This window comes from Polyodon spathula, chromosome 19 (genome assembly GCF_017654505.1).
Source record: "Polyodon spathula isolate WHYD16114869_AA chromosome 19, ASM1765450v1, whole genome shotgun sequence".
Taxonomy (NCBI): Eukaryota; Metazoa; Chordata; class Actinopteri; order Acipenseriformes; family Polyodontidae; genus Polyodon; species Polyodon spathula.
The window spans coordinates 9,980,361-10,086,726 of NC_054552.1; the positions used below are offsets into that span (position 1 = coordinate 9,980,361).

Below are 106,366 nucleotides of genomic sequence, written 5' to 3' on the forward strand. Positions count from 1 at the left end.
GCCAAACAAGCCAGTGAATTAAGCATTTTGAGAGTGTCAAAGTTCTAATCATCTGTTATAAAATGGTTTTAAAATCTCAACAGTTGCTCCAACTGAATATTATCAAGGTTTAGATGTGACTGCCGTCTTAGAAACTACCATTCTGATCATTTAATGACAGAACTTATTGGATGAGAACCAAAGCTTTTTGTGGGATTGTTTGATTGTACCACAGTGAATATTTGTCATGATTGGCAGCTAGGTGTGCATTGTTCAGGATTGGCAGCTAGGTGTGTATTAATGGATTCTAAGACTGCTGCAACAGCTAGCAAGTACTGTTTTGACTAATTAATTAAGCTTTTGGCTCTGGGATAACGTCCCTACCAACATCATTTGGCTCAACATCATTCAGCTAACTTTGCCTTCAGACCTACACTAGTCTCAGTACTTTCTTCACATCAGGATCCCTCATTTAGATAGAATACATCTATATCTGTTCTCTGCCCGCTTAGGACATATGTCCATAAGAACAATAATTCATTGCACAACCTATGACTATCCCAGACAACCACTCCTCTTGTTTCATTTATTTTGTCTCTCCTTCCTTTTCTTTCATTTCGCTTGTCCTATGTGTTATCTGAGCCAGTAAACTCTCTTGTTGATTACCTTCTGATTTTTACAATGCTTTGCAAGCTCACCACAATGTGATTTATTTGGAATCAGGAAGTCCCCCAAAAGGTGAAAAAAATAAATAAAATTCCATTTGAAATTACTTACTTACTCTTTAAAGGTTTCACGTTTAATAAATTATGTAAATGTTACAACAACAACAACAGATTCCTAACAGAAAAGGTTTAATGTCAGTTAAAAAGCATGGGAAGTGTCGAGTAGGTGTGTGGTTTCTTTCCAGTATTTATCAATGTGTCCCACAGAAAATCCCATTCACAACAAGCCATGTGTTTTGCCTGACCTGGCATCCTTGTGTTTCTATATCAACAGCATAGTCAGCTCCAGCACTGAGGCTAGGAACAAACGGTTCACATGGAGTGGAATTATTGGCTGTATCAGAAAGAAACATTGTTCATGAAAACATGTGAACAAAATCAGCGTGCCTTTTCTATTGATCTTCTGGTTTTCCCATGAACCTATTATGGCATTGACTGCAATGAACTGTGCCGCTACGCTACGTCTTGAAAGCAATTTGAAATGAGACTTGTTCGCTTCCGTATTAGTGATTTGAGATCAAATTGATTTGAACTGGGACTCTGTCAGACACAGATAGAGCTTGCAGATTATTGTTTCCTCACTGCTGCTGCAATATGATTTGATGTGCATGGTTTTGATTAAAATGTGTGAGCCAATGGAATGTGAAGGACTGGAGTAAGCGCCACCCTTCATTTTCGTACAGCATTCGTTGATCACGGGAATCATAGTGTTAAAGGGTCTGAGATATACATTAAGTAAAGCTGGGCCCATAAAATTAAAATGGCATCTGTCAAAACAACAAAAAGAGAAAGTACTCATTTAACAGTGACTGGAGTAAAAATTATGTATTTATTGTTGTGGGGGGAGATAGGGGTGGGTGTCCAGCTGAACAGTTTTCAAATGTTGGCAAGTATGTAAATGTTCTTCATATATGTAAACAGAATCACTGGAAAGTGCGAGGAATTTCAACACGAATACAATGTTTACAAGGAAATTCACCTCTCAGTGTTTTTTGAAGGTTAGGATCAAAAACTCAAATAAAAAACAGAGGCTAAAGTAAACCAAACATTAAGGCTCTGTACACACTGTGCCTTTATACCAGCTTAAAAGTGCTAAATATGGTTAGCGTCTACACTATGGTTTAATACCTCAGGGGTAGTCTCGAGTCCAGTTCTAAATTAGCTTGCATCAGGTAGTGAGGTTTGTCAGCAGTGTGGACGCTGTAATACCAAACAAAATTATGAATCCTCTAATATCCCAAAATGCTTTCTGATATGTTTTGGATTGTGGACATTACAAATTCAGTACTCAGAACTGACGGCTGAAGGAGTTGAGAACGAGTGTCAATACTGCTGTACCGTGTACAATTTCTGAGGCTTGTGGTAAAATGGTGGCTCATGGAGTGACTTGATCAGATGCTGAAATCAAGGAACATTGAGCACTGATGAAATTGGTCAAGGAGAACTTCAGAGTGCAAAACGAAGCACACATTATGATAAAATGTACCTTGTGTTTTTAAGAAACAAGCGCTCATGCTAAGAAGCGCCATGTCTTCCATGGGCACAGGCTCTGTATTTGCCTGGTTGTAAACATGAAATCCAGTGCAGGGTGGTATAAAGTCCTATTAAGTCTCACAGTCAATTGCGAACTGTAACCAGACTATTTTAATAGTGTTTCTATGCATTAAGCCAGACTAAACATTAAACGGTATTTTAGAGTGGACGCTTTGAGTTGGATTAATTAAAAAGTTCTTGAGTACGGTTCTCAAGAACAGTTATGTAGTGTGGGCAGGGCATTATTTCAGGCAGCTTTTTCAGGCGACCCAGTTGATATTTTCAAACTCTTTTAAGTTAATTGTTTTGTGTGGATTTCTTTACTTTCCTGTCCTGCAGTGTGATTCACAGCAGGCAGATACAATCAGCTTCCTTGTCCACATGGTTTAATGCTAATCCTCCACATTCATATTTATATACATGAATGTTTCCTGCTAATTCTGGTCAAAGAGACTGCATAGCTGCACTGCACTGGACTAATTGCGTGGGCTATGGGAGTGTAGTGCCAGAGTCCCACTCAGTTCATTGGCAGTTAAACACTGGCCCTTTTGAATACAACTGTGCAATAATTGGGCTTTTAAGTCACAGTCACTAAAAATACACTTTTATAAAGTGGGTTTTAATGCAACTTTAAAATTGCTGCTTTTGTATTATTATACTGTTATTTATTTAAATGGTTTGACTTCCGCAGTTATATGTGCGACATGCTATATAAATGCATTGTGGTTTGTTCTTTTTTTCTGCTATGTATTGTACAGTGCTTTCCTATACTTTTGCATAAAAAACTGTATATAAATGCAATAAATAAATAAACTAGCACACAGTTTTGGGTCATTTCAATGTCAAACAACTTTCCAAGTTAACTATCTCGAGTTTTATTATTTATTTTTTATTCTGGTGATTAAGATGTTTTCTACAGTTCAGGAAATCCATATCCCCTGTGTTGTGTTTCTTACAGATGACAATAGCAGCACTGGGATAAATATTCAAATATACAAACAAACACTGGGTGAAATGCACAGTATGTGGTGGCAAAAATTGAGAAACTGTAAATTGAACCCCAAATTACCTGGCCACTGAAATGAGAGAACATCAAAGTGCATTCACCTGGACTGAAAATAAAACCTGTTGAGCTGGTCATTACCTACTTTACAGACAGCTCTTTACTGTACCAGTACCTGATGCAGAATGTTTTTAATACAGAAATAATTCAAAACATTTTAAACAAATATGTAATACTAAACAACAAGGAGCAAACAAGAGATAAATTCAGCAAGCAATCCCAAGGGGGCTCCCTGGGGCATCCAGTAAAGGCGCTCTGCGTGAGTGAGGGATGCACCCTATAGCCTGGACGTCACCAGTTTGAGTCCGGGCTATTCCACAGCCTACCATGGAAGGGAGTTCCCAAGAGGCGGTGCTCAATTGGCTGAGCGTCACCGGGGGTGGGCAGTCTAGGTAGGCCTAAGCACTTAATTGGTTCTATTAAGAAATTTAGGGTACAGTTGGAACAAAAACCAGGAGACCACTGTTCTGGTATAATAATGCCACTGTTGCAAGACTTCATCAACCAGTGAGGTGTTTTGTGATGTCATAGAGGCCACCAAGCAACAGTGCCTGACAATAGAATGAATCTCCTGATTATACATATTCAACAAAGTTCTTGTTTCAATTAAGTTTTTTTTTTTTATTATTTAGATGTATTGATAATAGTTAATAATTCCAGTTATTTTACATTGTTACATTTATACAGTAGATTGTTAAGTTTTATTTTCTTCTAGGCCTAGAATAGTAATTGTTTACTTTTTAGATTTATTTATTTTTTTTTTTTTTTCTGTTTGTTTAGTTTACTGTAGTTATATTTAAGTATTTTAAGTAAAACAAGTTTCATGACAGGTGTCATTTGAATTTGGACACAATCACAGGTAAATATGTTCATATTCAAATTCAAATATGTTATAAAAAAATTGTATTAACTATGTAACCTTTTAAAAGCTTTTAGTGAAATGTTTTACTCTTTCACTGTTTGATCGACCTTAAGTTAAAATTATAAAACAAAACTAAAGTGTTTCATTTTTCAAAAAAAAATAATCTTATTACAGTATATTGATTTGATTTGTAAACACATAATACGTTATATAGTAAATAAACTACAAAAATAATAAAGACAAATTACTGAAAATTTTGAAGAAAAAAAATTGAATCTTAAGTAAATTACTGAACAAAAAAAAAAATGCAAACTGTTGCTTGGGACTGTGTGTGTAGCTAAACATGACTCAAACAAATACATGATCTGGATAGACTAGTCAATTCTAATTATGACAGTGGGTCTTCTGGCAAAAATTATAAATAATAAATATAATTTTCTAATATCTGTGTTGTTCCAAGTTGTTGAAAAAAACATATCAAATATGCTTTTATTTGTTAAAACAAAAACTGTTTAAATCACATTTCAGCTCAGGTTATGGATCAAGTTATGTTTAATTGTCAATAATAATACCATGACCTCTGCCAACACAAACATGTGTTACAGATGGTTTGCCGTACCTTACAGCCAATAAACCCCCAGCTTTATTGCTCATGCAGGACAGTAGTCGACAGAACCGATAATAAATAGAAAATCCGTAATGTTGCTTTATCTTGTTTTTGAAAAACACTCTTTTGTTCGGGTCACCGTGGCATTTATTCTGTGCGGCAAAGTTTAGTTTTGAATTATAAAAAAAAAACACCATTTAAAACATTTATTTAGAAAATATTTTCACTGCATATTTGATTTTATAGAGTTTAGGGCAGCAATCTCAAATGATTTTTCACTTAACAATATGACATGAAGCCTAGGGAATTCTAAATTACCCTCATCACAAAATAAATGTCATGAAAGTAATGTGTTTTTTTTCCTTCTGTTATATATTACAAAGCGTAAAATACAGGTCCATGAAAGGGACTATGACGATCATGTGAAACAATTTTTAAAGGTGTGTACTGCAGTTCAGGCGAATTGACTCAAGAGGACAAACAGCTTACAATAAAATACGGGTGCAATTTAAAAACTTTTCTCAGTTCCAAACAAGGTCTAGTACTTCAACTAATGGTTTCAGTTGTGAGTCTAACCACAGTGAAGTGTTGCTTTGATTTGCTTGTATTTGCGCAAACAATTACTCCTTGTTGTATTTCAGAGTCTGAAGGAGATAAAAAAAAAAACTGCAGAAGAAACTGAGCAACCCAGATAAAGTGGATGAAGAGGCTTTTAAACAACAGTACGAGGAAGAGTACGGGGAGCCAAAGGAGAGAGAGGAGAAAAGAAAAGGAAACAACAAAGAGGAAGCAGGACAAAAGAAGGAATGGAAGTGAAGAACCCAAGGAGAGAAGTGAAAAGGAAGCAAGCACCCAAAGGGACTGATGCAAAGGAAGATAAGTAAGTAATCTGTGTGTAACAAGGAAACACAGAAATTCAGATATGGTACTCTATGAACATTCATGGAGTACCGCAGTTATAAGGATGAACGTATTATGATTATCTTCATTTTCTTATCGTTTTTCATTTTTAAGGCTTTCGACTGGTGGCTGCTCCTACTTTTCATGGTTGTGTGGAAAGAAGAGCCAGGTCGAGAAAAGAAAGTAGAGCTCACTCAGAAGTCCTACAACTTCTTTAACAAAAGTTTAACAAGAGATGTGCATAACTTTTGGTCAGTTTATTCATATCACCCATTCTTTCTCTCAACAGGCTTGGATTTGCTGCTGAAGTATCATTACTAAACATTCCTTATTCAGAAGGCTTGCATTTTTGACAGTCACATTCACACAGGTTCCATTTATTTGCCCTCCTGCACCTTGTCTCTCAATATGTGCTAAAGTCTCCTGTGACCCCAACTGTTTTGGCTTTGCATTAATAGGGTTATTTGTCATTACTTCTGTTGTAAAGTTAATATTTTTCTAGTTTCTTGCTTGCTACTTTGCTGGTTTTGGTTTGTGTGATGGTTCTCCTTTGGAGCTTTGTTTTATTCAGTGTTGGTTTCTGCTATAAGGACTTCTAAAGCAGGTTATCTGCATGGTTTTTCCATTGTGAATTAGGTGGTTATCCAGACTAGTTGTAGTGCTGATGACTATTATTGGGTTCTCTGGCAGTTGTGGTTTTCTAATAAAAACCTAATGTACACAAATGCTTTACAAAGAATCAACCTAAATTCACATGGGGTTACCATACATAAAGCCTTTTTTTCAAAATGAAATGAAAACAGTCACATTACAAGAGACCTTACCACATATTGAGCAAAATGAATAGGTCAAATGTAAGGGGCATGCCTGAAACCATCAGTAAGAAACTTCAGTCGGTTATCTAAGAAAACATCCTAGAAGAAATGTTAAATAATCAGAGATGTGAGCATCAACATAAAAAAAAGCATAATGAATGGATGATGTATAGTGTATAATGAAAGATTTGCAATATTTCTTTTAAAAAGGAATGTTGAAACTTTAGAAATAAGTCTTAAGATATCAATAAGGTCTTAACTTAATCTTTGCATCCAGTGCTCAAATTCCAGATTATCACGTTCTGCACTTGCAATATGATTTTACCATTTACATGTATTTTTAGAACCAATTCATGTTTTAATTAATTACTAAGTTCCTTCTATTATTTACATATATAGTTTTATTGAAATAAAAATGTATGATTAAAACTTGCTTGTACATGATTCTAAATAGGGAAACAGATCTTAACATAAAACAAATGTCAGTGTAATTTCTTGTAGCAGGGTGAAAGCCCTGCTGTTGCACAGGGTGTGTTGCGTGGATAAATTAGGTTGGCAGAGGGGGCTCAGTATCTCTGTCAAAACATGTATTAGTGTGGCTGGAACTGACACATTATTATAAAATAGGTGTTCACAGGTATGAAGAGGGTTACAATTGATGTGGTGATGATAGAGCTCTGTTTCGTGTTTCACATTTCATGTCAGTTTGTTTACGTTCGTGAGTTTTTGTCAAACCTTTTGATGTGTGTTTTTGTAAAGATTGTCAGTTTTATTAATTAAAACTGTGCATTAGCGCATTTAACCTTGCAGGTTTGTCTCTCCCTGCCATAACATCTGGGCTGGGATGCTACCGCGCCACACTTCTCCATGCAATGAATGGGAATTTTTTTATTATTTGCAACACAAAAATATTTGCAAACCAAACACTTAAACATAAACCAAAGTCATAGCTTCCATGTTGCACAACTTTAATAGAATATTCTAGCTATTCGGTACAGAAAAACACCACTTTAAAAGTAACAAATTGCTAAGAACAATGAAAGGCCATAACGCACTCTATGTGCCAGGGCATGTTGCTGTGCTACGATTTAATCACAGGAAAAACCGGTTTCAAAACTAATTCAAGGTACATTTTGTTGGTACTTTTCATATGGGTCAACAATGATCTTTTTTAATTAAAAAAGCTGGGTGGAATGCACCTGTGGCAATATTTGCAGTCTCCTTTAGCCACCCATCTAGATTCCTAAAGCAACTGCTGGAGCCCTGTTCCTGTTCTACATCAACAGGCACAGCACTGCTGTTTTAGATAAGTGTCTGGGCACCAAAGGAGTTAAGAATCACAAGGGGCTTTGAGAGATCTAAAGTATTGACACAATTTGGCTTTTTAGATTTAATTTTGTACTTAATGTAACTAACTCAATGTTAAATTTCACTCAAAATTAAGATATTTTGATAGTTTGGTAATAGTGCTACATTTGATGTAAAGGAAAGTCTATAACAATCTGTGGCGCTTATAAGCGGTGCAAACCAGCAACACTTATTTTTTAAATTGTATATTTAAAAAAAAAAAAAAAAAAAAAAAAAAAAAAACACGAGAACATGTACATATATTTATCGAATCAGCATCGTATTTTTTGTTTCAATTACGAATGTTTGTCCAAACACCCCACCCCACCCCCCCTACCTTCCCTTATAAGCTTTGTTAATGCATTTGACTTTTATGCAATTGTTTCATGGCATGAAAAACCCTGAGTAACCTATGATGAAGCCAACTGGTGGGTAGGTTTAAATATGATTCCTTTATTGAATGGCTGAGTTGTGTTGATACATAAATTGTACACTACATATTTGTGGCTGTACATTTCAAAAAGTTCATAACAGAGGAACCCAGGATGTAGTTTTATGCTTTGCTTCAAATTGCATTTTACAATGTACAAAGGTAAGGTAAGGTAAGCCCTCCCCCCAAAAAAAAAGTTAGACGTTAGAGGAAAAAACAATTCATGCGCTTTAAAACATTTTTTTTATTATTATTAGAATTATTTTATGTTTTTGAATTAGTCAAGATTGCGACGCACTGAGAAGGTAAAACCACATCTGCAGGCTGGAGTATTTTGATACATCTGGTTAACATGGTGTTGTCTGCTAATCTCATGGCAGTGGGATCTGTTTACTGCTGTTTGCATTCAGTAGGCTGGGTTGCTTCTTTCTGTGGGGGAAAAAAAAAATAATTATAAAGACACACACACATATACACGCACACATACATACATACAGTACCTATAGAAAGTCTACACACTTTCAAAATTTTCACATTTTCTTGCCTTATAGCCTAGAATTAAGTTTTTTTTTCTTCATTTATCTACACATCCTATCCCACAACTTCCAAGTGAAAAAAATATTCTAGAAATTTGTAGAAAATTAAAAATAAAAACTGAAATAGCTTGGTTGGATAAGTGTCCACCCCCCTTGTAATAGCAATCCTACATTAGCTCAGGTGTAACCAATCGCCTTAAAAATCACACACCAGTCAATCACAAACTGTAGTGATTCACATGATGTCAGGATAAATTCAGACATTCCTGTAGGTTCCCTCTGCTGGGTACTGCATTTCAAAGCAAAGACTCAACTATGCGCACCAAGGCACTTTCAAAAGAACTCCGGGACAAAGTTGTTGAAAGGCACACATCAGGGGATGGGTATAAAAAAAATATCAAAGGCCTTGAATATCCCTTGGAGCACAGTCAAGACGATTATTAAGAAGTGGAAGGTGTCTGGCACCACAAAGACACTGCCTAGATCAGGCCGTCCCTCCAAACTAGATGACCGAGCAAGAGGCTAATGGCAACTTTGCAAGAGCTGCAGGCTTTTATGGCCAAGACTGGTCAAAGTGTGCATATGACAACAATATCCCAAGCACTCCACAAGTTTGGCCTGTATGGCAGGGTGGCAAGAAAACCTACCTTGAATCCTGTTTGAAGTATGCAAGAAAGCACTCAGGAGATTCTGTTGCCATGTGGCAAAAAGTTTTGTGGTCTGATAAAACTAAAATGGAACTTTTTGGCCTAAATGCAGTGTTGTTTGGCCCAAACCCAACACAGCACATTACCCAAAGAACACCATCCATACTGTGAAGCATGGTGGTGGCAGCATCATTTTATGGGGATGTTTCTCATCGGAAGAGACTGGGGCACTTGTCAGGATAGAAGGGAAAATGAATGGAGCAAAGCACAAACAAGTCCTTGAGGAAAACCTGCTGCCCTCTGCAAGAAAGCTGAAACTGGAATGGAAGTTCACCTTTCAGCATGACAACGACCCAAAGCACACAGCCAAAGCTACACTGGCGAGGCTAAGGAACAAAAAGGTAAATGTCCTTGGAGTGTCCCAGTCAGAGCCCCAACCTAAATCCAATTGAAAATTTGTGGCATGACTTGAAGATTGCTAGCCATCAATGCTCCCCAAGGAACTTGACAGAGCTTGAACAGTTTTATAAAGAATGGTCAAATCTAGGTGTGCAAAGTTGTTAGAGACCTATCCCAACAGACTCACAGCTGTAATTGCTGCCAAAGGTGCTTCTACCAAGTATTAACTCAAGGGGGTGGAGACTTATCCAATTATGATCTTTCAGTTTTGTATTTTTAATATATAATTTCTCTCAATAAAACCTTTTTCCCCCTTAACAGTGTGGAGTATGGTGTGCAGATAAGTGGAAAAAAAATCCTCCTTTAATGCATGAAACTGGCACTGAAGGCACTGACACAACAAAATGTCAAAAAAGTTCAAGGGGGTGTAGACTTTCTATAGGCACTGTGTGTGTTTTATATTTATATTTATAGTTTTGCACTGCTCCACTTTTCATAGCTTTCTCCAAAATGCTATTTTCAAAAGCCTTTATCTGAGCAATCACTCCACTGCTGCCTTTGCATCGCAGTGCACCTGTTGCAGAAGTACAATCTGAAAACTGAAAAGAAGAGCAAGAGTGTCCATGTAACCACTATTTTACACTTACTTTATGGTGGTGTAAAATGAGGAACAAGCTATAAAACAGGATTATCAAGGTAAATCAGTTTGGACTGTCCGCAATGGCTTTCTATTCAATAGATATATCACAGACTGCACTAGGTGCAATCATTTAATTTCAGTTGAATTGTTAGAGGGAAGCTCAGATATTTTGTTAAAACACAGAAACATGACTCATATGAGCTCTGCAAATTATTGAAGTTTTTTTCATTTCAATTATTGGACAAGCCTTTTTCATTTGAAATTGCAGACGCTACCATCAGCCAGAGAGCCCTCAGGTACAGATGTTCAAAATACTGAATGTTCAGTATTTCAGGATCCTAAATATTGGTATCGTATTTTGTATATTTTTGTCATCTCATGTAAGCAAATAATGTGTTTAACAGCAAAATTTTGTTTTCTCTTATTACGGGTACTTTTTAAAATAATTTAAAAAAGACTGCATTTGGCTAACCATACATGTTACCTTAACCCTTTGCGTTCCTGTGCGGGACCAGGTCCAAAATGACAATTTTCCCTGTCCAATATCAAAAAGACATAGAGCACAGGTCTCTAGCTTTTTCTCCAGAAAAAGATGAGAAAACCTTTCAATGGTTGAGTGAGACCAATAGGCGCCAAAAAAAAAAAAGCCCCTACACCAAAGAAATAACAGACACAAACAAAGAAGATAGCTGCTTCCGCATCTAGTGCTCACAGAATATCACAGACATTTGCAGAGCTTTTTGAGATGTTATAGCAATAAAATAACGCCTTGGATCGCATTATTGAGGAGTTTGGTGAACACGAATGATCATGAGGGGATTTATCAGTATGCACAACTATGAAGAGGTATGTGAAAAATACAGCAAACAAGGGGTGGGGCTTGGCTGGAGATGCTGAGTGTCCTTTTGCTATGCAGTGCCTTTTAAACCTGTTTTACTCTGAAAAAAAAAAAAATTAAAACAGTGCGTGTATAATAAACAGCACGTGTGAAAATAAATTGGAACTGACATGCCTGACAAGCGCTGAATAAATGGACCACCAAGAGTTAACATACTATGTGTGGCATAGCAAAGAGAATTTAAAGGGATGTGTCCTTCATTACTATAGGAATGAATACATGAATATTTAATTGTGTGCTCCAGAACAAGATCAGGCAGGAATAAAGTGAAAATAGTCTATTTTTACATGAGCAAGTGAGGAGCATATTGGCGTAAAAAAAAAAAAAATGGAACAGAGCAAAATCTTTGAAAATCGATCAGTAATTCCTAGTCAACCAGTATATTTGGGAAAAAAGTGGCACAGTCTAAGAGGTAATGCGAAGGAGCTTAAAGATTAAAAAAAAAGAAAACAAGTGTATTCTCCCTTACCTAGAAATGTATGAATGGACACATGAATTATGCCTAAAACAGAGGAAGAAAAAAATATATGTATATATATTTTTTTGGACATCACTGGACATTCAACCAAAAATCTCAACACAAAAGAAGCTACCAACCATAATTCCACAATACAAAAAAATCCAGGTAAACTAGTTCAAGAAAAAAAAAAAGTGTAACTGTCTTAATACATCATCTTTATCGTATACATTTGAAGTCCTCTGTTATAGGTTTGATTCTTTGTGGGAATGACTCCCTAAATATTTGGTACATACAAAGCATGCGCATATATATAGATAAGGGATGGGACGAATACAGCGGTTCTGAATAATTGTCCTTTAAGGTCTCACTGAACTGTAGGTTACATTTTTTAAATCACATAATTAGGTTGTACTGCGCGTGTATAATTTCCAAAGTGCTTTCAATTAAAAACAAAATGTCACCTTTTAATCTGTAGACAGGTTAGTTTCGTGTGGCCGATGCAGATCTACATTAGAAACACACAACCATAACAACAGTGTGTAACGTCATCAAGTAAGGTTGAAAAAAAAAAAAAAAACACAACGAACTGACACTTAATTTGAACAGGTGACACCCTTCAATTGTCATCAGGTTAGTCTGAGTGCTTTTGATTCAAACGGAACTGTCGGCTTTTAACTGGCCAATTATCATCATTTGCCTCATCTCGGTTTAAAACTTTTAAACCTCAACATCAATAGATCGAAGAATTGTAACAACAGGAACTTTTAAAACCTGAAGACGTTACACACTATTGTTATGCTTATGTGTTTATATTGTGCATCTGTAATCGGCCATGCGAAACTCACCTGTCTACAGATTAGGCATTATATATATATATATATATATATATATATATATATATATATATATATATATATATATATATATATATATATTATATATATATATATATATATATATATATATATATATAATCTACCTACCTGAGGGTTCTCCCCAGGAATTCTGTAAGCCGGGCGCACTTAATGGAAAAATAAACTTGCCTTACCTTAAATAACACGACAAAGAATTTGAATAATGTGTTGTCTTTCACTGACTATGTCTGGTTGCACTTTATGTTCTACATTTTTTTTCATGACTTTTTTATTATGGTAAATGACCGTGCTTATGGACACTACGATTTGACTGAAAAGATAACATAGGGTAACTGGAGTTCAAAAAAAATAAGGTAAACTTTGCACTTCCTTTTAGGCTTAGTTATTGAGCTTACTGCTTCATTTAAATCGTTTTCTTTATGTTACGTTTTCTTAAAAGGCATACAGCCTCTATAAATGAACCCCCAATATCTCTCACAAGCACCTGGGTACATATTGCTACAATATCACAACAAAAGGAATACACTTTTTTTTTGGTGCATGAGTATCGCTATTGTGTACTATATATCACCTTATTGTACAATAACACGACAAAATATGGACAAAGATAATACCCCAAAATAATCTTAATATTTTTAAATAAAGTAGCCAGCGCAAATATAGTGTTAGGTGGTGGATTGCGCCAATCGCTGCCTTATTTTGACCCCCTGCATTCATTCTCACTATTTGTGCTTTAAAAGTAATTGGTTATTTTTTTAGCAGTCATTTTTAATGTTTTAGCCTCTCCAAGTGCTGAACACAGAAAACCTGCCTCTTCAACTCTGATTGGTTAAATGTTGTGTCAAATCAGCTGTCATGTGTTTCCAAGATTTTTTTTTCACCCAGCAACACACAACTGACCTAGTCCGCTTATTGTTAAAGGCACAGTAGCATCTGCAAGACGGACGGATCAGGTTTTTTCAGCCAGGTGGTGACAGCCTGGCTGAAAAGGCCTGGGGAGAACCCCCTCGCCCATATATATTTGCCATCGTGTATGTGTATGTATATATATGTGTGTGTGTGTATATAATATGAGAGCCATCGTTTCGGTATGTTTAGCATACCTTTGTCAAGAGAAAGTGTGTTTGAAAGAAACATTGGAGGTATTTATGCTTTTGTCATTCACTATATAGCTAACGATGTAACGATCTACTGTTCCTTTATGTAAACCTTCAGGCATCATGGTATGCGATTTATTTATCGATGTATTTCGTCTATACTGTACATCATCTAACTTTAATTTTTCTAAAACCACAAACTTTGTCATCCATGGTGTGTCTGTTGCATGTAAAGTAAACTATTGGTTCATTTATTTTTGTATTTATTTTATTTTATTTGATAGATGGTTCTGTATTCTTTTACAGAATGATGTACCTGTCTCTCCTACATATTTTTTTATTAAATGTTATGCAAAATATACCATACAAGGTTGCTATGCTTGCATGACAGATTTTTTTAAGACTGAATATTTATTTTCTTCATTTGCAATTTCACATTTATCTCTACCAATATATTCACTTTTATCTTTACCAATATATCTTTGCTTGTGAATTACAGGTTTCAATGTCCATTAATGTATCTATGGTGCCTTTATGCTTACTGTGGACTAAAATTTGCATCCCTTCTAAAAGCTACGATTGGTGCTTTTGCAAATATTTCTCATTTTTTCTGAAGTATACATAAATGCTTCCAAACAATTTAAATGTTGGTTAATTGTGAATATGTAATTATTAACCCTCTCTTCCCTTTTCTTATAATCAAGTAGTTAATTCCTATTTTCTTGGTCAACCTTTTCCAATTCTCTCAATAATTAGTTCTTTATATCCTTTTTTTATTTTTAATTCCTTTCTGTTTTTTCATCAGAACAGATTATTTTTATCCTTATACCATCCTTTAGGAATTGCTATTTTATTAAGGATGTGCAGACGATATATGTAAGGTACAGATGCACATCAGTAGGTTAAAAGTAAAAAATCTGTTTTAAAATTAGAGAGAGCGAGACAGAGAGAGAGAGATACTAATTTATAGGGTGATTAGAAAGTACGTTTATCAGATCAATGCACCATATCACTGATGTGGTAAACTTACTTTCTAATCCTCCTGTATATAAAAACGGTGTCGGTTAACAGATCTAAATAACCAATAGATATTCTACCATAACTTGAGCCCACATATCAAAGTTAACCATGTCAATTATAAGAAATGGCATCATGGTTATCTACCTCCATGAGGTTCAGCAGTATTTATATTAAGTCATTCTTCCAAGGTATTAATTTAAATAAATAAAACATGTAATAAATACATGAGCTTCTTTAACAACCCTCAATCTACCAGACCATAAATTAACTAACTGAAAAAGTGGCAATTGCAGTATTACATTTGAGGAACAAACCTCACTATTAAATAAGACGGGGTGATAGTCCAAATGGAAGCTAACATGAAATGCATTAGGGAAAGCCTGGTGTTACATTCAACATTTAATCCAACTGAAAGCTGACCTTAGGATCATACTCTTCATCTTCATCTTCCTATTTAAGAAAAAAAAAAAAAATCAGACAAATGAGCAGGTAATAAACTGCATGTGCAAAAACAGTAAATGGTAGATACTAATTCACAAACACCTGTAGTAGAGACAAAATGCATACTTGAAGTAAATGCGTTCATAGATTATAAGCAGAACTGCATAAAAACCAACACATGCATTGTATTATTAAAATAAACAAACAGACACTCCCTAATTTCATGCACTATGTGTTTAAATTGGAGAGAATGCAATTATGCCTCCTCCCAAACCTATACTGGAACACAATGGGAGTCTTTGCATCAATATCTATTTCTCTAGATATTACACAATATATTGATTTGGGCCATATTTGAATAATTGAGCATTAACCAGCCATCAAGAGGCACGCCTTGAGCAAACCACGGTAAATATTTAGGTTATTAAAAAGCACTTGATTTGATTGTGTGGTCTTAAAGTCTTAAATATGTACTACATATTCACTTCAGTTTTTTTTCACAAAACACAGTGGTGTACAAGGCTCAATGCATAAACAGAATACTGAGACTGTGATGCTAATGCAGTACAAGTTAATCTAGCAGTCCAATGTAGTTTTGTGCATTTTTTACTGTTACATCTTTATATAGTATAATGAAAGAAATACCAACAAAGAAGCACTCTTGCAGGTTTAAATCCTTAATAACCAGATGTCCTGTTTTTACATATTTAAAATTGCAAATGCAGACCTGTAAGATGCCATATAAATTGAGGCCTGGTAAAACAACCTACCTCTTCCTCGCCTTCTTCGCCCTCCTCCTCTTCAAACTAAAAAAAAAAATGGTGAAAAAAAAGAAAAAAACACTCATACATTACAAAAGTAAAAGACCCCACACTCATTTATTAAGTAATGTGTTATTGTTAAATACAGGAAAACCTACATTATCGTCATCATCTTCTATGGCTTCTCCAGTGAAATACAGCACTGCCCGAGGAACTATCCGTTCACGGAAAAAGTGTCCAACTTCAAAATCTTCTGCTAAACTGAATTCAGAATCTTCATCCTGGAAAACACATTATGATCCTGATAGAATTTGTGTTCTCATATTATACAGCATAATAAAAACACTAGACTGGTATATCAAATGTATCCTTTTTGGAAGTATTTTAACATTTTTTGCTATTAATTTGTTAAAACTAGAATAAAAAAATCTGGTACTCACCAATGCCTCTCCATCTCCAGAAACTGAAAATAAGAAAATTTATATTAAAAGAAATTATTAATATTCTATTGCATGGTAAATATTGTGTTGGGTAAATTGCTATCAATAGGATAAGATTATTTATGCTTTCATTAAAACTCATCATACAGCAGTTCTGTAAACTTGTTTAGGTTTATTGCTCATTTGCTGAAAACAATAGTACTGATAATCAAAGTTAAAACAATTCCGTTGAGTGGCATAGCAATCATTATAGAAATGACAATCCAACACCCTCTTGGCTCCAGTGCAAAATAGTTTATATAAATGTTACTTAAACAATCCTGAGTCTAATGCACATAGAACAATTTCCCAGAGCTATTATCAGGATCTATTGCATTCCTTTTGTTTATTAAAAAAATAATACATTTGACAGCCTTAACTGCAGTTAATTACATAGAAGCATGAGTTTGAAAGACATCAAAAAGACCAACACAAACTGTTCTACATTACATACAAGTAGTAAGTGCAAGGTCTCTCGCCTCCTCCCTAATGTGCACCTAGACTGTAGGCATTCAAAATTCTGAAATGGTATACTATGTTCATTCTCAAAACAAGTCAAACATGATCTGTTTTTCTGTTATGTGAATTTGTGGCTTCAGATGTATGACAATTAGTTATTTGATTGAGAGTCTTTAAAAAGTTTGAGAGAAAATAAAAACATTGCACATTTATATTCTAACACGATCACAGCATGGTCATTTGTGTAGAAGTGTTTTTCTTGTACAGGTAAGATGATAAAATGCAAGACCAATGTGAAGCTATACATTTCATTTTCTAAACTATAGTCGATATTAAACTACTACAGCTAGATTAAACCAACTAGCTGTTATGAAAAAAAAAGCGTCAACACACTTCCAACTGCTAAAATCTACAGGACCTTTAATAATAGTCCTTCACTAAAAGAAAGCACACTTTTGTAGAAGATTCCCACAGAAGTGACTTACTATTTAAAAGTAGGAAAAAATGGAAGGGTCAAAACAAGAAAATTCTTTGTTCCCAAGACTGCATACTCAGACTCCTTGTTACATAAGGAAGTGATTATCAAGGAGGTAAAGGAATGTTGGCACCAATAATGACTCACCTGACTTCAAGTACAATAGGGAGTACCTGTTTAATTACTCAAGGAATTTAAAGCTACCTTTTTCAGTAAGCGTTCAAATCCTTAAACTTTTTCTGTACCATCATAACTGGTAAGTTGTGCGATGATAGACTGATAGTTAAGGTGTGCTTATCTCCAGGGTTGGTTAATGTTTAGGTTAATTTGAGGTTTTAATTAATTACCTAGTTAACTAAATTAATTACTAATGAGTTAATTTAACTTATTTACTTACAATTTAATGCATTAACATGATCGCCAGTATTCAGTTGTCACTGCAAAATGTATTGACTGCTCACTGAATACAGCACGTTATCACAGCAACTGCAGTCTCTCGCTCTGCTGCACACACAGCCTGCACCAGTGCCTGCACGCTCCAAAAAGGCAGTTTGCAAAGTGACGTTGTCGATTCAAATGTTGTAAAGAAAAAGACAATTGAAAGAGGTTGATACCTGCGATCATAAAGCAGTTCTACAATGTTGATTGTGCTGCGGTAGACGAATGCGAATTAAAAGGCGAATGCAAGCTTTGCAAAAATGGCAGATAAATTAATAAAAAAAAGAAATGTCTTAATTGTTATCTTAATTGTGGTAGTGTTCATTTCATTTTAATAAGAAAGAAAAATGAATTGTTAATTTAATTGATAATGATGACTATTTAAATTTAATGTATTAACTGTGCACATTAATTTGCCTAACCCTGCTTCCCTCCCTGGCAATTTATCAAATCCCTTCCATTAAATAGGACATTACATTCCTGGTGGTGTTACAAGAACCTTTTAATCTTGAGCATGGTTATTACGAGTTACCTTAGATAACAAAACAACTATGAATGTATGCTCCTGCTGCACTCTATCAAAATTCAAATATCCTGAATACCAGACCAGTCCTATCAAACTGTTATTCACGCTATTCTGGATGTCACACAATAATACAACAATAAAGATTTGGTAACAAGTTCAGGCTTTTGTTTCCATCTACCCCCAATACATTTTTTATTGTATTGTAGCGTGATGCTGTACACCACAATCAACATCCAACAAAAGAAAAGCATATCACATAGCTTTTAAATACCTATCTAAGGTCATCTGGTACATGAATGACTGTAGCATACACATATCAGTAAAACATTAACCAAGGTCAAAAACATAGTATTATATATGTTTAAATATTGACCATGCTAAAGTCAAGAAAATTCAAATGTAGAGGTTCAAATGTGACAGATGCTAATGCGAGGACTCTCATAAGACACCTGTTACCTGAAGCAAAAATGATAATACATACGGAATACAGTTAGTGTGTTTACACACTTAAAACTCAGAGCTGGCTTAGTGTTGATTAGATAAAAATATTCTTATTTGAGTCACCTGTTTACACTTGAGCAGCGCTCTAAGCTGGTTCCGAGTCTGTACACACGCATAGCCGCTGACCTAAAGTGCGTGACCTCAGACCTCACATATCTCCAGGGCGACCTCCCGATACACAGGAGGTAAAGTTAAGACATTGTGATTTCCGGAATTAGCAAACCATAAAATTTTTTAAAATTTTATTTAGATGGGCCAAATTTTTACCCTCGATTTTCTCCCGTAATTTGAATGTCCAATCCATTTTTTCCCCCCCTCACCATAGAAATTCCCCACACATCTCAGGAGAATTGAAGGTTCAATAAGCATCCTCCGATCAGCTTCCTCTTTCACCCAGAAACTCGAGAGCAGTTGTCCTTGAGCTACCATTTTCTGCAGGACAAAGGCCAGCCCCCTGCAAGTGTCTGCCAGAGATCACTAGACGTCTGACGAGCAGGGTCCGCTGTAGCGCAATGAGGAGAAACAGTCCCTGCCAGTTTTGCCTCCCTAACCCACAACAGTGCCAGAGCCAAGGCAACGCTCCTTTCGGAATCCCCAGCGAAGACCAGTCACTTCGCATAGCCAGGATGCAAACCTGCGCTCCCATGACTGCACGACTCACCCTGCACACCACACAGCTGTGCTATTCACCAGGTGAACCACTTGGGGAACCCCTACTTTTCTTTCCAATTAGCTAAAACTTGCGGGCCTAGAAAAAGCATGTACCATGCAGGAGTATGCATTTCTATCTGTATAAACCTGAACAAAAGTTACCTGTACATGTTACTGAAGTACAAATATTGATCCAACATTCCTCCACTTGTCTATTCCCATTTATATTAAACAAATATATAAAAACAAACCTTTTCTAGTTACTAGCATTTGTAATATTCACCTTAAACCTAAAATAAACATACCCATTATATGGTTATTTATTTATTGGATCTAGGTAAAACGTACTTTGTTAAAATGCATCTTGTTTTGGAATACTTTTTTTTAATACCGTTGCAAATACTGAATTAAAAAACACATCACAGTGAGTAGTTCTACAGTGAAAGTGTGTGTGTTGGATATGATAATATAATAGTATCGGATGTGAAACACCATTCAGGAAATGGCAAAAAAATTTTTAATTGCTTTATTAGGTTTCCGAGCTGGCTTTGGAAGCCTATATTGTAAATTGTTTTTATTTATTTATTATTGTTGTTGTTGTTTTTCTTCCCAAAACTTTAAACTACTCCTGTTCGCACGCAGTGTAACCAATCACCATGAAACTTGGCAGGTACAGTTCAAATGCAAACAAAATTGAGCCCCTGCGTCAATCTTCTTGGGAACCGGAGAACCGATTGAACTGAAACTTTGCATGCGTCATCAGCAACCAAACCCGCTTGAACTTTGTGAAGCAGAAGTTGCTGCAATACATTTTACTATCAAAATGGCTGCCACCAAATTCACCAAAACAAACTGCTTCTGTTTGCAAACCGTTTAACCAACTAACTCGTAGGCATCATCCTGGGAACAATGGAATTCAAATATGGCAAAATGTTGTTCTTTTATAAAACAAGACAGCCGCCAGAGCTACATTTTCTGCTTAAATTTAAAACCGCTTCAGTTGAAAAATTGTTTATCTGATTAACTTCAAAGTTGACAAGCATCATCCCTGTGCCAATACAATTGACTTTTTCAAAAATGGTGTTTGTGTGTAAACCAATATGGCCACCTGATGCATTTCTTTAAAAACCTTTCCAAGTCTTCAGTCAAATGAAAACTAGCTTAACTCCTTACAGTGCAGATAGGCTAATGGTTACTATGGAACACATATAGGAAACCTCATGTGCTCTATCCAAAAATGACCTTGCCTGCAACCTTTGACCTCTTAAGTTAAAATGTAAAACTAGTTTATAACTCCTTACAGAGTGTATATAGGTTAATGGTTACTATAGCACACAGTTAGGAACCCATATATGCTCTATCCAAAAATCACCTTACCTGTGCTATTGACTTCTCTAAGGTCAAATGTAAAACTTATAACTCACTTGTGCTGCAATGCCACAGATTGCCAAAACTACCCACTGGGTGGGGGGGAGCATTGCTCACAGCACGTGAATGACTCAACACTGGTGCTAATATCTGTACATAACCTTATATGTACAAATGTGGTTTTCCTGTATATGTCATAAACTCTGTAAGATACAGCTTCTGTAAACTTACCAGAGTCTTCAGAAAGCAACTTACAGGCAATGCTGCAGCCACATTCGGCAATAAAGGGTTACTATTTGAGCATTAGTAAAGTATACTTTTGAACCTGTACAAAACACTTTAAATGTAACTATAGGTTATTAATGTCCAGAGTATTACAAAAGAACATTCTGTGAAATTAATATACCGTATCATTTAGATCAGTCTAAACGCAAAGTACAACTGATTTCAAATGTATCCACATGTAACTTAGTATTGTAAAAAAATTCCCTACCTACCTTATGATTATTTTTTTGTTTATCTGCAACAGACTTTAAGACTGCCCTAATGTACCAACATTGGACCAAGCTGGGCTACAGACAAGCCATCAACCCACTGCCCATTTGAAAATGATTTTGCATTGGAATGGAACCCGCTGCTAGGAAAGGTAACTTGCAACAGGTTACGAACAATGCAGGTAAAGAAAAACAAAAGGCAATTAAAAAATTCAGAATTTAAACCTCATGTAGTAATTTGGAGTTGCATAAAAAGTGAATTATCAATTGAAGTGTACTGGTGCTGCCACCTACTGCTCTTGTGACTATAGTCCTAAAACAAAACGCACCCGGAGTACGCACAGTACACACTTTCATTCATGGGTCGCTCTCACTCACATGAAATAATTTGTTTTGCAAATGGCCTCACCAACATGTATTCTATAAAAAGATACATGTCCCTTTTTGCAAGAGTCAGTCTGAATGGGCAAGACAGCCGATTTGACAAACCAGGGATGGAAGCAAGACTCCTAATCTATTGCAGTTTCACCCATTCCAGGCTGTACTATGAGTTTGATTAGCCACAGTGTATAGGTAACTAGCTTAGGCGAGTCTAATTAAACTCGTAGTAAAATCAGGAAAGGATCAAACTGCTTTGCAATGGCAGTATTATAGTAAAACAATAAGAGAAATGAAATAGACTCCAAAAATTTAACTGATAATCAACTTCCTTTGATATTTACTTATTTCATTTTTTAAAAAATCAAATCACAATCTCTTCTATCACAACGGCTGTTCCTGTAAAGCACTGGGCTGAAGTACCAAATTCAGCCATATCTGAAACTGGGGTGGAGATCGGTTGCGCTGGATTTTAACACAGTTTCCCCCACCCCCCTAAAAAAAATAGGTTGATATTTTTAGGAATATAAAAAAAAAAAGTAACTATATTGCATTAATTGCAGACACCCATGTATTATTATACAGTGAGCAGTTTTGTTCAGGTTCACCGACATGACAGCCTCCCTGATCATCTGGGAGAATCTGGAGAAGTTAAACTAACATTGAGAAGAGACGCAGGGAGCGTGTTTGTAGGACTAAAAAATATCGGTGCAGAGCTTGACTATTGTACTAAAGAAACTGATTTCAAGCAAAACTGTTTGAGTAGTTTTCATATGTAAACAATAACTCACAACAGGGTGTGCAATAAGACATCTCTTATTGCACTTCTGGGTGGTTAAAATATGTCTTGCCACAAGTATTTGTTTTCAGATGAAAACTACTCAGTTTTGTGAGTAAACTGACTGTATAGCTCCACCTTGTGGTAAAATGACAGTTTGTCACATATTCGTGAAGCAGTGTTTTCTCCATTGTTAGGGTATTCTTTTTTTATTACTTGGGAGAGTAGTCATAGTTGATATGCATGTTTGTGAAAAGAGGTCTTCTTGTGGTTGATAGTTCAGCTATCAGCATCAGAGTTTACCACCATATTACAGCCTTACTTGCTCAAACATAACAAAGGACAAATTCAACTACATTTTATAGGACAAAGTGTAATGAGATCTTGGATTAAAAAGCCCAGTTAATCCACTCACTACATGAAGCTATGCAAATCACTTGATTCAACTCAGCTCTAAAGACAGCCAAGTCTGAAATGCCACATATAAAAGCAATAGTAAGAACACAAAGCACAAGTTTGGTAACAGAATAATATTATTAAAAAAATGTTTATATATATATATATATATATATATATATATATATATATATATATATATATAAACACACACACACACTACTTACCTTTGACAGGGTTGAAGAAGTTGAAGAATGAGTCACTGGGTACTTGTTTCGTGATTGTCCTCACTGTGCCACGGCCCTTGTGCTTCTGCTTCTTTTTGATTGTTTTTACAGTCACATTTTTGCCTTTCTTCCAGTCAATTAAACATCTGGTTTAAAGGATTCAGCAATTAGCTTCTTTAAAAGTATCATTAAGTCACAAACCCAGGCAGTTACAAGTGCATAGTGTTTTGGTCTCCAACATCCGGAAACCGACACATGAACACAATATGGCAGCCACCAGTGAAGGATATGCTTACATTTTCCCCCTCCCAGGTATTTGCCAATAGTAATATTTAATATCACCTGATGGATACTATGTCAGCTTCTTTCAAAACACATATTTAGTAGTCAATACTATAACAAAGCAGTATCCTATAATTATTTAATTTTGCACTACAATGGAAAGCACCGATAGGAGGGGCAACTTGCAACAGGTTACGAACAGTGCTGCCATAGAGAAAATTCATAAGGAATCCTAAAAGAAAACACACAGCCAAATGGCCACTCACCCTTCACAGTCGACAATTTCAGGTCCTTCAAAAGAGAAAGGGTCTGCCTGGTCTGGTTCTGACTTCATCTTGTAGACTTTTGTTAGGATAGCATTGTTGAAGTAGTCATTGGGCTCAAAGAGGAACTCTAACGTGAAACTCTGTTAGACAATAAGCAAGAACAATATCTTTTGTTTATCTTCATTAATATTGCAAAGCTTAACAAGAACAGTTTCAGTTCTGGTTCATTTCTAATGAATGTGTTATTGTGTTCCCAAAAATAGAACAGAAAGACTCCAGAGAAAAAGCAGTTTCCTGTTTCAGTGGGGTTAATTTAGCACTGGAATGGAACCCAATGCCAGAAAGCAGACTGATCACAGGTTACGAACAGTGCAAAGTAAACATCTTACACTAAAAATGACGGTTACAACCACTGCAAACAGCAGCAAAAGCCAACTTAAATAAAGCTCCTCAACATAATTTTAACTGGTACAGGAAATACTAACCAATGGTTGTCCAGGATCAGAAAACTTAACTTTGATGTCCTGCAAGTGATTCAGGATTGGCTCGTCATGCTCCTAGGATTAAGAAGGGAAAATGTAAAAGTAAATTAAGCCAGAGTATATCATCCTAAAACAAATATTTTACCGGCATGCAAGAACTGATTTTTGCATTATTTCCAAAATCTTCTGCATTCTGAATGGGCCAGTTTTTACAATGTTCACATTGGCATAATGTAGTAGCAACAATCTAATTCTTGCAAATTGCTTGACACATACACAAATGCTTTGCTTAAAGTATATCCTTGTAAAATAAGCTAAACAGCTTTGAACGCGCAACTGACATGGGAGCACACATGTCGGGAGCAGTTTCGTGCCAGCTTGTATGTTGCACAACACCACCGAGATAACAGCTGGAGAAGACGCCACTAAAACTTTAATACTGAAATATACAGGTTTCCTAAACATCATGTGATAGCGCTTTATAAATGGAGCAGTGTTTAATGAGACATTATGAGAATTTCTGCAACCAATACCACAGAATAAACAAATGTATTTTGTGCCATGTTTTATTTTTGCTAATAATCATAATAAATAATAATAAAATAAATAATAAATCATCTTTATTCATTTAAGACCAAAGCAATAGTTTACTCTTCACATTTACTGTCAAACTGAATGCATTTAGTTCCAACGATGATCTATACAGCACTTGAATGTAATAGTACAGCTTTAAAAAGGCTGCCAGTTTGCCAAATAGGTAAAAAGACAACATAATTTCATCACTTTTCTCTGCAAAAGGCAATACCTTTGTTATAAAATCATTTACAATCCAGACCAAATTCAAAATTAAGTCTGGGATATGCTGTGCTTAAGTAAATATTTTGACTGGATACAGATATAAGGGTTAAAAGAAGCATCATTTAATTTGTTGTAAACAGAAAAGAAAACACGTTATCAAGTGTTGGTTCTTACATGTACCAAGTCGCTTAGCATATCTACGTTCCGGAATATCGTGATCCAGAACCCTGGGATTCCTTTAAGTGCTTCCTCTGGTACTGCATCTTCTTTATTTTCATCTACTGTTGCTTTCTTTTTCATATCTTCCTGGAATAGAAAGAGCAGAATGCTGAGATAAATGTTTTTTTTTTTTAAGCACTTATTCAAAAGTTGCTCACCTCCAGTATTGGTCATAAACTGTGTGTTCAACTAATAATTGCGGGTAGGAGGCCCTAACAGTGCACACAAAAACGTATTATGTACTAAACCACTGTAACTCAACGTCCCATATATCAAACTTTTAAAATAATACAATTCAGCACAACTTTGACACATTGCAGAACTTTAGCAATCTTTAAACTTAAATTCAGTAAAACATTTCTATACTTTGATGCTTGCTGTTAAGACAACAATAACGTGCAACTGAAGTTCTTAGCTGCTCAATACCAGACATGATCTCCAGCCCTTACTGGCGAAATAGAATTAAAATCAAAAAGGAGGCCACTGTTTAAATTTGCTTAACTGCAACAATTTAAATCCCGGCATGCCAACGTGTAAATAAAATAAAAATGTTGTCGCGGACAGATGAGATCCTGGTAAAACTTCTGGTCTTCACAAAAACAGCGCTGTTTAAAACTGTTCCCTTACCTTATCAACACCTGAACTTAAGTATTTTTTTCTGTTTGTCTCTATCACACAGCAAGAGGACTTAAGTAGGCAGAGCGAAAACAGATAAACTTGGGTAGTTTTATGACGTTTAAAATCTAGAAACAGCGTTTGTTCAAATATAGACAAAAGAACAAAAAAACTGAAAACTATGCAGTGTTCATAAAACAAACACATTCCAGTTAATTGTAGAACTGAAGGTATACACTAAATGTCTCCTCTATCACAGTCAATAACAGTCGTTCTTTTCATTTCTCTCTACTATGTTAAGCGGAGTAGCTGCAGACAGTGGTTTCTGTTACTAAAGAGAATTTCAAATCTGCAGCAGAGTAGAACACATAACGAAACAAAGGAAAATCATAAACAAAAACAGAATCACAGTTTCCTTAATACAATCACAAAATCGGGATTTACCATATGGGATTCCCGGGATACAACCACTAAATACACCACACGTAATTCATCACGCGAGTACAGGTTGATTAGACCGTACGGTTGATCAAAGATCAGATAACTGACTCTCTACTACACACACATACATAAGCATTAGGACCCTGGGGTTGGTGAATGACACTCCATCTCGGTGACGAGGGCTGTGAGAGGAGGCCATCTTGGTGAAGAACTTGAGTGTATAACTAACTGTTTGATTGAGAATTGCTGTGACTAACTATGGGCCTTTTAAAAGCAGTACATGGCTTTACATAGAGGGTATGTAGGAGTGTGGAGAGAGAGAACAAAAGAAAAAGAGCACAAGTTGAAATGCAGAAACTAAAACTTGGGTTATACTCACAGCTAATTCATCCTCCTCTTCTCCTTCACTGTGCCACTCACACTCCTCATCTGTAGGCTCAATACTACCAGTAACTATTTCTCGTCTCTGTGAAACAAATAGAATGGTCATCAAATAAACAAACAATTGTGCTGATTTTGTTGACATTTTATACCTGCATGCTTTGTGGCAGTGAAACGTTTTGTCCATGGTGTTAAAATAGAAATCTTCAAACGATAAGTAACACTGTTTGGAAAAAAAAAAGTAATCTCTTTTGCATGTTCCCAACGTTGAAAGCAGCCAAACTTTATGTATTAAAAAAAGCAGATGGCCATTAGTTCTTGTGGGATTAATGCAGCATTAATTTTGTTAAAATTAGCTATATTGGATAAAACGCATTTAAAATACAAGAATAGCATTGGAACACCATTTATTTTATCCCCTTTTAGCTTGCTGATAAATCAGAGGGGTTGGACAAAACACATTTTATGTAACTTGCTCTACAAGACGTATACCCTCACCTACTCATGTCTGGATTCACAGAAAGGGGGATTTATACATATGTGGAAAATAAATTCCACCATACATTTCTACTAGGTAATATCACTGAATGAGGATACAAGCAGGGCAACAGAATGGTCGTTCACATGCACAGTTGCCCACAATGGGCACCTGAGGATTTAATTGGGACTCAAAAGATTTTCTTCTAGCTATAACTTTTTTCTTTGGAAAATGACAGTCAGGAGCACCAGCAACAGCTGCCACTACCACCACCTGTGCTTCTCTCTCCCCGCTCCAGTTATCTGTCCTTAACCCTTAGTGGTCCATTTATTCAGCGCCTGTCAGGCGCGTCGGGTACAATTTATTTTCACATTAGCTGTTTATTTTACACTCGCTGTTTAAAAATATTTTTTTAAAGTAAAACAGGTTTAAAAAGCACTGCATATCAACAGGACTCTCAGGAACTCTCTTGTTTTTTTATGTTCATGTTTGATCTGTGTGTTGCTCAGATCCGCCCCCCTCAGGCTCCTATCTGTTTCACCCGGCCATTGCAAGGTTTTCTTGGCTTTTTCCGGAGAAAAAACTACTAGAAACCTGTGCTTCACGCCTTTTTGATGGACCGTAAAGGGAAAATTGTAATGTCAGACCTAGTCCGACATAGGAACTCAAAGTGTTAAAACTTAACATGCTTCGTTATGCTGAAATATATAACTTTCATTAACAAAGTGATTGCCCACAATTTACCTTGTCTCTTGATTTAACCTATACTTAGTATTTTAGTGATGATACATTTTAAATTGTAATAACAGATGTGGTTGATCTCTGAGTGTACATCACACTGAAAAACAAACCACTGCTTATGCACCTTGAGGGACATTGCAGCAATTGATAACTGCAACCATGGCAATTGCTGCATGGCCAGCCTTAAATTTCGTACACTGTAAATACATAAGCAAACACACACTCACACAACATAAGAGAGGTCTAGGCTTTAAGTCCTACCTTGTCAAACAGTGGCTGATACATGGCTGCATATTTCCTTTCTAGTTCATGGACTTCCTCATAAAACTTGGCTTCTATGTGTGCACATTTGACCTGCAGCTGCTTTAAGGCGTTAACTCGTCTCTTGACCTGTACTGGCATACTACAAGGAACACAAAAAGACAAGGACATGTTAAATGCTGCCCTCCTATGAAAATGATACACAAGCGTGAAATGACACGCTCATGGTATAAGCAGGTAAGCAGCAAAAGAAATCTTACTTTAGATCAACAGAACTTAATACTTTTCTTCATCTTATAATAATCTATTACAGTATCTAAAGATGAAATTAATATCTTTTCATATATTGGTTATGTAAAATAACAAATGACAATTATGTACAAAATTATATATAAATAATGCCGATGGGTTATAAAGAAATGTCAGTGTTGACAGTCATACAATAAGTGAGTTAGGGTTGCAGTGATACACCCTTTGTACCATCATATTGCAATACAAAAATTGTTATTTGTCAAATCAATTACAGCTATATTACAGGATAATGGCATGGATAATGTTATTAAGTCAGAGATATGTTGCATAATAAGCAATCCACAAACCAGTGCCACTGACACAGTAAATCAGTCTGAAATCACAGCAGCTTCTGGGATGCAAAGTGTACAATATCAACAGTGCTGAGGGTACAAAGCTTTGAAAAGCCATTGGATACTGCCTTGAAGCAGCCAGTCTACGGTGTTGAACAACGATAGCTGAAGCATATTTAATCCTCACTACAAGGTAGGCCTGAGTTACATAAAAAAAATACACGCTTTAAGTTTAGTGTTTTAAAACACAAATGTAGTCTAGAATTAAGAGCATTTACCTTGCATAGCAAGAAGTTTAATTTCACCCCCCATATAACTCTAGGTTTATTCAGTGAAATAAATACACTTTCCTTAATTCTATTATATACTGTTATTGTTAACATTAAGACAACTGTTCCTTTGTTTAAAATTACCCCGAAAAAAATGATTCTAGATCCAGATTATTTATCGTGATAACACCGGGATGCCATTTTCGGTTCAGCTTGTAAGTGTTTAGGTACCAGGAAGCAGCAGCAACATTACATATATAGCATTATATTTGAAATATCTGCATATTCCAAAATGTAATAAGTACATACACAAAACCAGGAGAATTTGTTATCAATGAGCTTTTTTTAAAAGTTAGTGTTCTTTTAAATTTTTTATCATTTGCCTGCATAACATGTTCCCAACTTTATAAACAGACAATCTTCAGCAAAATCAGATGACCATTTGTTCTAGTGGGATTAATGTAGCACTGGAATGGAACCTAAAGTCAGAAACTGATCTATCAGAAGGTTACGAACAGTGCACATGTTTGTTAGAATATATCATCAAAATTAGCTAAACTAGAATATAATACAGCACTTGCTCAATTAAACTGGAATAGGGTTGGAATGACTCACTTAAGCAGAGGGGATGGACACAGCACATTAAAAAAAAAAAAAAAAAACACAACTCAGTGACCCCAACGTGTCTATCCATCCCAGAGACTGTAACATTCTTAACAATGTAGGTATCACAAAGGTACACCTGAAATATTTCTTCTAGCTGGTGATCTAGCATTAAAATGTGTATAACAATTACTAAAAATATCAAATAAATAACAAATAGGACCTAATTTTAATGAAGTCCAAGGCTCAGTAATGGTATTTGCTTAATGGGGAACCTAAACATTTCTTTTCACTAGAAGACTTGAACACTAAAAATGTCCTGAGTTTAAATCCCAACACAGTGCAAGCAAAAGCAGCAAACAAAATGCTGGATTCTAGTTCAGCAAGAATGAGTTCATAAAGTTAATTTCTTACCTATCCATGATGGTGGATGGAGTATGTGATGCACTTTCAAGTCGTTCCCGAAGAGCAGCCATGGCCTGTGGATTCTGCACGACCTGATCCGCTACAGAATGGGTGTGGGGGGGATAATCTTTGTATATTAGAAAAGTGGCAGTCAATTCTCTTAAACACATTTTATGTAGAATACAGCGCTCCAGATAAGCTGCATACTGGGTGTTTTATGTCATGAAGAAATATGAATTACGTATGATATTTAAATGTAATGCTTAAGGAATAAGAATTGCAATTTTTCTGCACAGCTTGAGTTCACATGTTATCAAGCCTCTTGCACTTCACTGGTTCCCAGCATCTCAGTGGTCAATTGTGAATATACTGCAAGCAGTAGCTAGACAATGGATCATACAAATGGCAGGACAGCTAATTGCAGCCTGCCTGGTAATTGCCAAAAACAGGTGACCAATAATTCCAGGTTTTATATTATATATATGTTAATTTATATCCATGCACTTGCAATAGTGAACAAGCGATTGGACTCTTGATCTTCAGGATTTCTCAGTGCCGTCTTAGTCTCCCTTAACCTAACATACCAATTTACCTATTCGTCAACTGAATTTTTGGAAGTTAAACCTGTATTGAGAGAATCAGGATCACTTATATTGCTATTGCAAGGTGTCAATAAGGAATACAATATTATCATTTTTTTATTTGCATTAGTGCAGTTTTAAAAAATATTTTTGGAGGGGAGCTTAGGTTGGCCCGGCCACCCCTGCAGACTGGCCGGGCGCCTGCGGGTCTGCCTGCAAGTTGGCCAGAGCTGCGTGGTCCTCCGACGCTGTAGCCCTGAGGTGACTGCATGGCTGGCCTGCAGAGTGAAAAGAAGCGGACGGCTGATGGCACATGCTTCGGAAGACACGTGTGTCCTCCTTTGTTCCTCCCAAGTCAGCGCAGGGGGGTAGTGGTGAACCGGGTTGGAATAAACAATAATTGAGCTTACCAAATTGGGGAGAAAATAAGAAAACCAACTGGCAATTCCAAATTTAAAAAATAAATAAATAAATAATCCAGCCAACAAAAAAAACCTGGCCCTGATGGCGCATATCATTGAAAAATGCATGGTCCTTAAAGGTTTAAATTGGACAGTAAATTACTCAATGACCCAAAACCTTATCTGGAGAGCTGGTAATACATGTTGTACCAATGTATAAAAGTAACACCTACTGAAAGGCTTTTCATCATGGGTGCTATGACTGATTGCAAACAATTGAAAAATGTTAATAAAACCAAAGTTAAAGAAATTAAACAGAATCCAACAATAATTAAACAGAATATAGCTAATCTAAGTGTGACATCCTATTCATCAGATACAAGCCATTTAATATACACCATTTGATACTAAGGCTTTTCAGAGGGCTTTATCACATCTATATCATGGTCAACCAGATTACACTAGTTTATACAGTAGCTCATATAAGAAACAAAATACTTAAGATCAGTTGCTTTAAATGGAACATACCTTTGCCAATCTTGTCACCGTCCATAGTAAAAGGCTTTGGCCCACTTCACTGGAATCAAACGCAGGCTTCACATTAGACACGCAGCACAACATAAACCAATTGCTTCTTTAAATCTCACACCTTGACTTGTTATGGCTTAGTTCTCTAACAATCCGCAAAAACACTATACAAACAGTATCAACCTTAAACTTTCAGACACCATACAGAACAATACAAACTGACTTCACATACAGTATTACTCCAACTAATCAGAACCAGACCTTTCCACTGATCACAGTTGGTATCAAAGCCAATTTATAATTATTTTATTTATTAAACAAGGAGAGAGACACACAACTGATAATATTTGAAAATACTCTTATCCATGTTAGCAACAGTAAAATGTAGGTGGGGAGAATTGTTTTAAAAATCTTTGAATGCTAGTTTGAGCTTCGTTCTTCATTCAAATATTTTGTAGGCTTTGACAAACGATTACTTACTTTGCTGCCCAGTAGGTGTCCTAGAAAACGATCACATGGCAACTGCATGTTGTTTCACAATTAAAACTTGGAAACAGGGTGGGTTTCAAAATAAATTTGATCCAACTTTTACAATCAAACTATTTTAAATCATGCAGATTACAACATATTATGTGAATTATTTATTTTTTCAAAGTTGATTGGTAATGTGTAGGGCAGGAGATTTTAAAAAGTAACTTTTGACTCGCTTTTATAAAAATCTCTTTAAAACAGATGACTTACAGTACTCATACTAAATAACGATGTTCTGCATAGATGTGCTTTGATAAATTTGTGAAATTATGAAACACTTGGTGAAATGATCATGTTTGGGAGGCCCGTTTGCTGGAAAGACATGTGCCAGAACTGCATTAGTCAGATCAGGCAAAAAGGCATGGGAAATGTTCATTTTTTATGCTACTATCCAATTACATTTGGTCACATTTAGTTTGAAAATCTACAAGCCTTACAACCTTTTAATTGCTGTTATTTCTGGAACGGGCAGGTTGGAACGCCAAATTCAAGGTAACTGAACAAACCATAAATGCTGTGCCAGAGTCTAGTACCCAGGAGATGCGACTCATTTTATGCAACATAATGTAGGCATGCAAGAAATACAAAAATGTATAAACGTTTCTTAAAACTACTGTAAAAATATTAAACCTTTTTTTTTTTTTTAAGTTTTCACTTACATATTTTATCATACATTAAACACAATGCTCTACTACAAACAAGTCAGATTTACATTAATATCTAAACAGCGAGGTTAAATGGGTGTCTACCAATATTGCACAACACAATCTCCACAACACTGTTACTGCTAGTTAGCACAGATGAATAGCTATAATGTTCGAGTTGTCATTTAACTGAACTCCTTAATGACTGCTGTAGGGAATAAAGAATGAAAATTCAAACATCTGGCTTTTAAAATCGATCATCTGTATAGCTCCACAGTATGCAAAAAAGTCTCAAAACCAATAAGCATTACAATTTATGTTCTCCCTTTAAATGAAAACTATTATTTAACATTCAGTTTTCACTTCGAAATAAAAAGTACGCTGTACAAGATGTTTTGATACTTGCCTGTATCGTTATGTACATTGTCCTCGATCAAAAGTATATTATAAACGACTATTTTCACACAGTCCCAACAACAACTGTTCAATGTAACAAATATTCAGTTTGTATTTTTGATATTAACGAAATATCCTGTCATTTGACCAATTGTATTTTTTGACTTTCATCTTTTAAGAAAGTGTACCAGATATGTATGTCAGTAGAAATTACTGATATAAAAAGATGCCTACTGTTCCGTTCAAAACCCGCACAGCTAACTTTTAAACGACAAATAAATTCAAATCGGACTGTTTTCAAACACGTTATTCCAATGTAAACAAATTAAGCACCTTGTATATACTACACCGTAGGTCTTTACAGCTCAAGTAAATGGCATTTAAATGCGAAGAAAATCCAATTATTTGTATCTGTTCATAAAGTTTCTCCGCCTGCGTGACACTGACAGGCGCGCCTGCTTCTTCACTACAACTGAGAACACGTGTCTGAGTCGGGTATTATCCAACACCACCACCACGGCTTTCCCCGTCGCGAAAACAGAATACACTTCTTAATCACTCTCTCAGATGGCATTTTTAAGTTATTTTTTCTCTATTTTTATTTAGTTGTTTTGTTTGTTTGTTTTTTCTTACCTCTGGGCCGCTTTCCTTCCTCTCTCAGGCTCGTAGCCGCAGTAAAAGTTCCGCACTTCGTACTAACTCCGCCTTCCATTGGCCTGAGCACAGACACGGCAGCCCTAGTGCGGCACAGGGATCCCCAGTAAGTCCGCACGCCATTGGCTCCTCAGAGGAAGGGGGCGGTCGAACGACAGCTGTGAGGGTCTGCCAGAAGAAAGCATTACGAAAATGACCTTTACAATGTTGCAATTTTTTTTTTATTTTATTATTGTTATCAACATAAACGATACACAAGTTAATCGTTTGAATTAACACCGAGTATTTAGAAAAAGCCAGAGGACAAACAAAAATACATAGGCCTATTGCACAACTGAGGTACAACATCAATAATGATGTTTCCACTAATTACAGCCAGCAAAATATTGTTGCACGACGATATTGTTCAATGTTGCTCGGCACAAGGCCATTCGAATTTATACCTCCTTCTTTAAACAGCTGCTTTCTACAGTATTTAATCCATGTGTATTTTCCACCCTCTATTTTATTTTATTTCAGTGGTGTATATATTTTTTTATTTCTTTAGTCTTTATAAAATGACCAAAAGTCGTTTTAATTATTATTATTATTATTATTATTATTATTATTATTATTATTATTATTATTACAGTATATAGCTTTTTTATATATTGCAGTACACGGGCTGACAAGTGGTGCTTTTCATATGTGATGATATATTTATTGTTTGTATTACACCACTAACTAGAAGTGTGCACTAATGCCAAAGAAAGACGTTTGCCAACGTGTCTTATACGTTATATAACTATACAGTGCTTTGAATGCTTGAAATATTGGATTTTCAATTACATGGCACGTCGGTTTTCAAAATAGAATTATGTAGATTTTATAAGGGTCTTATGGATGCGGTTTATGGTTTATGTCAAAATGTTATGCATAAACCGTATTAAATAAATATGTTTCTGTGTGGCCAGTCCTCAGAGTTGTTTAACGAAATATAGAATAGTGAAAGTGTAATGAAGGAAAGCAAACATCATACTACAGCTTCAAGAGAAGTGTGGTAAAACACCCCCAAACCATCACACAGAGCTGCATGAGAAGAAAACTATAATGAACCATAGCCATAGGGTGGGGTAGTTCTGCTCCAGCCTAGAAGAGCAGCTAAGATAAGATTCAATCTTCAATTCAATATGAGCCGGCCAGTTCTCAGAGTGTTGGCTACAAACTCGCTGTTCTCACAGCACAGACCTGTAACCTCGCTCTCTTCTGTGCATTTCTTTAGCTCTGCCGGTACAGGAATACACCAAAGCTTTATAGAAATAGTTAGGTTATTTTTATTCTTTGTTCCATTTTGGAACTGTACAGTGGTATGTAGTTCAATGTGGGCGTGTGAGTTCAGTTCAGAGGCTTCCTGTTGATCCAAAATGGAAGCCACAAAAATCCATGCTCATATTACCTCCTTCTTGGCCTTGTCTGCATCAAGTATCATTGTCCCTCAGTCCAGTCAATAAAAAAGTATAGTAAACCAAGTTTAATACAAGCATGGCAAAAAGCTAGACTTTGAACAAAACTGTTGGTCCTAGGCAGTACACTGACCCTAAAAACAGGTCACAAGTTCAAATCCTGGATAGGGAAACTCCTAAACATAATCAGTCTCCAATAACCTCAGCAAGTGAGCGTGTGCGCCTGGCAGGAAGGGATAACGTGCATAACCAGTGATGTATTTGGACAGCTGATGTCAAAGATCTTTTGTCACTGACCTGTCAGGAAAAGATACAAGGTGCTGACTTTGACCAAGCCCTTCTTCCTCCATTCTATCGTTTATCAATTCAGACATTATACAACAACAGGCTTTAGCAACAAAATACATCAGATAATACAGTGCATGATATATAAGAGCCAACTTCCCAACTTTGCAGTATGTTTAACATACCTTTGTCAAGGGAAAGAGTGTTTGAAAAACAAACACTGCAGGTATTTATAAGCTTTTGATGCCATGGTAGCCACATATTTATTTCTCTTTAAATCTCAAGTCTTTGTGATGTCATTCACTATATAGCTAGTGATGTAACGATCTACTGTTCCTTTCTATTTAAACCTTCAGGCATCATGGTATCTAGTCTATTTATCCACTTATTGTCTTTTATTCTTTTATAATGTACATTATCTAATTCATTTTTTTTTTCTAAAACTACAAACTTTAGGTCATCCATAGTGTGTCTGTTCCTTGAAAAAAGCTGAACTATTAATTAATTTACTTTTTTTATATTTGATAGGTGGTTCTGTATTTTTTACATAATGATGAACCTGTCTCTCCTACAAATTTTATTTTATTACCTTTTATGCAAAACATACCATATACAAGGTTGGTATCCTTGCATGACAGATTTTTTAAGACTGAATAATAATTTTCTTTATTTGCAATTTCAGTTTTATCTTTACAAATATATTTGCACACTTTACATGTGCTTTTACAAATTTCAATGTCCCTTAATGTATCTATGATCCCTTTGTTTAATGTGGACTAAAATGTCAGCCAAATTTGCATCCCTTCTAAAAGCTACGATTGATGTTTTTTTTTTTTTGGAATTCTGACGAATACGTAAATGCTTCCAAACTATTTTTGAAATGTTGGGTAGTAATTGAGAATATGTAATTATTAAAGATACTTTCTTAACCCTCTCTTCTCTTTTCAATAGTTTATTCCTATTGAGTTTGTCAACTGTTCTCAATTCTCTCTCAATAATTTTTTCCTTACATCTTTTCTTAATTTATTTTAATAACTATTTTCTAAAACTATCTTGATCATATATAATATTTAACATATATCCTGATACAGTACTATGAATTTTCTACATGGTCCTGGTCAAATGTAGCTGTTTGTAAATTATGTTTTATCACACATTTCCTGATGGTTTGATTTATTTTGGGGTCCTCCCAGGGAAATAAAATGTGAATAAAACCAATCACCTTTGTTCAAACAGCTCACTCATCAATGCCATTTCCATGAAGCAGAACAAAAACGTGTACTATCCTCGCAGACAAAACTGGAGGTGTTGAAGGCAGTGGATATTGCACCAACCTTACAAGAAAAAGAAACATGTTGCTACAGATTTCAACATTTCCACAAACACTTTGTCAGCCACTCTGAAAAACTGGGGTACATCAATCCAGGTTTATACACAAGCTGTGGATGCAAGTCATCAGCATTTCCGATTTGATCAATACTTGAGGTTGAGGACACATTGTTTTTGTGGTCAGAATGAGATTTGCAGTTTCAAGTGCAGTTCATTTCCAATGTAGGCTATACTTTTTAAAATTTCACTTATAACTGTATTTTCAATGAAATGCACAGCACTTTTACATGTGTAATACTTTTCATTGCTCTGTAATTGACATCTAATTTCAATGTTACTGTAACTTCAGTAAAAAATTATAGTATGTATTTGGCTTAGGCTGCTGGTACTAATTTGCTGGTTCCTTGAACGTCTGTGACAGGGAGAAAATGAATCTTGGTTATAAATCCCCCTCTGATCTGTGTGGGCTCTGTGGAAAAAGGAAACATGCCCCGGAATGGAAGGTCTGACAATTAATTCCAGGGAAAGTTGGAAGTTTGCCATCTGGAAAGGGGCGGGGCCAGGGTCGTCGATGGCGGATTAGAGAAAGCAAATGCACTCATTACCCAAGGGGGCTTGATTGATGGTACTTAAGAGGACGTGGCCTAGCATTCTGTTCCTTTGTTATGGTTATGGAGGGACACAAAGGACCGTGAATTATTCCGTGAGAGTTTGTTTTTGTCGTGGCTAATTTTGCTCGTTTGTTCTTATTAGACGGCTAAACACGTACCAGGAGCTGTCGCTAAAGGCCAGCTCAAACCTGGACAACACTGCACTATTGTTCACCTAATAAATAGTATTTCACCACTCAGTAGCACTGACTCTGAACTTGTGACCGTGTTGTTTTTTGTGTATGTTTATGCTGTGTTTGTTATTTTGGAACTGAACCCCCAGGGTTATACTGTGTTGTACGAGTCTTTGTGTACTACCATTCATTATTATTTACAGTTGTCAAGTAACTTTGGATTATAAATAAACACCATTGCACCTGGATTATCGTTGTCTCTCTTTCATTGATCACTGCACCACATCACTCTCGCAACTGAGCACCTCAGAACAAAAAATACATCACTGCATCCTGCCACTGCAGGGAGACTGTTTCCACTGTCAAGCTAACTGCATAAGCAATGGATATTAGCAAACTACCGACCCCTCATATGTGGGATGCCTTACCAGTAGGGGGTGTGGGAGTGTGATGAGACTGACTTTCCTCTCTAATTAATAGGGAGAGCAAAGGTCTAGGGGAGCCACCCTGGTACGAAAATGTAGACCTTGGTTAACTGCTCTATACTCAAGGGATAACTATCAGAAATTGTAAAACACTTGAAAGGTAGGCTTCAAAATTCATTAGGTTATAAGTGCCCTCGCAGACAGGTCTGGCTTGTTGCTGGTTTGATAGCTCCCCAGTAACAAGCCACTGCAGGACAGCAGGTTTAACAGGAGCCTGGTGGCTAAGATTACTGGCCCTAATCATTTTCAGGTTAAAAAAAAAACACTCTAATATTATACCAAAAGGACATTGTGTCCCTGAAGAGAGTCCAGCAAAGAGCAACCAGACCAATGCCAGGGCTTAAAGGAAAGTGTTACAAAAATAGGTTGAAGGACCTACATTTACTAGCCTAAAACAAAAAAGAATTAGGGGAAGACTTAGCATATTTAATACTGGAGACTTACAACCTTAAAACAAGTTAACAAAATTAATCCTAGCCAATATTTTAGTGTTATCATTTTTGATATGCTGTAAACCACTGTAATTGAATACTGTGAAGTAAAAGTATTTTGTGAATAGGGCCTATTAGTCTTTTTAAATTTAATGTGACACAAAAATACCATTATCTAAAGTAGTGGAGTCCTCAAAGTGACTTGAAAAAAAACAAAACAAAACAAAAAAAAAACTGTAGTACATGTAAAATTTAAATGAAAAATAAAATTAACCAGAAGACATGCAGTATTACAAAAAGATATTTAGCGACTGTAGATGTATGCTTGTTGTAGTTCATTAGCCCACATACTACAGAGAAAGTGGTTTTGATTGATACTCCAGCTTATTTTATTTGTAGTTATTTTAGGAACTTCTCTTATTTGGGACAGTAATAAATTACCTTTTATACACTACCACCACCACAGTAGATAACAGGGTGTATTGCAAAACTCAGCTCATGTTGGCTTCCCCCTTTGACTCTGCAAACTCACCATGCTAAAAGCGTGTTTACTTCCCAGTCTTATAGTGCTGGATATAGTACCACTGCACATCTAAAAAAATAAATACACTGTTAGAAATGAGGCCAGAACAGGTGTGCTTTTGATAGTTTTATTTTTCATCACTCTATTGTATGTCCAGTCTCTGAAAGTTCATTGTTGTGACAGATTGTTTAGTTTGATGTCTCTGGGGCACTCTTTAAAGCAGGTTGCTAGAATTCAAGAGTTTATCCTGGCGTGAAATTTAAATAACTAAAGTCCCTTGCTGTATTATTTCAATGTACTAAAATTGAAATTCTTAAGTGGTTTGATCATTTGGCTTGCATAGATGTAATTTGCGATCACTTTCTGAAAATGGGAAAAAGTAACAACACTGCATAAGCATATTTTAGGATTTAGCTTGGGCATATTACAATTATACGAAAGAAATTAAAAACCGCAGTGATTTTTATACTACACTTTAATTCCATAAATTTATTTTCAAAGCTGGACACATACTGTATATGCACTGATTCATTTTACACAATGGAGACTGGCGATGCTCAGACGCTGATGCGAGTCCCTGATAGCCCAGCTGGAGCAGTCAGGGGTGACAGTGCTCCTGCCTCGGTCTCAGGGATTGTCCGTTAGCATCGCTGGTGGGGACACTTTCAGCTGCTCCCTCCGTTCTGAATCATCTCCAGGTAGTCCTTGTAAAGCTTCTCCTGAGCGTCATACAGTTTCTTCAGCTTCTTTGTCTGTCCTTTGCTGATCTCCTTGCCTTCTGCGTCATGTGTGGGAAAACCCTGCAATATAGAAACATCAGTGTTAAGACCAGCATTGCCAGTTCCATTCATCACTGTCGACTGTGCACATGGAAGGTGCATTCAAGAGCTATATTTCAATAATTAGAGGCATTTTCATTACAATTGGAAAAGCAGTTCTACAGACAGATGCAAAAATAAAATGATGTGAAACGGACAGACAAACAGCCTCCTTCTACCTCAAGATGATACCTCTATCAGACATGCCTCCATTTATGTACATCCATGTAGGATAAAAACTATGGAGGGTCAAGAAGCATTTTAAAAAAATGTTCATGTTGGCTGCGCAAGACCATACAAAACAAAACAGAAGGAGTATCAAAGCAATGTTCAAGAAAATTGAAAATTGTCTCTAATTGTCTCCACCCTTTGCCTTAATAACAGCCTCACAAACACGAGGCATTCGGTTAATAAGTTTCAGCAGGAAATCACCCGACATGTCTTCCCAGCTCTTCTGCAGCAATTCCCAGAGATGTAGGGCACTTGTGTGTAGCTTTGCTTTGACTCTTCTGTCCAGCTCGTCCCATTCAAGTTCTAAGCGATTGAGGTCTGGAGACTGGGCAGGCCAGGTCATTAGATTGAGTTGTCCTTCACTTTCCTTCTTCGCCAGATAGTTCTTGCACAAGTTTGAGGTGTGTTTCGGGTCACTATCTTGCTGAAGAATGAAGGACTGCCCAACTAGCCGTAATCCTGATGGAATGGCATGCCTCTTAAGTATGCTACGATAGCCATGCTGGTTGAGCTTGCCATGGACTTGGTAAAGATCACCAACTCTGTCACTAGCAAAGCAACCCCAGACCATGACACTGCCTCCTCCATGCTTGACAGTGGGAACCACACATGCAGAAATCATGCGCTCACCCTCTCTGCGTCTTACAGATACTCGGCGGTTGGACCCAAATATTTCAAATTTTGATTCATCGGTACACAGTACCAGTACCAGTCAAAAGTTTGAGTACACCTGCTTGAAACCAGGTTTTTCATGATTATCTATGCTTTTAACTGAATAAACTTGTCTATAAACACTTAATATTTCATTATATTATATGTGTACTTATATAAGCTGATAATCATAAGTGAATTGCATTCAAAAATTTAATTTTTAAATGAAAATGTAAATCTTGTCAATTTCAATGAAATGGTCACCCAAAGCAAGGGGATTTCAGTCTGAAGCCCAAGTCAGTTAAATGAAAACGCAGTAACGCAGTCATATTTCTGTCATGAATATAGGTTGTCAAAAGCCACTGTTTTTTGGCTTATTCAGGTGGCAATGCAAAACTGATTAAAGAAAAAACAATAAAACAAAACACTTCTGATGAAATTTTCATGTAAAACTTTTTCATGAAACTTTTGATTTTGAATAAAAGCTCAGTTTGGGATTCTTGTACGTTGGATTAAGATTTGGGGCACTTTGAAACAATTTGTGTTGATTTTGAATAAAAGTTCAGCTTCAATTGGGGACTTTTGCTTTTTGTACTGTGTTCTAACGAATTAATGAAGGCAAGGCAGAATACTGCATACATGAGACGAACAGGTACATGCAATTCTATTTGTTTCACAATCTGATCTCATTAACTTACTGAAACAGTTTATCTTCTTTTTGATTGTCCTTTCGCTATAACAAAGAAAAGACTTGGACCCAAACAGGTGATAGCGAGGTTGTGCTGTACTCATTACAATTTCCCAATGTGATCGACTGTAGTGGAACTAGCAGTAAATCTTTATTTCAAATCTGCTTTGTTCTCTAGTGCAAGTAGCCTGTAACTATATTGACTGCTCTACTATCTATGTCTGTCACCAGACTGCAATAAAAATAAAGAACAAATGAGACCTGATGGACAAGGAACCAGTACCCTTAGTCATACTTAAGGTCCACTGAGCTACTGCATACAATCTATTCTTCTGTTAATTTAATTGTGTCAATACAACCAGATTAACCCATACTACACATCTTCCAGAAATGACATGGAGGGTACACTTACACTGTCGTCGAAGTTTGAGTACTTGTCAATTTCTGACCGGAACATTTCACTTGGTGGGATCTTCATCTTTGCTAGTTTTGCTGCCTGTTAATGGAAAAAAACAACAACATTATTACAACAACACAAGTACATATGTAAAAACGCAGATGCTGAACATACATCAACATGTACTTTACAAATCCGAGCTAGATCAAAGCACTGACAAAGAGAACCAAGATTAAGGAGACTGTTTATAAAGTATTGTGCTCGTGTTGAAAGAAAACTGGATCGAAACATTCTGGGCTGGATTTTCCACTTTCCTTTATTAAGTTGCCTCCTCATTTAGGGACAATCAAAAAACAAATAAATGAAGAGTAAAAGGAAAATATGAAACGTGTGGATCTACAAAACTATAGCATCATTATTTTACTTTAGTAGATTAAACCAGATTATGATACTTTAACATGTGCTAAGGAATGTCCTTTTCAAGTTTCATCATAATTGGATACAGACAGACACACTTAGCAACATTCACTACAATTAAATATACATATAAATATTAGAAGTATGAACATTCTGTGGCTATTCCACAAATGAAAGATGTCCGTGTTCTAATGCAAAGACCTTTTTGTTTACTGAGTATTCTGTAAACCTAAATCAAACAGCTGAATTTAGAGAATTAAGTAGAATATTGTAGTCCTCGGAAGAATTTTATTGTATGACTTTTTTCCCCCCCATAAATTAATTCCTTATAGTTGGGTTGTCTTTTGCAAAGACAAATTGTTTAATTATTATTATCTGTTTTGTGTAAATATGACAACAGAAAAGCTGGAGTTAAGGTTTATTATGTAAATACAGGTCGAGTGTAATGGTGTACGATCATTTGTATTATATTGTTTGTGGGTTGTACCTTGTGAGTGCGTAACTGTCAGATAAGTAATTACTGAATTAGCTGACAGTCACGCAGACTAATTTAAACTTGTGTGGAATGTGGCCATCTCAGGATTTATTGACTGTTGTAGGTCTGGAGATGGTCGGATATAAATGGAGATCCACGGATTTTGCAAAGGGGGTGGAGAACAGAGACATGTCTGTCTGGAGAGAGATAGACTGGAAATACGACTGCTATCCTATAAACCCTAACTGCTTACTCACCTTCCTGAAAAGCACTCATTTTCATTAGTTTTGTGTTCTGTTATAGTGTTTGTTTACTTTGGCCAAGGTGCCCTTGTGTTTTGTGTTTATTAAAGTGAAATTGTTTAATAAGTAGTGAGCACCGTAGCGTCTCATATTTACCCCGCAGTTGCCGTGTGTGTACAATTACTTCTGTTCTGACAGCACTCCTATAGCCATCCTTGCCACAAGCTGGTTACTTACTTCCTGTTCTTGTTTCTTCCGGGCTGCCTCTTCTTTCTTCCTCTTCTTCTCTTCCTCCACCTGCGATAGAGAAGCAGGAGTCTCAGAAATACAGACTCACCAAGAGCTTTAGCACAGGGCTGTCTAAGGGCAATATGACAGGACTGGACACAAAAACAAAAACAAGAAGAAAAACCACAGCAACCCTGTGGAAACTGGTTCAGTGTTCTACGCTGTCAAAATAAAAGGCTTTTCCATATTGAAAGGATTGTTACATTATAAACTTCTAAAAATACCAGCTCTTTAGGTGATTCAAATAAAGACGTATCGGAATAGCAAACACACTCAAACCTGTCCACTTACCTCAATGACTTGAATTGAAGCCCAGAGCTTTTATTTTGTGTGCCTCAATTAAACATTCATTAGCCCTTTGCTCGATTTGGAATCTTACATAGCTAGACTAAAGCTCTTTTGTTTGTATCTGTTTTGACACGTAACTGTCACCATGGTCAAATCTTTAGCTTTTAAAAAGTCTGTTGAGAAAGACATTAAGGGCTATTTATAAAAAAACAAAACAATTTCCTGCTTTAAATAAATAATAACATCACACTATGATTTTATTTCTCATATCATACCGAAGTGCTACAGGTACAGTCTAAACCTGCAGCTATCTATTAAAACAATACTACAGCCCAGGCTGGCTCTAGCTAATTTTGATGTGAAACATAAAACAGCCCAGGACAATAAATGTGTGGAACAGGATGCCTTCGGTGAGTTTCTCAAACAACACAGGCGAGTGCAGATTGTTATAGCCATGAAGAGGTATGCATTAATTTTGAATGGCTTTGTCTCCAGCTCATGTTTTTTGCTGCGCTTCAAGCTCTGTTTGTTTTCAATGAGGGAGGTGCAGATCATCTTACTGCTCAGAGGGAAACAGTCCAGCTCAGTGACTATGAATACAATAGACACTGCTACACAATTGGCAGGTGCTTCATCTCTCTTGATAAACGAGTGGCTTCACCTGTTTCTTCTCCTCCCTCTCCTTCAGCAACGTTTCACGATCAACTAGCTTTACCACCGTCGGGAGGCCTGCAATACGAGAGAGAGACAGACTGCTCATGAGCTCACTGCAAATGCATTTTATAAATCCACAAAAGACAAAAAACACTATGCAAGAGCAACATTATCCCTTGGGATTTGCTCTCTTGAATTAGTGATTTAAGTGCAATATGACAGAAAAAACATACTCTACATACTGTTGCATCCAGGGAACCTAGTTACTTCATACACTTTATGACGTTTTAGACCAACAAGGCTCAAACAGACAGGCAGCACAGGAGGTGATAAGTTAGATATTTATAATGGTATAGAGTTGAAATATATGTAAAAGCAGTATCACAAATGAATCTAATCGGATTCAGTAAGAAGTGAAAAAGCAGAAGGAATGCCAGCGTGGGCCTCCTTACCTTCGTGGTCCTCCAGGCGCACCCCGAGTTCTGGGAGGGTGTCATCACGCAGAGCATCGCACAAATGCAGGACCTCCGTGACTGACAGGACACAGGGAATCACTCAGCTTGACTTATTTAATGGTGTTCACATCACAGTGCTGAACACTAACACAAAAGGGCAGGTCTGACCATACCCAGTGCGTGGCTGCAGATTGTGGTTGCTAGGGCAAGTATTCCAGTTGTACATCACATTTCATACAAATATTTGAATTCTAGATGAGCTTTATTTCCAGGCTTGAGAACATTTTAAATATAAACTTTCAAAACAAATAAAATCGGAAATGTTTTGAGTAGATTTGGCTGTAATTGTTGCCCAATTTAAAGATTTGCCACATATTGGTATACAGTAAACCTATATTTCTGATTGTAGATTTTCACCAGTTAACACAGAACCAAGCCTTATCTTACATTAAATGAACATCAGAGACTAGGACATATTTTTATTTAATTTGGGAGTTTTTTGTAGCGACAGAGGCACAACACACACTGGGATTCTCATTGTGCTGTTACTTGATTTAAGTTGTCATCTTGCCTCAGTACATCCACACTCCACAGGAGCATGTTTGGGTAACACCAGTAAGAACTGATCAATTCACTTTTCAGCTGGTATAATTCTAAAAATAAACACTGAAGAACAGAAGCCCTTAGTATACCATACCCAATAAATCCTGTAATTACTAAATACATTCTACCTTTATACATAGAGGACAAGCATTTACCTTTGTTTTCCCGCGCGATCTTTCGCACTGTTTCCCTGAAGTCTGACAGGACGCTCAGGTAGGGCATCACAGTGGCTTCTAGCTGTGTGTAAAACACAGAACTGAATGAAGAGCAAGGCCAGAGCTCTCAATGCATATCAGAAGTGGAACTCTCTATTGGGCAGGACAAACCGTGTTAACAAAAGCTGGGAACAAGATTATAAATAATGTCGCCATCGCTCGTCAAGCGAGCCATAGGAAAAGAGCATTTTTTGTCAAGGTGTCACAACACTGTACACAACTATACACCTCTGATTTTAAAGCAAATAAATAGAAAAAAATGGAGATACCTACAGCAAATTTGAACTTATTTTATCTGGCCAGCCCTGGAAGTGTCTGCTTTGGACTCACTGGGTCGCTGGCCATTAGAGGCTACTATTGCATGGTGAGGAGAAAAAATCCCTTCTGATTTTGCCTCTCTAACCAGCAGGAGTTCCCCAGTCAATGCAACACTTTCTCCCCAATGAAGACTTAGTACTTTGTGCAGCCAGGACACAAACCAGCGCTCCCCTCACTGTATGACTTTCCTGCACACCACACATGCGCCTGTGCCTTTACCCGGGGAAATCCTTAGTTTATTTAATTACAAATCAGCATTTATTGCATGCTAATCAGGGGAATAACATTGAAATCAATGGTGGGTGTGCCAATACTGACGGGATTAAAAGTTGTTTCAGTTTCTTACTTACATCCATATTGTGTCCACTTCCTCCCACAGGAAATCCAATAGGCTCCACTCCATCTATAGCTCCAAAGACCTGGTGCAAAGGAGAAATATTCTGAAGGTCAACGCATAACAATGTAATTAAAGCACAATCAGTGACACTGTGAAATACAGTAAAAGAATATACATGAGCTGAAGAGGGGCTATGAATGGAAAAGACTGTGGGGAACGAAGAAGTAAAACTATGGGAAATAGAAGACAAGATACAAGGGAAAACTACTTGGGCAATTCCATGTCAGGTAACTGAATTGCAATAAAATGTGTGGTTGAATAATTGTGGAAAGGAATAATAAAAAAAGGTAAGGAGGTACATATTAAAATGTATATTTGACCTATATGCATCAATAAATAAGAACAGTCACTCAAAAATTAAAAGGTAAAACTTACAGACATCGATTGTTATAAGTTTTACCAATAATTTACACATGGAACCAATACAAGATTTGTGACACCATTTGCAACAAACAAGCTTCAAATGCATTCCAGTAGAGCCATCCTTCAGCCGTGCGAATATCATTAAACACCCATTCAAATACAAAGCGGACAGAAACCCATTTTTGTTCAGAGTTAACAATGGACAGCAGAGTACAGACTAGGAAACGCTATGAACGTGTGCCAAGGAATGCCCTTAACAACTTTCACTATAATTGACAAGCAGTCCTGTGGATATTCAAATGTGAGGTAATAAGGCAAGTACCGTGCTGACTCCACAGGGAGCCTTATGTATCAAAGTAGAGAACAGACAGACTGCACCAGCAGCCAGCCACTTGTTCTAGATGAGTTAATGTAGCACTGGAATGGAACCCAGAATCAGAAAGGGGCTGATCACAGGTTACGAACAGTGCAAGGCATGATGTAAAAATGTAGCAGCAGTAAGTTAGGAATTCAGATAATTTTTTTTTAACCCTACAAATGAAGTACTGGGTGATAAAAGCAGGTTGGCTTTTGGGAGAAAGTGAACTTTAGAAAACACCAAAGACACCCCGGCGTTAACATTGTGTGGGCAGAGATATGAAGAACCAGTGTTGATACAATGCTAGAGAAAACAGCTGTAGAAGCATCAAGTGATACTTTGCATATCGCCAACTTCCAATTGACATGCAAACCAACCACAGAGTGGCTTATTAAGACTGATCCTTAGGGCTGTTTGTGTTTTTAATGTGCATGGTGAATGCTCGCCGGCCCCTCTCTCACCCTCAGCATCTCAGTGAGGTAGGCTGCCACGCTCTGCAGCAGCATCCTGTTAGGGGCCTGTCTGCTGCTCTTCTTGGTGCCGATGTAGGTGTTTCCCAGGCTCACCAGGGCCCTCATCTCCTCCATGGCAGTGCGAGTGTCCACGTTGTCACACAGAGCCCTGTGTACCGCTGCCTTCTTCTCATACAAGCTGCTCATTCAAAACAAAAACGGGAGATCCGTGCTTTAGGAGAACGACAGCGTTGTTGCCATGGTCTCGTCTCAAAAGTGCTTTAGAATAAATTAGATCAATACTTTACTTTTTCTGGTCAAATCGAGTTAAATTGTTAGGGAGGGCAGAAACGGAGCTAGAATGGGTAAACTCCTTTTCATTTCTAATGACTTACTACATAAGCTAACAAAATAATCCCAATGAATCACACCCAATTTGTATTTCTGTCATTAACTAGGTCTCACATGTCTACTGGATTGTATTTATTAGCTCAATGTCAAGAGTTCACAACCATGGTTATTGCAGAGCGCGATGTCCCATCTCCTGACACTGCAGAACAGTATTTATTACCTTGTTTTATTTTAAACATTGTAGAAAGATCACAACACTGTTAGCACTGAAGCAGAAAAAGATAGTGCTATTGCAGATATAAAAGCTGTACAAATGGCTTAATACTGATAGGCAAGTCATGATTCCACATGGACTCTTACTGTATGTATCAAAGTAGAGAACAGGCAGACTGCACCAGCAGCCAGCCACTTGTTCTAGATGAGTTAATGTAGCACTGGAATGGAACCCAAAATCAGAAAGGGGCTGATCACAGGTTACGAACAGTGCAAGGTATGGTTTTAATGCATCCCGACTGTAAGCACTTGTAAGTATGTTGTCATGCTGGGGTACATACATTCTGAAAGCTTTGGTTTCACACAACCCCTCTCCCTCCAGTTCTAGAGACCCATACCTCTTGTTGAGCTCAATTTCCTGAGAATCCCACTTCTCATACTGGCTGGTAATGTCAGTTGGAGATCTCAGGATATCCTTCACATTTAAAAAGAACTCCTAGATCAGAAAAGCACAGTACAGTTGTGTAAGCAAAGTCACTCATCTTTATCTTGCTTACAGTCACAGTTTAATCAATCTCTTCAAGGTTTATGCTCCATATTTTCAGCACATTTCAATCTGGAATCGTGTTGAAGGTTAAATCACATTAAAGAACACAGATCCCTCTGATCCCCATTGAGTTATGCATGCACACATCTGTTTTCAGAGTAACAATTCCTTGGGCATGTGAATGTAGTAAATTACTGTCCTCCTGGTGAAAGTAAGAGTTTTAGTATGGAACATTATTCAGAACAAAGCACTAATCAGAGCTAAACATTTAACTACAAAATAAACTAAAATCAGATATAACAGTGAGTAAATTCATTCAGTACTGCATCCATTTGCTTTGCTGTTAAAGGTTATTTTAGTCCACCTACATTGCTTCAAATATGCAAACAGTGTCTAATTGTAACTTCAACCGCTTGGTTGGAAGATGAAAAAGTAATTGTGTTTTTTTTTTTTTTTTCTTTTTGGATTTTATTTAGCTACATACTGAATCACATTTATAATGTGTCTGAAGGAAGTAACTGAAGTTGTGCTAATTGACTACAGTGATCAATCACACTTACAACAACTTAACAGAAAGAATCACCATAATTAAAATAGTAAAACAGGTCCATTCTCCAACAAAACATCAGCCATTAAAGGCATTTCAATACGCAACTCTGGGGTTGTTAGAAGACCCTGTCATTGTGTTCTGGAGAGGGGAAACTCTGACCCCTGGTGGTAAAAAAAAAAAGTGTACAACAGTCTCCTCTACAGCAGCAGTACCGTGCAACCCATGAGGTCTGAGGAAATGTCTGCTGCTTACATTGATGAACTTCTCGTACTGGATGGCAGACTCCATAGTGTTGTTGGAATAGTCTAGAGTGTCCTTCCATGAGTGCATTAGGAATGCCAGTCGGAGCTGTCGAGCTGAAATCAAAAACTGATGTCAACAATGCAGGCATGCAGTAGCACTGTTACAGACTCAAATACACAGCATCCTAAATATGTTATCATATATAGGAAAACAATTCTCAAAAGAGCCATCGTAATTAACGTACACATTTTAAAACAGTCTCAATTAAACATGGCTGGCTAAGACATATTTTTTATTTTACTTTTTAATGAGCGATATATTGATTCCCAATATATTTATGAAGAGAGGAGTGCATGCATGGGCATTATGAAAAAGGCTGAAGCATAGCAACGGACTACTGAGGTTTTCTAAAACAAATTAAAAAATGCAAATTGCTTGGAGGGGTTTCCGTGGTCTACTTTTGCATTTAAGGAGGAGGAGTAAATGCAAAGTGGAGATCAAATCTGTGCTGTACAAAACAAACTCAGAGGTGGCAGCAGTGTTTATTTTACATATAAGGTAGAATTGCAGGCTGTAATTCGAAACTTCTCATCTTCCAAAAAAAAAAAAAAAAAAAAAAAATGTAAATCAGTAAAATTGAAAGCTGGGATTTTGCAGACTACAATACCTGACATTTACTAACACGCATCACATCATGGGACAGTGACATGAAAACTGTATTCAAGACAGTAACTCCTGGATCAATTAAATACAATTAAAGACATTTTTACTGATCTCTTTTCTCTCTTTAAGGACACAAACTAAAATACAACTTAAGTGACTCCTCTGTATATAATCATATTAAATGCACTCTTTCTAAATTATATAATGGACCACCTTATTGTCCACAGAATACCAAACAGAGCAGTTTTTGTGTGAATGTAAAAACTTGCATAGTTTTGTGTCAGAATTATATTTCTATTTCATTATAGTCAAATGGCCTTTGATGGCCCTTTAAAATCATATTGGGAACATAGATTTAAAACTAAATTAGAAAACGACTGCTGGAAATTGATCAACAAAACCGTCTGTTTATCCTCACAAAATGCAAAACTGTGTTTGATCCAATATAAAATACTACATAACGTTTACTTTACCCCTTATAGACTGTATAATTGTAAATTTCATATAAATCAGATATTTAATACTCATAAATATCACTCCCAATCTGGCTATACTGGGAGATGCTTCTGGAGCTGGATGCAATAACGTGGGTCTTGAAGTCTGACTTGTGTGTCAAGTCGGGCTGGGGTGAGTCTGGCTTGAGAAACATTTGCAACATCAAAGACTTAACCTAGCCAGACTTGAAACTGGGCTGAAGCTGGACTTGAATAGGAAATCTAAAGTGATAATAAATGACTACAAACACAATTAAACATTTCTGTATTTTTTATCCCAGTAAAAATAATAAAATCATAACATGCACATTTTTTTAGTTATTTTCTTTCTGATTTCAAAATAGTTTACTATTCGATACTGTTTACTGTTCTCCCTTTCTCTGTCAAACTGCTGCTCTCTCAACTGCCAGTTCCTGCAGTCTCAGCGTAAATGCCGCCCTGCAGTAGGTGGGACTTCTTATTTATATTCATGGCTGTTTGTGGATCCATTTGGTTTATTACTGCCACCTACAGGACTGGAGTAAGAATTGCTATACCTGCGTGATTGCTTTGAATTTATATTCTATCCCTGATGTTAATTGATGAGATAAATATTTACCAATGTTTCCTCTGGTGTTATATTTTGTTCAGACGAGTAATCATAATTTTCCTTTCCAAATCATTCTTGCCTGTGAATAATAAGATGCTCTACTGCCTCACACACCACATTCGCTGCATGTGCCATCAGTATGTTTCCCAATTAACTTTAGATACTTATTTAACCCACAATGACCTATTTATAGTCTACCTATAAAATATGATAAAATGTATTTAAAAACAGAACATGCCTGCACATTTAATGAATGAAACCCCTTTCTGTTCACAAAGGCGTACTTGTAAACAGTAGGAGCTTGGATTGGGATTTGTGTCCCGTCCTTTGCTTCCTTGCTAGGGCTGATGACACTGCATGGATGGATCTTCAAGCCGTAGATTTATGTACTCCCATCAAATCCCCCGACTACTGCTTGAAAGCTGCTGCAGGGCCAGACAAACTTGTACGGCAGGTGGCAATGCTTGGTTTTGGGAGGTACTATGGAGGTCCTCTTTAATTAAATTGGTGATAAAAAAAATACCTTCTCAGGGAAAACGGAAACGGGAATATAATTCAAGATCATTATATTGTATATATTATATATGTATTGTATATATATTATATTACATTGTTCAGTTTAGAATTGAAATGACAATGACAAGTCTTACCCAGGCTTGAAAAGTAAATCTGACATATACCGAATGTCAAGTCCAGTTTGACATATTGCAACCATACCTATTTTCAAGTCCGACTTGGGAGGCAAGTCTAGCTTACTTTTTTTTTGCAACCAGTCCCTGATCTATAGCTTTCTTAGCCAGAACGTAGACTACTTCTTAATCTTTTCATTCTTGCTAAAAAAGCTATTCTTTGTGCCTGGAAGGATACTGAACCTACACCCTTACTTCTATGGAGAAATCTTGCTTTAGGAGGTATTAACACCATATAGTTACAAAATTACATAGCTCTATTTAATATGATTTGTTTATTTATTTTTATTGATGTATTATTGTGGGAGATGAACACCTTGTTAATGCTATTGAAAAGTCAACAAAATATAATTCTGAAGAAAAAAAAAAACTGTAATCAAGAACCAAAGATACATTGATCTAAAGCAGTGTCTGTTCTGTCTCTAATCCGGAGTCCTGCTCTCAAGTATTAGCTCAGGTAATCAGGGGCTTGCATGAAACCGAGCTAACAAGACTATCCTAGTATGAACTTACAGTTTATAAATAGTAAAATAAACTAAAGTCAGTGACAAATGTTTGATTAGAAGTCTTTATCAGTGTCTTCAACTGAAGACACTGAATGAAGCTTCTTTCAGTACTAAATTGACAGTGTTGTGTTTGCTAGTTATGGATGAGTTCACAGTACCTGTGTGTTTCGCTAGAGCATCCTTGATGGTAATGAAGTTTTTCAGAGACTTGGACATCTTGCAGCCAGCAATGGTCAGGTGACCTGTGTGCAGGAAATAGCGCACCCAGTGGTCGTTCTCAAAATATGCCTGCAGGGGTCAAACAGGTTTAGGTTAAAATCTATTTAAAAAATTTTTTTAAAAAGGAATTCTTAAAAACAGATTTTCCTTGAAATTAATTATTGTTGATGCAATAAAGCATAGCTTTAAAAATATGAATTTATATCAACTGTTCTTTAAGGACTGCTCCTTGTCTTATACTGTCCTGGACTCTGATCTTTTTAGAAAAGTTGAGTGAGGAGGGAGACAAATAGTACTAAAGCGAGGAAACAAACAAATGTGGTCGGATATGCATTGAAAGCCTCACCTCGGACTGCGCCAACTCATTGTCATGATGAGGGAAGCGGAGGTCGAACCCTCCTCCATGGATGTCCATGGATTCTCCCAAGATGGAGCCAGCCATCGCAGAGCATTCGATGTGCCAGCCTGGCCGTCCCTATCAAAGAAAAAGAAAAAGTCTGGTCTGAAACACTTATTAACTGAATTCAATTAGTCATGAAATGTGGGTTAGTTGCCTTCGCAGCTCCTCAAGCAAGCATACCTATCATGAACACCCCCTACCAGCCATTCAGTTCCGGGCTTCTCCCGAGCAAGACTGGCAGTTGTGTTATTAATTTATGGTGGCTTTCATTTTCCCTACAGGTTAACTAACGGCCTTTGGAGACTACACAAACTCAACTGTCACTTAGATAATGTACAGAAGATCTAACTATGGCAGAATGCAGTAAACTGAACAAGCTTGTGAGATACTAACCTTTCCCCAGGGGGAGTCCCATGATGGCTCCCCAGGTTTTGAAGCCTTCCACAGGGCAAAGTCATTCTGAGACCTCTTCTCACTGAGCCTGTCAGCTGAGATACTCAGGTCACCTGCAACAAGTTACACTGGTCTTTTAATTACCACACTGCTTTCCCCATGTTATTGAATGGTTTACTTTATGTCAAAGTTCCCTGTCAAGATGCATTATTCCCACCTAGGCTGTAAATATGAAATTAAAGCTAGCAGTCTTGTGAAAAGGGAGATTATCCTGCTCTACATCCACTGTATAATAATAATAATAATAATAATAATAATAATCATTATTTTTATATAGCACCTTACATAGTGGACCACCATCACAGAGCACTTTAGAAGGTACAAGACTATGCATGTAAAAATGAATGTGTCAGACAAACAGAAAGATTTACCCCATATTATCTAAATAACCTTACATCTGATCAATTGGATATTTCAAGATACAAGTAAAATCTAATGTATGTAAAAGATGGATGGATAGCCATCTGCTTATATGACTGTCTGCTACTCTTAATAACCTTTGCTAAAGAATTTAGCATTTTTAATCTGACTTGGAACCAAGGTTCTTTAGATCTCCTACCTTCCCCTTCCTGAAGTGCTTTCTGGTCCCCTACAGCCTCTGGAACCAGCTTGCCATAAGAGTGCTTTTCACTGCTGCCAAACAGAGCTGTGTCAAAATACACAGAACCGTTTGAGACATACCTGCAACGCAGAGAGAAAATGAGCCTTTACAATGTAACTCACATAGAGGACCGGCTGTGACATCAGAGTACAAAATACTCGGCCAGCTACTGAATCACACAAGCATCACATCCTGTTAATCCAGACTATCAGTCTAAAATCTACATTCACACTGATGTTCTGTGACTGTAGCAAAAACGATGTCTTACATGGAAGTGTTCGGTGTTACTGTACTCACCCATAACCATTCTCCACCACCTTTTTCACAAACGCCACAATCTCTGGTACATACTCACTGACTCTGGTCAGCACATCCGGAGGCAGGATCTAGAAAGAAAGGAAGCCGTTTCACAAACCGGACTGCAGAACTGTCACATTGTTTTCCTCATCCATCTCTTTGTATCCTTTGGAATTGTGCATGGTTTATGACCATCTGTTTGCTTCTAGATTGTATGATGCCTTGGCTTACTGAATATGGATCCTTGTGACAGCATAAAAAATAATAATAAATAATGTTTTTCCCCTTTTTTAATCATTGTACTGGTACTAGCTCATACAAATACATCTTATTGTGCACGTCCACAAATTTGTATGTGAAGTTTTGAAAACAACCGATATAGTTCTGTTTTAAAATACAATATATCTGGTAACATATTAGGCTAAAGAAAGCTCACTGAAGGCACATCTCACTTTCAGATAGTTACGGTTTCATTTCAGCTGTGTCTTTGGGATCAAAGCATGTCAGTGATTAGGGGAAGAAGCTGATTGGCAAATGACAGGAAAAAAAATAAAATCTACAGCTTTTAAATAGCCTGTTGTGTTGGGGTTTTCATGAAAGGCACTAAAGAAACACAGCATGTAATTTGTAAAAGAAGCTTACATTAAGTGCTTCCATATCCTGGTGGTACTCCCCTTCCCAGTACTTTGGAAGGATGGAAAAGATGGAGTTCTCGGTGACCTGACTGCCTAATTGGGAATCCAACCAATCAGAAAGCAGGTCCTTGGCTTCTTCGAGTAACAGCTTGGGAACAAAACACAGAGAACATATATTAAGAATATTTAAAAACATGTGCATTCACAAATACTAACATACAAAAAATATTAGGCTTATCTGCAAAACTTTAAAGGACGTTTCAAGCAGTTTTAAAGGATTGCTTTTGTAAGAGTGCTACAAACATTCTCTTTGGTTAACAGTGCTCTTAAAAAAAAAAAAAAGATTAAAACTTCTAATTCTTAATTAGAGCCCAGAATTACTAAAATACAGTTTCTAATTAAAACAATAAATAGCCGATAGGTTAAACAGTAATTTTTCTTAATATTTAGGTAAACAAAAGATTAATTATATCTGTAGTCCTATGTATGCGATCAGGTTTTTAATTTTTTTTTAGCTTTTACTTACAGTATTAACTATTATCAGAAGTAAAATTGACTGAACTAAAGCTAGCTTTTATACGGTTGATTGAGAGAGAGGCTGCTGTGTCAACACACAATCCTTGTGGTGGTTTCACTTGAGAATCTAAATAGTGAAGCCAATAAGCTTGTCAGCTGCTCCACCAGACCTCTTTCCACGGTATTTTAATAAGGTCAATAAATCCTGCCTGTGCATAACCCCAGCAGGATTACAGTGGCAGGTTCATCACCGACCTCTGCCCTGGGCTCTACTTCGCTGGCGGCTGCCCCCCTCTGCACTGCCTCCTGCAGGGGCCCCAGCACTGAGGTCACTGCTGTGTGAAGGCGCTCGAGCATCTGCTTCTTGTCAGGGTCTGTCGTTTCTGCCAGCTTTACCAGGAAGGGCTACAAGAAGGGAGATACAAATGAAGTGCCCTGTTACTGAGTTTGACAGCTATAACCACCATGTGTGTGTGCTTCTTGTTGTTTCTGTCTCAGGTTAACTCGCATCGTGTAAAATAAAAACATATTATTTTGGCATAGACTGCAAAAGCACAGTAAGAACTGGTTTTGGAATGCACTGTATTACAGTGCTTTGTAATCATTTTCACAGATTTGTTTTCTAGTATACTATACACACAGTACCGTGTGGGCTGATGTACCTGGCATTGTTAATTTATAATGTCCTGACCTCTCCCTCTCCCTCTCCCTCACTCATAATTCCAGGAAATTCTTATCCTGGTAAAAACAAAGCCTAGGGAATGTCCATACCAATCACAACATACAGCTAAACAAGATACAGACCATGGCCCTATTCACAAAGCTTTAATCTGCGAGCTATTAAAAGAATGCTGTATATTTTTCTGAATAAATACATTTTGAATTAAATCTTGTTGGCTTCTGTTTTTGCTGCAGTGTCTGTATTGAAAAGGAATTTGGCAGAGAGAACTTGGGATGAATAAAGTGTAACAGACTACCTTTAATGCAGTCTGGACATCTCCCAAAACCTGTGCAGGAGCTGGCTTCTTCTCTCTGTACTGCTCAAACAGGTGGTTCTGCCGGGCTCTCTTAATGATCTGATGAGTAAATAAAAATCCACATGGTTAGAAGATAAAAGTCTCACACACTGGGGTCTATTCTACAAGTCTTTGATTCTATAATAATCCAGTAAGAAATTCTGCCAAGAGTGGGCATCCTCCAAACCCACAAACAAGCCAATTGTCTGTTTACACTAAAGAGCTGTACAGTGGATGTGGGCAAGCTATCTGCCCTTGGAGGACAAATGCCAGCCCCGCTGATAGCGTGTAAATGAAAAACAGACCCTGACAATTTTGGCATCTGGCTTTTCTAAACCTGTCCTACCTTATCATCGATGTCTGTGATGTTCATGCAGTAGAATACATCATACTTGAAGTAATTCATTAAGACTCTTCTCAGGATGTCAAATGATATATAAGATCTGGAAAAAGGGAGAAAGAGAGAGTCAAATACAGCATCTTCACATGTACACCTGATATTAGCTAGAAGTGTTGCGGTTGTGATGATATTGGTATTGTGTGTGTGTGTGTGATTTAAATAATGAGTTGGCAACACTTGATTTAATTAATTTGTAAAGCAGAATGTGCTGGCTGTTCAGCATGTCAATCACTCCCCCTACGACCCCACTAGACAGGACTTTGTGTCGCTTGCCCTCAGTGCGTAACGCTTTACAGTTATTGGTTGAGTTCTTATTCTAAATGTTTTTATTTTAACTTTCCACCAACAGTAAAAGCTACAGCAGAGCACTATATTTATTGCATTCAAGCTATCGAAGACATTGGTAGTGTCATTTCAGCTGCAGACCCTACTAGCACACAGTTGAGGAGGGGCTGTGAATTGCTGTACCTTGCATGTCCCATGTGAGAGGCATCGTAGACTGTGGGTCCGCAGCAGTACCACAACACCTGCTTCCCATTCTGAGGCACAAACTCGTCCTGTACAAGGGAACGTGAAGCAACAGTTAATACTGGCTCCAAGCTGGCTTGTTTGGCCATGGGGTGTTCTTCTTGATTCCAGATACGGGGCCCTGTTCTGAAAACTTAACAAACATTTCTTATGTTAAACTGTGCTTTGAAAAATGAGACTAAACCCTATTTAAATGCAGTTGAAAGAGGGGTTAAAGGAGAGCAAACTTGATTTATTTATTTAAAATGGGCTTTTGTGAGGACGGCTAAAGAAATCATACAATACTAGAGAGAGCAAGTGTGGTAAACAACAGGTGTGCATCTGCGTATATAAATCTATAGTCTAAAAGTCAGAATCCAAGTTTTCAGTAAATCTTAAGTTTTACCGGTTACTGTCAACATTTACCAAGTAAGGAAGTAAATGTCTGGAATTATGAAGAAATATATGGCTTTTTTGGACATTTACCGAAGCTTACTGGTAAAGGCACTTGGTTATTCTTGAGATTTACTTAAATGTCCAAAGTAAGTAAGTATACATCTATCTATCTATCTATCTATATCTATATATATTTATATAGATATATATACACATACATACACACACACACACACACACACACACACAGTGCCTATCCAAATTTTAACCTTTTGTCGCCTTATAGCCTGGAATTAAAATGCACTAAAATAGTTTTTTTTTTTTTTCATTTATCTACACATCCTACCCCACAACTTCCAAGTGGAAAAAAACATTCTAGAAATTTGTATTAAATTTTAGTGATTCACATGATTTCATGATAAATTCAGCAGTTCCTGTAGGTTCCCTCTGCTGGGTAGTGCATTTCAAAAGCAAAGACTCAACCATGAGCACCAAAGCGCTTTCAAAAGAACTCCGGGACAAAGTAGTTGAAAGGCATAGATCAGGGGATGGGTATAAAACAAATATTAAAGGCCATGAATATTCCTTGGAGCACGGTCAAGACGATTATTAAGAAGTGGAAGGTGTATGGCACCAAGACCCTGCCTAGATTAAGCCGTCCCTCCAAACTGGATGACCAAGCAAGAAGGAGACTAATCAGAGAGGCTACCAAGAAGCTAATGGCAACTTTACAGGTGCTACAGGATTTTATGGCCAAGATTGGTCAAAGTGTCATGTGACAACAATATCCCAAGGATTCCGCAAATCTGGCCTGTATGGTAGGGTGGCAAGAAGGAAGCTATTACTTAAGAAATCCGACCTTGAATCCCATCTGAAGTATGCAAAAAACACTCAGGAGATTCTGTAGCCATTTGACCAAAAGTTTTATGGTCTGTAATTGCTGCCAAAGGTGCTTCCACCAAGTATTAACTGAGGGGGGTGGAGACCTATCCAATTATGATCTTTCAGTTTTGAATATATAATTTTTTTCTCAATAAAACCTTTTTCCCCCTTAACAGTGTGGAGTATGGTGTGTAGACAAGTGGAAAAAAATCATCATTTAAATGCATGAAACTCTGAGACACTGACACAACAAAATGTGAAAAAAAGTTCAAGGGGGTGTAGACTTTCTATAGGCACTAATATATATATATATATATATATATATATATATATATATATATATATATATATATATATATATATATATATATATATATTATTGTTTTAAATCAGAAACAATCAAGCTGGGAGAGCATGTTTCTAATGTGTGATTGGAAGAGAGATAAAGAGAGCCCTTAGCAAATGGACAGGCGTTTCTCATGCTAAATGTAAAACTGATGTGTGTGACATACAGAAGGACGGCCATACATACAGATACACAGGGGCCTCCACTCTACTCCCGTTGCCAGGTATATGCTGTGGAGAGAACACTACCCCCTCACCTTCCTGCGAGTCAGGCTGTTGTACAGGTGGAGTCGCGGCTGCTCTGTTCCTTCTGGAGGGGACCAAGCGGGCTGTACCCTCTTTCCCGTTGCTTAGAAACAAGATACACTCTCATTAGTTTATAATGACTGAAAAGGCACCTCAGCTACCTTTACACAATACAGAGGTAGAGACGTTTTTTTACATTTTCAACTCAGTCAGCTACTGAAGAAAGTTAATCAAAAGTAAACAGAAAAAACACAGTACAGTACACCATGAACATTCAGGGTGTATCCTTTAAATAACAGGACACAAGCTCAATACTCAGCATACAGTAACATGCAAGCTACGTATCTACCAATGCACGTCACTACTGCAGGAGCCCCAAGGTTTATTTTTACCTGATTCTAATGGAATACAATTTCCTTTGGGCAATGGAGCACCATCAATCAGGTGCAGTCCTATTGCATGTAACACAGGAAATTAACTCAGTGTTGTGATAGGGAAACTAGCTTCACCAGTCAGTTTAATTATAACCAGCAAAATAATTGGCCACTTGCGTGAATGTCACGTAAGGCAATGTTTTAACATCATTGTGATTTGACAAACTAGAACAGGAAGTCAGTAAAAAGTTGGGACAAAAAAAAACAAACACTTGCACTATGCAGCAAACACTTGTGTGTAAATGGATGGTCCTTCCCAAGATTGACACATTCACTGACATGTAACCTGATGCAGAGATCCAGGTTTAAAATAATATTATTATTCTTAGGAAAACCTGGAGATATGTTACCTTCTATTACAGATATACACAGTAGGGGCAGGGAAGACAGGGAAAATACAAGTACAATCCAACCATTTATGACTGAATGGACTTAAATCTCTGGAGTATTTTATAGGACTTAACAAAGGCTTGTCGTTTGTATAATAATGTGGAAAACCTTGCACGACATAAATACATGGCCCCATCAACAAACAGACACTATAGCTGTTGAAAATTGTACCTGAAGTATTTTATATTGATACAGAATGCCTAGTACAGTCTAACAACTTTATTTTCATGTAAATAAATTGAAAACAGACTGCCCAAATGACAAAGTGGGAATGTGCCCTAACAGTTTAACCTCTGGTTTTAGGATGGAAGAGTTTGAATTGGTGAATATATTTCTTGTCTTAAAAAAGCCAAAGTTGAAGTGTTTAATTGGAATAGCCATATTAAATATACCCTCCATTAATGGGCTGGTCCATGAAACCAGGACTGTAATATTACCAGGTAGTCACAAAGTCTTGGTCACTGTCTTAGTTACTCTGTAGGGGCTCTGCATCACTGTGGAATGTAAGCGCTGGATTCATGCACTCAAACACCATGTCCTGTTCTACTCACTGTCACATGAGCTGGCATCCATGATGGCCGCTATGTGTCTGTACCACCTCAGCACGTGGAAGTACTGCTCTCGGGGTGGCTCAGGGAAATGTGTGAATGCTTCCACGTCCGCCTGCGAGAAGGTGAACCCTCCGACGTAACTGCGAGTGCTCAGGTACTCGTTCAGGGCTGCGAGCCTGGCAGACTCCTCTCTTATACTGAGAAGCAAGTCATAGTCGAATGCTGCAAACAGGGGCAGATGATGCAGCTCACTGGGTCTGTCCACACAAATATCTGAATGGCGTGTTGTGAATGAATGGAGTGACAACAGAAGGCTTTCAATATACTGTCATATCTCTTTTTCGTGCCAACATTTTCACATTGCTCCCCTTTAAAAGCTCCTGATCAAAATCATTAGCTACCGCTTACTGGTAACAAATCACTTCCTGTGCTTGAAAGTTAAAGGGCCCTAGTCTGAAGCAAGTTCAAATGTAAGTTTACAGAGATGAATTAACTATAAATAAAACAAAAATACCATAAATTAGTAAATTCGTTTTGCTATCTTTACATAGTTAACATTAGTTTATTGACACTCCCAGTCAGTTCCTATGCAAGCAAGATGATTTAACTACCTTCCTCATTTTGATAAATGCCCATACAAGAACTATGCAGACAACACCAAATTAGGGTGAGTAGTGGACTCAGATGGATTTGGAATGTGTTGCTGGGCAGGCTTAAGGCAAATTCATTTGAATGTTAAGAAATACTGCAGTTCTAACTGCCGGCCATAGACATGAAATGTTGGCTGCATCGGCCAAAGTGTCTTGATATTAAGCACCAGCACCATCTACAGGGCTACTGACTTTCCACGATCGTGGAATCACGTAATTTGGCATTGGCAGTGGAATGAGCTATTTTGTTAACGGCATTTTTTGCAGTGATGTGTTTTTCTACCCCCAACTTAAAGTGTTTTTTCTGATTATCAACATGAGGATGGTGGGATAATACTCTGCAAATGTTCCTGTCCTTCGACTGAGGATGTTTTAATTATCAACATTATAAATTGACAAAAAGTTGGGGAAAATGGAATTTGCTCTTTCCCAGAATGGAAAATCAGTAGCTCTGCATCTAGTGCACAGCAGTGTGCTGTCAGCGGAACAAAAGAAGATGCGCTGCCAAAGTGGAAGATCACTAGCTAGCATGGCCCTTACTTCAATCAAACCACTTTGGCTGTTCCAGCCTCAGTCAGATCAGTACACGGCGGGCAACTAGAATGGAAGAGCAGCTCTTGAACTGAGGACAGTAACTGAGAATCAATCACAATGACTACTAGCATGAAAGCAAGGGGGCTGGACAAAAACACGCAACAATGAAATGTGAAGCTACTCACTGTTTAATGGTTGAACTGAGGTCTAGCCACAGAATGGTATTATTTCCAGTAGTGTTTTTCTGTAAAGTGCGTGCTAGCCCCTGCAGCAGTCCTTGTGATAACAGCACAATATACATTTTAAGTTCTTTCACTTATAATCTCCTGTCACTTTCTCTGTCTGATTATTCAACTTAACTACCTTCTTCTGTACCATAATGTTATCAGAGTAGCAAATACAACTCCAACTGCATAGCAGTTTGACCCATTCCTGGTTTTACTGTGGGTTTAATAAGACACACCTGAGCTTGTTACCTGTACACTGTAGGTAATCAAGCTGGTATTAAAGCCTGGCATGAAACTGCTATGCAATAAATGCCTTTTTCTCACTCCCGAATATACTTACACACAATTATAGCCTTCTGGTAGAAAAACAAAACAAAAACAAAAAACAAACAAAAAAAACAACCTGTGACTTGAATTGGGAAGTTTGGTCAATGCTGGTTATTACGAACTCCAAGCAGCTCACAGATGACAGATAAAGAGAAAAACGAAGATGGACACCTCTCTCCCTCTCCCTCTCCCTTTCTCTTTCTGTTTCACTTTGTTTTCTATCTAAACAGTTCTCAGGTTGACGCCAGTCATGGCAAAAGAAGCAGTATAGCGAGATGTACAGTACACCAGCAGCTCCTTAATATGAAACGCAAACAGCAGACTAATTATACAAATACAGTGACCTATTTAACAGTCAAACCTGAATGTGCATCGCATTTGAGTGGCAGTCTGCTTCAGTTGCTACGTTACCCAATCACAAAATAAGAATAAAGGGATATTAACTGCAATTCCCATTGTTTTTCAATAGAATCCCGAAGTACGCTGTTCTACGGGTAGAACGGAATTATGTTTGGGTTAATATTGTAGGACTCGTAAATCAGCTGTCTACAATCATTTAGAACGAAGAATGTTTTGCTATTGTGTTCCCATATTGCTGTTTGAATCTGAAATGATTTGAATCTGCGATACATCTTCATGCTCCTCATAACTCGATTACAATACGGAAATAAGTGTAACCACACTGTCAGATAATACCTTGCTTACTTGTAAAATATATGCCATGAATAGATTTTATTGTTAGGAAAACTCACCCTGTTCCCCAGATGCTGCCATTCCAAAATCTTAAATCTGATGCAACAATGTGTCCGGAAGCTTCTTGTTCTACTTCCGCCACTCTAGTTGTCATTGCTCTCTTTGCCATCTTGGTGAGGTCAAATTAAAATAACATTGGACATTTATTTTCAACTATACTCATGCCAAGTTTGTGGGAAATAGCTGTGTGTAGCCACCAGAGAGAGCAAGATGTAAGTCCTGTGTATACGATATATATCTCTATGCATCTCCTTTGATCCTAGTAATGACTAACTGAAAATCCATACATACCTTAGGTATGTTTGTTTCATAGTAAAGTATTTTAAAACTTAAACCTAGTTAGTGACTAATCAGTTGATTTCACAGTATACACGTGAGCTACCAGCTGTGTTGCAGTCAAATATTTTCTCTTGAATTTTGTAACCACTTTCATGTAGAAGATGGTTAGGTAACACAAAATTAAAGAAAGGGTACCCCTTTTTGACTACTTCACTCCAACACTAATGTGGTAAATAATCCTATATTAGGACAAACACACCCATTAACAGCAGACCGTGAATGTCTCATTACTGCCTCCAGATGGATGTGTTTGTCAGTGAAGAAACTTTGCTAACAAGAAAGATAATTGTGTGGCCTTTCATTTGATGTGTGTTACATGCTTGTAATCTTTACATAACAAGAGTTAGAAGGGATGACATACAAATAGGCAAAACAAGGCTCGAGTTTAAAAGGTTAAAGCGTCTTTCTAATGAGTTTATAGGGAGTACATTTCAATCAGTCCACAGTTGCATAAGAGAAGGTGGATCTTCTTGGAACCATTTCGTTGTATCAAACAACCTCTCGTTGAACACAACAGCCTAGTAGCAACAGTATTTGTGTTACTAGAAAGGATCCTAGCAGCTCTTCAAGCCTTAGACACCGCCCTCCCTTCCCCCCCCCCAGCGCTGTAGCGAGGTGAACGAGTTCATTTATGACGTATTGCAGGGGGGCAGGTCTTTGTGAAGCCGGTATTTTACATTGCATATTTATCCACTCTCATTGCACGCGAACGTTGCTTGAATAGCAAGGAAGCTCACAGGCACTGAAAACCCGTAACAAAAGAGCGCATCTGAACTGACCTATTAAGAAACACAGTATTGTATATTACCACTCAGGTAAGATGACCAGCTGTTTCTATCTAATTGATGTGTTTAAAGTGATATTTCTACAACATGAGAACGGCAGCTTGTCAGTAGATGGTTAAGTTCATGTAAAATAAGCATATATATATATATAATATATAATTATATAATTATATCTATAATATATATATATATAATATATATATACTATGAACTACTTGAGCCGTGCTTGTTTCTAAGGTGTGTAATTTGTTGCTGTCATGTAAACAGCAAAAGCTTGAGACTGAATTAAAAAAAAAAAAAAAACTTTAATTCTTGTCGTTGTTTACCGCACATTCGTAGTTTGATGGAAGTATTATTCATTGATGCTTGTGGGCGTGCTGATATAAAGTGTGGGGAGTCAAAAAAAAATCGTGGTTCTAAATTTGTGACGTAGAAAAATCATAATATAATATCGGTTTATGCAAGAAGAACAATATCTACGATTATGCTGGATGGTTGAGCTGTTCTTTGTCACAAGTCACATATGCCGGGTGACAGTACACTCAGGGTTTTTTTTTTTTTTCAGAGGTCACTTGTATTTATCGTGCGTTTCTGTTTTTAACTCACTGTCGGCGTTTAGTGTCATGTACATGTCTTACCTGCCTTATTTGTGAATTACATTTTGAATGTACTGAACAGTAATACTTACTGGTACCTTCGCAGAAAGTGGGTACACAAATTCAATCAGACGTTTGCTGAATTCTTCATGAAGAACACAACAGCTCTTTCCAAGGTCGTGAATTAGGTGAGCTTATGACAGGTGACATGTACAATGCCAATTCGTTGCTATGTAGAAACCACTGCTCTTCTCAAATGCTCGCCATTCACATAATGCAATTAATCTGTTCTGGTTTCATACTCGGTAGTTTTTAGAATAGCACATACATATATCTGCATGTTGCTGTTATCTTACCAACATTATACCGGCAGGGTGCCTAATGGGAGCACAGCTAGTGGGTAGATTATTGCAATGTATTCCAAAATATTTTTATTTAAGTAAAAAGAATTAAGGCAAAGCTTGGCGAGAAGACAGAAACCCAGTCACTCCCTGTAATAGGCTCTGGGAACCTAGGGCCCGAATCGATTGGCATGGCGTGTCCGTATATCATTGCAATAATACTGTAAGCCATAGGTTTTGTACATGCTGTAACCTTTTGACCTCGGTGCATTGTGTTTAAACCATGCAGACGAGTCTGTATTTTATTCCTCAGTTTTCATTTAATAAGGAAACAAAAGTACACGTATTTATAAAGCGTTGGCAACGGATTGAACATTAAGTTATTCATAAAAAAACACCACTTGCTAAATGAATAAAACACCCAGGAAGCAAGGTTGTTGCTTATATTTATTATTCATTGCCGGGTCTTTGTGTTTACTGTATACAGTGCTCTGTGTAGTGTAAAGTGTCCCTCAATTTTCTTTGTTATCTTTAGATAAATGCTAGTTGCACAGGCGCGTGTGTAGTATTTAACTTGGCTGATGCGTTGGTTTTCCTTTCATTGGAAGGGAAGACTGCTCTTGTCTGCTTATTTCCATTTCGCAGCGGAATGACCTTTTACCTAGATTCTAGAAGCACAGTCATGTGATTTACTCGCGAAGTGGGGGAGGGGCAAGGGTGTTCAGAGATCTACAACAGCATGGAAGACAACCGGTTGGCAGAGCATGTGTCCTTGAAGTGTCACAAATAATTTCATAAGTTAGCGGTGACTTACTGCGATATTTGGAATCATAACAGTACTACTGTGTTTTGCAAGCGGAGACACACGTTTAGCTTTCTTTTTTTTGTTTTGTTTTGTTTTGCATACGTCGAAAGAAAAATAATACTAGTTTTGAAACTTAAAAAAAAAAGAATAAATTGTTACATTTAAAACCAAACTTTTTTGTGGTTGTTAAAACAGGCCACCGACTGCTGTTTTTTTTTTTTTTTTTTTTTTTTGGTTTTTGGTCAGCTCTATACTTTACCGACCGACATCTTGCTGTTTTTAGAAACACGTGCAATTGCTGGTTACCATGGTCACGTCGATCGTTTAGAAATGCATACATCTGTAGTTTAACCCTTGTGACATTTGAAGTATATTCAAAGCAGTGAATAGCTTTGCTTTTAAATTACTTTCAAACTTTTAACCGTTCCACAAGCCTGATTATAATGTTGAATGTATAAACGTTGTTTAAAATGATTTTGTTGTTGACTTGGTTAGTACACTGACATTTTTTAATATCTACTTCAACTACTAGTAAATATAGAGTTATAATTTTGCAAGGCTTCTAAGGGTAGCAGCAAGACAAAGCCCTGCCCACACTACATAACCGATCGAGAACCGTATTCAGAAATGTTTTAGGTAATCCATCTCAAAGCGTCCACACTAAAGTACTGTTCCATGTTTAGTCAGTCTTAATACGTGCAAACACTATTAAAATAGCCCAGTGTAGTGTTGTAAAGTGATACATCGTCACAATGTGGTATGTGTACCAAAACTTGACCCGTGTAATGTTAGAAAGTAGTATGCTGTGACTAAGATTTTGGTACAGGTTCAATCAACTGTGATGTGTTTTCCTATTGTCAAACAGGGGTACATTTACCTTTAGTTATAAATTATTTTTGTGCAAACCATTAATTATACAATTTTTTTGCAAACTTAAACTGGAAACAGATAATCAATTTTTCTAAAAAGAAAAAAAAAATCAATTTACGAAGAAAAAGACAAAATGAGAAGTCCATTGGAAAGTTGCCGAAGTAAACAAATGTACAAGACTCAATGTATTGCATATGATAAATATTTGCATACTGTTTTCTTAATGGTGGAAAGATATTCTAGATTTTATTAAAAGATGAAAAAGACAGAAAACAGCATAACGTACCCGATTTGAATGGGCACTTCCGTGTTTTCTAAGTTGTTTAGGCATGCGTGAGCAAGCGCAGTATGCTGTGTAACACTTTATCTGTGCACGTGAAAATAACACTACGCCGGTTACAGTTCTTACAGTAGCAGCGCAATGGACTGTAAGACTTGATATGACTTTATCCCACCATGCACTGGATTTCATTACAACCCGGCAAATACAGAGCTTGTGCCCACGGAAGACATGGCGCTTCTTAGCATGAATGCTATGGCTTTGTTTCTTAAAAACACAAGGTACATTTTATCATAATGCATGCTTCGTTTTGAACTGAAGTGCTCCTTGACTGATTTCGTCACTCCAGATATCAGTGTGCCTTGATTTCGACATCTGATCACGTCACTCCATGATCCACCATTTTACAACAAACCTTAGAAATTGTATACGGTACAGCAATATTGATAGTTGTTCTCAATTCCTTCAGGCGCCTGTTCTGAGTACTGTATTTTTAATGTCCATGCACCAAAATGTCAGAAAGCATTCTGGGATATTGGAGGATAAACAAAAAATGTAGTTTGGTATTGCAGCGTCCACACTTCTGACAAACCGCACTGCCTGATGCAATCTAATTTAGAACCAGACTTGAGACTACCCCTGAGGTGGCCTCGAGTCCAGTTCTCGAGTACGTTATTAAACGATGCGTAGTGTGGACGCTAACTGTGTTTAGCACTTTTAAGACGGTTTAAAGGCATAGTGTGGATAGGGTCAAAGTTCCACGAGAATCTGATGTGGGCACAGCATGTGCAGTTGATCTTTTACAGTTGCATCATATGGCAAATGCATTAATATTGGATTGTAATGACTAGTTAAAACTTGTTAAATGTTTTGATTAAATTTATCTTAACATAACAGATCTCCTATCGTTAAAATTTGGATCATTTGTGCGCAAGTACACCAACGAGTGTCATTTAACCTCTTACATCAATTAACATTTGCAAAGCTCTTGAAACATGCTTACCAATTAATGCTATTTGTCTAGGTCATCTCCCACATGAAGAACAAGTAGGTAAAAGCTAATCAAAATGGGCATTGTTTTCAACTTCTAACACGGAGTTACACAGCTCTTGAAACACGGAGTTACACAGCTCTTGAAACACGGAGTTACACAGCTCTTGAAACACGGAGTTACACAGCTCTTGAAACACGGAGTAACACAGCTCTTGAAACACGAAGTTACACAGCTCTTGAAACACGAAGTTACACAGCTCTTGAAACACGAAGTTACACAGCTCTTGAAACACGAAGTTACACAGCTCTTGAAACACGAAGTTACACAGCTCTTGAAACACGAAGTTACACAGCTCTTGAAACACGAAGTTACACAGCTCTTGAAACACGAAGTTACACAGCTCTTGAAACACGAAGTTACACAGCTCTTGAAACACGAAGTTACACAGCTCTTGAAACACGAAGTTACACAGCTCTTGAAACACGAAGTTACACAGCTCTTCAAACGTGAGTTACACAGCTCTTCAAACATGAGTTACACAGCTGTTCTTTAGCAGGCACACCTTGCCTGCCCTGGTAACATTTTTTTCAATCAGGTGTATGTGGAAATTCTTGAGTTGGAATGACCCATTTGTTATGAATGACTGAAAAAAAAAAAAAAAAGTTAGGAGATGCCTTTCTGGTTATGCGGCTGACCAGCCTCTGACTTTGACAGTTCTTTTGCAAACTGGGAATAAAAGGAAAGACGTCATAGAGGAAGAGATGCATTGCTTTATACCAATTGGCAGCCTTCAGGCTCACTCAGTTGGCACTAGGTAAAATGTAAGCTGGAAGTACAAATACAGTCTGCTATGGAAAACCTTGCCTGGCTGGGAAAATACAAAGTGACCCTTTACAGTATGGGAAAGGTAATAATGTGGTTCACTCCCAGTGCCCCCATAATGTTATTTTACTGGTATTCTCATTGAAAGTGGGATGCATACAGCACAGTGTTCTATAGCGCTCTAACAAAGGAGCAGTGTGGTAAAACATTTAGCATAGTAAAATCAACTAATAAACAAGTTACAAATTCCTTCTGATTCTGATCAGATCAGATCATAGGACAAATAACCACTCAAAATGACATGTGGTAGTGCAGTCTAAGAAGAGCAGTTTAGGGAGTGCCCCTAAATAGTATTTGCATATTTCTACACTTAATTATTTATAGTAGTCTTTTTGCATAGTGCTGAATGAGTTGGGATAATACAGTATTATTTTGTACCCTGACGTGTCATTTAACCTTCAGCCTCACAAAATATGTTTGTACATGAGAATGAAATCGCATCACATTATGATTAAATGTTAAATACATAAGGGTTTTTTTTTATATTTTTTGTTCCTAAACAAAATGTATTTCTAAATTAAATGAAAAAGAATGAAATCACCCCTTATCACAAGGCAAGACACCTGCGATGTTGACACACCAACTTTCTTTGCAACAACAGCCTGAGAAACTACAGGAGACAGGTGACACTGGGAGTGTGCCTTGTTCAACCTTGACTTCTGTACATCAGAAGCAGTTTTACTGAACAAGTATGTTTTCAAAATTTAAAGCAAAATTGACTGTGTTGATGATTATAGATGATAAGTGTATTGATTTGCTTATCAAACAACCAAAAAAACCTTAAATGTTTTTTTGCCCTGCCCCAGGTGTAAAACAAAAAATTCTCCGACAGCATGGAAACTCTGTGTTTTTCAGCATTATTCCATAGCAAACAGATTCCTAGGGTCGCAGGTAATCATGTACTCGCTGCACTGTGCTGCATGACCTGTCTTGCTCTGAAAAAGCGATCTCTGTTCATCATTTAAAAATACTGGTTCCCAATTAAACAAAGTGACATCCCAATTACACGACAATAACAGCATTGCGAAGACCCATCTCCCAGAGTTGTTTCCCATTTAAAAAGCAATCCCGAATTTCAGTATCCCGATTAGGTGGCGGAGACTGTAGTGTTGCATTATTTAGAAAATGTATCTCTGCACTTGCTTCACAATGGAGCCCGATATCATTTAGTGTATGTTTTGTCATATAACTGTAACTGTCTTGTATTGCATGTCTCTTATTTTTTTAGAACTTTAGAAGTGTGCACTACAGTACTGGGTGTTCTGGAATTTGGACAGTTCCTCCCTAACTGTGAATAATTGAATGCAAACCGATGAATCATCTAATTTGTGACTGATCAGTAAAGCAGGGGTCTTATCGGTAGTGTACATGGCCCTTTTTTAATCAACTGGCTGTTTGTAATCCAATTATTATATGGATTAACAGCTACATGGGTTGACACATAAAACTGTAGTTGTTAGGGGTGTAATGATACAGTACTGTCACAGTACATATGGAAATATGCAGGTTGTATATATTGCGATACATGCAATGGTTCAGATTGGCTGGCTACTTTTATGATGCATAATAAAATCAAATGAACATTTGACGACAGACTGTTATGTTAAAGAAATTAAGTTAAATTAAATCGGGATGGTATTTATTCAAACCAACTGTAAAACACTCAAGAACCATTTGGTGACTACAGTGAGATATGTTTTGGTTTTGCCCTTGTATCGCAATACCAGCGATGCGCGCATATTGTGATACAATATGTTGTATAAAGAAAGTATCACAATTCATTGATGTGTACTGGATCGTTAAACTCCTAGTTGAGGTGCAACACAGATTGAAATTCCCCTGTTAATCGACTTATCTCATCTTTGAGCAGACGATGAAATAAGTGCTGCTGTAATTGTAACAAGTAATTAGCCTATGTGCTGAAAAGCGACAAACATTGGATTAGCCCTAAAAGATAATCCCTGGTACACTGAATGCTATTTACTGTCTCTAAATACTCTATTTGTGTACTAGAATTTCAAACTGGGCAGTAAGGGATTAAAATGCAGTTTTGGGAGAAGTGACTGCAATGAATCACTTTCCTTTGAAAGCTCAGAATGGTTGAATTGATTTTTAAGCCTGGATAATCCTGAAAGGGTCTGCTAAGGTACTGCCTGGAGCGTCTTGTCTGTTTGGCATTGAAATGTGAATGCTGAGCCTGCACTGCAGCAGTAGAAGTGTTGTTGCCAATCATGTTGTTAAACCTTGTATGGCTGTGCATGTTGGAGTCAGCTATACAATACATAGGCAATTATGCATGTCACTTTTCCACTGCTTATCCAGTTGTGGTAGCCTTAAACTTAACACCCTGGGGATACAGTTTATGGGCACGTGTTCATTTGTTCATTTACATTTTTATTACATAACATGGATATTGTAGGTCAGGGAAGAACCACTTTTTAACAGCACATTAGTCTTTTGGGCTAGACTGGCACATCATTGCCACAGGAAGGACCTATCTGTTCTTGCGCTGCCAATTCTGACACCCTGCCTCAGTCAAAGTCTAATTTTAATGATCTAAAGCATCAGGTCTAAACCCACTCTGTGGTACAGCATGTTGACCAGACATGTTATGATGGCTATTACAAGCTGAATAAATCATGCAAAAACTAAGTTACGTTTATTAAGCATGTAGAGATGAAGAGGCGATAATAAATAAAATGTGAAGTATACACAAATGCGTGTCCCTTTTTACTGTAGCAGAAAAGCACAGCACAAACATAAGTTTACCCACTCTGGGTTATTTAAACAAACACAGTTTTCCCTTGTCATGCACTGTGCTTAGGAGGAGACAACACAACAGTAGGCTTCCCTTAAGCCAATGTTTCCTATGGTGAGGCTTTCACCTGCTTAACTACTGCAATTAATTAAGTAACCAACAGTGGTGACTTATTTTCATCTTTCTACTTGGTCTTAGCCAAATGAGCCACAGGACCAATGTAAAAAATGTGGCACATTTTCATATCATTCTTAGGATTCCCTGTTACAATTGGACCCCTTCCTGGTTGAACCTAGTGGATTAAAAAGGCATAACCCACATATACAGTGTGGTCTTAGAAGAGTTCTACATGCATCAGGAAAACCAACTGACCACCCCCTACCCCAAAACGAATTGCTATTGAAGACCATTGGGTCAGGATGTGAATGTTAAAATACCTGTTTTCTTTTTCAGTGAATCCAGGAAAGAAGTATGGCAGAGGCTCACCAGGCCGTAGCGTTTCAGTTCACAGTAACACCAGATGGCATCGATCTCCGGCTCAGCCACGAAGCTCTTCGACAGATCTACCTCTCCGGGCTGCACTCCTGGAAGAAGAAGTTCATCAGATTCAAGGTACTGTGTGCTGCTGCAAGAATCGGTTCTTAGCACAGGGACTGCATCTACAGCTGATTTCACAGACCCCAATTAGCACTAATCTTGGGCTTCATGATATCCAACCTTAGGTAAGGCAGTGTAAGATCTGTGAAAGCAGCTGTTAAAGCAGCAGGCTAATCTCTGGTGCCTCTGTGTGGTCCAGTGCAACATTACAGTGCAGAATGACTGTGCTCTGTAAGGGTGGTGTGCATGGTATGTGGATGGGGACCCCGAGTTGCTTTAATAAGTCTCGTACATTGGAAGAAGAGTAATGCTGTTCTTGTACAGCGCAAACTAAATCGATAAACAATAGAATCCCGATCTGGGTGCTCTCGTCATTACTGTATATTAGCTTAAGTCTCCTGTGGGACAGACAGCAAGGCATTGCTTTTTATTGCACTGAGGCTGAGTGCAGACAGCACAGCTTAAAGGATGGTCATATGTGTGACAGTACGTGTATGACTTGAGAAAAAATACAGCTTGTAGTACATTTGAAATCTCATTTAAAGTCTAGATTTTAAAAGAAATTTGCTGGTTTACTCCAGACTGGGCTAGACTGTCACTGCACTGCAAACCAACAAGGCAGTTAGATGCTCTGCATGCCTCTCCTAGACTGTGTTGTATCATCTAAAAATGCTGCTTTTAAACGCTTTAGCAACCCTACTGGTGTTTTTCCCACTAGGGATCAGTCTTACAATAAATACAATTAAAGTAAATGGTTAAATGGTGGTCCAGTGGTTAAAGAAAAGGGCTTGATACTAGGTTCAATCCCAGCTCAATCACAGACTCCATGTGTGTGACCCAGAGCAAGTCACTTAACCTCCTTGTTCTCTGTCCTTCAGATAAGATGTAAAACCAAGGTCCTATTGTAAGCGACTCTGCAACAGTTGTTGATGCAAGTCTCTGTAAGTCGCTCTGGATGAAAGCATCTGCTAAATGACTAATAATAATAATAATTGTGATAACTGAAACAGAAAATTACTCCAAGGTTATTTTTTAAATTAAAAAAATGTTGAATATATTTATTCACTTTTATAATTTTCTAAAGTATAAATTGCCTTTCATATTTCATCTGGAAGTAATGGTCTGTTTTAGCCTATTAAGTTATATTGTTCGAGCAGTTATTTCCAAAATGGGACACGCCTATTTACCAAAATAACCCCAAGGTGTATGTAAACAAGTACAATGCATGAGTTCATTTAACTCTGATTTGTCATATCCATGCCACGTTGCCCTTTTAAAGCACTTTGCTGACCCTGTTTCCCTTTTGTAGAATGGGGTCATGACCGGCGTGTTCCCTGGAAGCCCTACAAGCTTGCTGGTAGTTGTGGTGGGGTTCATGTCCACAACAGCGTACACAAAAACAGATCCTTCATTCGGGTTGATAGCCAGAATCGGGGCACACCTCCCTGTAAGGTAAATAATTTGCAGGAGTTTCAATCCTATGTTTAATAAATAATATACTGTTAGTATAACAGCTGTCACCTGCAGAGATCACCCCCACAAAATCAATTTCACTGTCTTCTGAGAACACATTCAGTTTCATTGCCCTTGGCTCGTACTGTCTTCTGTGTTTCCTTACTGTATTCCACCTATTTACACAGAAGCTGCAAAAAGACGGAGTTCATTGAAGGCAGTACAAGAGCTTGCTATTGGTGGTGGTTTTATGGTTCATCAGAAATGGGACATGATTTTGATTTGGAAGGAGCTAGCATTAAAGGAGAACATCATTAATCCACAGGTGGTTTGTGCTCTCTTTTTCCACCTTGACGAATGGCATAGTTGTAACAAACTATTCCGACAAAGCAAAACTATCACAAATCTTTAATGAAAAAAAGAGCTTCTCTGACATGGAGTAACCACAGTGCCACCTATTGACTGAAATTGATGGTGACGCATATCAACATTGACAATCCTGTAAGAGTACAAACCCTCTCGTAACTTTTCTCCTGGGAATATTGAGTCCAAAATCACTAAGACATAAAAACATGCCCCATACCCCTACATAAAGTAGTATCTGCCACCATGTAATTACACTTACATGTATTGTATGAAGTTAATTGTCATTTTAAAGAGATACAAATGCAAACTATACGAGAAGCAGTGTTTATTAAATAATGAACATGCAGTGCACTATAATGATTCTATAATTGCATCATGATTTAAAGACAATTACTGTATAATTCCTATAATTATGTACTAATATGGCAAAATGTCTGTATACATAACATTCTATTCTCAGACTAAATGTATCTTCAGAGCTGTTCTAGTGTTTAAGCATCCATTTCTTGGATTGTTCTGTGTTCCCTCTGTTCACCTACGTTGTATGGGCGACAGGGCTTTCTGTTGTTATGCCCCAAAACTTTGGAACACCATTCCTAAAGAGATCAGGGATTCTGCCACTCTTAATGCTTTTAATCTAGCTTAAAGACCTACTTTTAAAGAAAGGCATTTTTATGACTGTTTTATTTCTTTGTAAAGCGCTTTGAAATGTTGCTTTTAAAGGCGCTATATAAAATAAAGTTTATTATTATTATTATTATTTGCTGTCAGGAAAGTTTAGCTTGCTGTTATCTTGAAGTGATTTCCAGCCTTGCTCTTCTTCTTGGTACTCTGCAGTAGGTCAAGCACTTAGCAGATATCTGCTGTTAAGCTTATATATTTATTATTATAACATCATTAAGAAAAAACAATGAAACATATTCACACAGATGCGCTGCGGCGTCTGTATATTTACTTGAGTCCATAGCACATCGTCAATATAAGAACATTGCTCTTTTAGCATGCGCCTGTTCTTTCAATCCTCTGCAGTAGGTACCTGTCTGATGAGAGCCAGAAGATTGTGGGAGGAGTGCTCATCGGCACCAGCCTGTGGGTGGCTGGTATCTCTATCATGCGCACCACACTGAAGATGCTGCTCTCCTGGCACGGCTGGATGTTCAGTGCACACGGCAAGGTGTCCAAGAGAACCAGAATCTGGATGGTGAGTGCTGTAGCTGAAGGGACTTTATTCGCTCAATTGTGTGGTCATATCATAGGAATGTACAATTCCATTATCAAATAGTGAGCTGTAGCAACAGATGATTTTTATTTTCTTCTGTAGAATATGTGTGTGTGTGTGTGTGTGTGTATATATATATATATATATATATATATATATATATATATATATATATATATATATATATATATATATATATATATATATATATATATATATAGGCTCCCTTGAGAAAGATATGTACAACATATCGAAACGTTGGGCAGCTGGCTCTTTGAGATATATATATATATATATATATATATATATATATATATATATATATATATAATTTTTTTTTTTTTACAGCATACAGCATCTTATTGGGTGAAGCAGTGTTATCTTTCATACATTCAAATTCAGTGTCAGTCAGTCCGGGTGAAGCAGTGTTCCAATATTACCTTGCATTGTTAAACAGATGCACAGCTTGGTCTAAGGAAGTCATCTCTGCAATCGTCTGTTTTAATTTAGGTTTAAACGCCTTTTTTAATTTTTTTTTTAATATAAATATTGTATTTGTTACATATAAAGACTACTCCATGAATGCTCACAGAGTTCTGGGACTGTTTGACTCCAGCAGCATGTCCTTCTACATTTAAGAAAACATATCTTGATTGTTTGTTTTTTATTTAACAGTCTAAAATCACCTGCAAGTTACATTCTACAGTAATGTTCTCAGAATTGGATAAGTTATTTTAATATATAAATCTATAACTCCTGAAGTGTGCCGTGCAGACATACTGCTGCCTCCATATATATTGCCATGCTGTTTATGGCTTTTTCTCTGTAGGCACTGGTGAAGCTTTTCTCTGGACCCAAGCCAATGTTGTACAGCTTCCAGACGTCACTCCCACGCCTTCCTGTACCTGCAGTCGCAGACACTATGAAACGAGTGAGTCAAATCTGTGTGTGTATGTGTGTATATATATATATATATATATATATATATATATATATATATATATATATAGAATATATATATAATATAAATAGTATACATATATTTTTATTTTACAATAAAAATAAAATAAACTGAAATGAATATGAATGAATAAACTGAAATGTCATCATTTAAGTATTCATCCCCCTGGGTCAATAGTTGGTTGAACCACCTCTGGCAGCTATTACAGCCAGTAGTCTTTTCGAATAAGTCTCTATTAACTTTGCACACGAGATGCGAGTAATATTTGCCCATTCCTCCTTGCAAAATTGCTCAAGCTGTGTCAAGTTAGTTGGGGAACGGTGATGGACAGCAATTTTGAGGTCTTGCCACAGATTTCTGATGGGATTAAGGTCAGGACTCTGACTGGGTTACTCAAGGACATCTATTTTCTTCATTTTAAGCCACTCCAGTGTTGCTCTGGCAGTGTGCTTTGTATCATTGTCCTGTTGAAAGACAAACTTCTTCCGCAGTTTGAGTTTTTTGGCGGAGGGGCGCAGGTTTTTATCCAGGATTTCTCTGTATTGTGCGCCATTCATCCTCCCATCAATCCTGACAATATTGCCAGTCACTGCTGCTGAAAAGCATCCCCATAACATGATGCTACCACCGCCATACTTTATGGTGGGGATGGTGTTGCCTGGCTGGTGTGCAGTGTTTGATTTGCACCACACATACTGCTTGGCGTTCAGGCCAAAAGGTTCCACAAGACGTTCTGCCACATAACTGCAGTATCTTCTAGGTGACGTTTTGCAAACTCTTTACGGGCAAGGATATGTTTTTTTTTCAGCTAGGGCTTCCTTGCCACTCTCCCATAAAGGCCGTTTTTGTGGAATGCCTTGGAGATTGTTGATACATAAACATCATCGTCTATCGCAGCCACTGACTTCTTTAACTCAGAGTCACAGTTGGCCTCACAGTAGCTTCCCTAAGAAATGTCCTTCTTGTCCGGCAACTAAGTTTAGAGGGGCGGCCTGATCTAGGCAGTGTGGTGGTAGTTTCATATTTGTCCGACTTCTGCACTGAGCTCTGAGGGATGTTCAGTGCCTTTGAAATGGTTATGTACCCTTCCCCAGATTTGTGCTTCTCTATAATCACATCACTGACTTGCTTAGAATGCTCTTTCAACTTCATTTTGATTTTTTCTTTAGAAAGTCTCTACCATACTGTGGGACCATACAGAGAGAGTGGTATTTATCCTCACAGATTCATTTAAAGCAGGTGATCCACTAATTTCCTACACAGGTGCAAGTACAAATTGTGTGACTTGTTGAGGTAATATATTGCACCTGAGCAAATTTAGGCTTGCAATTACAAAGGGTATGAATACTTTTTAATCTGAAAATCTCCATTTTTCATTTTTAGTGAATTATTGAAAGCTTTTGGAATTTTTCTTTTGATTTGACATGGTGCTCAAGGCTTTGTAGAATAGTGGGGAAAAAATCCTAATTTAATCTATTTCAAATTCTGAATCTGAGACTCTTAAATGTGAAAAATGGGATGGGGGCCGAATATTTTTCAAGGCACTACGTGTGTCTGTGTGTGTCTATATATATATATATATATATACTCTATCAATGCCTCTAGAAAGTCTAAACCCCCTTTAAAAATTTTCACATTTTGTTGCAAAAAATAGTTTTTTTTTTTTTTTTTTTTTTAATTAATTAAAAATAAAAACTGAAAATAGCTAGGTTGGATAAGTGTCCACTCCCCAATCCTAAATTAGCTCAGGTGTAACCAATCGCCTTCAAAATCACACACAATGTTAAGTGGCCTCCACCTGTGTTAAATTGTAGTGATTCACATGATTTCAGGATAAATGTAGCAGTTCATATAGGTTCCCTCAGCTGGGTAGTGCATTTCAAAGCAAAGACTCAACCATGAGCACCAAGGCGCTTTCAAAAGAAGTTCGGGACAAAGTTGTTGAAAGGCATAGATCAGGGGATGGGTATAAAAAAATATATATAAAAAAGGCCTTGAATATCCCTTGGAGCATGATCAAGACGATTACTAAGAAGTGGAAGGTGTATGGCACCACCAAGAGTCTGCCTAGATTAGGGTGTGTTGGGTTTGCGCCAAACATAACGCTTTGCATTTAGGCCAAAAAGTTCCATTTTAGTTTTTGTCAGACCACAAAACTTTTTGCCACATGGCTACAGAATCTCCTGGGTTTTTTTGCATACTTCAAATGGGATTAAAGGTGGGCTTTCTGGCTTCCTTCTTGCCACCCTACCATACAGGCCAGGTTTGTGGAGTGCTTGAGATATTGTTGTCACGTGCACACTTTGACCAGTCTTGGCCATAAAAACCTGGAGCGCTTGCAAAATTGCCATTGGCCTCTTGGTAGCCTATCTGATCAGTCTGTGTGTGTGTTTGTGTTCCTGGTTCTTGTTTCAATCAATACAAACATGTCTTTATCCTTGAAACAAATTGTGCCCAAGTCCCTGTTCTGTAGCAGTAAAAGGTTTGTGGTATTTCTAATTAGGCTCACACCACAGAAAAAAGCAGAAATGGTCTGAACTGCTATGCAGCATGATTCTTAAATGATATTAGACTGTATTATTTCTGTCTGGGATGCTAGTGGTATTAAACATTTAAAATGTTTTGTAAGCATTTAACTATTGTCAACATTTTTCAATCTTTAGTCTTTTTCCTGTGCACTTATGCTTTGCAGTCTTGTATATAGTAGTGCTGTAAAGAGTGCTTCCCATTTTAAAGCAGTCCTTTAAACAGCTCATTTATTTATTGCTGTACTGCAACTGCTTTCTGAGTGTTCTTGTTTTGAGAGTCTGACTGGTTTTATGCAAGGCAGGTCAGTATACTCTGAATTGCACAGTGCCATTGTTTGAAATTGGCACCTTGTTCTTCATTTGCAGTCTGACACAAAGGGGACAGTCTGACTGCGTGCATTTTTTATGGGCAATCGCAGGGTAACCACAGATAGGCAATCAGAGGGGGATTCTCTAGTGCAGTAAAATCACTGAATGCACTGAAGGCATCAGCCAAACATTTGTCTATTTAGTGCTGAACTGTACCAAATTGTGTGTTGATTTTGAGCTATCTATCCTCAATATCCTTTAATTTTTAACATGAAAGGCTTGTGGATTTCCCTGCTGCTGCTGCTGCTGCTGCACTAAGCCCCACTTTGTGCGTCATTTTGATAAACTTATTTTGTTTGGAGTAGTACCTGGAGTCGGCCCGCCCGCTAATGGACGATGAGCAGTACAATAGAATGGAGGCTCTTGCTAAAGACTTTGAAGTGAACCTGGGACCCCGTCTACAGTGGTATCTGAAACTGAAGTCTTGGTGGGCAACAAATTACGTAAGTTAATATTGTTTTGCTTGTGGTTGTTCTGTAGAGAACATAAAACATGTTCTAATCGCAAAAGATTCTGTTGTTCGTAAAACCTCTGGGTGAGACAGGGACTTGAATGTCAAAACACTCTTTTGTGTGACAAAGTCTTGTATATGAATATGCAGAAGGGTTAAGCCTTTTGACAAAGCCATGCATCGTTATTTGTGACAAAACTGAATATGAAAGATAATTTTAATGAATTACTGAAGTTTGTAATTGCACTAAACTCAAAGGAGTTTTAAAGATTATGATCAGTCCTCCCCCCTTTACCTGGGTTGAAGATCAGATCCCTTTCTGCTTGCTTTTGAACCATGGAATGTACAGATTTTTGAATTACAGTGATGTAAATCTAACTTATTACTGTTATGTATTCATCTTTTCCAGGTAAGTGATTGGTGGGAAGAATATATCTATCTCAGAGGACGTGGACCAATCATGGTCAACAGTAATTATTATGCAATGGTAAGCCATTTTTGGAAATTTTATAACACCAAATTCACAGGGCACAAACTCTTTGTATTAAAATACCAAACTTTTTATTAATATAATACAAATTCTTTAAAGCTGCATTGCCCCTAATCCTGCTCCTGCATAATTAATCACTGACTGTTTTACCTCCTCTTAACCAATTATTAATATGCAAAACAAACAGTATTATATTATATATATTATATTAACGATCATAAATAGCTTTGTTGTATTCACCAGAACATTCTTTAAAGAGCCTGAGAGTTAATAGTTATTCATGAACAGTGCTGGCAAGGCCGCTGGCAGGGCTGCATTGGCACACTTCTACATTATAGAGGGAATCAGTTCAGGATGTTTCACCTTGTTGCACTTCAGCACCTGATGAGACCAGGCTGGGCCAGGTTGGCACATTTGTTGTTTAGGTTCAACTGGTTTGTAGCACAAGTTCAGTTTTCTTTCACCAGAACAGGAAACTGCACTTTTTAATAGCCTATGTTATACTTGGCAGCTGTGCTAATGAGCTTGTAAGATTAGCTCATGTCATTGTGCCAGGTTTTCTGTCAGTGCTAGCTATTAACAGTATACTGTAGTTTTGTGTACATTGCACTGATGACTCAGCTGTCATGAGTCATGTTCTATTCTTATTTTCTTAGAAGTGGTTATTGTGAATACTGCATGTGCAGTTTTGAAGAAGCACTTGAGTGAATCTCATAGCTAATCTGCATTTTCATTTTAAAACAGATATCTGTACTAGGCTTAGGAAAGCTCTGTTTACATGGCTTACTTTTAGGTAGACTTGCATTTAATAGTAATTGTTACTGAGACAGTAATAGTGTTCCCACCTTACAACGCCACCTTTTCTGTCCTTAACCAATCAGCTGCTTCCTGTAAATGTGACCGGGTCTAACCCAGAAGACACTGCTGAGTTGAAATGGCCCAGGAAGTGCAAGTATAACAGACTACAGAAAAGCAGCAAACTGAGAACTTTACTTAACCTAGTATCAGATACATGTGCTTGTTTCAAAACTGCAACAGTGCTATATAAAAACACTAGCTTTCAAAACCAATACAGTCTCCTCTTCAGGCCTAAGTGAAAATTGAAAGAAATGTTAACAGGTTTCTTTTACATTTTAACTAAGAATCCTATTGAGCTTAAAAGTTATTTTCAGTTGATCTTCTTTCTGACACCTCTGCCAAGCTCAGCCAAATACCTTTTTGCATTATTGCCTATATCCAGAGAACCTCTTATCCGATTTGAAGCATTAACTTGAAATTATTTCTAACTAAGTGCTGATACATTACATGCTTGACGAAGCTCTTGCAGAACTGTATTGAAGGAAACTGACTGCCTGCGGCAGAACTGGTGTGCTTTGGTTTGCACCAGCAAATCCATTGAACCGATTTCAAAAAGTCGTTTCTGGGTCAGTTCATTCTAGGCTCCTAGACAACAAACTGGGACATACTGTGCTTTATTTAATGTGTTTGCTTTCAGTAAAACTTCAACGTGATAGTTGTTCTCAGTAGTGAAGAATACAAACTAGAATGTGTTTTTCTTCTTCAAAATAACTTTTTTTAAAGTACCTCTGTGACCACAATAGAGCTCACAGAATCATGTCTAGAGTGTAACCATTAACATTTTCCCTTGCAACTCTCTGCCTCCAGTGGATGTAAGAAATATGGTATTGGCTAAGATTAAGAAATCCCGCATTACAGAAGGAAAAGCATACTTCATACCTTTCTGTCACATTTGACAGCTCTAGTTGTGGTGTTTGCTTCATACAGGTGATGCATAAACTTGCTGGTGGATGATAAGCTCAGTGATTTTTCTGTTTCAATATTTGTCCTTTTCCGTAACATCCAAGAAAATGTTGTGCGAGCATCACTTGTAAAAGGGAAGATTATTATTATTTGAGTGGAAACAGTCATGTCCAGTCCAGTGTGTGAGGTTAATAAGATCACTGTAGCCCATCTGTTGCTTGTCACAATGCACTACAATACTTTTTGTCCAGTCAGTGTAGATTTGCTTGATCAGATCCTCAGTTTTTGCTGTTGACTATATGTTTTAATAAGGCCCCCTGTAGTAAAGATGTTACATGTTAATTGAGTAATTTATCCATATACAGAGGTACTGTACATGTAAAGCAGAATATATTTCCTATTGGAAATGCTTATGCGTTACGCATAGAGAATACATTGGATTTGCTGTGAAGACAAAATTGCCAGCAAGGTGGACATGGAGTACATACGCTATGAGGAGGAGGGGAGGTAGATGTACAAAAGACTGTTTATTTAATTTAGCTGTGATGCTAACACATGGGAGACATTTATAATAGGGTTAGTAGGGCAGCCCTATAAAGTTTCGCCTCTAAAGCTTCTCCACAACTTACCAGAACAACTTATGTATAGCCTCAGGACAGTCTCCTTTATTTCCCTGAACAAGACTCTATTGAGTAGACTCACGCTGCCTCCCTCACATTATTAATACAGGAACCAGTGGAAGAATACATTCAGAGTCTTGGTGTGTGTATATAGCTTGGTCTGACATACTGTTTTTTTTTTTTTGGTCTAGGACTACCTGTACGTCTATCCAACAAAGATTCAATCAGCTAGAGCTGGAAACACAATCCACGCCATCTTACTGTATAGACAAAAGCTGGACCGAGAGCAAATCAAGCCAGTAAGTGAACAGCTGGATTATGGCTTATTTTGACCAGAACGCCTTTGAAGTGTCTTAGGTCTGCTTTAACCCCTTAATATACCCCATCATTATTTAACCCTTTGCAGTCCATTTATTCAATGCTTGTCAGGTGCGTCAGGTCCAATTTATTTTCACACGTGCTGTTTATTTTACACGCGCTGTTTAAAATATAATTTTTTTTCAGAGTAAAACAGGTTTAAAAGGCATTGAATCGCAAAAGGACACTCAGTATTGTATCTAAGCCAAGCCCCACCCCTTGTTTGCTGTGTTTTTCACATACCTCTTTATAGTCGTGCATACTGATAAATCCTCTCCTGATCATTCGTTTCATCACCAAGCTCTCAATAATGTGATCCAAGTCATTATTTTAGTACTATAACATCTCCAAAAAGCTCTGGATGCAGAAGCAGCTACCTCCTTTATGTCTCTGTTATCTCTAGTGGATGGGGCTATGAGAGATGTCCTTTTTTATTTATTTATTTTTTCAGTTTCATACGGCTCCTATTGATCTCACTTGGCCATTGAAAGGTTTTCTCTGCTTTTTCTGGAGAAAAACGACTAGAGACCTGTGCTTTACATCTTTTTGATGAATTCGGACAGGGTCCGACATTAGACTGGAAAAGAAAAATTGTAATGTTGGACCTGGTCCAACATTGGACTGCAAAGGGTTAATATATGTTTTAGAAATACATTTGCATATAGATTTGTACATTTTATTGTATTCTTCTTAATCATTTATTGACTTTCATAACACAGGTCTCTACAAATTATTCCCTGAAATTAACTAAGCATGTATATATGAAAAAAAAGGTGAATCACTGTTCTTACAATGTGACTGTTTCGTGAGCCCTCTTACCCCGTTTCCACTGGCGCATCTGAGCCGAGAGTGCCCTGGATCCTTACAGTATGGGTGTTTTTCCACTGGCTACTTGTCGAGCTGAATGAGAACCAAACCGTGAAACTGTGTCCACACAACACATCTGAATCTGGCTCGGAGCCGAGCAGGGACAGGGGAAGTGTCAGTGTTTGTTGTCATTACTTTGTGTCAGACAGTAGACTTGAGGAAATCGAACAGCATGATGTGCAGCAAGTTGGAGGAGATAAAACTAAAAATTACTGCTCTCGCCGAGAAGCATTCTTCTCTTTGCATTTCAGTTGTATTCAGTAATATGTGATGATCGAAAACAAAGAAAAACACAAGCATAACCTCTGGATCCAGCATTCTCAACTCAAATACAGAGGCTCTTAATACACTTCATCTACATGCGTCTCAACACGTTCATTGCGTGTGACGAAAGGTTCAAGGCTCGGGCTCAGCAGTGGAAAAAGAGGCTTCACCGAAGCAGCCACGGTGCGGCTCGGTTGAACGGTGGAAAAGAGGGCTCTGAAACCTTTCTGCTACCCCCTACTATACAATCGCTTGTGACAAACAAGAGTTCCCCAGTTAGTCCTTGTTCCTTGAACCTGTAAAATCAACTGGGAGTCTTGCTGGATGTTGTTCCACGAGCAGAGAGCAAACCAAAAAAAATGGATTTGAAGATCATAAGCACTCCTGTAGGCTGCTGGAACCCGAGTTCTACTCTTTTTAAGACCTCAGCCTGGGAAGTAAATGTTAATAAAAGTACATGTTATAAAGATGATGTGTTGATGCATTGCTACAGTGATATTTTAGCAGTTTATGAACAAAGCAAAAAAACAACAAGTTGACCAGTTTGATTTTAAAAATGAGAAGTATAAAAGTATAGCTTCAAAGTTAGGAACCCAACACTTAAAAACTGATCAAACAAATTCAAACTGGAAACAGGGCTCCTGGCTCATCTATAAGACATTAAGCTTTGACACAGTTAAACATAGCTTATTTTTTGTATTCTTGTTATTCCTGATGTTAAGGGTGTGCCCTTTTATTGATACACTTGTTTTAAATCATTGAAAATAATAAAAGATTCAGATCCATAGCTATTAAACATTCAATAGTGCTGCATTTAGAAATGCTAAAATAAACTAAAATTAAATGACAGTTTCGACCAATGTTATTGGTTCTTTGGTGCTAGTATTTTTAACTTCAGTTTTGAATATGCAGAAAAAAAGCATTGGTTTGCATTTCTTTAATATTGCAAAACTATAACCAAGCAGCTCACTATCATTTTATCCATTCTTAAATTGGTTTGGTATAGGTTGATTAATGCCTAGGTTTATTTATAAAGTTTTGTCTTGTGGTTGTTTCTTCTGGTGTTTTGAGGTTATGGATGATATTGCACTGCAGGGTGCCAGTAACAATGAAGGATTCCTGAGTGAAAGATACTGCTAATAGCAACAGGGCCATCCTCTAAAACAAATGGAATCAGCATTTTACATTTCTTTCCCTCTTTCTTCACCGTACCCACCTCTAAAATATAACTTTCTAATTTTGCTTGGGCATTGTTTGCGGTGTGAAACAGATTTTCGCTCTGGGATCCACGGTACCCATCTGCTCATCCCAGTGGGAGCGGATGTTTAATACTTCCCGCCTCCCGGGCCAAGAGACAGGTAAGAGGGGTGAAGCAGCGGCTGAAGAGTTGAGGAAAGCAAGACCCCTGCCCAGTGTCACCCGCAAACCTTGCCAGCACACACGTCATCGTTCCACTTATTTCATAAATATGAATACAAAAAACTAACAATAACAATGGTGCCACATCTAACTGTAATGTATTTAGAATATTACAATGCAGGTGTGGCATTAGGTTGGGTTATTTTCTTGTCCACTGAATATCCAAATTTAAATTACAAAACAATAAGGTATTGGAGTCTTACCCATGATGCTTTAGTCTAATGTAGTGTATATTCAGGACAACTTACCTCCATTTTAAGAAACCTTATTTGTAACTTGGAACAGTTCTCCATTACACATTGTGTGATTTTGGTTATTTCACACCCAGCTCGCACTTTTCAATTCACGATATTTTTGTAAAAGCAATCGCCCAACTGCCTGTCATTATGAAACGATGCTGCTTTGCGGATTGCTGGTGACATTCTTTGAGGTGAGCGCCTGACTGTTTCAGACCCCACTGCCGATCCCTGCACATCAGCTAACCCCCTCCTCCTGCCGCCACACCTCCCCCTTTTCAAATTTCCAATTTTATTTTCTTTTGTCTCTGGTCTGTAGGTTTATTCGGCTTGCTAACTTTCCATCTCCATGGACTCCTTCATATCCCTTTTATTGTCTCTTTAGTTTGCCTCTTTTGTGTTCTTATTTGTTATCTTGGTTTTTGACTCTCTTGACTTTTTGCTTTTCAGCTTATGATTCAAAATACTATTCCAATGTGCACTTCCCAGTATGAGCGTATGTTCAACTCCAGTCGCATTCCAGGTGTAGAGTCAGGTATAGTTCCAGTCTCTCCAGCTCCTAACCAGAAGCTTTTAGTTAAAACTGCATGGATTTCTAATAACCTTAGTCATTTAAAAAATGATTGCAATAATAATTTACTGCATATAATTAAACAAAAAACAAAAAACAAATGCTAAATGAAAAACAAAATTACAGTGTTTTAACTCATTTGTTAGACTCACCATGCAGAGAAAAAAAATCACCTGTCTCAGTCTTCAAATAGTAGACTCCAGCAGGGAATACCAGTGGTTTTAAAATTACAAACCCGTACTTGTATTGAGCCTATTAGATTTATGTTTGAAAAATTATCAAATTTCCAATCTTTTGTTAATTAAAAGGCTGAAATAAAGAGCCTTCACTTCAACAATAATAAATTTACTAAAGAGTATGTTTTACAGGACAAACTGTAAATTAGGAATGAAAAATAAATAATCGTTTAAGTCAGCAGATTAATAAATATTTTTTGTACTAGGCTAAGGGATTGATTTAAGGAACGTTATACTCTGTCATTATAAACCACCCTTGGATTTGTTTTTTACAGCACTGGGGAATGGCCCTGCGTTGCATCAACCACCTAGTGTTGTTTTTTAGTTATAGGGGGCTGAGGATTCCCTCGTGCTGTAAAATTTTCCAATAAACGGCTGTGGTTTATCTTGGAAGGGTTTATAGTAGGTTGGGCTCATTCATGTGTGATTTGTTTGAATAATAGTGTGAGCTACTTTTACTAAAAAAAAAAAAAAAAATAATAATAATAATAATATCCAAATTCAATTCCAAAAAACTTAGTAGACAAACGTTTCGGCTTTATATCTTCAGAAAAAATAATGGTGCTCAATATCATCAAGTAAAACAGTGTAACAAATAAAATACACATTTTATTGTATGTCTTGCATATTATCAAACTATGACCCCTTTAGAAACTCGGAGGTACCTGTAACTAACCAATTTGTTAGCTAATAAAATGCCTAAAAGACAGGTGATTTTTATTTGATTTTTAAAAACATTCCCAGGATGGAAATAAGGTTCCCATTGCATAGTAGTTCCAGCAGTTTCAGGCCTGACTGAGCTGAATTAGACACCCCACAGGCCTGCAGTGACTAGCTGCTGTTCGGTGGGATCTGAACACCATCCTGATTTCTCTCCCCACTGCTTCCTGTTTTGTGCACTTCTGTTATTACTGTGCGTGGAGTATAGTGTGGTGTGAAAGTGAGTCTAAGTCTGCTTTCATAATGTTTACAAGACGCACATTGAGATAGTGCTTGTGTCGAACTGGACCGATTGAAACTACAAGAACACCAAATTTTAGCAGTGTAATCCATACATTCCCTTTTGATAACAGCACAAGTGTTTGTGTCGATGTCCCTTACAATTCGTACTGTGTAGCCCTGGCTGGATGCGAATGGGTAGCTTCTGGATCAAAGCTCTGTGGAAAAGTGCCTCGTATAGTTCCCCTTTCTTTTTCTTCACCAGGCTGAAAATTGTGCCCAAATACAAACTAATGAATCATTTATATGAAAAACTAGTATGATGGGGAAAAAAACAAACAAAATAAAACACAATCTCCTAAATTATTTTGATGTGAAACAAACAAGGCTTTAAACCCTTAACAACGTAGCTGGACTTTGTTTAGTCTCCCTTCTATTTGCGTTCTTAATCACAACATTTTAATTACTGTGCAGCAGGAATTTGGGCACCTCCCTAAACCCCACACTGTCTATGTAGGGTCAGAGTTCATGCTGTACAGGAATTACACTTTGAGAGTTCTATTGTAGCTGGAGGAATGAGCTTCAACTAAAGGGAACTAGACAGCAACAGGATGTGGGCCTTATTTTATTAAAGCTTGGCCAGAACACCTCTTTACAAAACCTTTCCATTAATACACGCAGAACATGAAACATTAACTTTCTGGCCTTTTTCTGCATCTTGTCTTTTGTCGCCATATTTCTAAATATCACAGTTCATCTATATTTTCTGCTTTTAGTATTTCCCCTAGGTTTTTAAAATGTGTGATAACGACACAGTTATTAACAAAAACAGACCTTTACTCTCAAGACATTTTATACCTGAAATGAACAAGCACTTGACACAAAGTAAATGATGTGGACCGCTCTCAATTGAGTAGAAATTTCACAATACAATTCCTTTTTCAAAAAGGTGTTTCTTTGTATAATAAACCCATTACTTGGTGTCACATACTTAAGTTTAATTGTTGTGGATACATTTTAAAACACGCTGGTGGATATTTTGGTACTGAGGATTTGAAGGTCAGATTTCCCATCTAGCACTTTCTGGATGTCTGCATGTTCACTGCATGTATGTAGGTATCCTTTTTTATTGTTGTTTTTATTTGTTTTTATTTGATAAATAAAGTTTGCACGGAAAATCCACAGCTAATCTGTAAACCAAATGTTTAACTTGTAGTTTTTTAACTACTTTGATTAAAAAAAACATGTAACATGTAACAGTAATTTGATTGTGTTTTGCCTAGCCCTGTTACATTTTGTATTTATATGTACATACATTTAAGTAGGGATAGAAATAAGACTTCCATTACACAGCAGTTTGATCCATTCTTGGATTTACTATCAGTGTAATAAGATACTCTTGTTCTTACACACTGGGGATAGTCAAATTTGTATTAAAACATGGAATGGGGGAATAGGAATCTTATTTCCAGCGCTGTTTTAGGGAATAATGTACAATCACAGCGTACAAGCCACGAAAGTGAACTTTTTCTAAAAATGAAAATTATCTATATTTTCATTTCAGCATTGAAAAGACCTGAAATTATTGTGAAATTTCCACATATTAATTTTGGGAATAGTCCAGTAGATTAATTTAGCAGCCTACCCAAACAATACGGTATACATCTGAACAGTATCCCCTAAAGCTGATGCATTGTCTCAGCAACATAGTGTGAAAGCTGCTTTAGCCTCACCTGAATTGATGTTTGAGTCCTATTGCATGTCTGACCACTTGTAAGTACTAGATTGCAGTGTTTCTACCTGTGTGACTGTAGACACTATTCAGCACGTGAGGGACAGCAAGCACATCGTGGTCTTTCACAAGGGGCGCTTCTTCAAGGTGTGGATGTACCACGACGGACGGCTGCTGAAACCCAGAGAGATCGAGCAGCAGATGCAGAAAATTCTGGACGATAAATCTGAGCCTCAGCCTGGAGAACAGCATCTTGCAGCACTCACTGCAGGAGACAGGTGGGCTTATTAAGAGAGCTTAAAGGAATAGTAGCCAATGCATCCCATTCCATATTAGCACCAGGAACATTATCACTGGTCCCTTTTGGCTCAACTGAAGGTCTTCTTTTCGTTCTTTTCTTTGTGTTTTTTTTCTTTAATCACTTCCTGTTTGTAGGTCACATTGTCTCGTTTGAATTGAATAAAACCGTTTGGTAACAGAAGCTGTTTAGTAGTTTGACAAATCTACAGAGTTTTATGTGAAATAAATGTGTTCATCCAAAACATAATCAGAAGATCTCTAGTAATTACCAGGTAAAGGCACGGTTGTGTGGTGTGAAGGGTGAGTCAGGGGAGCAGAGGTTTATGTCCTGGCAGTTGCTGATTTTTGCAGGGTATCTGACAGGAATCCTCATGTTGACTGTGACTGATGCTCTCAAGGGTTTATGAGACAGAACTGGCAGTGACTCAAGTGGACACCTGTAGGGTTGAACTGGGAGTTGCTGTGGGGAGATAACATAATTGGACATGCTAAATTGTAACACAGCAAGTAAACTGTTGTGGCAGGACAAATTGGCTTCACCTGACCTGAAGTGAAAAAAATAAGAAGGGAGAGCAGTGAGTGTGATTCTTACAGGAACCTCCCTGAAGGGTGGTGTTGGGCTGTTGCCTATTTACAGAAATAAACAAATAGCTCTAAAAGTTGCTTGTAGGAACCATTGGCAAGAGATGTTGAAATAAAAACCACATTTAGAGAGGGAAGTTGAGCCAAGAGTTCACTGAGGTCGAGGTTCAATCATTACTGTTACTGAAGTTCATGAGACTTCCATATATTTGTAAACATTTTCCTTTTGATTTCTCCATCTAATTAACAATTAAAAAGAGGTTTCATTATTTGGTCACTGTCAGTAGTAATCACATTACACTCATTTGCATTCTGTAGAGTGCCTTGGGCCAATGCCCGTCAGAACTACTTCAGCAAAGGGAAGAACAAGCAGAGTTTGGATGCAATTGAGAAGGCAGCCTTCTTTGTGACCCTTGATGATACTGAGCAAGGCTATAACAAGGAAGATCCTGTGAGATCACTGGATAGCTATGCCAAGTCTTTGCTTCATGGAAAATGCTACGACAGGTAGGCTTGTTTGTAACATATTACATTTACCTGATGCATGCATTACTTCTAAGCTATATCTTGAACAACTTGGTATGGGCATTCCTTAGCACACATTCATGCAGGTGCTAGAATACCTAATCTCTGGTTATGATACACCATATGGATTGATTTGGATATTTATTTTGTATGGTGTATTTTCTTTTTCTTCACTTGTAGGTGGTTTGACAAGTCTTTCTCCTTTATTGTATACAAGAATGGAACCATGGGCTTGAATGCAGAGCACTCGTGGGCAGATGCTCCTATTGTTGGTCACCTTTGGGAGGTAGGGCTCCACAGAGAAAGGGTTTCTCTATTAACTCGAGGGAGGTCTGAGGAACTGCTTGTCATTGCAAGCAAAGCAAGCTTGTTCTAAGCATTTCAGTTACACTTTATTACACTTGAATTTACTATAAAATTAATTTAAAAAAATAACTACAAGACATGGGTTATTCATAAGTTGGACTATTAAACTCTATTGAAATGAATGTTTAAGGTTTTCATGTTGCAGCTGCCTTTTCATTTTTGATAATTGTATTTGTCTGCGGTCAGACCAAGTGTAATACAATATATTACAGTGATCTGTGTGTCAATCTGCCCACTCCATGTAACTCATATTAGGTAGGTCATGGAGGTGGCTTACAAGGAACTTTCATTTTTCAAGTACGAAATGTAACCATTACTGAATGGGCATTTACCTCCTAAAGACCTGAATACTTTATACTAAAGGTGCTCTTTGAGCCTGTGATGTGGTCGTGACTGGCCCCCAAGGGATGAAAAGTACTGCAGTCACAGATCTCTGCACCATTTTTCCTTTCAAGACTTACCTGATCAGAGAGCCTTTTTCAAATAAGTATGTTGTTATTTATAACTGTGTATATTTCACATTTTATGTGTTTTTACATATTTTGTAGGTGGTATTTAAGCGAATCGCTGTAATAGTTCTATTCGCAAGTATGTGTGTGCAGTACAACCTGTTGCTAGTTACATCCTGCTGTGGCCTTGTGCCGTGCATAAAGCCAGGGACCCAGCAGCATAAGTCGGCTGGCTTTGTGCTCTCCCCCCAGTGTGCATAGCTCCGGCTGGACCTTATTTTCTTCTGGCTTTTGCTAATTAGCACTGTAACAGACATTTTATATTATTTGTGCAATTGTTAAAATACTGTTTTTTGTTGAGAAAAAAAAATATCATTGTGTTATTTCAGTTTTTTACAACACACGTGCAGTAAGAGCAACTACTGGACTCAGCAGCATTGCACAGAACCAAGATACTTGCGTTGGCTGGTTGTTGCAATTACAACCACAGTATCTCAATGCCGTTTTGGTGACCAGCTATTTTAGCATCACCATTGCGACAGCTGTTAGTTCATTCTAACAAGCAGGCTTTTCTCAGTCATGTTGGTACTGACTGAGGGGCTTTTATAGGGGGGCATCCTTTTGCCACATTTTTGCAGGATCACTCAGATGCTTTGTTGCAAACTCCATGCGGGCTTTGAGATGGCTTATTTTTAGTAATGGCTTCCTTCTTGCCACCCTGCCAAACAGGCTACTTTTGTGATGTTCTGGATATTGTTGCACATTTTCTCCCATCTCAGCCATTAAACATTGAGCTCTTTCAAAGTTGTTGTTGGTCTCACACCAGTTTCCTCCTTGCCCGGCTGCTCAGTTTGGAGGGAAGGCCTGATCTAGGCAGTGTCTGGGTGGTACAGTGGACCTTCAGTTTCTTGATGATTGAGTAGACTCTGCTCACAGGGATAGTCAGAGACTTCGATATTGTTTGTACCCTTCTCCTGATCTGTGCTTTTCAGAGACTTTATCTCTGACTTGCTTTGAAAGCTCCTTGGTCTTCATGGTTGAGTCTGTGCTTGAAATTCACTACCTGACCAAGGAACCTCACAGAGACAGGTGTTTATCTTCTGAAATCACAAGACCCACTAATATTGCACACAGACAGAGGCCATTCAGCTAATTGTGTGGCTCATTAAGGTCATTATGAGCACCAGAATTAATTTAGGTTTGCCACAGCAAAGGGTTTGAATACTTATGCAATCATGACTTTTCCATTTTTATTTCATATTTAATTATCTATTAACTTCTTTCTTTTTGTTTTTGCTTTGAATGGGTGGAGTAGGTTGTGTATATAACACATTAATTCCTACTTCAAAGTGTCATGACTACAAGCTTTAAAGCAACAAAATGTGAAAACTGTGAGATGGTCTGAATACTTTTGCAAGGCACTGTATACCATCACCTCGTAGGTTTTTGTATACAAGTGTCTGAGATTGAAAAGAGCGACTGGTTGATAAAGAGAGGCAAAGTGTGAGGACGCCAACTACTCAGTAACCAATCAGAGCTTTTCCTATGACTTGCATGTTTCTGGTCTGAACAACATACAATAAAATGATCTAATGAGAACAATAAAGTCAACAACAGTTTTACCATAATGTGTGCCTCGGTGTTGTAGAAAGACCTGTGAATATATGGTAATTCATAGTGTTTAGAATGTACTGTACATTGAGTGTGACCCTTTCTTTAATAGAGGGTAAACTGTATTGTTTTTTTATTATTTTTTGGCAGCATGTGTTGTCTACGGACAGTTTCCAGCTGGGATATGAAGAGGATGGGCATTGCAAAGGCAGCATTAACCCCAATGTGCCTGGACCCCAAAGACTACAGTGGGAGAGTCTAGAAGAAGTGAGTTTGTGAGACTAAATGGAAGATACACCATACACATTCATGGAGTACTGTATTTATTCCACGAGTGAGGGTTGCTGAAAAACCCCAAGCCCCCGAAGGGGTGATTCTCAGAAAGTAAGGTGGAGAAACAAACATTGCTTGAAGGAGACTCCACGACAGAATGCTTCAGAGAGCGCAACAGTAATACGCTTCCCCACCTCACTTCCTCAAAATATTGTTTTGCTGGATTAATTAATAAGAATACCAACTAGCCAATGGGTAACAAGTTGGGAAAACATAGATGATTGAAGGTATTTCTGATAGTATTTTTCAAGTTTTTCTTTCCGTGTCGTTCCTATCGCGTTTAGAAAGGAACTCTTAAGATATGAAGTATGTATTTATGGGGGTGTTTTTATCTGTAACTCGATTACTTAATTATTATTATTATTTTATTATATTTTTGTTGTGGGCTGATAAGAGGCCCCACCCCCCCACACCCATTTCTGGACTGCCATCAGATTCTGTGTCCTTTTGTTTGACGATATATACAGTACGCTCTCACTAATCTAAACCACTTCAGTCCAAACTGACATCATTATGAAATGCATGCCGACGTTTCATTGTTCTGTGATACGTTTCTCTGTATCTTTGTATTCAAATGTTCCTGGATGTAAAGGTAGCGATTGTTTGTGGGATTGGAGGATTCACGCTGACCTTCAGTTCTCCTCTGCCACTCCTAGTACTGGAAACAGCAAATTACCCTTTATCTTCCGAGAACACTAAAGTTAACTATTCATTGAGTGATAAGGTTCCTGGTTTATTATCTGAAACTAGGAAACACTTTCATCTGGGGTTTTCAGGATATTTACAGTTGTTTTTCATCATGTTGCCACATAAAGTGCAGAGTTCCTGGCAATTATCAGGGACAGTTAAATAGGACATGGTATGACATGTTGCACGTACGTAACATTTGGTTTAGTACTAGAGCTACGGACAAAAGTTTTGCATGACTCAGAATTTTTGGATTGAGACATAAGTTATTTATCATGTAATCAAAGAAATTGCTAAATTATGTATGTCTACCGGAAGCCATAATAATAGTACTGTATTTCATGTTAGATTTTGAACTGTCTATTGTATTTAAGTGTTTTTTCACAGACCATCTATTTTGTAACATTATTTCAATACTGTTGCTGTTATTCTGTCACATGTTAGTACCCTTAATAGGAAAGAGAAAATGAAACATATTTGCTTTAGACATTAATAACTTTTTTGCAATCAGCTGATGTAATTAGTTATATTTAATGTATGGTTTAAAATATTACCACCAGGTGGCACTATAACTCCAGGAATCACCTTTTTGTTGTTTTGTTTTGTTTTCAAAAACACTGGAGCTCAAAAGGCACATGCCAGTCTATGTAACTTAAACTGAAGCATATAGTAAAACCTGGAAGTGTTTGAATGTGTTTATATTTGTTACTGACCCATGATTTTTTGTTGTTGACAAGTTTTTGGTGCTTTCAGAGTTTAGGAGCTGCTCTTCAGTTCTAGCTGCCTGTCATAGAGACCTGTAACTTTGGTTAGGCCAGCCAAAGTGTCTTTATAGCCATAGCCAGCACCATCGATTGATCTGCCACTGTAGTAAGAACGACCGAAGGGCTTTGCAAGTTTCTCTCTCGTTTGTCTCACTCTCATTTCTTTCATTATTTCGTCTGCAGTGCCAAAGTGTTATCCAGAGCTCTCTGAAGGTTGCCCAGGCACTGGCTGACGACGTCGACTCCCACACTTTCCCATTCAACAAATTTGGAAAAGGTCTGATCAAGAAGTGCAGGGTGAGCCCCGACGCCTTCATTCAGATTGCCCTGCAGCTGGCTCATTTCCGGGTAAGAGAGTGGCTGGACCTGGTCAGCACTGGGTCAAGCATTACTTGGACCTATTCAAACTCCTCCCTGTTAAACCTAGTTTTTCATTTGAGCTCATTAGATCGAGGAATGCTTGAGTATGTTGTGCAGGCACTGAGCAATAATAAGAGGAAATATCTGTAATTTGAAGCAACTTTCCACATCTGTAACCATAATTGCCATAAAACTAGCATTTCATGTTTGTCTACAGATTTTTTTCTGTATGATGGAAACCTGAAACTTAGACAGACAACCTGGCTTAAAGGGACACTGAGTGGCCAACCTGCTGGTCTTTGCTGGGGATTTAAAAGAGGTTTCTCCTCGCGCAACGGTGTCCCTACTGGCCAGTTGTCCATAGAGCTCACCCAGATATTTGTAGGGCTGGCTTTCTCCTCAAGTGGCTGCTAGCTTGCCATCATACACTCACAAGCTCATTTGTGTAAAACGTAAACTGAAGCATTGAGATTTCTATGAATAACCAAGGTGTTTTTTGACAAGGAATGTTCTGTGTTATCCATTATTGACATTTACAAACATTGCTAGTTTGAGGTTTTAAATATATTGCCCCCCCCCCCCACACAGGACAAGGGCAAGTTCTGCCTGACATATGAAGCCTCGATGACTCGACTCTTCAGAGAGGGTCGAACAGAGACTGTGCGCTCCTGCACCGTGGAATCATGCAGCTTTGTACACGCCATGATGGATTCCCAAAAAACAGTAAGAGCTGCAATAACAAAATCAATAACCATACACTAATGGTATATTAACTGTGTTCATTCTCAGTGTAATTGTACAATTTAACACCCAGTTTTGGGCAAAAAAAAAAAAAAAAAAAAAACATGCTGGAAGAAGTGAATTCTTGAACAATACATACTATTTAATTTCTTTACTAAGATATATAAAAGTAATGTTGAGGCAGATACTGAATGTCTGTAGAAGCAAGATAATGATAACTTGTTTGTTGCATCCCAAGAATGAAGAGAAAATGAAGCTGTTCAATCTTGCGGCTGAAAAACACCAGAATTTGTACCGTCTGGCAATGACTGGGGAAGGCATTGATCGGCATCTCTTCTGTCTCTATGTAGTGTCCAAATACCTTGGGGTCGATTCTCCCTTCCTGAAAGAGGTGAGTATGTTTTCTGTAATAATAATAATTGTATTTTTAAATCCTATTGTTTGAGACTGCAGTTTTAAATATACAGGTATATTCATAAACTAGGTTCACTAGATGGTGCTAGCTCTTAAACAGACACTGCTGATCTATCCTGTGTTCCAAATGTCTGTTTTGACAACCAGACAGTTAGAGCTGGAGAGCCTCTCCAGAAAACTGGTCAAAGCACACAAGGTATGTAGAAAATGGAATGAAAGTCAGTATTTGAGTAACAAGAACTAGAGCCTTGCTACCCAACCCAAGCTCGACGGGATCCGACAATAAGTGTCGCGTTCGGTTCAGGTCAGGTGTAGTTTGTATATTATAGTTTGGGCTTGGGTCGGGTGGGCTCAGTGTTTTGTCAGTGAGTGGATTGTGGCGTTTGTAATTTTCAGTGAGTATTTTAAGTGCTTCTTAAAACTCACTTCCTGCTAACTTTTTTGCTTGTCTAAAAATATCTTGTGTGAGTGAAGTGCTGTGTGAGTGGCGAGGACTTCTAGCGTGCACGTCAGTCAACCAAAAATGTATGTGAAGGAGAGATTTTCTAACAAAAATATGGAGGCCGATGATGTTGCTGGAAAGGGAACGTCTAATTTTACTGTTTGGGAAAAATGATGACATTGTTTTATTCAGTGATAAAAGTCCATGTGGCTTTGTAGGGCTGCAACGAGTGGCACATTTTGACCTTCAAAGGTTTGGAACACATTACCGAAGGAAGGTTTGAACCATCAATGGTGCTAATTTGCATAATTTACTGGTGATGTCACCATATCTACTTGTATTGGATTGAAAATCCTTTTATTTGACATTTGAAACATTCACATGTAGTTTAGAAGTACACTGCATAGAACAGTGTTTTTTATAATTTAAATAAAAATACATGTTCTTTGTTCACACGTAATTGATGCTGCTTGTGATATATTCAGTAAGCTTGCATTGCAGCATCACCAACTGCAGCAGACTTAGGCAAAAGAAGCTTACAGTGAACTGCAAAAGTATTTGGACAGTGACACATTTTCTGTTCTTTTGGCTCTGTATTCTAGCACTTTGGATATGAAATGATGCAGTGACTGTCAGCTTTAATTTGAGGGTATTTTCATCCATATCAGATGAACCATTTAGAAATTACAGCACATTTTGTACATAGTCCCCCCATTTTAGGGAACCAAAAGTAATTGGACAATTGGCTTCACAGCTGTTTCTTATTAGGCAGGTGTGTTTGTTTGCATCGTTAGTGCATGCACAAGAGAGCTGTCAATGTCTAGTCTTGCTTCTTGGCTTTGCATTTGCCTTTGGAGTCTGTTGCAATGACCCCAAACTTACTGCCATAGCAACCAAGGAGTTTTTCAGGGCCAGTCAAATTCTTGACTGGCCAAGTCAATCACCCGATGACATGCTGAAGACAAGACTGAAGGCAAAAAGCCCCTGAAACAAGCAGGAACTGAAGATGGCTGCAGTACAGGCCTGGCAGAGGGAAGATACCCGGCGTCTGGTGATGGCTATGGGTCGTAGACTTCATGCAGTCATTGCATGCAAAGGATATGTGACCAAGTACTAAACATGACTACTTTATTGTACGAAATGTTAATCTGTCAAAATACTTTTGGTACACTAAAATGGAGGGACTATGTACAAAACGTGCTGTCATTTCTAAACAGTTCATCCGATATGGATGAAAATACCCTCAAATTAAAGCTGACAGTCTGCACTTTAATCATAGTCATTGTATCATTTCAGATCCAAAGTGCTGGAATACAGAGCCAAAACAACAACAACAAAAAATGTGTCACTGTCCAAATACTTTTGGAGTTCACTGTAATTTAGAAGTCACCGTTCCAAACAGGTTGTCACTCAGTCATTTTACTACTATAATAATAATAATAATAACAAATAATAATAATAATAGTAATAATAATAATAATAATAATAATAATAACAATAATAATAATAATAGTAATAATAATAATATGAACTTACGCTTGTCAAGTGACCCCGGAGATTGGTTGTGCCTCCATTACACATCAAGAGTCGCTTGCACAGTTTGCATTCAGTTAACAAAAAAATCCCAAACAGCAGAGGGGTTTCGACACATTTCTTTCAATACAGTTTATGATATACAAAGCTTTGCTGTCGATGGTGAATGAAGAAATTAAAGGTTTGCCTCAGGATAACATGAGTTGGAGTGAGGAGGGGAGGACGTTGCTCAGTTTTAAATATTAAAATTATTAGTGTTAACGCATATTTTGTATGTTTCAAACATATTCTACCATATCGCTTCTCTTACAATGTCTTGTACGCTAGGTATTCAGTACATATTTTACTAAAGCACTAAAACCGCTATAGGTACCGCACCAGTGCTTTGGATACTATACCCTGCTCCATACACGGCAGCGGCACCACGTAGAGTTGCTACATATAAAGATTCGTTGGAATACAACTTTTGTTTAAGTAATATGCATTATACAAATAAAAACCAAATTTTGCATGTGAGTGACATGTAATGTGTGATTTGTTGTATTCACACATTGTCAAACGGTTTCTGTTAACAGAATTAAACATTTTTAGGTTTAAAACAATCTTCGAATTCCTGACTAGCGAACGAACCTTCGAACCGTGTAACACAGCCCTATTGCTTTGTACAATGCAAATCTTGCAAAATATTACGACAACAAAAAGATGGGAAATTCATCTCTGCAGCGGCACATTTGTATTTGTCCTGTAGCTGTTTTAAAAAACAGTGTTGTGGTGGTGTAATATTTGTTGTTGAACATTAATTTAGTGGTGGGATATGATATAGGCTTGTCTAAAATGAGTATGCAAATGTGTGTCTATTTATGGTAACAAAGTTTTGAAGAAGCCTGTTATTTTCTTTTCAATGCAGTGTTGGATTATTAGGAAAAGAAGTAAATGAGATATGATTAATTGACTGTTTTTTTTTCTTTATTTACGTTTTAACTGGAACTCGGAATAGACTCTACAAGGAAGGTACTTGGTCTCAATCGAGTAGGTTTAGAATTATGATATTTAAGGAGATGGAGGGGTCGGGTATGCAGATATTGCAAAGGTCTCTGGCTTGGATAAGGGCGTCCTGCTAAGAAATAAATAATAAGTAAGAGGACATCACAAAAAACCTCTTTTAGAGTTACAAACATTTGAACTTCAATGAATGAACAATTGCGTATCAGTTTTATACTTGCCAGGCAAAATCAAATCTGTTGATGTTGATGTTTCAGGTGTGTTCACTGTGTGCTTCCTGTCCTGTAGGTGCTTTCGGAGCCATGGAGGCTCTCTACCAGCCAGACTCCTCAGCAGCAATTGGAACTGTTTGACTTGGCCAATAACCCTCACCATGTGTCCAGCGGGGGGGGCTTCGGACCTGTGAGTAGAGCCTTTATTAACTTGATATAAAACAGGGATAAGATCATGAAAAAAGCATCGGAATTGTGACTTTGGGGCTAATTAAATCTAATATTCTATTGCAGTTGCAAAATATAACCATTATATATTTATTGATTTTTGCTAAAAAAAAAATACTAAAATATTCCTGATGGAACAACAGTCATGTTGCGATATAGACACCTTCTGGGTTGACAATAAATCCTGTACTGTTAAAGGTTTGGAGAGCATTATAGTAACTTCATTTCTTGGATTTGGTTCCTCGACGTACGGACCTGCCATTCCAACAAAAATGCAACAGATCTGCATATATCCAGCGAAACATTGAAAGGGGTTGGATTTGACACAGAGAGAACTATAAATCATTACAGCTGATACTGAGATGCAAACTTTGGGTGTCCCTATTACAAAAAAAAATTAGATCCACCGTGATTTTTCTTTGTAATCCACAATATTGTTTACAAGACTGATTCCAATAAGTCAGAACTGTACTAACGGCACGCTTTCCTCCTCAGGTCGCTGATGATGGTTACGGTGTCTCTTACATCATCGTTGGAGAAAATCTCATCAATTTCCACATCTCCAGCAAGTTGTCAAGCCCAGAGACGGTACATTTTTCACTTAATTTAGTTTGAGATCCAAATCATAACCGTTACCATTCAGAAATGTGTGTGTGTATCACACTTATAAATATAATAAAACAGATAAAATAATACAACTTGGGTTCAAGCATACAGTTATTAATAACACTAACTCTGAGGTGGTTCAAAATTTTCAAAAGGCTTTTTTTCAGTGACGGGCCAGCTGAGAGAATACTAACACTGAGCTTAAAATATCAGCCTAACCCTAACCCTACTTGAAAGAATTTTGTTTGCAGGACTCTCACCGATTCGGAGAAAACATTATCCAGTCCATGCTTGACATCCTCGCTCTCTTCAACCTCAACGCAAAGGCAGGCAAATAACTGTTCTGCCCCAGACGAAAAGAAAAGAACAATCTGTTGGATTGCTTGTTTCAAAATACGCTTCCATGTGCTTGTACAGAAATGTTTGGGCGTTTTTAATCTTAAAGAAATTAAACAGTTAATGTATGTCATTTAATGAAGATACATGTTTAAAAAATGTATTGGGAAAATAGTGTTGTAGCACAGATTTAAATGGACCTACTCCACAAGATTGTATGTGCTGGTGCCATAATTAATATATCTTGTGACTAAAAACAAAAAAGGTTAAGAAAAGGAGACTGGAAAAGGTTGTCTTCAAATAACCTACGAAAACATGGCATCAGCAAGTGCAGGAATGAGGTGTTAATATTGCAGTCTTACACAGTGCAGTGTACAGTAACTGTTATTATTAGCTGCTAAATTATTTAATGAAGTCAAGAAAAAACAAAATAGTTCAAAAGTTGTTTTTATTTTTCATACTTCAGGTTTTTACCTTGGTCCAGCTGTAACGACACTAACTAGCTTGAATGAATGCAAAAAATAAAAGCCCCTCCCTCAGAAAGGGGTCTTGCTGTAAATAAATGAGGAACACACACTGATTCACACCCCCTGCATGGGAAAGTGAAAAGGCTGAGGGTTCTCCTTTCAGTTACTGTGGAAGGAAGTTTCATAAGTAAGTTGTATGGTAAAATGAAGTGTCCTGTTCACAAGGATTCAGTGTAGCAATATAATACTCACAGGTGAAAGTTTTAGGAGCGGCAGTGTAATATTGTACAATACTGTATGTACTTCAACCATTAAAACAAGAAAAGACTTGAGAACTACATGCGATTCCAGCCTTTTCCTTTCACTTCTTGATTTGATCAGATTGTCCAGTAAAAGTAAGGTTGACGGCTATCAATTTTCTGTAGTGTTTTTTTTTATTTTATTTTTTTTAAATTTTAACCTAACTTAAGTGTTACAGAACAGTCTGTGTCCTGTCATGCAATTTTTCACATCTCTTGTTCTGACCACATTGGGCTTTGGTAATTTAGCTAGTATCTTCTGAGAAAAATCTCCAATCTGCCATCTGAACAAGTGTGGATTATAGAAAGAAATGTGACTGCACACATGTAATTTTTATAATTACACTTGCACTTCCTAGATCAAACAGTACTCAAATTAAATCACTGAAAACAATTAAACATTTGCATTCCCAATTTAAGGTACTACATTATAAACATACTCATGAATCTTGGTGTTAAAATTGACCACAATTATGGGTCCCTAGTTTAGGCACAATTTTATGTGAACCTGTCTGGTTTCACTAGTGGAGCTAGTCTTACTGAACAGATAGAGCGCATTCTTGTCTCTTGGCCACGATAAATTAATAGCAAGAAGCTTCTTCTCTTATTTGGATATTGAAGTTGAAAGGCCAGCCTCCTTGCAGGTGCCCTTTCCTCTGGTTGGTGGGGTTTTTCCTCCTGCTGGAACTCAGTCTTGAATTACAGATATTCCCCGTGGGGGCGTTATTGAGGACAGGGTTGTTTTTGCCACCCACGTTATGGTTGACGGCCTGAATTTGAGAAGGGATCTTTGCTACAGCCGTGCACTGGGTACTACATTTTGTTATTCAATAGACTCTGGACTTCCTCACAGGTTATTTTCAGTTTTAATAGTATTACAGAAATATTCAACTCTGCTTTTAGAAAAACAGGACCACCTCCTGTATGGATATGAAGTGCTTCCTGGCTAAAAACATTTTTTTTTTTTTTTTTTTATAGTGGATTTGCTGTAATAAACTGGTTGGCAGTGACTGTCCAGTTTAAACTGCTTCTTCAGTCGCTAGTTCAGGGTCTTGTTTGCAGGTACCAGAAGTTCGTGGAGTTCACGATTATTCACACTGAACGTGCGGCTGCTTCCAGTCTCTCTGACTTGCTTTCTCAAAACTCCAAGTGAAAGTGCAGCTTTTTCGTGAAATTAAGCTTTGAATAGCTTCTTAGGCTTCGGAGGGGGAGGGGGATCATTTTGAAAATGAGGTAGAACTATTAATTAAAGTAGAAATAAAGAAGGATATATTATTTTGACACAGGTCCCCAGGACCAAGTTTCTGACGCCCTGGGTTAAGGGTTATCTCAATTGATATATCAGTTGCATTTAAAAATATCTTAAAGTGATTTATTTTATTTAAAGCAGATTGAAATCGAAAAGCAATTTAATTTGTCTAAATGTATTTAAGATATGTTATATACCCTTGAGATATAAAGGTAAAAAACAAAAAACAATTGGGTAAATGAGGGACACCAAGTATATTGAAAGCAAGGGCTTCCACACATGTGGCTCTTGCTTTAATTAAGTAAATAACATCGCAGCATGATTAAGGTCATGTATAAAAATACTGGACAGGCCTGGTTGACTATAATTATGGCTAGCATGGCTGCAAGAGGAGACCTCAGTGACTTTGAAAGAGGGGTGATTGTTGGGGCGTGTTTGGCCGGCGCTTCAGTGACCAAGACAGCTCAACTTGCTGGTGTTTCACGAGCAATGGTTTCTAAGGTGATGTCGGTATGGAACTCTGAGGGAAAGACATCATCAGCAAAGGGCAACAGTGGGCGGAAGCGCATATATCCAGGATCGTGATATCCGTGCATTAATTTGAAGTGCAAGGCAAAACAGGCGAGCAACTGCACTGCAAATTTCAAAACTGGGGTGCGAGCAGCCAGTTTCATCAAACGGTATGCTGAGAACTCCACAGAGTGGGATACCATAGTCGGTATAGTGCACAAACCGTCGACGCCTGAGACAGCTTTTTCCACCTCCATCAACCAGACATGAGTTGATTGACTTTCTCGCGGAAGAATGGTGCTGTATCCCTCCTGCAGAATTCCAGATTCTGGTAGACTATGCCACAGCACATACAGACTGTATTGGCCACACGTTGTGGACCAACGCCCTATTAAGTGACTTTACGTTGGTGTTTCCATTTTTTGTCCACTGTACACCTCATATTCAAGGGGGTCCTGACAAGAATCTCTAAATTATTTAAAATATATTTCTAAATATATGAAGATATTTAACAAATAATTTGTATATATTTTTTGTAATATTGTCTACTTCTCTATTTCTCCATTGGCTATGTTCACAAACTTTGTTTATATATATATAGTGGCACCATAATTCAGATGCAATCAAGGTGCTGAAAGAGATCATACATACTGACCGTGTATAGAACGTTTGGAATAGAATGATGGCGAATAGCACACTATATTTTAATATACCAATTAAAAGCAGACGTCTTAAGTGTCACTAACATGTGGGATCACCAAAATGGACAGGAAGCTGTAGCCCAACACTGTGGAGCAATCTTGAGCCTTTCCTTCCGCCTTCAGAGTTAAATTTCAGGAAAGAATTCCAACTTTAATGAGTTTTAACCCTTTACTGTCCACCACTGGCGCTCTGTCTAGAAAGGGCTGCTGTCCACATATACATGACTGGGTACTCTGTACAGCTGGCAGAAGCGATGCCAGCCGCAAGCTAATAGATGGGCTGTCAGAAGCTAACACTTGTTGGTTGTTTTCAGATATTATTTCGCAAAGACAATTTAATTTATAAAATATTTCCAGATAATTTATCAGTGTTTATTTTTTATTTAATTTAATTTTTGTAATGAATATCATTGCAAATGTTTATAATTTCTGAGGTAAATTATGTACAGGGAAAATTCATGAAGCAGTAGAAGCTGGCGCATTTGCATTTATTTTTTAATTTGATTATTATTATTATTATTATTATTATTATTATTATTATTATTATTAATTTCTTAGCAGATGCCCTTACCCAGGGCGACTTACAGTTGTTTACAAAATAAAATATATATCAAGAATTACAGTACAATTACTTCAGTCCTAATAAGAGCAAATACAAAACACAGGACAATTTGATATCTGGGTAATTCAAGAGCAGATAACAGTATAGATAGTTACATCAGCCTTAGATATGATTACAAGTGAAATACAAAATACTACAGATTGGACTAAGTGCAGGATTAAATACAGTAAAATATGGAGCAGATAAGTACAAGTTAAAGGGCATTAAAGGCATAGTGTTATATTGTCCAGAAGTGAAGAGTTGAGCTTTACAAATGTTGTCTGAAGAGGTGTGTCTTGAGGAGATGCCAGGTGGTGGTCAGGGACTGGGTAATCCTGACATCCCTAGGAAGGTCATTCCACCATTGCAGAGTGAGGGTGGAGAAGGAGTGGGCTCTGGAGGCAGGGGAGCGTAGAGGAGGTACAGCCAGTCTTCTAGTGCAGCCAGGTGGGAGTGTAGGAAGAGATGAAGGTCTGCAGGTAGCTGGGTGCAGTCGGGTCAAGGTATTGGTAGGCGAGTACAAGAGTCTTGAACTGGATGCGAGTGGCGATTGGGAGCCAGTGGAGTGAGCGGAGTAATGGAGTAGCGTGGGAGAAGAGAGGCAGAGAGAACACCAGACGAGCAGTGGAATTTTGTATGAGCTGGAGTGCACGGGTGGAGGACGCAGGGAGGCTGGCCAGGAGGGAGTTTCAGTAGTCTAGGTGGGAGAGTACCAGGGCCTGGAGGAGGAGTTGCATGGAGTAGTTCGTGAGGAAGGGTCGGATTCTTTGTATGTTGCTAAGGAAGAATTGGCAGGTGCGTGCTAGAGTGGAGATGTGCTGCGAGTAGGAGAGGCAGGGGTCCAGAGTTACTCTGAGGTTCTTGGCTGAGAGGAGGGAGAGAGAGTGATACATTCCAGAGGATTGGAGATAGAGAGATCAGAGGAGGGTAAGATGAGGGGAAGAAAAGGAGGTCAGATTTAGAGAGGTTGAGTTTGAGGTGATGCAAGTGCATCCAGGAGGAGACAGCAGACAGACAGTAAGAGATACGGGAGCATCATCAGCATAGAAATAGTATGAGAGACCATAGGATGCTATGAGGGGACCCAGGGAGCGGATGTAGAGAGAAAACAGGAGAGGACTGAAGACTGATCCTTGGGGTGCTCCTGTTGAGAGAGGGTGAGGTGTGGAGGTTGAGCCACGCCAGGTTACCTGGTAGGTGCAGTCGGAGAGGTAGGAGGAGAACCAGGCCAGAGCAGTGCCAGAGATTCCCAGGTCAGCGAGAGCGGATAGGAGAATTTTAGTGAGTAGTATGTAGTTCATGAGGTACATGGATGGACAGATGGTTATAACATTCAAATAAATGAATTATTCAGACCCTAAGTTGTGTCCATATACAGTAAAGGTTTAGTTATGGGTTTTTAATTTTATATAAGGTATTTTTTTATGTCTGAGTGGACCAAATTGTGAGCGACATAAAACCCTGAAATTGTGGAAAATAGTTTTGGAAGTCACAAAAAGTAACATTATTTTGGAGCCCCATAAGACTAATAAGTATGTTTAGTTTATTTACTTTTCTTAAATATTTTTGGAGGGAATTGTATATTCAATACTAGTACTCCATCAATGACAGTCAATATTGAAGGTACCTGTTTATTTGAGTCTACTGGACACACATCGTTCCACCTCCATTATCCCACACACAGGAAAACAATTCTACTGCTTATGTGATAAACTTTAAGAAACTTTAAACCAGGCACAGATTGATTAAATTAATTTAATTAACGTCCTCTTTAAATGAAATCCGCTGTATCTTGTGCCTTGTAGAGCTTTTGAATTTTATTTTTATGTAAGTCTGTACAGCCTCCATGTTTAACCACCTCATTGCCGGGGGAGACATAGACAGTAACATGTTGGGATGGCTTGTTCCCAATTATCAGTAGAGGATGCTTGTTTACAACATTTGGTATCTTTAGCGATGTAAAAACTGCAGCACAAAATGTAATT

At 37.6% G+C, this 106,366-nt stretch overlaps 3 protein-coding genes and 4 non-coding genes across 15 annotated transcripts; 1 reads left to right on the forward strand and 6 right to left on the reverse strand.

Annotated features, from left to right (window-relative positions):
* Nucleotides 1-8,264: 8,264 nt before the first annotated feature.
* Nucleotides 8,265-33,843, reverse strand: LOC121294665 (nucleosome assembly protein 1-like 4). 6 transcript variants are annotated; one of them, XM_041218629.1, is made up of 14 exons: nt 33,745-33,833; nt 31,541-31,589; nt 30,040-30,130; nt 28,170-28,311; nt 26,688-26,774; nt 25,208-25,339; nt 24,239-24,310; nt 23,754-23,893; nt 23,206-23,351; nt 16,476-16,498; nt 16,194-16,316; nt 16,045-16,080; nt 15,254-15,283; nt 8,265-8,690 (listed from the first exon to the last, which is right to left on the reverse strand). In XM_041218629.1, the coding sequence occupies exons 2-14, from the start codon at nt 31,563-31,565 to the stop codon at nt 8,652-8,654; spliced, it is 1,086 nt and encodes a 361-aa protein (XP_041074563.1). In that variant the 5' UTR covers nt 31,566-31,589; nt 33,745-33,833; the 3' UTR covers nt 8,265-8,651. The 6 variants fall into 6 exon arrangements, with proteins under 6 accessions (XP_041074563.1, XP_041074560.1, XP_041074561.1 ...); XM_041218626.1 differs by having other exon boundaries at nt 30,040-30,157; XM_041218627.1 differs by lacking the exon at nt 33,745-33,833 and adding an exon at nt 33,445-33,689 and having other exon boundaries at nt 30,040-30,157.
* On the reverse strand, nt 21,477-21,608 carry LOC121295155. The gene has a single exon (XR_005946875.1). It is a non-coding gene; the product is annotated as a small nucleolar RNA SNORA54 (small nucleolar RNA).
* On the reverse strand, nt 23,999-24,128 carry LOC121295151. The gene has a single exon (XR_005946871.1). It is a non-coding gene; the product is annotated as a small nucleolar RNA SNORA54 (small nucleolar RNA).
* Nucleotides 33,844-39,157: 5,314 nt separating the features above from the next.
* On the reverse strand, nt 39,158-63,039 carry LOC121294750 (cysteine--tRNA ligase, cytoplasmic-like). Of its 3 annotated transcripts, XM_041218805.1 has the most exons (23): nt 62,978-63,030; nt 60,488-60,709; nt 59,124-59,215; nt 57,205-57,293; nt 56,683-56,779; nt 56,298-56,396; nt 55,576-55,725; nt 54,812-54,952; nt 54,170-54,258; nt 53,831-53,952; nt 53,212-53,324; nt 52,765-52,893; nt 52,358-52,487; nt 49,268-49,371; nt 48,317-48,414; nt 47,364-47,553; nt 46,135-46,203; nt 45,407-45,488; nt 44,646-44,726; nt 44,201-44,268; nt 43,201-43,260; nt 41,845-41,928; nt 39,158-39,844 (listed from the first exon to the last, which is right to left on the reverse strand). In XM_041218805.1, exons 1-23 carry the CDS (start codon nt 62,997-62,999, stop codon nt 39,710-39,712), a joined length of 2,466 nt encoding a protein of 821 aa, XP_041074739.1. In that variant the 5' UTR covers nt 63,000-63,030; the 3' UTR covers nt 39,158-39,709. The 3 variants fall into 3 exon arrangements, with proteins under 3 accessions (XP_041074739.1, XP_041074740.1, XP_041074741.1); XM_041218806.1 differs by lacking the exon at nt 60,488-60,709 and having other exon boundaries at nt 62,978-63,039; XM_041218807.1 differs by lacking the exon at nt 60,488-60,709 and having other exon boundaries at nt 39,784-39,844; nt 41,828-41,928; nt 62,978-63,039.
* Nucleotides 46,889-47,016, reverse strand: LOC121295154. Its single transcript, XR_005946874.1, has one exon. It is a non-coding gene; the product is annotated as a small nucleolar RNA SNORA54 (small nucleolar RNA).
* Nucleotides 48,067-48,194, reverse strand: LOC121295152. The gene has a single exon (XR_005946872.1). It is a non-coding gene; the product is annotated as a small nucleolar RNA SNORA54 (small nucleolar RNA).
* Nucleotides 63,040-64,001: 962 nt separating the features above from the next.
* On the forward strand, nt 64,002-100,672 carry LOC121294487 (carnitine O-palmitoyltransferase 1, liver isoform-like). Of its 2 annotated transcripts, none has more exons than XM_041218228.1 (19): nt 64,002-64,132; nt 72,082-72,240; nt 73,535-73,677; nt 75,073-75,244; nt 76,092-76,193; nt 79,426-79,563; nt 79,981-80,058; nt 82,634-82,741; nt 85,201-85,288; nt 89,146-89,341; nt 90,264-90,452; nt 90,651-90,756; nt 93,047-93,163; nt 94,864-95,028; nt 95,629-95,763; nt 96,020-96,172; nt 99,461-99,574; nt 100,108-100,200; nt 100,470-100,672. In XM_041218228.1, exons 2-19 carry the CDS (start codon nt 72,100-72,102, stop codon nt 100,554-100,556), a joined length of 2,325 nt encoding a protein of 774 aa, XP_041074162.1. In that variant the 5' UTR covers nt 64,002-64,132; nt 72,082-72,099; the 3' UTR covers nt 100,557-100,672. The 2 variants fall into 2 exon arrangements, with proteins under 2 accessions (XP_041074162.1, XP_041074163.1); XM_041218229.1 differs by lacking the exon at nt 85,201-85,288 and adding an exon at nt 86,036-86,120.
* Nucleotides 100,673-106,366: the final 5,694 nt, after the last annotated feature.

Bases quoted from the DNA above. Each gene is read 5' to 3' on its own strand.
- LOC121294665 (XM_041218625.1), bottom strand. From the start codon at position 33,823: ATGGAAGGCGGAGTTAGTACGAAGTGCGGAACTTTTACTGCGGCTACG. The intron at 24,311-25,207 runs GTAAGAACCAAC...TCTTAATCCTAG, and splicing joins TGCTAAGCGACTTGGTACAT to GAGCATGACGAGCCAATCCT. The intron at 23,352-23,753 runs GTGAGTGGCCAT...CCTTTAAACCAG, and splicing joins GAAATTGTCGACTGTGAAGG to ATGTTTAATTGACTGGAAGA.
- LOC121294750 (XM_041218805.1), bottom strand. From the start codon at position 62,999: ATGGCAGCATCTGGGGAACAGG. The intron at 52,488-52,764 runs GTGAGGCTTTCA...TGACCCCTGCAG, and splicing joins ATGAGTTGGCGCAGTCCGAG to GCATATTTTGAGAACGACCA. The intron at 45,489-46,134 runs GTAAGTAAGAAA...TTTTACACACAG, and splicing joins GAAGTGGACACAATATGGAT to CTAGAAGCCACTGTGATGCC.
- LOC121294487 (XM_041218228.1), top strand. From the start codon at position 72,100: ATGGCAGAGGCTCACCAGGCCGTAGCGTTTCAGTTCACAGTAACACCA. The intron at 75,245-76,091 runs GTGAGTGCTGTA...TTTTCTCTGTAG, and splicing joins AGAGAACCAGAATCTGGATG to GCACTGGTGAAGCTTTTCTC. The intron at 99,575-100,107 runs GTGAGTAGAGCC...TTTCCTCCTCAG, and splicing joins GCGGGGGGGGCTTCGGACCT to GTCGCTGATGATGGTTACGG.